Genomic DNA, 144,179 nt, shown 5'->3' on the forward strand with positions numbered 1-144,179 from the left:
ATCCTCAAGAGACATCCTGCTGAACTCTTACAAAACCTAATGTCAACTTTGCGGCTGTTTTCTCGTTAACTGAAAAGTCCGTGGCCCTATTTCTGTAAAAGATTAGATCTCAACAGGTTTCCCACGTAAATCTGCGTAGGTTCAATCCTGGAACCTGACTGAGTAATCTTATGACATTTTCTCGATGAGGTCTTGGTAGATAGCAGAAGTACTTCTCTCTCTGATGGATTCATCCTGAAGAAGATCTCTTTCAGAAAAGCGCACATGTATTGGTTCTTTTGACCTACATCTATGATCACTCCACTTCAAATAGACACCAGGTTTGATCTGCCACAAAAACGATGTACTTTGGGAACCCCACCACTCCTTTTACCAATACAACAAACGTTCAATTTGAACAAACTTTGTGACCTGAGACTGAAACGCTTAATCTACCCAGGACACACGGTAAACATAACTCGAGAGATTACCAGTATAATCTGGCCAGTTCCGGTTCGGCTAGTCCAACAATGCCGGATAGATCAGCAGTAGATACTCCCAACCAAATCCTGTCTTAAATATTTACCATAAATAGGGTGTCATTGTGGGTGAATAAAATAGTAATAGTACAAAAAATAAGTACTCACTTCGTAAGTGAACAAGCCCCGAAAACTACCGACAGTGTGTTTGATTGATGTGGCTCTTTCGTGAATGGATGCCGCTAGGCATGACCTGAACACACAAAGAGTTTTACGTCGACAAACGACGCGGAAGATTCTAACTAATATTTGTACAACCTTAAATGGGAAAGATAAGAAAATATGGACCCTTTCCCGAGAATTTTGTGCATTAAATGCAGTTAAAATTGTCAGACAATTCCTTTTACGTTACATGTCTAGTATCCATGTCATCCATATTTGAATCGTCTAAAGGTTTTCAACCATACTACTGTGTTTGCGATAGGTTTTGGTGTTGGTCGAATATCTAGATACTGCTAATCTTTCGTATGACTAAATTAATTGCCTGATAGATACAGGGCATCCGAACATTTGAATCCCACTTCCTCTTTTAGTGACCCCTCCTTGTGGTACACAATGCCGGTCATAAATATTAAAACATCCGGAGTAGGAGCGTTCTTTGAATAATTCCTAAGTTAGAGATCCCAGTGTTGAAGGTGTACTGTTGATTCGTTAAATGCCACTATATCATTGTGTTTTAACATCGACGTCTGTGTTTCAAGGGTTAGTATTATGAAAAGGACTTCGACATTGTGAAAAGTAGTATATAGTTCGATTTGCTGCAATGGTAACATCTGTCCACCAAGTATCTATGTATTGCAGCAGAAATTTTTCTGATGACTTTACTTTTTAGGTCTCTGACAATTTTTTAACTGTTCGAAATCTGATTGAATGCACGAGGCTCTATCACCAATTTTGTTTTTTGGAGTGCTTTTCAGACAGTTTTTTCGATTAGCTGATGATAGGACCCTAATACACACGAACAGCCATGTAATCAATCTTGGCTATTTATAAGCTCCAAGAATGACCCAACCATTTGACCGGATCGACAGACATGGTTTACATCATTAATGTTGAGATCATACGTTATCTGACTGTAATCTTAGAACACGTTTTTCTGTAGATGTTGAGAACTAGATTACAGTACTTTGTCATTAAGCGTAAGGCTGCCTCTGCCTGAGTTTCACCTTACTGAATGTTTGCTGAGTTCTCGAGTTATTCTGAAAAGCGTTTCAAAAAGTATTCTCCCGAATTTCCCATTTAGGACAGTCGGAAATTTTGAGAGAACAGTATTTAACATACTTGAATGAGCATAGTTTACACGAACATGAACGGGAGTGAGAGAGGACACTGACTACTATCCAAAACAAACTAGTCTTGTCATGCTGGAGGCTGGAAATTCAGGTAACAAAATAATGGATGAGAAAATCCGAAGTGGATTACAAACGGCTTGAATTTCTTTACCTCCAAACTCGTACCCCATTTTGTATACTGTTCTCCGTAGTGGAAGGACAAAACTTATCATCTGAATACCCTGTCTATAACTTTTCCGTATTAGCTGAGAAATAAAGAACATTCTATTTGATTTGATGGGACATGTAACTCTTTTCTCAAACACATCAAAGTATATATATATATATATTTATAGGATTCTGTTCAAGATATCTTGTCGGAAACAGCCAACCTCTAAAAATTTCTATTTGATGAAATCTGTGTATGGTGTTAATTCATGGATTACTACCTTTGTAATGTTTTGAGCAACATTACAAATTATATAATTAGCAGTTTGCAAAAATGCTGAGTTGAAGTATTTTGCATCCACACTAGCACCAAATTTACCTACGTTTGTTTCGTATCTACAGACCAAGTAAGATAAAATCTTCTATAATTGCCACAAACATTTCAGAGCACAAGCTTACTACTTTTCTACTTCGCAGGTTTGTGGTTTCAACGTCACACAGATTGAAAAAGACTCCGTTGTTAAAAATGTATACAATATCATCCTAGGGTGGAGTTGTTACAGAAGCCTTTCGCGTTTACAGTTCACATTTATATATATTTTAAGTAGCAAGGCAATACCACAATTGAGCTTTGAAACTTTTCCGGGAGTTTTGTTTATGCAGTAGGCAATTGTTGCAATGAACAAGCCGGAAGTATGTCACAACAATATTTTTCCAGCACACGGAACACAAACAAAATGTTGGCGATGTGGCTCTCCAAATCGCGATCTGAATTCAAATCGTCCTCCTGAAAACTTCCTAAACAAGAAACAGCGTTGGCGAATCTCCCTGGGAATGATTTTTAGCAAACAGCCAACGCAGTGTACCGACAACGTAACAGACAATTCACCGAGCTAATCAACTTTGGAGGGTTTACCTGAACACCGCACCAGAAAAGTTTTGATTCTTTGACCGATAAATGATAGACGGGTGAAATAATGGGCTTAATTTCCGGTTACCACGTTAAAGAGCATTCCTAATAGACTCAACGAAGCAAGCGTTGATTTCAACAAAACACGAAATTTTTAACCGGAACCATATTATTTCCTCTGAAGAATGAACCACTATTGAGGCTAAAAGTTATTTTAAATGGAAAGCAAACATCTTGTATTATGGCACCTAAATCATAACGCGCTGGCCCGGTATTTCTACACACCAGATGCATTTTTTGTCCTGTGCTTCCTACTGAACTTAAAATACGCTTCGCGAGCGTCAATAAACCTGTCAAAAACGCGCGACACGTTGCAACCTGCAGAATATTCCTGATGTTTCTAAAAATACACAAGAGTAACAAAAACGAAAGTCACCTCCCTTTTAATGTGTACACGCATTTCACGCGACGAATAAAAACGCTGTCTCTCCGTACACATCTTCACCTGCCAGCGTGTCATAACGTATGTTCCGGAAGGTTGAATTCAATCTCCAAACATACATATTTGTAAAACGGTAGGCTTATCCGGGTTAATGCAGAAATACAAGACACCACTTAACCGTGGCAACCAACCAGTTGCACCTCACCACCGCTGCATAGAAGACGCCGCTGTGGCCTATATAAATCTAAAACACATAAAACCTCTCTTTTCTAAAAATGGCCCAGACAACATCCTAACGGGAATCTTCACGTTAGTTTTTTTGAAAAATTAGATTATGGTCCCTAAAACGCCCTGATAGAGTGGAGTCTAACAGCTCCAAGTGGACAAATTTTGCTAGGTAAATTTTGAGATTTCAGAAACATAGCCAAAGCTCTCTTGTCAGAAAAGACCTCTGAGGTCTCTCCTACATCAAAGTAATGGATAAGTTTCATATATGATCATTTGACAGAAAGCCTCAACCTGATGATTGGAGCCCGAATCAGCATAGTTACGAAGTTTTAAGGGAGTATTTTACTCTTAAAATCGTTTGCGCTAGACACCCAACCAAGACATCATCTGGTTTTCGAACCTGCCGATGTGCAGTTTTGTAAAACCCACACAACCCCATACCCATAAGTGGCTTGATATGTCAAAAATCTACCACACCAACACCATTGAAATGCAACAGACATTCAACTCCGGTCATTTTATCTACTCCGAAATGTAAGGAAATAAGTCTGGTTTGTTTTATGGGCAACTTAGCAGCTGCCACGGTGATTGTAAACGGTGGTCATCAAGGTTGCAATACTTCTTTCGGTTTAACCTTCCTTTATTTTAAGATGCGTTATGTAAACTTACTTGGCATATTCCTGGGTTGTTCTCAGTTCTGCAAGGTGTGGCGAAAGTTATTCAGCATTTCCAAAAATCTCGTTCTCACTCATCTCGACTATCCAAACTAAATGTCGTTTTGAAGTGAACTAAAACGCAAAGTGGCCGTTAAATAACTTTGAATCCTGTCTCGACAAACATATTTTGTTCACGAATGTGTCTTGCCACATCTGGTGATGCCTGAGTTCGATTTATTTAGATCCTTGTTACAAATGTCTCCAGGTTATCTTCACCGCGCTATAACGGCCTTAGAAATAATTTGCACTTGATGTAATTTCTGGGCGTTGAATTGCATTTCATGAATCTGTTGCTTATTTCACAACCCGTTTTTACAAATACGACTTTTTTCGTTAACTGCATGATGGTCAATGAATTTTTTTAAGTTAAACAATGGCTTGTGCTCTCAACCACTTCCACCAGAGGTAAACTTAAATATAACCAGCAAAAGATAAGAGTAAAAACTACCAAGAGACTCTTCACAAGGTTGCTGAAAACGGTTTGACAGCTCAAAATCAGCTTTGCCATTTTCGAAGCTCATCGTGTAGGCACGGTACCCGAATGTCTGTCAACCACATGTTCTATTCGAACCCAAATAGCACGACCTTTGTCCAATACGCTCATTTGAATATCAACTGAGTTTCCACGGAAAACTCAACTGAATCGCTCGTTTATGATATTCCTCAAATGACAATGCTGCACATAGATCACCTCATTTTTCAATTGGTAAAGTATGTGAGATACCACAGTGTATTTTCATTTAGAAAACTACTCACAAGTTTTCTGGAAACTTTTCGACAGTCCACAAACGGCTCTGCCATTCTTGGGGATCATCATGCAGCCGCAGTACCCAAATTTCCGTCAACGTTAGGTTCTACTCCAAGCTTATTCTGTTGCAATCAAGTGCAAACAATTTCCTACATGACAGGGAATGATGGTCGGTAAAGTTGGACTGGGAAAATTAGTTAGTGTGGGCTGATTATCTAAGAATTCATCTTAAACATAAGACAATTCACATCACCATTGCTCATGACTAGCAATAGACAATAATGTCTACGGCATTTTTGTGTGTTTGTTGTACGCCACTCACTAGCGATGTAGCACACAGTTGAATATTTTGACCGAAAACCTTTAATTAAATGATGTGAAAGTCGGAGCTTGTGCCTGTCACTTAGGCGACTATGGGATATTCCCAGGACTCAACTTGATGAATCAACTGGATGAATTCAGAAGATAACAAATGTATCTGAATTGTTTCAATGCACAAATAACTCACACCGAGAACGAGAAAATACAATAGGATGTTTGTGGTCCGGTTGAATTGCAACTGGAAATGTCTCTTTGTTTGTTGTTTTGAACTCACCACATCCATCCGTGGATGGTTGCAGAGTTTGCCCCCGTCAATCACGTTCAGAATTTTCTACACCCAGGTCACGTGATATTGATGCATGCTTTGAGCAAAACAACCTGACGGAATATTTCAATGTTTGGAATGGTGCAACTGAATGGGACTGAGGCAAGCGCCATGTCCTATCGGTAGCATAGGTGGCCGAAACAACAACAGGTCGTAAGAACCAAAATGACTGTAAAGTATCTGTTTTTTGTAAACCTGTGATGGGCACCATTGTTGGGATCGAATACAGACCAAGTAGATGAGATGGCTTGAGAAATCTCAAGCCACGCTTCTGCTGGAGAGTATTCACTTACGTATTGCACCAAGTCACTGTGGCACCTAAGGAGCAGGACCGTATACATGTATTTCAGAGATTTTTTCACTATAAAAGAAGTGTTGTCTACGCCAATTATCTAAAATTATCAACACGACACGGGATCCAAACCTAATGCAGTCAGTATTCGCATAAAATATACATAAAACTTGCATAAATCCAGGAGAAGTTAGGTAAATGTACACTGGTTATAGCAGACTTTGAAGTTCAATGGAATAAAAGGGTCTTATCTGTCAATCTGTCTCGAGTACTCAGGACGGTGTGGACAATGTGGTTGAATTCACATTCAAGAGTGGACCGGGTTTGAAGAAACCCGGATGTTGAATCGACCAGTAAAATATTTTGTCAGACCTAGTTGAGGCTATATGTCACCAAATCTGCGACTTACTAGGACAAAAGAAGGACTTTTATTCGGTTTCACATAATAGCTTCATAGGGGCCAATGATTCACTGTTTTTATACACACAAAAGTAAAGTTTTTATGGTTAGAGTCTGGAAACCACGAACAATTATTCAGACGGCAATTCCGTTGCAACCAGTTTGAAGGGATTTTCTCTCCAGTGAAAAGCGTGTTTAATTGTCGAATGAATAAAAATTAGATCACTGAGAATTTCACTGATCCATGGATTTTTAGAACACATTTAGAAGCAAGCACTTGACGCTTGGAACAGCTACTTCGTATTTTGAATTACGCTGCCAACATACACAACCTTTATTTTTTGTGTGTTCAGTCACGTAAACTCGGTAATCTCATTTCTTATGACCAGCACACATCGCAATTATGAAAATCAGGGGTATTACTTTGTACCGGGACAGGAGCTTTTTGTATTTGGTACTCATGTAAAAGTCATAAGTGATCACTTCGGAGATGTACTTGATAGAAATAAATGGGTATCGTTTTTATTTAACCAGAAGAGCGCGTGACGTTGACACTTGTCAATCTTTATAAGTTCTTGTGTCCAGGACAGTCGCCAGCTTCATTACAGCCTCACAGACAGTGTACTCAATCTGTAATGACAAGTGTACACTTTCATCTGTTTCGGTTGGCCACGCCGTTTGCCTTTTCAGAACCATTTACATTTCCTTTCACACGCAAAGTATGGAAACTGATTTCAAACTGTTCCTGGAAAATGCCGCATGCTTCAAAACGGTCCATCCCGCAAGGTATATAATTTGTTTGTTGTTCCTTGCGGAACAAAACGCTGCGTCATACCACTTGGATACCTGCTAATGTGGAAATAGTCAACGTAAAAATACAAAATATAAGAAAGCTCACCCTTAATACTGAGGCAACCCTAAAAAGATGAAGCTGGAGCTTTTAGAGATTATTCTAATTGGCACTGTCGTCTCCTTTCAATGACACAAATCATCTTGACGTATTTTTAGTTGAAACATAACCCCAAAATCATTTACGCTTCCTTAGATGTAGACAATTAAGGGGAGCTGCAAATCTGAAAGAAACAAGTCAATTTTGCACAGCACAATTACGTATTGCATCTGACACGGGCCGAACCAGTAAGCTGGGGACAACTTTGTTTATGCGGTCTTTTAAAAAACGTCAGTCAATATTGGGGCTGCTGTGTCAAATAAGAGCAAGAACAACCTAGATAATCAGCTTAATAACATGCAACGCATCAGACACGGTCTATTGCCTCCCACTCCAATGTATGCACGCCATATCAAACATTGGTGGTACTAAAAGACACTTTCAGGAGAGCCCTGTTACAACCGTTGCAAGTCAAGTCGAAAGCAAATGAAAACAATGCACTGCACATGACGCACCACGGACAAATTACCCATCGGTGACTGGGTTTCGTTTATTGACGGTTGCAGTGCTGATGCGTCCCTATTGTGCTCCAAGATGTGAGGTTCACCTGTGATTCTTTTGTACATACACCTAGTGTGCCTGACATCTGTAATCCAACGATTTAGAGGAGAGTAACGTAAGTGGACGGAGAAGACCAAAGCACCAAGCTACATCAGCTCATCCCAGACGTGAATAGGTGCATGTTGCACGGACACAGCTCTAACCTATCTATCTGGCTTGGATAAAATTGAAATAAGCTTTCCCACTGTAGTGACGTGCGCTGTGATACTTGCTTCGGTGGGTTTTGGTCATGCCTGTCGATCCAAATTACACGGGGTCGAAGTATTGAATTCGGAAAAATAATCACCGTTTTGATGGCATAAACAAAGAGCCCATTAGCATGCAGAAAGCGGATACATAAGTTTAGCCGAACTTTTTGAAATGTACCGCTATTCGATTGATTTACGAAATTTACTGGACGTGTAGGCACGATAGCCCATCATTTACTGGAAGGGTAAGGAAGTTGGATACCGGCAAAGTAAGGCAATCAAACAATGCACAATCAACCTATTGCGTCGGTCTGGAGTAGGATTGATCCGTTTTGTTTTTTGAATATGGAAGCGTGAATATTTTATACGGTTTCCCGAATGGTCGATAATTGTGCCTTCCGACAAGTATTATATTCGCTCGGTGTCCTGACAGGACGAATCGACCATAAGTTGTTGGCTCGAATTCCGCACTAATGTACTTCGTACGTCCACCCACACGCCAGTATTTTATAATCTGTTTTCTGGATAACAGTAGGGAAATTGACGACAGTAAATAACACTCCGAACATTCTCTGTACCTGAACAACAACAGTATAGTTAATTCAAAAGCAAACCATATAGCTTGTATTTCCATACGCATATTTGGCTGCGGATATCTTAAGTATGCATGCAGGCTGACCTGATGAAGAGAACTTACTCAATAACACGTTCCTTGTAGAGCGGATATTATTGAGTGATTGTACGCAATCCGGTCTATTTTGAGCTACGTGTGAACTGGCCAACCTATACACCGCTAAAAAGGCTCACATCAGGTTGTTACTTATGCACGTGCGCAAAGCTCATTTTTTCCTGTTTTGTCAAACACAACGTTCTTCTTTAGGAAGAACGAGAATCTGGCATCAATCTACTTTCGAGTGATTTATGCAAGCTCTCCATCCTTTCGGTAGTTTCTGCAGTAATCCCTATATCACTCTATATAGGAAGTTCGCACCGGCAGTGGTTGTGTGCGTGCACAGGGATGAAGAAAGTTGAACGAAAATTTCGGAGCGGTTTTTCTGGTTATCAAAAAAAAACAGTTCGTACTCTTCGTCAAGCAAATCGCCCGGAATCTGGAAAAGAAAGTAGTTAATGGATCAGATCAGCGGTTTGACTACAAACTGAACTTTGGTTTTTACCCCAGAAAAAGACAACTATGACCACTCACGAATGATTTCTCATCATCGAAAAAGTTTCGAATGTGCTTGGATATAAACAATGGTTTGTTTTTTTTTGCAAGATATCAAAAACTGAATTGTTTTTACTTACCAGGAAGTCAATTACCTGGTTTGTACAGGCAGCTTAAGATATTCAAAGTAGAACATTGGTTCTTCACGCGTGCGATCGGTGATTTCCAGACTGGGACGAAACCAAGAGCCCGAATTTCGAAGGTACGAATCCGCCCATATTTTCGTGATAGGTAAATTTTCGAAGGTTAAGTTCAGATAAATAGTGTTTTTTAGTTTATAAAACACTGGCTTCACTTGCATTGTGGTAACTCCAATGGTTGCGAAAATATTTCCACGTCCTACATTTAACAATTAGTCTGCTCGAAAATGAAGAATTTCTGTTGGTCTCAAGCGACATTCTTCTGGGAGTTCGGAACTCATAGATCCAGTCAGCCGTGATCATTACGGGATTTGAGAACAAGTGGTAATACACCTCAGCAAATGAAAGGCAATGACAGCTCTGATCATCCATGTGTAGCTGGATAGTATATGTTTCTCCTGTTAACTTCAAGGTCGCTGGTTCATATCTATTTGGGGGATTTATGTGGGGGGAAGCTTAGCAGCCAAACGCTTCTTGCTTTGATCATACGCTGGCAAGACAAAACCTTATTTACATGTGGAATTATTATCCGAACCAAAATATAATGGCTTGTAAGGGAACTCGCTTCCATACTCCCTCTTCAGTTTTATTTTTTCCAGCTGGAAACCACCCAAGTTCTCCAGATTTATCGCAAATTTCATAGCACAGACGTAGATTTTATTCCTCGAAATTCCGCAGTGATAAAATGCGATATACGACAGTATTGCTGTTTACGCTAGTTGTTATATGTTGTTATATATAAATGTAACTGAATGTATGCAAGTGAATTTTTTAAGTGCAAGTAGTTTGAAGCAGTTGAATATGGATGCTCTCCTGAATTTAGCGCGGTTGTCACCTGTAAAATTTCCGTATATTCTCCTGACTTCTTCTATATTTTGAAAATTAGGTTGGGATGATTTGTGGATTCATCAGGAGAGTAAAATGATTTGTTTGTTCAAACGTTACCCAAAGACGGCTTTTTAAGCAAAATTCCTAGAAAGACATAATTCATGATGCTGCTTGCAAAGGAGTTTCTATAATGAGCAGATCACTTAGGGTTTGATGTCAGTGTGGGGATATTTTGAAAGTTCCGTTGCGATATAATTCTGCACGGAGAGTCAATTTACGCCAAAATGAAGAAAACCAATTTACGGTTTTTTGTCGCTATTCGGAATACCCAGCAAGGCGCTTACCGGTAAGATATATGGACGTGTGAACCCGGCTGGAAGTTAAAGTCCCTAGCAGCCATCTACGAATCGCTCATCTGTGGTGTGATTACTTTTCATCTGTACACGATATAGGATACCCTTTAATCCGATATCTAGAATAATGTAAATGTGTTGCTGGTCTATCTCGTGACGGCTCGTTGTGTGGGAGGCTCATGCATTTCAAAAGATGTTTCCGTTTCTGATTTGGTTTCCTTTGATGGCTTCATCTCAAAGCGAATCAAAACTGCGATATCCTGGCTAGTGTGAGCCATTCTGTAAGTTACACCCTTCAAAGTGATAGATTCAGCAAGTTCTTCGAATGTCAAAACAAAGTCGATAGTCCTCCCTTCCCAAAGCGTGCGGAATGTGTAGGCGACCAGTTTTCGAAATATCTACACAAGAACTACCGAAAATAGACACAGCGATTGGTAGAATAGCTTCTGGAAATATCCTTGTTCACTCTCATAATACTGATCCAGGCTTTCACATGAAGTGAAAAATTACTCCTCAGGTTGTCGATTGATGGGTCTGTGGGACAGCTGTGAAATCATTGTTTTGTTGGCCATGCCGTGTCAATGGACCAAAAATGCCTTCGGTTCATCAACCTAGTTTGGCAGTACACGGTAAATATGTTCTCGAACGACACATAGTTAGAAATCCACGTCCTTCATCTTTTCAAAAGTCACAAGTGAGGTTTTGAATGGCAAAATTAAAGTTTTTATACTTTCTTCCCGAGAATAAACTATGTTTTCCGGTTTCAGGGATGCTCTACGGATGTCATGCAATATGGTCTCCCCAAATCATTAATTATTGAGAAAACTGCACCTAATTCCGGCGGGATCCTAGAATGCAAGAGGTCTTATGACAAAAAAGGAGAGAATGGCGTGAAGTGACCAGCGTGCTCATTAAAAATGACCAATAAAAATTACATTATTATCCATGAGTTTCGACTGTCCGCAAGTGTTTTTGCTCCTTTTGTGAGGCAGATTACTGTGAGATAAATTCATTTCTACCGACATACGTGTAAAACGGAATAAAGTATCCGCGAAATTTTTTTTTCATATAGATATATTTTGGTCACAAGAGCTGCCAGCGCTGGCACGCAAAATTGTCTGACGCAAATGATAAAGCCTATGCAATTAAAGGTGTTTGGACAAGTTGGTTTCTTACACCCGACTTTGATCAATGGACTACTAGAAACCTGTAAATAAGGAAGGAAATTTACAGATATATCGGCGTCCGCACAACAATTTATGCAAAGCGTCCACATTTTAAGGCTATTGTGTTTACCTTCGACAGGAAACCAGTGATTTCGTAACTTGATTTTACCCTCCTTATTTGTAACTTCACAAGCTTTTATGTCAATCTTTCTCCTGTAGAGCTGTAACGTCATTTTTTGCGATCATTCCGCACGACCAATCTGTCCCCACCATCAAACTGTGACTGTCCGTATAATCTAGTGTTTGCGTGAACCGAAAGTACCAGTGGAATGGTATGTTAATTGACATGGCCCTCAGGAACTGGAATGGACGTGTTTCAGAGTAACAGGGAACAGTGCGCTTATCGATCGTATCACGTCGATTTATCTTACAGTTGTGTCAGTCTGGATGAATTCCAGCTGTGGGCATAGAAGTAACAGCAAAGCTTATGAAAAAACGCTCTTTCTGAGGTTCCAGTGCATAAGGCAGAAGTGGATTGCGCTATAACTATAGATGACCAGCTCCTTGAGCCATCAGCGAACGTGTTTCGTCCAACCACCGTAGTTCTTAGTCCTTCCAAAAACTGTTCAGAATCCGTTTTTCCCGACTTTTCATAATTCTCCGCTATATTTTTATCACGGTAATTTGCCTACCCTGAACTGCAGTTTGTTGTCGACTACAAAACGTCACAAAACACTGCTAAAGACCAATGAGTTAATAGTGAACTACACTGTGACTATTAAGTGAGCTTCTCAGAACGCGACCCATGTATCAAAGGCCTGGAGGTTTCACGGTCACCCCAAATTTAATATGCGGCGGAACATTTGTTTTGTAGATTATCTGGTGACCATTCTGTGTTCGCATCAATATCGCTGACGCAACTCCGATGCATCTGTCCTTGTTTTCCTAAAGGCATTCATCCAGAGCTGTGGCCTCACAAAACCCGTCAACAATACACACACTTGGTCGTGCGTGAATGTGAAACACTGGTATCTGACCCTCGAGGCGAGCTTTCTACCACTCATTCAGAATCGCACAGTAGACCTGTAATGTATTCAGCATTCTGGAGGCTTTTCAGACAAGCTAATTCCGAAAAAAGCAGTGGCCTCTCCAATCTTGTACTCAGAATAGTGCCTATTCCTGAGATTTTCGTCTGTTAATTCAGCGGTTGAATTTTCACCCAAGCCAAAGGAAGATAAACCTAGAAAATGGATTTTCGAAACACATTCAGTTCTCAAAATAAATGTCCGTGCACTGACCAGACGGACATTCCGGGTCGAACGGTCATCAAACCCTTTGGGGTACTTGTTAATGACGATGGCCAAACTCCGCGCGTTTTTCTGCTCTACGATCGACAGAGATTGGAGAATTTATTTTACTGACGTGAAGCCTAGCAGTTGCTAATTCATAGGCTTCGAAACACATGTTGGAAGAGCAGATGTGATCGAGTAACAAGTCGATCAGAACGAGCGGTCATCCGGATGACACACCCACAACAACCTTATGAATGACACAATGGCAAGATATCTCTGGAAGTGAAGGTTGTTTAAGAAAATTCACCCAATTTATGTGCCTTTTTAACAAGCCTTTGATAAGTAATGTATCTTGTCACCACCATCGTAGGAATCTGCTCGCTAACTTTATGCTTTCCACTTAAGGACCATCCATAGTCTGAATCATACATGGTAATTGTTTTAGGAGAACACGTTTCGTCAACGCGCCTTGTTTTTTTGAAGCCTAAATTCATCCTCTATAAATTCATGTTGGAACATAAATCAAAATTCGACCAGCCGAAGCTCTGCCAGCGTACAAGTTTTAGTTTTGTCACATGAATCGCTCGATCGATACATCTGGGTGGATTAAATATTCGCCTACTTCCTTCTAAAGTCTATGTTCAGCTTCGTGTTCTACCGATTGTCCGCTTTATGTTCCGTATAATTATAGAAACAGCCGCTACACTGCTGCTGACAGCCTACATTTGACAGTCGTGGTTAACAAATTGCACGGGCCAATAGGAGTTTCATGCTTGGCTTCAAACGAAAAATACTCATGCAAAGAATGCAATCTCGACAGACCCATTTCCCAATAGTCAACCTGCGTAACCATGGTAAACACGAGGTGCTGAGTCATCTGGACAAATGCTGGATGCACGTTAATATTTGCGTTAGTGGATTTTTTTAATTTCCAGGCAGGATCAATAATATTAAACGTTCAACCAGGATAGTCAAGGAGATTGAATCTCAGTATCTTCGGAGGAAAACGGAAGTAGCAAATCGTTGGAAGGCAAAGCAGGCTTTTTTCAGTAGCAAACGTGAATGCGGGACCCAGCAGTAAAGCTTTCCACAAAATTTCAGGTTTAATTCATCTTTTTCTCATCAGGCGCGTACCACAGTTTACAATGACAAACTAAAGACGGAAACATACCATGTTAAAGGCTTACATTGCAGTTCATTGTGATTGTATCAACGTAGAAGAATGCGATTCCTGATTACACGGATCCGGTACAAGTGGAATTGATTTTAAGGAATTTCTGAACTGTCGTTTTCTGCGCTGAATGTTATAGCAAGGATCGATAAGATGCTTGTTCCTAGTCAGGTGACGGATGCCTGAAGGGGCTGGTGGTGTTTGCTGTTTTCGTGTTGGCTTTGATAATGTATCGGTATTTTTGATTGACTCAGCTGACATCACACACAACGACAAGCATCCACACCCTCAGCCGTAGTTTTTGTTTCGTTTGGCCTAAGTGGTTGACCGTGCACCCACGTTTGCACCTGTATATGGCGCTAGATATGGCAGACGGGGACTTTGACTGGTGATACTAGGGCGAAAGTTGTTTCGTGAAAATATACTGCACTGGACAGATTTCATTGCAGGCGTTACATGATACAATGAACCCTCGCTGATGTCATCCCTTAGAGCGGTAAATCGAAGATAATATCAAGTTTGGGGACGGTGCTAACGCCTCCCAACTTGGGCGCCTGAACAACGTTTCTTATCGAACATTTCAAGATGGCTTTTAGTGTCGGGTGGACATCTTGCTTGAATCGTGTCACTAGTGCGATCAGGTCATGGTTTTATCGCATCGATGCGAAGATGGTGGAGTGCGGATGTTATTCTTTCCAAATATGTTCATGGGAACTACTGACATCTGAGCGGTCCCATCGGTTATGCTTTGTATCGTAATACCAAAAGATGAAAGTCGTCCATTAATTTTGTTTTTCAAACCGAAACCGGGGTTAATATCAGGAAGGTCCGGCAGCTCGAAAATGATTTACACATACCTTAGTGACTTTGTGATGACTAGAATACCATCTGCGTCCTGCTTATAAGGCGTAAATGAGCAATTTACAATTTCAGAAATTTGTCAAAAGTTTAACACAAGAATATCACCCAATTTAGGACCCCGTGGACATTTCACTGAAATCCGACCAGCACAGATATAGCACCTGTCTTGAACTTTGAAGTTAATATTCAGTGTGCTTAACATGATTAGTCTTCTGATTTACACGAGCGGTATATCCAAGTGTAAGGACTTTTGAATTACGTATTCACTTTTTGTAGCCACGATCGTTACGTGCAGTGGTGAACGGATATCTATGCTGAAGAGTTGTCAATCTCCAATCTTCAAGTATTTCACTTCATATACGAGTACGCAATCGTCCCGCAGATGATGTTCGATGAAGTGATAAACTTACTGCGCGACACCTACCTGCCAGTTCTTCAGTTTGCGTTATGGCAATTTGAAAGGGGCAGTAGTGGCCCCATGAGGGTATCTAGTTTACGCAACTTTAAAAGCTCACAGTTGTATCAGTTCGGTGCTCTATCCATCAAGGGTTTCTACCTGATGACAGTGTTTCTAATATTCAGCAGATATCCACAGAAAATGGAAGACGTTGAAATCGTGGCAACTGCATAGCTAGCCTTTGGTGCGGTAGTACGTTTTCCTTTCCTAATATACTGATTGCTGTAAACCGTAGTAGGAGCGTGAGGAGATACAGTGAACTGCGACGCTTCGTCCCACCAAAATTCAGAATGAAATTGTTTTTGGACCGGAAAAGCTCCTCTAATCTTTCCTGAGTACAACCAAAGTAATTCATTAACAAAATGACGAGTACTCATTGTCGCTGGGTCTGATAAATAAATGTGCGATGAATGACAGTGTGTGTTCGCCTTGCTTGTTAGACGAAGACGATTTTGCGAGTGAGTGAGTAGAACTGCGGCCTGAGTGACAATTCTTGCCAGAGGCGCAAGTCACACAACCCATCACTTCATCTACATTCCGTTCCATTGTAAACCTGATATCCATTCATCCGCAAGTACGTCACACAGTTGCAGTTGAGACGTTTATTCCCCATCTAATTCAAACATATTAAATCGAGCAGATGAGCGCAGACATCATGAAGGACTAATTTGACCAAATTATTGTGAACCGACATTTTGTCATTTATCACTTATATTATCATCCACTAGTTTTTTCTGATTATCTGGACTCCACTTTAACTAACCAAGTTATTTTCTTGATTTAACGATCAACCTGGTCCTGATATGTAAATTCGGATTTTCCTTCTGACCATGCAAATCCGGTCATATCAATAAACACGAGGTAGGATGAGGAAACCCTACCCTCGATAGCCATGCACTAGCTGTTCTGCATGAGGCTGTGCTTTAACCATTTTTGACAGTTCACAAGGTGCATTTCCCAGGAATTCAGTATGTCATTATTATAGAGTCCAAGGAATGAAGCCGTGGCTCGATTAGATATTGGTTTAGTATTTCTAACCATTGCGAATCGCCGGGTGCATTTGACACAACATAGAGAATATACTTGTTCTAATTTTGAACCAATTCAGTATCGAAATGAGGAATATGAGGCCACCTTCCACTCGTCCCCCCTGCCGTGAGACCAACGAATCTATGTGGTTTTCAATAAGGTCAACAAAGATGCTATCTGGTATAGGTCATTGGTCAGTGCATGGGTGCATCCCAAAGTAACTGGTTACCTTAATGTTGTACATTCCCCTTTAAACAAATCGGCCAGTCCCAAACACAGAGGCAACAGTCTCCCAATTTTGACCATTTTATTCCCTACCCAGAGAGGGGAGGGAATGTTAGGCAGATGTCAGGAAATCCGAGTTAATAACTTTTTTCTAAAAGCCCATCCATTTACCACTGAAGGGATGCAGCATTATCTGGAGTAATAGACGATGCACTCAAAGAGTTGAGCCATCTTCCTTCTTCATGATAATCACTAACATGCATCTTAGCTTATATAACAAAGTATAACTACTTCGATATTTCAAAATCGTCCTTGCTGGTCATTAGGGCATTCTTTGCTATCTGCAAATTATTGACGACCAGAGATGATCATATACTCTTTCTGCACCGTATTGAGCTCATTATCGGAGCTTGGAAGCGAAGGTGCTATTCAGAATCTGAAACCATGTGTAGAAAATAAACATATCTCATAAAGTCATACGAACTGTTTTGTTGTGCCAACCGAAAACTCTGCTAATAGTATGCCAGCTGTGGTCGATGTTCCGTTTACTTGAATAAAATAGTTTAGAAGCTTACAATCGACTCATAAATGTTGCTGGATGTATGAATGCATGTGTACGTACACCTGCTGAAAAGCACATTAGTTCAACGGTAACCGGCTTCACAAATTGCATTTAGCTGACTAAACCATCCCAGCTTGGAAACAATCACGTAACGAACGCAAGAAATAAAGTCATAAACAAAGGTAAACCCGAAACATGTGCGTTGCAGAGACAGAGCAGCTGCATCACATCCCCCATAAGACAACCTAGAAGGGTAACTATCGGTAGCTTTATCATGACAGTTCACTATTTGACTTCCTGGTAACCACCACCAGTTTGGCAGATGGCAGAATAACGGCATAAATAATGATTATACGATAAGTCATGTCAGGTTAAGGGTGGACTCCTCAATCATAGATAATCCGTTGCACCAAGGTATTTTGTTGGTACTGTCGTTCTGAACGGCTGTTTACTCACTCAGTAATCGGATCACTCACACATGGTCAGAAGGTTCCGTCTGATCATTCGGCGAGTCGAATGGGTTCCTATGATAAAAAAACACGGGCCGAAAAGTTTGTTAACTGTTCAGTTTAAAGTTGTGGTCCCATAACCAATCTCAAGTAAATGACTAGCTCTGTCTTCATTCGGACTCAGCAGGGCTTACACGCAACCTATTGATTGAATATATTGGGCTGTAACCTCTTGACTGTTTAACGGCCGGCCAGCTTATGCATACGACAAAAATGGTTTGAGGTATACCTTCTGGCTAGTTGATAAATCATCTGAACATCGGTTAGCAGTCGCTAATCTAGCTTAGCTAATCGCTTATCAGAAACTCCACTAGGATTGGTAATTCATCAAACAAATTTTGTACTATTCCAGGGTTGAAGTATTGGCTAATTGTAGCAAATTTTATCAAAACTTTCATCAATAAAAAAGCACCATCATTATTGCATATCTGGGTGCTAGGATTCTTTAGCGCGGGCTCATGTGATGATTAATTACTACTGTTAATCGAACCTGAAATCATTCCTCATATCAAACTCACTGGGCGCGCAGGTTGGCCGCCAGACACACGGCCCAGATGCAATCGCTTGAATTGTTCTGTCCCTTCATCTGCTTCTCAAACGCCAACTAGAATGATTCCTCCTGAATAGCTCCAAACAATAAGAAAACGCTTGTGCGGCTGAGTTTCTTTCAGAACTAATCTGCCCTTTACAGAAATGTTCTCCATTCGTTAGTACTGTTGACAGTAGACGAACCGCGTTTTGGGTTGTCGCTTGTTGAGAAGCATTCCTGTTGTACATCATGCGGCACTTCATATCTATGAAGAAGAATCAGAAAAACATTTGGTGTCTGGGAAATTCCCCAGAGACCGGAGTATTTGGTCCGAACTTGAACACGAATGTGAGTGCGCAGCATGAAGTCCTCACGATCCATACCTCTTTTATGTGCTTAGCACTCACCCCTTTGAAAACTGGCGCATCTTAAACAGAAATGAGTTTCCTTTGGTTTTCAGTAAACTTCGTGTCCACATTATTATCAGTGAACATTCCTTCCACTGTCCTGGCGCAATTATTCTGCTGTGACTATGTCAATATATGAAAACAGCGGACTCAAGTTTCACGCTTTTCAGGGCTCATCCGTAGTGCCTATCCTTGGTGATGCCGAGGTTTGAACTTCGGTAACCTGATACGCGAGACGCGCTCGTAATTATTACTCTACTACCTCACTCTGCGCTCAGATAAATTATCACATCTGACCAGGTTACTGTGCTCGAGTGTGAGCGATGTGATTGCACTACAACGGCACGGGTACTGTTCATACGAGAATGATGTGAGCGCGAATTCTACTGATCCTGCAATTAGCTGTGGTATGTGGTGAAAATGTTCCACGCAGGGATGTTTTTTTGTAGATAGATTTTGTCAAGAAACTTCACAATCAGTCATTTTTGTACATTTTTTCTTAGAGTTTGGAAGTAAAAAAACTCAAGAGAAATGAAACCTCACTGTTGGGAATGAAAAAAACGGTTACCGATAGTCCGACCACCTATTAAAACTCCAAGTGGTTTGCTTGTGACATTCTAGAAAATTTTGTTTACGTTAACGTGATTATTTGCATGAGATAGAAGAAGGCTTGAAAATCAATATTTTTTGTCACTCGTTAGTTGGCAAGTGTCGTAATAAACGCAGATTATGATTCTGGCCTGCTAGGTCTCGTACTTGATATGTGCGATGAGTAACGGAGTTCCTGTCAGTGAAGTGCAAACTAATTACAGGAAAGTAATCTACCGGGATTGGAATCGAAATGAGCCTGAGGAAAGGAAATTAGCTCGATGTTTCACAAACACTACTTCCAGAATTTTTGAACTCGTCTATATAAATCATTTGGTTTTATCTACTACTTGAAGGAGGAAATGCACCATATATGAGCAAAACATCTTGATGAGAGATGGCTAGTTCCATGCAAAGAAAAACACAATTTTAAAAAAGTAAGCGGTCAACTTAGCTTGACGTATACTCCAAAGAATTAGTAGTATTGCAGCACACTATTTTCTACTGTAGCCGCTTAGTAGCGGAAACACATCGAATAATGTATAACTGCTAAAATGTAATATCCATATTTACTAACGGAAAATTTCGAATAAGACACCCGGTAAAAAGTAGAAACCCGTTGAAATACACGATTAATCTATGGATTTGAGAGTGTTATCAGGAAAATTCTGACTTGAAAAAACAACTCAAAAACCACACTAGGTTAAAAAGTCTCATTTTAAGTTAAGATAAAGACACCCGCACTGCTTCTCATCTTCGAACTCAATTTGGAAAGGCGTTGAGGAGTATGATTGGTGATGGATGGCGTTATAGTGATGATAGCATCAGCTAATTCCCGTCTCTATTACTAAACGCTTATTTTCTGGTACTCGTATGTTTTCATCGTAACAATTATAAAGGTTCATGATCGTACAATACTAAAATGATACTACAAGGAGGCACATTGTACCACAGTAAACACTAGCACTATCTCCAAATCATGAAAATTTATGAGTAACGACTTGATACTTGTTGGTTACCAAAGAAACCATGTTGTCTCCTGATGTTCCGTGAATGGATTCCGGTGCCACCATCTCATAATTGATGCTTCCGAGTAGACATGATTCAAAATCCTAAGTCCCCTAAGAGAATTGTAAGCTAATCACCAAATTTTAAACCAACGTCTGCACTCGTTGGATAATTCTTCCGTTATTTATGTAAGCCATTGCCTCATTCCGTTTAATCGACGGAGGCGCTGCTGCAGAGTCATTTGGCTGGTATTCAGCGGGCGATGCACAGAAACTCGTCAAAGTACGCATTCCTCCAGAAAATGAGGTCATGTTGTGAAAGATTTCATTCTTTGCGGTATTTTCTTCACTGCTTAATGTAAGAGGGCTTTAGAGCACTTCATTTAAACTTTACGAAATGTTGTTCCATGTGGAACCCGACAGGTTTGTGAACTCACACCTACTGCTTCTCTTTAGAAGAAAATATCACTCACATCGTCTAAATAACATCACATTTAGGCCTAATTTTAAGCACTATATGGATGAGTGTTTGACAGTAGTGAACGGACTACCACCCACCCAACACATTAGGAATACTTTACGAATGTCACATATCGGTGATGGGTAAAATATCACCTTTTAACTTAGGGTCCAAGCCAAATCAGTGTACCGGTTCACAACCCATTCCCACAAATTCAGATACCCATCTTCCTGGTAAAATGGTATACATCTACAAAATAATCTATGGGTATCATTAACGTGGCATTGCAAAAAGACAAGAATGATATCCGAATATCCCGGATGAAAGTCAACCTGTCGGGGACGGCGTGTATAAAGTACAACTGATTTTTCCTCTGTTGGTTTTCAGTTTGAAAAAGACAACTTAGGAAACCATCAGCTTTTCGTTTTCACTTCAGTTCAATCAAGAATTGCGAAAGTACCATGTATCTGGACACGACCATTTAAAAGTCTCCATTTTAACATCAGTCACCTTGTTTTGCGTACACATGCTGGCAATGCATTTGGAACGATATCAAATAGAATCACCAACATTAGGGCAAAGTACACCCTGTCCTGTCGTTATTGAGGGTGCCAGCACCGTTCATTTCAAGTTTTTAGGAGCATTGTACTCAATAAGGAGATGACACATTGTGTACAAATGATTGCTTACAATGTTTTTACTGATTGGGAATCCACCTTGAATGCAGCTGTCTTGCGAATTTAAAACCAAGGTGAAAATTTGTTACTTGTAATTTGCTCTCACGGTGGCTGAGGGTCCACAACGGATAGCTGGTCGGTTAGTGGACTAGGAGATGAAACCTCCGGTAGTGAAAGACTGACTCTCGGGAAGTTTATTTGGACGGTTCATTGGGAGCAACCTTCTGTTCGGTTGGTTGGTTATCGATGAGGATCTGCCTGCCAGCACCGACAACCCCTACGACTGCTACCCGTAATTATGATAACAAAACTGTTTTACGTTGAGCAGTATTTCTGGTGAATCTGTGAACACGAAACAAGCCCGAAGGGACTCTATGGCCGAGCCATCACGTACAGGCCTGTTTGTCACGGCAGAGATTACTCTGTAGGGCTTTGCAACTACATGTTACTTTTTAATTAAGTAAGCCTCCAGAAGACAAGCATTCTCAGATCACTAACTAAGCATTTGAAGACCCCAGGTTTCCCTCTGATGACAATGGTCATTTTTATTTTTAGACAAAATCTCCCCTATGTGTTTTCTTACTTACCAGTTAGTTTCTCCCTTGGCTGTAAGCAATGCTATAAATGTATCTATTGCTTGATCAATAATCCTCTCATCAAAAAAGCACGATCTTCAACAGCTGCTGAGACGTGGACTGTTTTTCAAGATTTAACACAGAAGGCAACTGGAGCTAGGTAACCAAGAGTCCCTAGACGGTGAGGTCTCTGTTTGTCACTTTGCCTTTCAAGTTGATACTATTTTCTTCATATACATCCGTGGATAAGCAGGAGCTGTGTTAAAAATCTAGGTATACAGCAATTTTTCGCACTGCTATTTTGAGAGCATAATAACTGATGCTTTTCACCTTCATTGGTCCAGTTTCTTTTCATGTTCTCCAGAGATTCGAAACTGCTCATCCTCAACGATGGAGTTGGGGTTCTGAACTATCCATATCACACTGCTTAGGAGTTCTGTTAGGAATTTACTGTGCGGCACACTACACTTAAAGGAACTTGACAAGAAGTTTCCGTAGTTCTGTTGGTCGCGTTCATCAACAGCAACGCCCGCTGAGATCTTGCTCTGGTCAACTGCATGTCTGAGCAACAAGTGTGTGGTAGACAGCTTTCACGAGGCGGGAGGTTGAAACTATCAGAGTATTTTTTTGCTGTACAAAATAATAGTGAATGCTTTCTTGTTGAGCAGACCCTATAAAACGTGCGTCCGAAAATGGATCATTTTTCAGTAGATATGAAGCCTACCTGGGTAGTATCTAAGTTACTCCAGGATTTGCCAACAATTTCGCTGATTTTGTGCTTAACGGCACCTGGCAGTATCATGTAACCCTTTAGAAGGGCGATACAGAAGCTGCCTTTAAAACGCTTACTTAAGACTGAAAGACAAGTAAATGCAGGTAAACGCTTGCTTTTACTTGTAGGTCATTAGCAGTTGAATGCTTACAACAAAAGGTAAAATCTTGCAATTCATATAACTTGAGGTCTCCTTAAGTCACCTGACTCAAATAATAAAATGGTCCTGTTAAACTCTCTGAGTGTTTCGCTAGAAATATAAGAACGGATCGTTTCAACAAGAAATGTTTTGTCGCAGTCATGAAACTCAGTGCTACAAATAACTGCGGGCATCTTGGTTTGAAGTTTAAGAATTTTAGGACTTGCAACAAGAATGCTTAGATTTCGTATCGATTCAACTCAGGGCTTTCATCAAACGGCCTTACGCGGACGAATGAGACGTCTTAACCCTACGGTTTACGTTTTTTTGGGCCATCGGCAAATCTCCCACCGAATTACGGCATGGTCAGTTAGCATCTACTTTTCAGTTGCATGCATCCTTTGAATACTTGAAAAATAAACCCTACGCTGCAGTTGCTTATTCAAAAACGAATTCAAACTTATCGTGGAATGTGCTTTAAAAAATACTGACGCCATACATATTTGACAACCAGCTGGCATATCATGTTATTCCAGATCAACGAAGACACAGAATCCCCTCACATCCCAGTCAATTTTTAGTCGAACTGTCACCCGGTGCTAACGTCCGTAGGCAAGTTATGTCACATCAGGACTTGTTTGAAAATGCAGCAGGTATGCATAAATCTGAAGCAACGTATTCAGCGGAAGAAGTTAGGCAAAATTACAACAACAACAATCTAGTAGCACCATGTCTTGTGTAGCTGAAATTCACCACTTGGCCGACAATCTTGGGTTGTGAAATCCATGTTTAAATCTTTTATCAAAAGGGTTTTTGCAGCGCGAATGTGAGCGAAAGTAATGCTTTCTGAAAAAAAACCTCAGTTTCATAGGAATTTGGTTTTGAAAGCAAATTAATTCAGCTCATCTCCCGTTTATGATCGTCAGCGTCTACGGACCATCAGCTAGATTTATTTGGGTCTACTGTCAAAACGAAATTCCGTGCAAACAGGGATAGTTGTCGAACTCTGTTTAATATAGGCTATGAGGAGCACCGCACTGAAAGAAATCACTAGGGCTTCAGCAGTTCTGGTGTGAATTTGGCGCCCAAATTTACATTTCTTAAGAGCGGACAGGCAGTGATTTTGGCTGCTCAAAGATCCTTGGTTTCAGGGCACTAAAAATCCAACGTCATGGACGCAAGGAAAAAGCAATAATAAAAGACGTCAATCGTTAAATGTTCTCGTTAATCAAAAAGATGCACTTTATTCAAGAACAAATTCATTAGTATTGCTCTAGGTGAACAGAGATATTGGTCACATGTAAGGAGAAAAATAAACCAACTAGAGACAATAATTGAACCTCATCGTCTTTGCACTTCTGGTTATCAAGTACGCTGTATGTTCTGAACCATACTAACACGAAACAACATAAACACAACCATGATTCGGCCAAATTCATCTCAAACATACAGAGCAGAGACAATCTAATGTTTCGGAACTGCGAAAATCAAGGGTGATGAAAAATAGCGTACGTTTCAACACAAAAAAACGTCACAGGAAAAGCAAACGCGCTGAAGAACAAGAAAAAAACCTCATCTGTGCCACCTTTTCTTTTCTACATGGTGCCGCCCACTACTAATAATTGATGCAACTATACAGGTGGCAATCACAAATGCATTTTCGGGACACGGCCAGAAAAGAAAAAAATACCTTGATCGAATTTGTGTCATGATGTGAATTCGGTTTGCAGATACTTTAGTGATTCGGAATACCGTTACAACGTATGCATACAAAGGTCATCACTGCCAGTGTATCATAAGATTAATGAGAGATCGTGCAGAAATACATCTTCACGGAGCTACATTTTCCAAAAATCCTCTTCCAGCGAAATGATTGATGGTGTTTGTTTGCGTGACTCATCGGATTATTCGAAGGCCTGCTGAAATGTGGAAGCATCGAAATCAAAGGTTACACTGCCACAAGATTCTGCACGTTCTCTGAGCATTGGTTCTATCAGTCAATAAAACCGTATTTGGCTGACCAACATTTTTTCTTTCTTTGTAGACATCCCTTCTTGATCAATTACATAGATGCGAATAGACCAGGAATCAATGGAGACGCTCCCCAGCTATTGGGCGGGTGCATAGCTGAAACGGAAACAGAAATATGAGTTGATCGTTAAAAACAATGTATCATGCTGAAAGTGTATGTGCGATGGACTAGAATGACATCACAAACGATTATGTTGTGATCGTTCTAAATCTGTAAGATACCTAATACGTCGGTGTTTGTCTTAGCATTCCACCGGGTTTGATACATATGTTTTTCATGCAATTTGGCACCAGTGGTGAACATGTAGTCATATTTTGTGTAAGATGAGAAACCACCAACAATCACTGCAAACGACAGTGAAAAATGTGGAATACAAGGTACACTCTGGTTCGCATTTGAGATCTCTACGTTGGTTGTCTGACAGTCACCTACTGGTGGCTGTTCAGATGGCATCTAGGTACCGTATTTAAGCGAGAAATTGATGGGCCTTCTAAAACAGTCAGTTACTTTCGGCTTAGCTTCTTCATATTAACTATAATTCTCCTGGATATTTTTCTTACCGAAGTCATTCAGTAAGTCAGGTTCCTCATTTACATCAACGTCGGTTGCAAAAATAGACAAAATACCGAATTACGGCTAAAAGGCTTAGAAACTGATTGTAAACTTGATTGCTAATTTTGCTTATTCTATCCTGCTTCACATGTTCTGTAGTTGATAACAGTGTGTAAAAAACAACTGATCGTGAATCTCTCGTGTCAGTTTCCTTCGGAATCAAACACAGAATGAACATATTGTCGCAAATAGTATTTGGCTAACTGTGATGTATTTCATTACACCTTTACAATGCATTTCAATTTTTTATCATGGTAACCATATTTACGTTTGAAACAGGAACATTTTACCTCCTACATGTTTTAGCTACTGAAATATGCAGTTGAGACGCAAGACCACTTTTATTTTCATATTATTTTGGTCACCATAATTTGCGCATTCATATGCAAAGTAAATTATTTTGGATTAGATTGATCCGCAAAGTATTCGGAAGCATAGAAATTGTCCGGAGAACATTGTGGTATTTGAAATGTCACAAACACGCCCGTGTTTGACATAGTTCGCTGGCTGCCCATTCTGCCAATGTTAGCTAGAATTAAGTCAGGACAGCAAAAGTAAATAAAACCTATATTCAGAGTAAAATTTGTGACGGCTCCTCAAGTGCTATACTCCGGGCGATGAAAAGCTACCCAAGCCGAGCCTAGTACGCCTGCTCATTAACTTTTCATCAAGTGATTCTGGTCAACACAGTCAGAAGCATAACCGTTATTTCCGCAACAGGTTGAGCAATACAGAACATTCACTCGAGTTGATACGATTAGTGTACCGGTATGCACCAAGCAGAAAATGTGTTCAACTGTGAAATAATTTGTGCTGACAAATGTTTTCACATAGCGGCTTACGTTTTCAATGTAACCTGACCGTTCGTGCCCATAATATGCCACAGAACGTCCTTCCTCCCAGTAAACCACAAAGGCTACATAATCACATATGTACCAATTATCACCCCACTTGCAGCATATGGATCGCAAGGATTAGTGTTGGAGGAATTCGATAGGTGGTATGCAGTATTATACAACGCCACGTTTCCGAAACATTTTTCATTTGCCTTTCAACTGGGTTGTTCGAACTCAGTTTAAAACCAACATGAACATTTGTTCAGCCTGTTCACTTTGTGAGAGTTTAGTACGCAGACTTTTCCGAGTTGCAAAACAAAATTTTGGAAGTTATCAGAACCGGTATGTTTTGGGCTGCAGTAAACTCGTCAATTCAATGACCGTTCAGTTTGGTCTGCACTTCAGTCAATTAGCATACTGGTCCGCACATGGCAATTGATGTTGTAATCAGTTTCTGTTTTATAGCCCTACTGTTTTCGCTTGCTCAATACCCACTGACAACTTCGTTCAGTCAACCTAGGCTTATAGCGACTTAAGCGTATCAATCATACCGCCGGTAAAATGAATGACTCACCGTGACTTAAAACATTGTTATGCGGTGTTCCTGAGATATTGATCGATGCAGCTGGGAAAGGAACGTCGTCTACCGTTCGTAAAATTGGAATTAAACTTGCGGGTGTGGGAAACATTCCGGAGTTATTTTGATGGCTTTGGATAACCCCGGGTGTATTTGTAATCGCTGGAACGTTGCGTGGTCCACCGCGCGTTTGGGAAAACAGCCCAGGTAGTGGTGGAGCCGGGTAAGAAAGAAGGCCAGTTTGGGTGACGGGGGAATTATCCGGTCCAAGCGCCACTTGAAAGTTTAGCGGGTTCAGCTGATTATGCATGAACATTGTCTGATTTATGAATGCGTTGGATGCCAGGGCAGCCTGAATGGCCATGGTGATTGAGTTAGGATTCGGCAGTCTTGCAGACAAGCTGGCAGAATTTGTTTGGTTCGGAGTGGATAGAAGCCCCATGCCCATAGCTCCATGAACCGATCGATTTGCGTTGGTAACCGGGCCTATTAATGGAGGAACGGATTCCCCTGGTAAGAGGCAACTTGCATTTCTCTGATTCATTGGATTCGATTGTTGTCGGTGGTGAGATTCTTGAGAATGTTCGCTCCGACTTTCTTGACCATACGCAGAACTTCCATCGTTGACAGGCTTCTGAGGGCGTGCTTTTGTTAAGCTGTTTTGAACGGCAAAAACAGTGCACATGTTGTACTGGTCATACTTTTCATATGCCAGAGGATGTATAACAAAAGTTTTCAGGGTACCTTAGACATTTTCTGTTAAGTTGTGTGTTCTTCATGCTGTTTATCAAGGAAATCACCGAGAACAAACCTTTGACCTTGCTGCGATTTGATCAAATCTAAGTTCTTAGTTTTGTAATAAAACATACGGCACTTTCTCAAATTGATTTGTTTTACTGACATCACAATATTCACGCTACGAAAACCGTTTAACCATAACGTTCTGGATCATTCTAAGGTTTTTTGGAACGGTTACACTGTGGTGAAAGCAAACAGTGTGCTGGCCTATAGTTTACTTGTTTTAATCCATATACAAAAATGAAAAACGTCTGAAAACAAAGCCTGACAAATTTGTGGTATGCAGATTGAACAGTTAACTAACCAAGCAAAACAAAGCCACACAAGTGAATGAATATAGTTGAGGTGTCATAATTAGTGGAGTGAAAGTAGACTGTTTTTAGCAAGCGTGCCGTTAGATCTCGAGTTACTGGGTGGGAATTGATCCTTATTCATAGGAGAGCCTGTTTTTCATTATCCACCCGTTTTCTAAATGGATCAACAGCTAGTAGCTTCAGAGGTTTCGTAAGTTATTCAACGCCAAAATAGGACAAGAAATTTCAAGCATGATTCTTTGAAATCCAACAAAAATCATGCCTTAGAAATCGATTACATAATGAGGACTATATTAGTGACCATACTTGGAACATAATCGCACTGGATTTTAAAACGCCTTAACAAGGTACTCAAAACATTACAAAAAACTTACACTGTTTACTTGTTTTCCTTTCGAGGATAAAAGCCTGCACTCACACCACTTCAGTTTGGACTACATGCCCCAATGTCCCACGTCACATTCGTCTTTCAGACATGATTAAAAACAGTCAGTGGGTGTTTTAGTCGTGTAAGGCAAATTAAAATTGATTCACTTGTGAAGAACATCCATTGAAAGTGAGGCCAAATAACCCTATTTCTCTTAACAGCAGATACATAAAAAAGGGGATATGCAGCACAGTAAAAGGTCAGATCGCAGACGAATGACGTAGGCGCGACATTAAGGACTTACTTAGCTTGTTCCTCTTGTGGTTTTTGTCGATCAGCCAGTTTTACTTCCAAGGGCCCTTTACCACCGTCCAGGGTCACTTGGGCCTGGCGAATTCCTTCAATGGCCTTTTGTGCGTCTTCCGCTCTGACAAACCGAACAAAACCCGCTCCTGAAAGCAAACAAACGGTCAAATAAAATCTGTACCAGAATACTCACAAAAGCCTTAAAATAGGCTACACATCCAAGATTCCCTAAACTGTAATAATTTATTTACTTCTACCGAACCTTCTTTCGGCTTCATCTTGAACAGCGTTTACCGGAATAAAATTGTTGCCTCAAAAGTAACATTAGCTCCTACAGGTTGTTTGGCATCCGGTTTGCGATAAGTTACGATACGCTTGTGAAATCTTCCGAATGAGGACAACCGAAGAACTGACCGCGTTCACTTGACCTCATCACTTACTGTTTTTGAGGAAACTCGAGAAATGGTGCAATATAGATTATCACATAACATGTCTTAAGTGGACAAGAAGACACCAATACTTGATTGGAAATTATTGAACCTGAAATCTTTACTGCACATTTCTGGACTGTAAGATGAACCGAAGCGCGTCACGATTCCACTCCGCGTTGCGATAACCCCTAACAAGAAAGCGATTATCTTAGTTATGCTCCGGTTGGAGAATTCTTTCAGCTATCGCTAATAAGTCAGTGTTGATATCCGAGAGATGTTAGTTTAGCGCCTGAAATTCACAATCTCTCAGTACCTAGTGTCTGTAGGTGGAAATAGCTAAACAATGTGCTGGCTTAACCGACTAAGCAGTGCACATACATCCGAAAACCAGAAATTTTTTGTTGGATAACGGTAGTGCGAATTGTTTTCCGAGCCAAGTCCACGCAAGCTCGAATTCTTCTGAGCACGAAACGATTCCAGTACTGCTGCTGATGGAATCGGACTCTAGCAAAATAGTTTAATTAAAATATAGAAATTTGTACTCCTTGCCATAAGGGTGTTGAATAATACGCTGTGAGAAGATTTATGCTCTTTTGTAAATATCGCTGCAGTGAACATTATTAAACCGCACTAACAGAATGAACAACTAACTACGTAAAGGATTTAGAGCAATATGTCCTTGGTGAATAGCTATTAGAGGCCTTAGGAAAAAGTAGCACTCCAATAAACGTTTTTGTGTTTGTCAATCCTAGTTGGTTAGATTATGCTTTCATGTGCACTAAAGAAATACTAAATCGGCAAATTCCAGTTTCATTTTCCAGCTGCCATAAACATGACCACCTGAGCCATATGTTACCTATGGGGAATTGTGGCATTTAGAAAGCAGAACTCCCTGAAAAAATATATTTTATCAACGTTCATCGTTACAAGCTACCACCCCGTCGGATGAAGTTCAATTTTTAACCTACCGTAGAGCGATTGTTTTTACTTCAACAGTAAATGTCAGATATTTTCACTTATTTCATTTGGATTGTACATCTGATAAATGTCCCAGTTATAGCCAGAATGGCTGAAAAATATGGGGGCAGGTCTGACCTAAAAGCGTGCGGATCCAGATAATTGTCACTGACATGCGGGTCCGACAGACGGACTAAAAAGTTAAGGTCAACACCCGATTCTTTTGCCGTCTATTTTGATTTTTTTCTTGTCTTGTCCAACTGCATGATAAACCCTCTTTGAACATACTTGTAAGAAAAGTATTCAGTGGTTATATGAAATAACGCCACAATAAATCCAGGGGGCAATCTGTGGCAATCTCAAATATATTTGGAATTCCGCTTACCTGTGCAAAAGTTATTCGAACGTTTTGTCATCACAATCGCAGTGGCTATCGGTCCATATTGTTGAAAAATCTTCTTTAGATCTTCCACATTGCTGGCTGTCCAGGTTTCTGGGATGTTTGTTATGTAGACATTTTGTGGATCCTTTTCCGATTCCTTGAAGACGGTGGAAGAATTGCACTTGTACTTCGTCAACAAATAGTTGAAAATACATATAAAAGTGCTTTTTGACTACGATTTATCCATCCGAATGCGTGGAATAGGTGAGGCATGTTTTGGTTTCTCCAATAGGTCATCTTTCTTTAGCCTACTTAGAGTGCCACAAAAGTACTCACTACACTAAGATTTCTATTGGATCTCAAGTAGATTTTTAATTGAAGTGACCATAGAACTATCCGCTAATTTTTTTCAATTTTTAAGAAAAACCTGAAATGAGAGTTGGGCGCGTATTAATCTCAACTTAATAGGTACACAAAATTGTTGCTATTACCCAGCTTTGACTTCTATCTATTTCATTCCAAATTCTGCTGACCAGTCTTCAATATGACTGGTAACTTTTGTGAACATAAGTAAATTTCTAATTTTGTATATGGTGACAATGACCTACAGTTGGATAAAACAAAAATTACAGTTGGATAACAACAGTCTAGACTATGAACTTTATTATATGTGAACGCATTTTCGTATGAAATGCAAACATTCAGTTGTGGTGATATGTCTTCTTGTAGCTCATTTCATACGACATACGATGGGAAGCCCACATATCCGTATATGATTTTCCGGAATTCAGGCTCATTACATTCACTTCTGGTTTCTCTGTACCGAAAACTTTCCATGCATATTTAGCCCATTTTTTCCTTCGAAAATAGGAATGCTACGCAATAAAGGTAGATAAGCCAATTATTGTTGATAAACGGAGTGGTGGGATCCACAAATGTGATCGAACTCCGAATCATGGAAGATCATTTGTTGGTTGAACCCAGCAGCAACCGGACGAGTACAACCGTGGTTGCTGTTGCAAGGATGTGTTCTTGGCTGAAGTTGTTTTATGAATCAAGGAGCTCCATATTTCGTTCCGTTTTATATTTGTCCGATAAAGCTTGGACAGCTGGAGGAAATCATAATCCAGCTCAGCAACATCAAAATTCCCAAATCTCAGTGAATAGCATTAAGTATCGATTTTTTATAAACGGGCGTCGTGAATCCGTCGACGGTATGATTCCACATATGACGTTCGTCCCTCTGTCGTCTCCTCCATGTGAGCAATCAAGCCTCCGGCCCACGACTACGCAACTCTTTCTTTGTCCAAGTTGTGTGCTCAATCATCTACGGTATTGTATAACCAGAGCCTCACTTACATGCATACTCACATCTACAACAAGGCGAATCAATAGGCTATTAAGAGGTAGCTACTTGACGGGACCAGCCCGACCCGCTGAGTCTGGAATATCAAAGCTGACTAAAGTATTGTTAGCTTAAGAAGTCAAGAATTTAGCGACACCCATAATGACAAAATCAGTCAGATATTAACATCAACCATCACATGCGAACTTAGTGAGCACACGATATCTTCGACTCTAGCACCTATTTCAATCAATAAATTTTGGAATGCATGCGACAAATTAGTAATAAGTTGTGAAATATCCCAAATCACTTTCCATTTTCAACAAAAGGTGCACTTTTCAAATATTTCACATAAAATTCCGCAACTTTTGTCGAGTAGGTTTTACCTTGTTTGCTTAGTATCACAGAATAAAAGATAAATGTTGCCAGCTGGAAAATTATGAGAGGTTTGCATATCCGTCAACAAACAATTTTTATTTGAAAACTACGTCGAAACCCCAGGCTGCTCACGGAAAGAAGTTGGCTTTTTTTGGACAAACATCGAGTCATGTGAAGTACTGTTGAACCGATCTCTCACATTTCCAGTCTATTTTTATCTCACCAAACAATTGGTCTCTATCTTGATTACAGTTTTGCAACCTAAACATGATGTCCAGGAGAAAAAATTGAAGCAAGACAGCAGGACTTGCAATGTTAAATCACAGGTGGAAGTTTCTCAGTGTATATTTTTAGAAATGACATTATGGAAATATCAACCACTTGGTACCTACTACAGGTTCAATCATTCAGTGGCATTCCACAGGTTTGTTTTCGTGGCATACTCTGTCACTTGTTAAGTGTTCAACGTTCGCTCTTGAACTGTGCAAACTAAATAGTGCAACGATCCGTTTGTATCCCGGGCGCTTTATGGTGGCAAGTAGGGAGGTTTCCCGTTCACAGAACTCTCTTTTGTTTGTTCATAGCCCATCCATCCAGCGAAAAGAATATTAAAACTGGTGCAGATTCACAACCCGATTCCGAGTTGTAAATATTTTGCTTTGATTTCGAGCATCTCTTGAACATTAGAGTTGATGTTGACAAATATTCAAGGGTCAAACAAATAGATGGAACCAGGTTCCTGCTTAGAATTTTTTTGGCGAAGGCAGAGAAGACAGGTATCGTGGAACGCTTGCGTTGTGTCACACCTCAAAATAACTTGTGACATAAAATCAAAGCTGAATTTTTGCCTGGCCGCAGATTTTGAACGACTGAATTTCATAGTCTATTTAAACCACACAAACAATTCGGTTCACCTATCTTCTGTTGGTGGATTATGATACAAAAGTGGAAGTTTCTAGGTCACAAATCTCTCTGGCTTCCTATTTATCATTTTGCTCTTTGTTTGACTGTGTTTGAAGTTCAGGCCGTTAGTCCACTTTTGTGTAGTTGTTGATAGTAAGTTCTTGTAAAATCAGACGGGCTTTGCACCGGTGTCCAAAGGCAAAGAATTAGAAACGCTTCGGGAAAAATACTTGAAATTTTAATGCAGATTTCATGCTGTAGGTAAAGCCAGGCTATGCTGAAAGGTCAAAGAACACTCTGTCTCATTCTTATCGGGAATCATGAAACTCTAGTAAAGATCTTTGAATCCACGACCTCCCAGCTAGTAGTCCACACACAAGCGGCTGCTAAGCATTGTGATCAAACCAAACTTAGAGGCGATAAAGTGCCCCCTCATTCTTCAATCACGGAATTTATGCCGTGTCAGCGTTTTGACTGCCTCCTTGAGTGATGACATTAACTGAGATCTAACTCATCGGGCGAATTTTATTTCCCTTTCAAACTACTAAGATACTCCCAGGAGTCTTGTGAGATGCACGCAGTTGATGATTTCCAACAAGGAGTAAACAGCTTTGCAGTGGTTCTCGGCTCTTAACATAGATTGATTTCACTCATAGGACAAAATCTTCAACAAAAGTTTCGAAAGCTCATCCCATTAATACAATCGCTTAAAAATACTGTGCGTGCAGAATCTGAATATTTTTTCGCTTGCATGGTGTACATTTAAAACGTGCTCTTGATATATAACCTGTATAATAAAACCAAATATTTGAGCCGGCAGGCAGAATCAGAAAGTAAATTTTATGAAAATGAAAACCGCGATAGTTTAAGCGAACTTTTCTCCTTTTTTCGTACATAACATGAAGGGTACAAATACGGACACAAAACGTTATATGCGGAAAACTTACATATGCGAAATTCACATACAATTCTCGGTTGGTTGATTTGATATGGAGTAGGGCGCTTCTCGCAGCGGCGTTGCTTATGAAATCGATGAAGCCGTACACTGGAGGATGCCAGAATTCAAGAAAGAGCTTTGAACAATATGTGCTTTGAACTACTCTAATAGGTGGACCTTTATTTATTGCTCAGTGTTCAGCAGAGAGAACCACTACACTAATTAGCTCCGAACATAAACTTCAAATCACTTTTCAATGCAATGACGAAGCGTTGAATACAATAAAAAAACGTGCAGCTGCATTCAAATTCCTTGTTAGGAAAATTTTTACCATCTGTCCTAAACGGGTGTTGTCTGTGCAGAACGTACTAACTTTAAGTACCTTACTTATAGTCAGAGAAGAACATCCATCTTGTCCGTCTACTGATTAAATTCACCAGTACACTGGGCCAGCAAGCTCTGTTTGGATAAAAAGACTGAGCTCTAGACTTCCTGTAATGCTTTACCAACCGCACTGATTGGTAGCAGTCGTAAAATTAATTCACTTATCATATTTGCAGTCTGAACTCCTGGCTACAAACGACTAGCAGTGAAACACATGCAAACTCCAGTAGAAGTTAATGCTACCGTTCGGCGATACGCATGATTTGTCCCATCACCAGCTAATTGACCAGGCTGGGCATGATCGCACACACACGAAAGTCTACAAAATTGACTCGAGTGTTTACATACGCTGAATCCAAATAAAAACACGTAATCGAATAGACAAACACTGCATTAACTTAAACCTATTTCAGGAAGAAGATGGAATGAGCTTGCGACTAGTATCACAAATGCAGTCTATTGATTGTCCTTCAGAGTAAGGTATCTATTGACGAGAAGGCTGTGGATATGACATCCCATGCTTCGCCAAATAGAGTTAAGCAAAACAGAAAACAGGGGATGATTGGCAACCTTTCGCGTGCTAAATAATATCAATGATGACATAAGCAGCTGGTCGAAAGTGGTAGACTCCATTTCTTAATGCAGACAACAAACTGGTTCTGAAGGTTTGAAGGGCAAAAGCATCCTGAAATCCTTTATCAAGCTCTGTGCATTGACATCAAGCACTCCCATTTAAATGCGCGGCACTTTTGGAAGGAAGTTTCAATAGTCACTCTGAGTTTCGGATGTAGTACCACTGAATACAAAGTTGAAGGCCACAAGTAATTCATTCTTACGATCGCTTACTTTCTCCTTCTGTTCCTGCGATAAGCTTTACGGACCGAATGAGTTCCTTATCTGGAGCCAGAGTATGCAGTTGTTCTTCAGTGAATGTGGGTGCCAACCCCCTGATATAGAGGTTTGTTTTGGACGAGTGCTGAAATCAAAGCAAAATACGTATCGATCGGCAACAACTGACAGTGAATGATTTACATTTTAGCCAATCATATCAATTTGTCTAGACGCGTTTATAAGACTTGCAAAATGCTCATTTCATCCGCAAGACATTTAACAACTTTCACGTTACCAATCTTTGTGATATTCGGAAAGTATTTTTTGGGTTGCGCACAGAATGTGTTATACAAGGACTTGAATTTTCCGAATAAAACAATCTGACAGGCCCTCTTTCGTTGAGTCGGCGTCTGTTCATAAACGTTTTGGAAGCAGAGCATGTTCAGCGGATATTAAACATTGGAAATGGCCAAAGAATTTCCTTTGAATTGTCACAACGGACCACTCAAACCTCTCTTTCCACTAAATTCTCAACTTTCGATGAATGTGCATAAGTTTTAGTATTAAACAATATACATTTCGGTTTGGAACAATAGGTCTGTTTTGTTTGGCCTATTAGTGGGGGATAGAAAGTGTAATAAGTACTGTGAAAAAAAACCTGCTCGTAAGACTTCTTTCGAAAAACGGACAGCTAGTCACTTTTTTGTTCTCCCTCTGACTTACTCTTTTAGTTAATCCCGTAAGAACAATTGATTAAAGCCTTCCTCTCGAATTAGCAGAACTGCTTACGCGGACTTTAACTGCATTTTGATGTCTTTTAGGAAGCAAACCATCAATTACAATTTGCTTCCACTGTACTAAGCTTTGTGTCGACAGCTGTTGGTAGCTTTTTAAAACCAACTTCTTTTCAACTTGAAGATCTGGTCTAAAGTGGCTAGTCACGTGGTCTTCATACTTTCATTTTTATGCAAGAACGACGGGACTACCGAGTAAGCTTTCAATCAGATGTCTGCCAAGAACTGTAGATCACCACGTTGAATGTGAGCAGTTGGCTAACTGCCCCGCTAGTTGACGGTTGCAAAGGATCTACAGAAACATTTCTCCAGCTCAGCTATTCAGAATGTTTGGTCAAATACACTAACGAGACATTAGAAACTCCTGAATATACCTGCTGTTAATCTCCGTTGGGGCGGCCAGTGAATCTTACGCACAATTTAAACGATAAATGGGCCTAAATGTGACCCGAATGAATGAAATGCATGGCTTATGTTCTAAAAACATGATGGATTCTGTGTATTAAATGCATTATCTATTCAGTTACTTTGTGAAAACGTGTAAAAAACCCTATCTAACTGTCATGAGAAATATCCATATACCCAAAGACTTGTTCAGCGCACAAACTACTCGTCGCTAGATACAGGTCAGTCGATATTGGAGAAAAAACGTAGCAGTCTTCGTACCTTTCTTTTGGTGTACGCTGTGAACGAGTATGAGGGAACTGACGTAACGTCAGAAAACTACGCTCACGAGATTTGACTTCTTGCAACAGTTCTCAAAACGCCCTGGTTTATCGACACCCTGAAGCTAACTAAGTGCACTGACAATTTAAATGAGGAAAAAACAAAGTTGCTGTCAGTATCAACAGCCGTATAAGTGTAGGAAATTCTGTTATATCAAGAATTGAATGGACTAGAATGGACTCGCATCCAGTGGTCCATCGTTTGGGAAGTTTGCCGGGGCCTGCTCAATGTTCTACATCGATCATCTATCTACTTCAAGCATGATAAATTTTGTGATCTTGATGGAAAGTATGCAGAGGAATTTTAAGCCCAGGTAGAACAGTAAACAGCGTGCCGAGTCGACCTGTACTTTGGGGAACCTTTCCCAACAATTATTTAGATTCCGCATGGCTATCAAGTAGACCTTGAATTATTCCACTTCCACTCGGGCCGTTCACTGTTCCCTGTGTGCTTAATACCTCATGCAGCACACCATGGTTCATTGCTTGTGGATTATTCTCCTAATGCGAGTCGCTGGCGCTCAGGAATGCTACGTTTGCCTATATTTTCTATAATTTTTCATCGTTTTTTTCACGAGCATCCGATTTCAAATACTCAGTCAGTCTGACTGAATGCAGAATGTCTAAACAAATTATTCCATGTTTGCGGTCGTAAAAGTGGGTGATATGCCGTACTTCTTAGACGGTAGCTGTTTAAACTAATGCAAATGGCGTATCTATCCTTGGCAGCTGGTTTCCGATTGCAAGGCAATATCAGTAATCTAGGTTAACTATGCGCCGGGATTATATAGAGAAGACTGTCTGGAGCACACTGGAACTTGTTTTTCACTTAGGTATTCATTCGGTTAAAATGAAGATCAGGAAAATGGGATAGGTTTGAGGCTGCCTCCTTGTTTCTGAATATTCGGCGCCTCAGAAGTAGCTAACGAAACATACCTTTTTTGCTCGATTTGTAGTCGACGTACTATGGTAGCTAATACGCCCACTCTCCTCCCCAGAATTTCTTAGTTTTGTATCGCCTTGAGTGGGGATGTTTGATCCAGCATATGGGGCAGATGTAGCATGACCAAGTAGACCCTCACTATCTGCATAACCTTTTGAAAGTCGTCCGGTCTCATTTATTGTATAATGTCCTTTGTGCGTGATTTCTGGACGATCTGCAACCGTTTCAGTGTTAGGTTTTCTGCTCACTTCCAAAACGTTATGAAGATGCGAGCTAAATGGTCCATTCACGGACGATGGATTCGTCGCCCCAGCTGTGTTTGTCCCGTAAGGGGGTGTGAAAAACAACGGAACAGTGGCTGTGTTTAAAAGCAGTGGTCTATATGCGGAGTTTTGTCCAGTGTTGGTTGAGTACATAACCGGATTGGACGTTGGTCCTTCAATCGGCAACGCTATTGTCGGCCAAGAACTTGGTATGTTAGCAAAATTTTGTTGCACAGCACCAGAATCAGCCATCCTATCAAATAATACGTTTGAATGCTCTCCAGTGACCTTTTCTTTTGAATCGTTCATCAAGTACCGGTCATCGCCACTGGTTGATGGCATGAAGCCTGATGAACTACTGAAGGAAGAATCAATATTGTGCATGCTGTTGCTGTTGTTGGCAGGCAAGGGGGCGGTTGGATAAAACAGTGCGTTAGATGGCATGGCAAACAGCTGGCCGTCCGTATTATAGAAGTATACAAACTGAGTAGATAAAACACATGGATCTACTGGATTACCATATCCAACTAAATGAGTGTCTGTTTGAGTCGGGATAAGATTATTGGCGTTGTAGTTCCATTGTATTCCAGGCAAATTCGCAAAGCAGTTTACACTTCGAACGGCAGCGGAGCTCGTCACATCACCTGACGCAGGTAGATTGCAGTTATGATCGTTTACCTTGCCAGTTAGCTCACCAATCAACCCATCATTTCTTTCAGGGTGAATCGCTTGCGTGTCGAAAAGAGTCCTGGTTGATGCAACCTTTTGGCTTGCTTCCTCAAGGCTAAGGTCAGCCGAAAGTTGCTGTCCTGTTGTATCCAGTGCATCCTTCTGGTGATTCCCAGTGTTCACAGGAACGGGTTGGCTGCTAGCATCCTGTCCTTTTGTAAACAACTGGATGAGTGGTGTAAGTGCACGATAAGCTCCAACTTTAACTGTTGACCCACGACCGTGAGCGTCTTCTAATCGAGAAAAAAAAGAGTAAATGGAGTTGAACCGCGATACAGTTGGAGCGATACAGAATCAACTGACTGTAATGTGGCGAATAGAAATTAATTACCTAAGCGTTGTAGGCAACAAATACAAAAACCATCTAAGTATTACAGATCTAAATTCCTCAAAATTTCAATCTTCCGTGATCTGAATGTTACTATTATTATCCGTTGTATTGCACTATGGGGTTTTTAACACATCTCATAGAAGTATCAACCCTTCTCTGTTATATTTCAGCCAGAGGTTGTATTAGAGTATAACGGCCTAGCTCTAGCGGCTATTGAAATGCATTTGAAATGCACAGCGAAGGATACTTGATGATAATTTTTCTCGCCTACTTACCATTCACTAAATGATTTTAAATGGAAGTTAGTTGAGGCCACCTTAGCTTTTCTACCTGAGGCGAAATTGTCCCATCAAAACGCAAAGCGGTGATTCTATTATTTTGGGACTCTTAGTTCCATTTAGAAAACATTCACGTATAGAGAACTTGGTGGTATTACAGTAAAAGGGTAATGTATTCATAAAACTACTTTGTGGTGTGTTTGTGATTATATTGATACATAACCCGTCCCTTCAAGAATCCCTGAAACTGACGCGAACACTTGACAGATCGACGAAAATAAGCAGTTTCCATTTGGATAACGTAAAGACATTTGGGATTTACACTTGTACGATGGAATACCCATAGAATTCCAACTCATACCGCATGAGGTTTATTGTGTAGACGCATAAACATTAGTAATAGTGAGGGAAACCGCTTCACACTGGTCCACTCTCTTGTTCCGCAACCTACGTCAAGCCTTTTTAATCTAATCTATGACCACAATCATCTGGGTTCTCAAAATCTTATAAAAACGGTTGTAGCAAAGTGTCGTTCACTTCGCTATCTACATTCCGTCGGCCAGAAATCGCAAGCAAAGTGAATGGTGTGTAAGGACGAGAAAGAAGATCTATACCGATACTCCTCCACAGTCTCTTCTCATATTGACAGTTTGTCGCTGTGCGTCATATCACTGCACATTATATCTTGTTATCTCATCAGTTCAGTTTTCAGTGTTATTACGCTTCAGTAGATAACCGGTATAGTTGTTTTTGGAATTGTTCTGAGGTCTGTCCTTCTAAATAGAATCAACACGAGACTAATGCTCTATTAAACTTTACTTTCATTGTTTCAATTCATGCGCAGACCCAAGTGGTAGCATATGTGCTCAGAATTTGTCTCCCTAGCTGCCGATAATTCAGTATGAATGTGACCGTTCAGGAGGTGTCACGGAAAAGCACAAAATGTCTGGTTTGAAAGAAACTAAAATGTAGACTCAACCAAACCTATGTTACTAAGTGTTTGTTACAAGCCGTTGTAGCTCAGCCTCTTAGGCGGCTAGGTATTTCTACGTCGTTACCTTGACTAAACAGTCCCATTTGTATGAAGACCAGACCCTCTAAGGTCTTCGTTTATGGACGTTTTGACAGGATTTGTCACGTTTGTTCACATGTTGTTCCACCTAAACAATTCATTCATTACACAAACAAAGGGTGCTCAGTGGTGAGACACTGTTTAAATGTATAAAATGTTAAGCGTGGGAATAAATTATAAAATACAAATTCTGTCATATCTGCAATATCTCCGCTTTTTCAACCACATTTTAGATTATCTGGTCCATGACTGCTTCACTGGTTATTAAAACGAATGAGCACACCTCGTAACTTGTGCTGCCTGTCAAAATGCTACGTTGAAAAACCGGTCAGATTCCAAAAGGGACAAATGGGTACGCTGGGCACTTTGTCAAAGAATGAAACACTACATCCCTTCCCAAGTAGCATTATACCATCCAAGCGCAAAAAGTGTTCGTTTCGACTTTTACTGACAAACCTGATGTGTCCTCATTTGTCCAACGCCCCCGCACACCTACGCGAGTTAAGCCTCCTGTGTACTGTACATCAGTTGTTTATCTGCACCATAGCAGGGAGATGTTTACGCCATAAAACTGACACGAGTGCATCCAAGCATAAGCGCCCTCGTGATAGGCGAGAAATCTCTCACACCCAGATGGTGAAGATGCTTCTTTCTGGTCACGAAGCACCCTAAGGCTTTGTAACGTCGATAAAGTGAAGTGAAGGCTCATCGCGCTACTGAGCACCTGTCCGTTGCCTACCGGATGATTGTTCAAACGGTGGTCGGGGGGTCGCGAGTTTGAGACCTCTTCGATTTTCGTGAAATGCGCACTGTGGATGAGTTCTAATGGGAACGAAACATCTGTACAGTGCTTATCGAATTTTCAGGATAAATAATCTTCAGTAGCAGGAGTTTACTCGAGGGCATTGATTTCAGTCTCTGACAAACTGTGGCGCTTGTTGAGCAGCCTTCTCTACATCTCACGGTCGTCTGGAGAAATAAAGCGAACATTCGCGTGTCCGAAAACCAAATGGGTTTCAAAGTGTCGGCAAGATTAGCCAACACTAATATTGAGCGTCTGACAGCAATTCAAGCGCCACACGACAATACAAACCGCCGTAAGATGTTAAATCTTCCAAATCCGCCCCCCCCCTCCCAAATATGCATTTCCTCACCGAAGACCATTTCGATTCCATCGTCGATTCCAGTAAGGTTGAAATCTATCAGATATGTGTTGTTCATGCAAGTGAAAAAATGCTAGCTTGAAACGATAGTCAGTATGCTTAGCCAAGTTCCCTCTGGGAAAACCAACGATGGCCACCAGTCTTCCGAAATAATATTCCTAGGTTTAGTGCGGGGTTACCCTGACTGACTTAGAATCTTCAATTTGTACTTATATACAATGGCGTCCTGGATATCAAGTACCCGGGTTAGTATTTTGCTTAGGATGGCTGCAGAACGATTGTTCCTGAAATTTAATAGGTTGTTCATAGATGCAGTACAAATCAAACTAACCACAATCGTTAAAAAAGAGGGTTGTCATTCAAATCATGAACCTGAAAGTATCTCAGTTTTAATATCAGGCAAATTTCGATTGGTCTTTGAACATTATTCTTGTTTCGAATCTCTGTGCACATCGTGACTTTATTAAAGTTTATTACGGGTGATAAATACTTGGAACCGATCGAGTAGTCATCTTTTTCGAAAAAGTTCGGTGACGATCGGTAGATTTATTGCTGGGCAGCGTTTCGCTTTTGACACAAAAGCTTCGTCAGGCCAAGCGACTAAGGCGGAAGGAGAACCAATTAACTGCAACGATTGCGCTAAGGGTTATATAGGATAAACTGCCAGGTGATTGGTGAGCATAAAAGAAGAATTAACAACCCCTCAAGGAATGCAGAAGAATACTAACAGCTGTTCAAAGACCCAGCGATGGCGGTACATGCCTTAGACGCAGGACATAGAATAGATCTGAAGAATGTGGAAGTTTTAAAACGAGGACTGCGCTTCATACCACAGCGGCTGACAGCCGAGGCAGTGGAAATTACTAAGCGTCACAGCGTGAATAGAGCCGAGGGTGTGGAGCTAGCGAGCGTATGGAAAGCGGTCTTAGATAAGTCGAGTTGACATGTGACAGTGTGGTTGTCAGTCCATTTAGGATCATTAGAAAAAAAGCCGGGGGGTGGGGATGGAAACCCCAACCGACCAAAGGTCACAGCATCCCTCTTATACAACTATCTTAGCACTAGCTCACCCACACAGGCTGACAGAAGGTTCAAACGGAGTTCAAGAGGAACAATCAAATGAGCCGAACCAGAAGAACTAGACCCTAGGCTGAACCCAAACACATGCAGGTTTCCCCACCGACCCCACACTTGTTTAACCACACTAACACACTAAAATCCCTCGGTTGACACCCAACGAAGATTTGGCTTGACTTAGCTCATTGGTTCTCCTTTGGCCTGACGAAGCTTTTGTATCAAAAGCGAAACGCTGCCCAGGAATAAATCTACCGATTGTCACCAAACTTTTTCGAAAACGATGTATTACTGGTGCATTTGAAATAATGTACTGCAGGTAAATTAGGGGTAGGTGGGATGGCTTTCAACTCATTACTACTGTCTCATCGTGTTTAGTTTGGTTAGTCTAAATCCTTGAAAATGATGGTATGTGAAAACAGTTAAGTGGTCCATCGTCAGGTTTGAAATTCACCAATGACTCAATATTTATATTCGCCATGCCATTCCCAAGGGCGATGGCTAGAAAATTCTCCCACAGATATTTGTATGAATTCTCCACCATAGGGGGCCTTCCACATCTACCATTATAAAGACGTTCGTTGAAGAGTGAATTCGATCCTTGAAGGGGCTTCTGACTCCATTATCCATGGTAAAATACAGATACTCATTGTTGTGTTACACTGGTTGGAATACAACTCACCTCAAGTCAGTTATCTTAGGAAATGATTGGATGAAAGGTAACTAAAGACTAATCTTGCCGAACAATTGCAAAACGTTCTATTTTCACCCTACCAAACAGGCTCGATGAGCCTATTTGCCCCGTACCAAATCGGTGGGATATGTTGGAACCCAACGTGTGATTACCGACTCTCCGATTTAGCCGCTTTGGGTAGTATTGTTTGGTCATGTCTGAAACATGCTGAGCCTAACGACCTGCCTGAATGGCATCACTTGCAAACTTGGAATAACAGTTAACGTGAAAAGACATGAGTTAACGAAATAGCCTCAGATTCCCAATGCAGCAGCAGCTGATTGCAGAACCATTAAAGCCTGGCAGAAATGGAAGTGCAGTCTTGAGCCACAAAGATCTTTCAGTAAGAATATTGTTTATCAAGTTATATTTGAGGATAGACAGCAGAGCGACATGCCTGAGATTGACAACATTCGTTGCCCACGACTTGACTCCATTCTGCAAACTATCAAGGAATGAATTAACGAGCGCGATTTTGTCCTTGTTCACTTTCCCAGTTGCAGCCCAATCTAAGTACCGGATTGTCTCCCGAAAATAACTTCCAAAGTGTGTAAACCAACCAAGTAAAATGACTAACTGATTTTCAGAAGGATGCTGCGACAACGCGCATGTTTTCTGTTTCAGTTTCTTGTGGTAGACGCTTCTTCGAATGAAACCATTGGTTAATATACACTCATTTACAAACTAAGTTGGCTTTTTTCGGGAGACTCACCTGGAACCCAGCTGAATCTCTCGTTTATGATGTTCTCAGGCAACTGAATATGCTGCCCCAGGCCGCCTTATGTTTCAGTCGCTACGATATTTGAAATATCGCGATACATGCATATCCTTGTAATGTACTACTTATGAATAGAAACCTTTGGTTCCTTCGATCAACCCCACGTTCAGAAAGCACTTTTGATCATGTATTTTATGTTCAACAGGTGAACCGGAATTTCCGGGTTGTTAAAAATACATGTTTGTTCTGTGTTTTCACTTTCATCAGTATAACGGGACCTCGCCAGGCATAACCAGATTAAGAGCACCAGGAAAGGAGAATGATCGGCCGGGAAAGTCTTAGAATTTTGTATTCCTGAAAGCCTTAAATTTACGCATAATCCGTTGATCTTGGTTTAATTATGCTTGCCAAATTGGTAAGCCTTCTATAGTCATCAATACCCCCCTGAACTTGAAAGCTTATCAGTTTCGATTAAATCCATTCATGCTTAATTGATTTGATTCACTCGTTTGCTATTGACTAAACGTACAAAAACATCAATTTTGTTCGCCCGAAGAGGCAATTGGTTGGAGTGAACTGCAGCGTCAGTCTGAATCTACCGACTGGCCGGACTTTTTCAATCTTATCTCAGTGCACCAGTGTGCGAAAAAGAACCGGATGCTGGTAATCGGGATGTGCGATTCGATTGGATAAGCTGTGTCAATCATAGTTTTGTTAGCCATCACAATGGATGCATTGACCACCAGAAATTCAGAGTGGTACTGTAGGCAATGAACTAAATTTATTGGCAATAAACCAGTTGCGTACAGATGGCAGGGCATTTTGAGAATTCGGATTAAAAATGATCAGCTTTTCATTTATTGCGGAATGCATGGCTGGACAAAAACGGTGACCCGTTTTTCACCACAGAAAACCAACTTAATGTTGTGCTGAGAATAGGAGGAAGAGATTATGCGGAAATCTGCACTCTACCTATGCTTTCAGAGCACCAATAACGAACTCTGCGGCCCTTTTTCTGAAGCAAGTATACATACAGCATATTGCGTGAAATAATCGGTCGTTCAACTACAAAAACCTGTCATCGATACTAACAGCTTGACTAATATTGCAGAAGTATTCTGTTGTTTTTGTTACTGTATGGGATTTCGAAAACTGGGACCGCTTATCGAAAGTCCACCAAACGGTTCCGCTGAGGAAACAGTTTTCTGTTGAAATGCGCTTGTGAAGTAGTAGTTTGAAGCGTTTTTCCATTCTAATAATAATAATAATATTTCAACCGCAATATTCTGATGCCATGCTACCCGGAGGAAAGACGAGCGCCGAGGTGCTGTCAAGTTGTCCGGCCCTATAGGGAAGTGGTCAAAATGCTGAGGCTGTATTCGATCCACGAATTTTCACCTAGTCAGGTAGCAACTTAGCCACTAAGGCTTCCATACTTCACTCGTGGAGACAGAGCCGTACAGGTGATCTGATGAGCTGCAGTAGGACTTAGTTCAAATTGATTAGATTCCTGGCATCGGTCACAGAGAACACACCAGGTAACGATGGCAGGTGCAGCAATATTCACCATTTCCTAGTACAATAGAGTCATGTGTATGCAATACTGGCACTCACCCACAGAATAATTGCTGACATAAAGATTTCAGGGGAGGAAAGAGAGTGGAAGCAATGCTACAAAAGGTCTACGGAGTCTGCATCCGCGAAATTCACCACAAGCACACCCATGAAAACTGTCAGCAATATATTTGCCAAAGTCGTCTATCAACTGCAAGCAAACTGTTGTCATCCGAAGTCAAATAATATTCACAAACCTTTCAATCTCCTTGATCTAATATACATCGTGTAGTACAATCAGCTGAAGAATACAGCAAGCGGGAGTTTCATCTAAATCCAACTGAGATCCTTTAGGTCACACGCTAACTCTGCACTGCTCGATCTATTTTGGGAGTACATGCAGAACAGTATGCCACCAAAACGGTGATAAGTTCAGATGCGCGGCATAAAACCAAGTCAGCGCAGTTTATGAGTCTTGATGTTTCCAACACTTAAAGTAACCGTGGAATTCATTATGTTTGCTGATTATTCGGCGCAAAATTAATGATGACCTGTTTACTGTCTTGTGTCAAGCATCGCTCATCCCACCGTTTGATTGTGAAAACGGCGATTCTCTGAAATCGAGTTCGAATCTTGTGACTCTTGTTAGTTGAAATGGAGCCAGCATCAGTGTCAGCGTCAATGCATTGTTTCCCTAGCTCCGAACTTATTTCTACTGGAGCTATACTGACGGACTTAAATAAAAGGTTAACTTCTTAGGTAGTGCACGTTTAGTATGGGACAAAACGATGCTGGATTCGCTGGGGTTATACTGATAGTTATGGGCTAGACACAAACTCAAATTAAGAGATGGGATTCAAGTTCACTGCACTCCACAAACAATATAGGACTCGAATTTTGAAAAATTCTGTTGAAAAAGCTATACAATCAAACCTACCGGCGTCATTTCCGGAAGGCGTAAATTGTTGCTCATGTCCACTGTTCGTGTTTGTCCCCAAAACCTGATAATCCGTAAATTTCGGTTGGGCAACGGCTATCATTTGCCGGAAATCAGAGTTTTTTCCCAATGAATTGGCCGCCTCCGAATACTGATTCCAACTCATTCCTGGAACCCACCAGCACATAGGTTGATTGACAAGTAGGTTTCCTGAATCTATCGGTTGCAGGCAGAGGCAGCTTCCATTGGGAAACAAAGGGTTGGGCAGTAGAGCCGGGCTTGTTAGGGACCGGTGACCTCCTTCATGTACAGGTTTCCACGGTTGTCCGAATTCATTTGATAAAACGGTCTTATTGATTGTTTCTGAATTGGTGACCGGGTGGAGGTAACAAGATTTGTTTAGCTTGTGTGACAGTAAGGATCTCATATTTGGGGCTCCACGATAAACTACAGGTGATCCGGGGGCGCGACCGCGACGTCGATTGTACACACTTGTTTTGTAACCGGCATGGGCTGAGGGAACCGGACTGGAAGAAGTTGAGTAAGAAGTCACTATTGCGTCCGTGTTGCGCAAATCCAATGTCAACAGTTCTTTGCTGCTACACTTGACGGGCGGGTGGTCTTCCAAAGAAGGTTTGTTTGGGCTGCTGAGAGACACACTTTGTGCGTCGGAATTAGACGGTTTGCACTTGATGAGGACTGTGAGGGTGGATTGCATCTTAGAGTTTGTGTTCAGACTAGTAACTGACTCTCCTGTAGGGTTTTCCGGGTCCATATTGGTGACCTGGAGATCACAGGCAGATGAGTGACTAAAACAGAAAACAACGCTCTCTGTGAAAACGCGAATGATCAAAAGTATCTTAACAGTATCCGCAAAGCAATAATACACACAACCGCAACAACTATCCGGTACACACTTTGGTCTTGTTTCGCATACACAAGAGATTGAAAAGAGCCATGATTGAAGTTCCTGCTTCAATTCCATTTTAGACAAAAACGATAGCTTCACCGGAAGCCCTAAGTGACAATATTTCCCTCCTACTTTCAGACGTAAAACGCAACTCCACCTACTAGCACTAACATGCTATATCTGTACTTCCGTTAACCAAGACCTCAAGTCATGTCAAGAACTCACCGTTTCAGGTGTTGCGTTTCTGTGGTTCCAGCTAAAAATAACTTGTCCTGGTTAGTTTCGGTGGTATCAGATTGGCTTGCGAAGGTTGACTGATGGTATCCTTCCACACCCTCACCTGCGCCTCTCACTCCCATTTCATTGAGACGTTCCGATTGGGAATCGATTTTCTCTGGATCGCTGTTTTTCACGTGATTACGGGCATAAAAAATAGACTCGGGCTGAGGTGCTTTGTGTGTCTCAAGATCCGTCGTGGATGAAACCTCTTGGAAATTTGTGAAAGGATCTCGAGGGTGGGTGCAGTTACCCGGGACTGAACTGATTTTGTCTTCTGTCGAAGCTTGTGTTTTCTATACAGAAGTATGGAAATAGTTGAATAAAAGTGTTGACAGATGTAACCATTAAAATGAATTGACGAGGAAGCTAGACCATCCTCTGTGAACCCTATGTAATACAGAAACTGCAGGCGAATTTGTCGTTTCTCAAGGGTATGGAGCAATGCATATCACTATTACTTTCCCGGACAAATCAATTGTCTCGCGTCTTAAACAATAGCGTGAGTGGAACAGATAACATATTTTGTTACCGTGAAATTTGAATCGTCGAAATATATACTGCGCCGCTTGAGTGTTATAAAACAAAATTTATTTAATAGGAAAATTTCGGCCGCAGGATGTTTAGCACTAAAAACTAGTTTTTGTAAGATGGCAGGCCATACAAGAACGAACAGGAAAAGTGCCGTGAGTTAAGATTTGAATATCGAAAAGTAGTGTGAAAAGGTATTGTAATTGGCATCATTGCGTTGTGTTCACTGCCAGGAAAATTAACAAGACCATCTATAAAAGCGCTCCAGTGACCTTTCAGCAAGAAGGAACAGCCCTAGCTGGATTACGAGTTGAGTGAAACAAGGCGGACACTATAAATGAGGGATTAGGACGGGGTACGAGTGACTACCCATACAAACAAAATTGGTACGCAAACGAGTGCATTTAGACAAATCCATCATTCGAATTTACTTGCAACCATGGACCTTATTGTGAGATTTTGATGTGGAGCAGTTAGTCCCACTGTGATCGACTGAGACTAATTTGGGATTTGTTAGCACTAGTTCTGTCAGTCGGTGAGACAGTTGGAACAACCTGGGCATATTATCATATGTCCACGTTTGGCTAATAGCTGAAGCGAATGGCCTCAGTCGATGTGGCCAATTTTTGTGTAGTAAATTGGGAAAAAATGAAAGCGGACTTAACATTGCTTCCAACTGGTCACATAATACGGTATATCAAACGTGTCGACTGGCAACTAGAGGCACTGAATTGCATTCAGGGTTCTATATGGGGTAGTTTCAAGTCCTCCATGGTGCACACTACATGTATAATCTGGTGATGTTCTAAGACTGTGCATTCCTTAATTCTCTACGGGAGTATATCACAACTGGTTTGTCAAGATTTTCAACACGGTTGCTGCCCTACTATACGAATGTATGCATCAAAACCGGAAACCCGAACGGACAAGGGAAGCGCATGAGGCCTCAGAACATGTCAAAACAGGATACGTACTGGACCAGCAAGTGAACCTCAAACTGCCCAGGGTCAGGGATCATCAGATATTCACATGCAAACTCGCGCCCAGGGCGCTCAGGCTACAAGTATACGATTTTACGATTCGGTACGTGACATGTTACGAAAATCACCTGGCTAATTTGCTGTCAACATCAAAGGCTGAAGATAAGGCCCCAAGAAGGGGCGCCAATACTTTCGTCGCCGAGCTGTATCTCGGAAGTTTGGTGCAACTACAGTGACAGGATCCTGTAATACTGGAGGTTGCAGCCACCTTGTTGAGAACGGGTAGGAAGACAAAAAAAAATCGGAAGGTTCCAGAGTCACTTCTATGGGTTGTCTTAGTGAAGCTGGCATAAGTTTCGGGAACCCAACCGATTATGATGTTGTGCTGCCCGTGATACCCTCCTTCCTGAGACGGAAGTTGACCATCGAATACCACAAGGTGGTACACATGGTTCACCAAGATATAGGACCTACTTCGGAAGAGGGCTCAGTGGTTCGCGATGAGAAGTGAGGTAATTGATTATGTAGTGGCCTGTAAGCGACGCTGATGAAAGGGGCTACGATAGGAGCAACTTGCTCCCTGAAACCCATCCCTTCATCAGATTTCGGCGAGTTCTGGTCCGTTGTTGTCATGGGCCCCCTTCCGGTAACGACCAGCGGAAATCGTGACAATGAGAGAACACGTGTCGTGGTTTGTCGAGATGGTAGCCGTACCAAATCAACGGGTAACGACGATCAGTGGTAAAGCACCACATGGTAGCCAACCACCGGTGCCAAAAATGATCCTGACGGATCAGCAAACATGCTGTGAGAGCGAAGAGTCCGGGAGTTCCTTGCAGAGCCTTGGCATCAGACGGCTAAGAATAGCATCCTAAGATCCGTAAACAAACGGCCTAACCGAACAACTGAGTGGCTGTGAACCAATTGAGGTGAGTGGAAAGTGTATTTGCCGATGGTGTCGTTACCACATTGTACGTCGATACAGAGAACCACAGGCAAGCCTCCATCCATGCTGATATACGGGTGACATTCTCGCTTTCCAGTTGATCAGGAAATTGGGTTGTGGCCGACAACACGCCTGTCTATGGGGGAGCCAGGAAAAGAAAGTAGGAGAACTCCAGAAAACTTGACCACCGTTCAGGAAAGACAAGACAGAAAACGGCGAGTAGAAAAGCTCAACCATCCCTCATAGGTACGAAGGTCAAAAAGAAGGATCATCAGAATCCTGAAAGGAGTGGACTTGGGTCGCGTAACTGGAGCAGTTGGTAGCAAGGCCCATTTGTCGTTGCCTAACATCGGATGAAGATCTGGACATTTCAGGGCTGTCGAGGATCGAAAAGAATAAACGGTACTCAGCTTCGGAAGTTGCGTGGTACATTCGAAGGTCTGCCGAGGAAACCAATTGCTGAGACCGACTAACGGAGGCAACTGGAAATCGGTAGCATGCATGCGACCCTTAAATGGGAAAGGTGTGTAGCGGTGCATACTCTTTCTGAGGCATGTGAGTAGCCCGTGGTCATATCGAAGCCCCACCTCACATCTCGTGAAAGGTGAAGTTTATTACGGAACTTGTAGAGCTGCTTTGTGGTGTTTGTATACAACTGTGTAATAGTAAGTGAATGTCGATCAAAGTTCGAAAAGGCGCGTGCGAATTTTCAGTTTTTAATACCTGTGTGCATATGAGACTTTACTTTCCTGTCCAGTAGGTTGTGACGGCTTAGTTGGTGATTAGTAACAAATGTTTAGAAGTACATTACACTGGAAACAAAACTATTTGGGTTGAACAAGGTTTTCCCGTGAGAATTCCCTGTTTTACAACTTATGGAAATTGTTGCTTGAAACGACAGTGATTTCCGTCAAATTTCACTTACGGAGAGAACCAGGTTTTAGTGCTAATGAGGGTCGATCCCAATAAGAAAACTTCTTATATTAATAAAGCCACGGGACACAAGGAGGAATCAACCGAAACTGCTAAGTTTACCGCCATATAAATAACCACACCCTTTGAAGTATCAGACATTTATCCTGTGGATTCGATTCTCCCGTGTTCAAAAGCACAGTTGCTTCATCCTTTCAATTCGCCACTAGTGTAAATCTCAATCCATTTATGATTATTCAAACCCGTGATTCTCATGCCAATAAGCCCCATCCGCCTTCCTTCTGTGTGTGCGTCACCCAGGTCGCGTGACGTCAGCTGGATTTAGTGCTGCATCCCGTCCAAGCGCGCGTTACGCTGTTGCCAAGCCGTTCGTGGCTAAGTAGCATAAAAGCGAAAGGTCGCCGGTCTGGTTCCAAACTCGCCGCCCCCATGTTATTGGAAAATGGCTACTGGTGACACTTCACATTTGGAATAGTACGGTGTTGGGTGTTTCCAAGCTTTTGCCACAAGTCGACTATGCATTTATTTGAGCCATTTAGATTGCCCATCTCCCAGAATCTCCAGGCGCATAGTATACTATCACATCATCGGGGACAAAATCTGTAAACAAAGAGGAATAGTGTATAAATTTTTAATTTTGCGCGATGAAAAGATTCATAACCGTACAGGAAACAGAATTTCCATCCTATCAGTTGACAGGCAGTTATCCTAGATCACCAGAGCTAAACGAACCGAACCACGCAGTAGGTCACAACTACTTGCATGGATGAAACTACCTCTTTACCGGCAGCGGGAATCATGCTGCCCACGCATGAACCCTTCAGTCTTTTCTGAGGGGGTAAATCACGCATGTGTTAAAAGGCGGAGATTTAGTAGCAAGCCCGCCTCAGGGTGTGGAGATTCGAATCCCAGCACGGACGGGAATGTGCGATGCTAACCAGCCTAACAAGAGCGAAACACGTTCATCACTTCAGCTCTTCAGTGCTAAGTATTTGGGGAAACGGTTTAGGGGCTTGAGTTGAATTATTCAAAAGATGGTGCCCAGAATGAATACTTTTCATCTTCCATATTTAAGGGGTGTCACTGCCTATTGTTGATACGACTTGAGGAGTATCGGCATTTTTGGATTTTTAGATAACTTGTCCCCTTCACTGGCTTTGTTTACACCTATATAACTAATTCCCGTGACGCCCTTTAGGCTTGACCCAAACGTCGGAAAGAAATGAACTTTTATTTGACCTCGAATGCTAGCTGATACTGTTTTCCTGATAAAAAGGAAGAATGAGTTAAGCTGAAGGTAAGTAGCATAGACAGAGTTCAGACGAATGCTTGACCGTTTTTGTAGACCCCACCGAAAGAGTAGAACAGAAAGCATCCTAAGTGACTCTGAATCGTCATCCATTTAATCAAAACAATTCGTGTGTAAAAACCACTATTTAAAATCTGCACTGAAAATCGGTTCGCAGAAAAATTGTTAGGGTTAACCGCCGAAAAACCAAGAACCGATTTTTTCTCAAGTGAATTTATTTACCGTGCACAAGATGTCTGCCTCTAACGACCAACAGCAAACCTATTCGGGCATCCTAGTGGAATGTGGCGTGCCTAATTAAAGCGTGCAGAAAATCAGGCACCATACCTGGATATTAATTGCTGTTCCCAACTTAAGTGAATTAACTGTATACTAAAAAGAACACTAAATTACTCTTGGGTGCGCTTTCCTTAATATCCATTTCTGAAATTATTACTTGCAGACTGGGGTAAAAATTCCTTGGGAACTGTTTTTTCTTTTAAACCGACCTACAACTTTCAAAAACACACAATACTTTTTTTAAAACTAGAGTTTTTTGGTAAGCAAGAAAAATATTTGTCAATCCATTATTCATCAAATACTGTACATTGGTAACCGCACTGCACTGGAATGTCAAACCGTGCCGAAATACCTAGTGGATGAGTTTTCGCATCTCCGTGTTAACGGTGAAGATAATATTGGCTTGATGTGATAATCGTGATGTCTGTCGCTAAGGCGCAATAACAACAAAAAGTAATCCATCTGTAATCCATCTAAAGCAGTCTTGTTAGTCAGTCTTGTTAATTTCAGTCGTGACGGTAAGTTAAAACGATTTCAAACACTTGAATCAAACCACTTGAACCAGCCAATGAAAAGGCGCAGAGAGAAATCTGGTTTTCAAAACAAAGCCTCGGGAGTGAAGAGTTTCCAAGTGAGATAGGAGTGCTGACTAAACTTGCTGTTTCAGTTACCCTTTTATGGATCTATTGCTTTGAACTACCCAAAAACTGGGTCTACAAATTCACAAACAGTTGCAGATTAATCAACAAAAGCCATCGGATTTTTGCATGGCACCCTAATTTAATTTATATCAGTCCGGATTGTTTTTTATCTGTTCAGAATATATTATTTGAGAGCATAAGAACTAACAGGCAGGGGTAAACATATTATTGTTTTGAGCCATATGCCAGAAGGAAAATCAAATACTAAGCCAAAAAAACCCTAAAGAATGCGAGATTTTTAGAAATAAGAACTCAAAGATTCAGAAGACCCCAAAATACTCTCCAGTTATGACGGATTAATGATCGGGAAATGAGCATCACGAAATCTCCCATTTTTTATGGACACCATTTTTGTGAGCTGTACTCATAAATTGAGTTGAAATGCATACGTTTTGATTTAAAGGCTGAAATGATTTTTATGGCGTGATGAGTGTTTATTGTGGTTTGTTGAACAAAAGATTACCATTCGGCAGAAGCTCCTAGTTGGTTGTGTCGATATAAAACTTTTTCGTCCAGTTTTTCTTAGACATTTTTAATGTCGTCACGTTTTGATGATTGAATTATATGTGCATCACGAATATATGTGAGTTACTTTGAATTTTTTGGGGTATAAGACAGAAGTAAGATTAATGAGCTTTTAAAAGTTTATAAAATTACAAAATTATTTGCGATTATATTCCTCATCCTGATAGAAGAGCCTGTGCCATATGCCAGTCTATGCGTGCGACCATAAACGATGTGTGAAGTTCTAAACGATCACGAGAAACAACCTGTGTGATAATTATATATACACAGTCCTAATTAAATCAACCGATGTTTGTATACATGCATACACAAACTGATACATTCATAGAAAATTTTGCGACCGATACTATCAGTCATTCAGTTGAACATAACAACCACTCATCATTTGTTTTTCACTTCCATACCAGCAGGTGATTGCATGAACAATACATGTCCAAAAGCTCGATTATTTCCCCCCAATCGGTTGTGCATCTTTGAGTAGCCAAGGGTACCGACAAAATTACAAGGCATGCCATGAAACTAAGTGCTGGTCTAGAAGAATCAAGTAACGATCTATGCTTCATCTGGTGGAAGTCAACAAGGACTGCTGAAAGCGGCACAATAACAGTGAAATATAAGTGATCTGTACAATTTGTTTTTTACGTTGCGGGTGCTGAAAGATTTAGTTCCAGGATCATACTCCTGTAGAGAATATCTCCTACGCTCCGAATTATGAGTTTAAGGCCATAAAAGAAAGGTCAAATATCTTAGAATGAGCACCTTGGATTGGTTATATTGGCTCTATGTACTACAAAATCCGTGACACATGGGCATCTTAGGTGGTTAACGAGGATTTCATAGATTTCGGAGACAGTTAACAAAACCAGGCGCTCAACGCTAATCGGTTGAGTGAAACCACAGACATGCTTTTCGGCAATTTTGTCGATGACCGCTTGCAACTGTCTACTGGGCACGTGGCTATTAGCTATGGCACAAAAAGGTATTCGAAAAAGTGCGTAAAATATTTGGGTATTTACCTTAACCATCGCCTCTGTCACAACGAGATGGAACCGATTTCCGATCGTCACGAACATTAAACAAAATAACGAAACTATCCTGTTGTTCAATGAGACATTAAATGGCAGTCGTCTGGTGATCGACAGACAGCTGTTTAGATAATACCACGTACACCACCACCGGTATAACCTCAAGAGGTTCGTACCAAATGACTACACTGTGTTTGTCACATGATTAATATATTACGAGCGGAAACAGTTTGGCCATACTAGACATTGTGCAATTTTCTAGCCTGACAGGGCGATATCAGTAAATGAATGCCTTCACCAGGCACTAAACTCGGTCGGACTGCGTAACGTAGCGCGCATGTGCATTGACCGTACTAACAAGTAAGCGGAATAGTGGGCACTATGGATGGCAGAATGTGACTATTTTAGTAGGACATTGATTTGAAACGCTTACTTAAATGATGCATGAATGTTATGTTCAGTAGTCAGTGATGATACCTATAATAATACTAACAATACCAGGTGACGTCCATCGTATAACTACTGAATAACCGTTTGATAACGAAAACTATTGCTATTTCATTCTAGAAATCAAACATTCAGACTTCATTATACAGTCTACTTCTAACTTGTCCCATCTCCCTGTTTTCCGGCATACTGATTGTCCTACTTCCCAAATGCATCAAATGCGAACTCCGATCGGTGAATTATACTAATGACCATCAGTGGCCTACTTACTTCTCGCCGTTCCCACTATGAGCTCGACGCACAGTTGTTAGGTTTTCATTTGCTGTCGTTGTAACCCCATGCTTCAGGTAGGAGGGGGAGGTTGGTGTTGTCAGCACTAGAACACGTGTAATCAGGACGCACCTTAGGCCAGTTAACCTGATCCAGCCCCGTGATTAGAGTCACTACATTCAACAGGTCGACATGTCCCGGACATGTTCAAGGTCGTTCCACTGTACGTGTGTTGCCCCTCCTCGCCCGTGTCTCTCTTCAACCAAACTATGCTGTGGTGCATAGTTGGAACATTGTCGTCTTGCGCCACAGTATTCACCTGCTGGTCATCCTGGTTGTGACCCTTCTTGTCTACCGCACGTACCGAATATAGAAGGGTTTAACTATAAACCCGGGAAGTCACGGGATCGAAAATCCCTGGAGTTCCCTGGGACGTGCACTGATGATTCCTAGTAGGGATAAAACGGTTGAGCAACAATTCCGGTTTTTTAACCCACATTGGCTTCCATCGATTTTTCCAACTTCTCACACTGGAGACGTTTGTCAACCATTCGGAAGCTTGTCTCAGCTTTCTGAAAATCCTCACGGATCTTTCCGTTCTCTGCTCCCTCTGCACACTGATTAGCTTTTTCCGTAAGCTCTGCCAATGGCTGGTTTGTTGCAAGGAGACCGCTACATCATCAGTTATAACTATATCCTAGAAAATTTGATTTTCAGCATTTGGCTAGTACTGTTAATATGTTCGTAATTATTCTGTACTTCAAAGCACATGCTTTTGAACCACACCCGTTGTCCCAACTTTCCTCTGTTACACTACTCTTCAGTATCGCAAGCACAGATATCCCTACTCATAGCCTTCCAACTACGGGGATTCCTGATGTCGATTGACGGAGAAAGCCATCTTACTATTATTTCCCGAAATACTTTCCTCGAATGAAATACAAACCATCGACTGGTTTATCTGTTTACACTTGAAAACTTCTACGAAAAGCCAATATTTACCCTAAAAAGGCTTTTTTTGATAGACGGACCGTTTTCACAATTTGGTCTGGAGTGAAAATGCGGGTACTTGACCCGGAGCAATATCCATGTGTGCAGTGGGAGAGCGATATCAGCGATGTTTACCCTTAGCCCAAGGTTAGTGTGATATCGGAAGAATTGGCTAGTGTGTGCTGGTGTTCCTTAAATATGAACACCTTTTTACTGCAATTCTTGACGTGGATACTGGAAATCTTACATTGGAAAACACATGATATATCATTGAAGTTCTTGGATCTTAAATTGACTAGCAAGTCTCTAAAACCTATTTGATATCCTGATGGAAATATAATTTTGTACATTTTTCCTAGAATAAGGCCTGTCCATTTTCTAAGTGAGTTAAAAGTTAACACCTAATCTACCTTAAAGTTAACAACGCATCGAAAGCGTGTTGAAAGCAAAATATTCTGCCACTTGCTTAGCCCGTGCGGATGATTTTCATTCATGTGATTATTCAACCCCAAAGTATACTTGGGCAAAATTTCTCGTGTGTATGAGTGACTAAATTAAACTGCTTCGCACACATTTCGCACGATGATGATGAGAGTTTTGCCTCACCCTGGGGTTTTAAACAGTAGTTCGATTATTCAGTTTGTTTTGTCTATCTGAAACACTCACATCCCTTCCCGTGGCATAATAATGCGATGTGATAAATTCGCTGTAATGGTCGTCAGATTTTATCGCCTTTTAGTACGGACGCGAAGTGTTTGTTACTTAGCTGGGCATGAATATGGAACAAAAAGCAAGATGACCATCATGGATTTGTACTGAAATATCCGAACGGGAAAATAACGATTGTTGGAAACTTGACAGTGTGTTTTAGCTTAATTGTATCTGTCTCGTATCATAACAGTCAGGTGTTCTAAACGATGTAGCTGACCAGCCAAGCCAACCAGTCAATAGTGCTTGTTATCTCTGTGGAACAGTGTACCGATAATTCACATGATATCAATCTTTAGACGCAATAGTCGCAATGGGTAAAATGACTTGTTGTCACAACGATCTTTTGCCATCCATTTATTCTCTTCACCACCAGACGTTTGTTCCCAAAGAGGGGAATTAACATTTGGTGGGCACGTCAGCAAATCGGTCATCATATGGTGTGTTCCCCATTCGAACGGTCTCCGTACGGAGAAAGTGACACAATGGTGGATTCGAAGTTGGCTTGGCTAAAGTGCAGGCTTATGTGTGCTACATACATATCGAACTATCCACAATGCTAACTCTTCCGAAGAAATATCATCAAGGCACCCACTTTTGGAACCATTGTTTCTTTTTCAACCTAAAAGTTTTGTACCAGTATTCCCCGATCGTAGCGATAAGTGCTGCAAGGGAGAGACAGAAGCATCTACGGTTGATTCCGAAAGTCACAAAACTATTTTTCTCTATAATGTTCCCTACCATTCTTTGAGAACAGACAATCTGAATCCTATAAATTCCTCATTCCAACGACAACGATGACTGGTGCTTTTGATCAAAATACTGACCCGTACACTGGTATTTAGTATCCGATTTATGGAAAGTATGGTGTGCTTCTCCTACGCAAAGGCACCAAAATCCGCTCTGTTCATACACAGGCGAAGAGAAAAAACACTTGCTATGCAGTTTCATGAAATCAAGAAAATTTAAAAGCTCGCTATTAAAGCAAGCTGGAAATAACCGTATGAATTTTCAAGTCCTTTCAGGCTTTTCTGTCCTGAAAGATGTTGTGAATACCTTGCTTGTACCGTACAAAATTGACCCTGATTCTTCCCTAATTGAACACAGCCAATGTGCTGTTATCGGCTGGTTTCTTGTAGTGGTTGCCTTGGGAGGCGCCAGGACTCTAACCAAAAAACTTGGCAACAACAGATTAACAAAGAATTACGATTACTTCTTAAAAAATTGAAAACCAAAAGCTTACACTCTTATTGATATCGCAAGCCAAACTGCTGTTCTCTTACGGTATAACTCAAGAACAGAACTCAAGCTAGAATGGGTTGAAAAAAATTGAACGTAATCGTTTAAAAGGCGCATATTCTAGAAATCGCACGAGAAACGTGATGAGGTCACATCTTCTCAAGCCACCCAGTAAGGAAATGTAATGAGCAACACGCTAGGTGACCCAGATAATGCAGAATTACCAAAAATGAGAGTGGTCTTTTGGCTTCAAAGCTACACAGCTACTACGTTCCGCAAGTGCATATTGGGCAATATTCCGAAATCCACGAAACCAAAGGCCGTATGTCTATGATTACGACAAGCGCGACTAACCATACTGGATAATTTTCCGGCCTTAACTGCCACAAATTAATTGTAGTTGACCTATAGAACATGTCCTGAGGGGTGATCGATAGGACTAGCAGAAAAGCTAGGATAAAACTCTGTCCATTTATCGCTATATAAAGGCCATTTATTCATCAGACAAGTGATGAAGCGTAGATTACCCCGTCAAGCGTGTACATTTGTGTCTTTTAGTTGACATCAATGTCTTGCTAATAATTCTGTGCCTGTCTGTCTGAATACTTTTCATCTATTTTATTTATGGCAGTAGCACACCCTTTAAACAATAAAGAAGCTGGGAATGTATGGCAGAAGAATCTTGTTGGTCATCACAATCATACAAGGCTGATAAAAATTCAAACTCCATGCCTAGTTCGTGAATAAAAACGAAACGAAAAACCTGTATTTGGCATTCAGGGAATATTCAGCATCGCTCGCAGTTGTTTTGGGTCGAAAAATGGCCTCAAGTATTTCTATTGACCATCTTTTTCCAAGAGTGGTCCAATGGGTAGTTCCATAAAACATTCTACCTTTGCAATTTTGGTAGTTATGTGGTTTTCAACTGAGCATGTTCTGATAACAAACTAGGGCAAAATGTAAAGAAGCCTCTTATGGTTATTTAACTTATGTGCTCTTCTGTAGCATCTATTCCACCATCTAAACGATCTATCAAGTGCCTTTGGGTGAAACATATGAACCATCATGAACAAAACCATTCTAATGATTTTTAAGATGCCCGTGATTGATAAAATGGTGTACGCCAATTCTCGGTTCATTACTGTGCCCCTTAGAAGGCATTTTGGATTTGACAATGGTTTGTTTGAATTCAGACGATAAAGCTTCTTCTCATTAATCTTTTGAAGAAAATTGATAATTTCTGAAAGTAGAACAGTGACCAATTAGGGTCAAAGCTTTTTTCTGAAACCCTGTTTGGATTACTTGGTCCACTATCACGCCAGAAAACAGAACTGGAACAAATTGAAGTTTACAATCTTGAGTTATAAGCTGTAATTTTATTTTGGGGTGAGTATTTGGATCAAAACAGCTGATTTCATTCGAATAAAATGTTGACATTACAGTCAAGCATCTTTATGGGGATCACGTCTTTTTTCAGCACGATTTTTCCGGATTTATAAAAGCTGATGTACAAGACACTCTGCCAGTGGAGTAATACCCAGTTACTAAATGAACTACCAGCGTACGGTCGATTGAAAGTCACATCTCCGTCCTTAACGTAATTTTGCTCGGTTACATGCACTCAAAGTTGTGCAAGAAACGACTTGTGATTTTAGCTTGTGACTTACTGCAGTTCACGCTCTTTTTATTTTTTGCAACAAATTAGAGTAACCTTAATAAAAACTCTCTCACAGGGCTTTCCCCCCGCAGATCATGCGCATACTTATTAACCGAGTACTGCGGAGAAACCTAAAGACTTCTGAAAGTGTTTTATGGTGTGGCTGATATATGAATTTACATCACGGGACAAGACGAAGGAAGAGACACTCATCCAAGTGAGTGCATATCAACAACCGGTCAAACTTAAATGGCATAGAAAATAGTGCCATTCATAACAGATTTTGGCTCAGATATCAACAACTAATTTATTTATTCCTCCAATCGTCCACTCGGCTTATAGCTTCATTTGGTTTACACACACTTGCATGGTTTTCTTTCGATGGTTTAGTCCCGAACCACCGACCGAGAAAAATTTCGGAGTTAAAGCCGTTTAATTTGTCTGGAATTATACGCCTTATGAAACGGGTAAACTGTGTATATATTTTGGAAATTAGGTAGGTGGATGAACTACCGGCAGTGCCGTTCACCTATTCCTTGGGCGTTCGGTTGTCTACAATCAAGTTATTAATCAGCAGAACTAACTTGGTATAATCAATCATTGAAACCGAATATAGATGCACTGGACAAGTATGAATTATGAATCGCTATCACTTATGCTGCACATGCGTAACACTTTATCCGAAAGTTGAAAAGTATTTGGAATAACTTTTCTAATTTGAAGAAAAGCTATTTATGAAGTTCATACAAATCCTCTGAAGAAGAATACCACAAATAGGGGAATCAAAGTGGAATTCAGTTGAATTTGCATTTGATGCCAAACGAATGTGTAAAAATGTATCTCGCATTTCTCTAACTAATTCCATATTGTGCATTTTTGCGTCATCAGCGTCCTAATCTTTTTCTGCACTTTTTTGGCTTCTTTTTTGCCGACACGTTTCCCAGGAAATTCTAATTTTTAGGTCAACCGTAAATGATTTCTCCGAAGTGATAGCGACTCCATCTAGTCCTCTTCTGAAACATCCTAAATATAAAAATAGGATTTTTATACGTTTGCATCAACCAACAAATCCAAATCCTGAAGAGAATCCAAACAATTGAATATTTTGCCTCTATTATGGAGTAAACAGATTACATCAGACCGGTATGCTCGATTATGGATGAATAATCCATTGATCTATTATTTTTATGTGAAACTTAAGCAAAGATACCTCTGCATAATTGTCAGTTCTTTGGGATATCGAACATGAAAATTGCTCGGCGTTTTCAGCGCACTACGTGTTTTGCAACGGAGTAACTTTGCCTTCGAAAATACGGTGATGAATAGCCTATTTTTACTTCTCGTTCTCATCTGTGTGACAGCTTTTCGGACAGGACAAGCCTATACTCACTTATCACGGGATGATGTCCAGAACACTCAATAGTGCATGCCTTAAATGCAGACGTTTGACGGGCTCCGCGTCCATTTTTTCGTGAGGCTCCTCGAGGATTATGTGAGAGTCAAACCCTGATTGAAGCAGTGTGCAAAAGACCTTAGTGATATTCCCACATATCATGTCAAAACATGCATAAACATTTACAATACTTGGAGTATGGGTGATGATACAGACGTTTGTCATATTCCAACCCTGTTTCAATAAATATATTTGATAGTCAAGCAAGAATTACGACATCAAGAGGAGGTCACGCTGAGAAACGAACGCATCCAGTGTCTTCCACCACACTACACATCTGCTCTACAAACTTAGTTCCCAAGCAGGCATTCTCTCCTGACACTTAGTGTAATGCAGCTCCATAAACCAGAGATTCAGCTGCGTTCCACGAGAGGAGGAACAAGTCACCACAGATATCAAAGCCTTAAAATGGAGGACAAGATAGGGACAACAGTTAATTATGGAACGATTCTGAACAATATGGTAGATAAGTGTACGTACTTGGAGCGCATTAAACGTTTGATCCACACCTGTCCAGTCTGGGTGCAAAACTGCAGCTGAAGAGTGTTTTCAGGCTATCCATCTAATACGCGTTTTGTTATAGGTTGCTTACGGAATGCAATGCCATTTCGACCCAAGAGCTCTAAGTTATGTCCCGAAACTAATCGCATTGCTAAGTGGCTGGCCAATGTATTCTCCTGTCCCAGTAACTCTGGTGGAATTTGTCGCGTTTGTTCACATATTCTAAACAACCTGAGAGTTTCCCCACATTTTCGAGCGGGCTCTCTCACTTCTTGACAGTTTTTCAGACAGAATGATTACTTTAACGAGTCATCTGCGTGCTCATCAGATGGCACGGGTCGAACATTCGTTAAAAATAAAAATAACCCTTGATGAGCGCAGTGTACTACAGTATCACACTTCAACTATAGTTTGCAAACTGCCTACCGAATATTAAATTATTTGTATTCGTCTACTTATGAGCTCAGTCAACCTTTTGTAGTTGGAAATAATTTTCAGTATTTTCTTGAGCTTTCTAATCAGGCTTTTGAAACAAGTGCTTCTCAACCAAACAATAGTAAAACAACCCGATATAGGTGGCTTGTGGTAGCGTGTAGCATATCGCGGATCACACTCGAGCTGAAAGTAACCACGTCAAACACAAGTTGATCGCTCCACAGTATTGGACAGTATTGTAGGACGTGAGAAAAATAACCAAAATAATATGCAACTAATAGTCATCACAAAATGTCCAAGCCTCAATTCACCAGCCTTGCGAGTAAAACTGAAATCAATTTTATCGTTGTTGTCTTCTTCAACTGCACCTAGTAAAAAGTAAATCAGGAACATATGGTGTCATGATTTTGGTGAACTGCATCTTCGAAGCTGAAATGTGCATTCTTTGTCTGACTCGTAAGTTAAATAATCGCCTGACCAAAGGTATTCTGATTCGTTTCTTCCTCGTACAAACGAAAAAGAGTATCTCTATAGCGTAGAATGCAATTTGTCTTATCTACCTGTTCTTTGTGCAACCTGCCATGTTCAGTTTTTCTAACCATGGGTCCTTGCTAATTGGATAGACGGAGCCAAATTACTAGACCGGCAACAATCTGACCTGCACAATGTTAACAACCAAGACGTATGGTGCAAATTATTCAATCCAACCATCGTGAGTGGATGATAACCTCAGTGAGGTGAAAGAGCTGTGACACAGCTCTCCCTCTTGCTTTACACATCTACCCCCCTAACCTCGGAAAAATGGGCTGCGGTTTTGCATGCTCTGATTGAAATGTTGAAACAGTGAACATATGCTCCGGAAATCAAATGACAGCCTTCAGGTGTAACGCCTGAAGAGATGGAAATTATCAAGATAAGAAATGATTCAGCAAGGCCATTTCTATACACATTACCGACGATGAAAATATCTACTTTAATTTATTGTATCTGGATGAACACACTATGTTTCGTGACTTGACAGGATGCATGACACACTCCCAAATATTTGCGGGTCACCTTGGTTATTGAAAGTTCGAGTGAACTTTTGAATTCTATTCCAGAAATAAATATCAAAGCACACATGCAGATACAGTGGTACCCTAAAGATATTGCCAGGTGGATGATCTTTAAGGATGTGTCAGGTGAGCAATTTCTTGGCTGGACTAAGCCATTGTACGAGTCTTAAAGTTGGCACAATCCCAAAAAATATGATCAAGCAACTCAACAAGTTTGAGCTGTTTTCGAACAGAAACTGGTCAACCAGGAGTACAGTGAACACGCACGAGATCGGTGCGAAATTATACACAGGATTAATATGCTCAAATTACGAGTGCATTAGTTGTTGATGATAGAATCTGACAGACAGAAATAGGCCGAATTGGTAGGGGAATTCGATAAATCAAAAGTAAATCCCCAACGCGATGGATTTGACGATTTGCACAGATCAGGTGACGTGCAGCAAAGTGCCTACGTACATTAACCAGGGTGTGGCGAATACCAAGCAATAAAAAAGAACAAACGGAATAATGTAACATTTACGATTGTTCCTAGTTGGCCGTCAACTGAATTCAGTAACCAGCATTCCAATCAAAAACCTTTTTCGGTGTATGCACTCGGGTTATTTGTTGCGTTCACACCGGCCAGCACACTATAGTTGGATTACAAAGGTGCCAACCTCGCGACGAATATGACCTCCCATGTTTGATCAGATTGCCTGTGCTCAATGAATATTAGGCATTTTAGGCGAGGAAAGCAGGTTACACGTGCTATTTTGTGCCACTTGCGATATATTCATTAATACAACGGCGGTAATTTGAAACATTAATTAGGAAGGAATCAGGCCCCCAGCCCTCATTACATACTAATGTAGATATTATTGACAGAATTAAAGTGACTGCGTTACCGTAATATATATGTACTACAGGTAATGAATGATACTGCAAACGTTAAAAATCAAAATGAGCTACGAATCCCACTCGCTCAGTGCCATGTTTCTCAACATGTATCCAAAACCCCTATAGGAACTGGGCCATGAGTGCTACTAATCACTGACGAAGTAACCAGACGGAGCAAAAAATGTGAGGCGTGTCTTTGTAAACTTAATGATAGATTTCTTTACGTCCTATAATAGGGGTAGACTCAAGCATGCCTGTCACCCGAGAAATGCCTGGCCAGAGAAATTTTTATCATCTGAAAGGAAGGAGTAAGAGAGCCAAACGCACCAGAGCGGAACGCAGACGAGACGGTGACGTGACCTTTTGGCTGGCATTTGTAGACGGCTTGCCGTAGAACCATACACACGCCCCATCCATTTATAGGGAGACGGCGAACTGGAGGGAAAAAGTAATTCTTACCAATTAATTCGGTTGGTCTGAAAATTTACTAATGCCTTGGCGAATATGCACTCGATTGCAAACAAATTTGGTTTTTCGGGAGACTCACCTGGAACCCAGCTGAATCTGTCGTTTGTGATGTATCCAGGTAACTGCACCAGGCAGCCTCATGTTCCACTCGCTCCGATATTCGAGATATCGCGATACATGTATAGTTGGAATGCACTACTCATAACGTTGCTGAGAATTTGCCGACAGCCAACGACCGGTTTCGCCCTTCTTGGGGCTTGGAAACATCATAAAAGAAGACATTCTGCTGGGTTCCAGGGGAGTCTCTCGAAAAAACAAATTAGTTTTCAAGTGGGTGTATAGTCGCTAATTAGGTGCGATTTGGTTTCAAGTAGAACATAAGGTTGACGGAAACTCAGGAACTGCGCCTGCCTGACGAATTCCAAGAAGGGCGAAACTGATCGCGGGTTGTCGGCAAATTTTCAGCAACCTTATGAGTAGTGCATTACTGATGCTTTCATGCAAGAGGATGAAACAGTTTCCTGGTTCGTAAACATTTATCGTGGGTATACTTTGCCAGCCAATCTTATGGGTAAATGAAGTGTCAGTTTTGGATCCTAACTAGGCGATCATCCCCTAAAATGGTCTGCTATGTATAGCCTATCTATATCGGACATTTAGTCCGATATTTCAACTATATAAGATTTATAACTGTTTTCAAACTAAGTAGGAATGATAAACAGGAAAATCCCTTCATGTGACTACTTAAAGGTTTTGTTTTATTATTCGACATTGTAATAATTAAATACACATCCGTTCGCTGCTTGCTAACTCGTACAACACCAGCCCCTCCGAATTTACAAAGAAGTTTCTGACGTTCAGTCCAAATGGAATAACGTGGAACAACTTATTTGCATCAAGTTCACCGATACGTGAACGACTGAATCACTAAACCAGCTAAATTTATTGCATCCAATCAATTTGTCCTAATTTGGTTGCCTCTGGGACATATTCCCTTAGGTGTGTGATACGCATATACAATGAGTTGTATGCACTCATTTTTCGTCCGAAAGTCTGACCACTCCGATTTACCAGCAGCTGTTTACTCACACAATGATTTTCAGCCATTCTAATGAAATTAGTTTTCATCCAGTCTTTCAGTGATGTGATGGAAACGGAACAGTGCTCACAAATATATTTTTGGAGTTTGAGTTGCTCACGCCACGGACGTGAGTCACGGTCAAATGGATGCTATTCACATCCAGATGAAACAAAGTCAACTCCCTACAAACAAAATGACTAACTTGTGCTACCGTCTGAACAGTATATTGGTAGAAAAATATTTTGGTCAGGCGAGAGTGGGCGATTGCAAGATGTGATTTGCTTCTCACCTACGTCAATATGAGAACATCCAGCTGCAGTTTTATTCAACCATCACGCTTATTCAATGTGGACGGACTACGCCCACAAGCGAATCAAGTTGAAGGCGTAAGGTGTAAGTTAGATAACCAAGTCATTTACAAAGCCTCCAGAAAGTTTCCAAAGGTGTTTCCGAATACGCGGCGAAGACTAATTCCATCGAGCTAGAAATATTTACCGAAGCTCTGATCTATATCATTTTGTAATACTGGAACACTCCTGGGTTGCTTAGTAAATCCTCAACTCGTGACAGGGACAAGTTAGCGGGGAGAGATAAACTACTGTTAATGGCCATGGTCTTAAAATTTTCACAAAACTTCGGACAGAATTTTCTATAGTACCTTATACAAAGATTCTACAAACCAATTCCAGTAGGCTGATCATCCATAGTTTTTCTTAGCAACTTAAATGCAAACAGCTGCAATCAGACGAATCCACAACGAATGGGACCGGGCAGCACAAAAATCCTACAATAAACTGAACTTCAGCCTCTATCGATCTGAGAGAAATAGAAGCAGTACGGTTGAACCCCCAGATTTTAACATCATTAATGCGCTAGTATGATGCAAAACACTGTTAAATTTAAGGAGCTGAATGTCTTACTCGGACTGCGTTGACAGAAATGTGACTGCAACGTTACTTTTAGGTGAAAAGTCAGTAGTGTCCTATGTTGAGGCTGACCTGGCAAGCGCACACGAACGGAACACACTGTAATCATAACCTAACCAGAGGAAGCCCTTGGCTGTGGAGTTATTTATTGGAAAGCACCAACCCAACAGTTACAGACTATTGGATAGGGAAGCAAAACTCTTATATGCATCTTGTTTATAAAAACTGAGTATCTGCCATCTTCTTGAACGTGCCTTCTGGAATTTTCCTGGATACTCATTGGCCATCACTCAGATGTAAACAGATGCTACAATGCAACTCCACAAATTTCGCAAAAAACCTTTTTTTTTCAATAAACGCGAACGGGACTTACGAAAAAACCACATACTACTCGCATGTCTCATAGTAGTATCCACAGTTACACGGGTACATAGCCGTGACACATGTCAGAGCTTCTGGAGGTTTACCTGAACTACCCCTTGCTTCATATAATGCAAGGCACCCACGCTGATTAGGTTGTTATAACACATGAAGGCATGATAACAATCAGGTCAGCCGGAAATGTGAAAGATCCTCTGGCCACAATTACTTATGAGTGCGTAACCGAGCTCACAACACGTCAATCGACAGGCTGATCTTTTCGGGTAATCTAGAAAGCTGATAGTTAAACGCACATGAAAGGACAGTAATCGCTCTACGAGGAATTCTTAAAGGGAAGGTTGAGCATCACTGCATTGAATTGTTAAACGCCATATGTGTGTTCCATCAAGTACCTATAATAAACACCAGACATAGAGGTTTTTCAGAGAATTACTATTCTACACGCTACAATGTGAGTAGAATGGTAGAGACTGTTCTTACCAGGAAAAAGTGAATTGTTCACAAGAGGGTACAGTAAAGTACCCAAGCAGCTCTGAACGAGTGTGTCCCAAAATGAGGAAAAAAAGGATTTCCTTTCCTTTCGTTTTTTCCGTTGCTAATCTAGAATAATCACATACTTCTTAGGATGTTTGAATCACTATATTTGTGAAATGTGGATGTTGCCACTGTTTGTGAAACTGTGCAAGCTGATATAAGAGTAAGCAATTTGCTTGGAAATTTTTGGGTGTTTGGTATGCGAATGCTTATTTGGTGTAACATATTTTCGCTTATGTGGATTAAATATGACGTTGTACAAGAGGCGCATTTAGTTTGCTGGTCTGGCAATTTGAAGGTCACCGTTTTTTTCACATCTCCCAAATTTGTCGAATCGTTCAAGAAGACAAATATGTGAATGCACATGCGTAACACATACATTCGCAATTCGCTACAACAGCAATTGCAGTAAATGCGCACGGTGTAAGTGGATTAACGATAATCTAGTAAGACAATCGAAAATCGATCTTTGATCCAGACATGCCCCTATTGTCGTTCCAAGCAAATTATCCGTTGTTTAACTTTATACCAGAATAAGACAACTTTCCAAACAATTCGAAATAGTGTATCTAATGGATCTGCGTTGTGCTCAGTCATTTGAAAACATAGTACAATTGAAGAAATTTGGAAAATTTGTTCCAAACTGTCTCAGTATGTGATTTATCTGGAAGTACCAAACTGTCAGAGAGTGTAGGATTCATCATATTTTACATCCTGTGGCTCAGTGTCTTCGATTTTGCCTTCGGTACAGTTAACAGCCCGTGTCGAAAAATCCGTTTTTTTCCCTAAAGCTATGGCAATGACAGCGATTCATTCTCTTGATAAGGCGTAACTTAATGAATGAAAGTACAATGAAGCCGTATTGAGTGTGACACTAAAGGGTTATTCCTATTGACCTTGACCTATTGCTTTTCTGAAAAGTTATTTTGACTTAAATCCTGTACAGTGAGTTTTCAGTAAATGATTACTGGCTAGCCAAAAATTGACACAAAGGATAAGTTGTAGCAGGCAACAAAACAGCGCGAGTTAGACTGCAAAAATGCAAACGGCTTGAAACACTAGCTGTGGAGATGATGCCCATCAAACCACCAAAAGTCTCATCAGCATGGTTGAAGTTCTAACCAGCACAACATGACTTTCCGAGATAGCGTTTTAGTACTTCGCTTCTGTTTGCATACCACTCGCCTGACAAGCGAACGATCGGAATTTGATTCCAAACTCTGGTGTCCGTCACTTCAAGTGCAGTTGAATCTTTATCCGGGAGATTGAAAATTTGCTGGTTCCAAGGTTGACGACAGCGAAATAATTACCCTTCATTATATTTGCTTACGATTTCTTATACGATTGTTAATGTTGAGTTCATGTCATGTGAAGATATGGTGCTCTCAGCTTTGTCATAAATTTGCTACTTGTACATATTTGTCTACGAATGTGAGTTCGCGTGTAGCGATAAAGGAATTAATAATGAGTCATCATTCGCTGATAGAAAAACTTCAATTTTTTCTGTAAGTACGTGCTAGTCATGTCCAATAGCTTGATGCATTTGGGAAGTGTCCAAATGGTGTAATAAACTTTCGAAGTTTATTTGAACTCTTGGTGCATAACATAAAACCAAAATTAACGAAAACCCTGTACGTTGTACCTTAAGCCATAAGTATCCTTAACTATGACGAAAGTTGTTCTTTAAACCGGCTTTTATTGTCTACCATTTTTCATTTTTCTCGGAAGTGGTCCGAAATAGAATTTCACCAAGGCTCCAAAGTATCCTAATCGTATGCCACTCCAAACACAGCACTTCGAGGTCCCGAATGGGTGTAAATAAACAGCAGTCTAAGATTTACTCATTTTTATTCATGCTTACGTCTAAATCTCGGGTCCAAAATAAAAAAAAGTATCGCCCCTATCAAGACGCTATTTCATTCCTGAATACATGGCTGTTATTCACACCACTTCTGCCACCATTCCTTCTTAACAGGGTGTGAAAAACTCACCAAAGTGTTTGACGGTTAATGTTGTTCTCAAGTTTTATAACTTCACATTCCAATCAATAAAGTGACGTTTTTATGTCCCGTATGACTGTCCATGTACATCATGATCCGATCTGATTTGGCGCTAACACTGACAATACCATATACCACTCCTCCGAATTAGATCACATCAGTCCAAAGGCTATGATTTCGTCATATAGAAAAGCAAGCATAACAAACGGTACAAGGATGCTGTTTCTTATGTTTTATAAGCACTAACAAAAGTGTCAACTGGGGGCTTTCGACTTTTACTGCTAACTAAATATAGAGTCTGCTTATCAGTCAGGATGTTCTCAAAATGAGTGCCCCATTCCGCAGCGCCAACCACTCAACATATAGTTATATACTGGGATTTCGCATCGAGCAATTGTCAGCAAAACACCAATCTGGGTTCCTGTGGGCCGTAGTCAGTTTTTCTGCTGCGGTGGTAGGAGCAAATGCTCAACACAGCGGATCAATAACTGGTTTCAGGTACAGGGGTCAGTAGGATGCAATGGCGAGTAGATCCAGCTAGTGTTAGGCGCTTAATAAACGTTTTCCGTAAGTCTTCGCAAGAGCAGCTCAGACAATTAGACTCCAAGTGTCTCATGTTGAAAGATTCATCGTCAGAGCCGTTTCAAATTCTTTCAGCGGTTGCAAGTCTGCCCTTATAGAGACGCGTTCCCCACCAACCTAGGTGACTCTATGGTTGGTGCAGTTAGTCCCGTCGACCGTCCTAATATTATGGCACTGAAGATTTTTTAGGACTTGTTTTCCGCGGGTAATTTGTTTCAAATCCTGAAAACTTATTCGTTGACACTTACAGAAGTTTCAAACTACGAGCACAGCTTAGGAAAGGTATGAAGATGCCACACAAAAAACTCACCATTGCCTTTGCACTGCCAGATTTGTCGATCTTTGTTGATTTTCCAGGTTTGTTCCGTTGCATTCGTTTTCCACACTGCTTACCAATTTTAGAGATTACTCGTACTGGTTCAACTGATTTGGAGATAAGCGTTACGTCAGCGTAAATATCAATATCTTCAGAATGTTCTTTCTCAACTTCTTTTTCTTCCCCTTTTGTGGATTGAATGGGCGTTTTTGGCATCGATTCCGTAGTATGCATGTCACTCAACGTTACCTTGGATGTTTTGTCTTGCGTTTCCTCGCAGTTGCTTGTCTGGCTACTGCTAATGCTACTGCGACCTGAATCCGTGGATGAGCAAACTCGTCTAGTTCCGTCATTCTCAACAACGCGTGGTTCGCATGATTTTGCTCCAGCCTCCTCCCTCGTTTTGCGTGTTGATCTCACACCCACTGACTGAGTGGAAAACGTGTCACTGATTTTGACAGCCGTGCGATTGGAAATCACTTCTCGCGTTTGTTCCAACTGCATTTTTACACAAGCGTGCTTCAAAAGAGCAAGAAATCAGACGCGTGCATGATAAATCCAGCGGTTCTCGCACGCTTGTCCGTGAAAATAAGACAGTGGTTTTGATTGTTTCAGCTGCGAAAGATTTATCCTCAGAAAACAGAGTATACCCCTCCAGTCGTAGCAATTGGGAACCGAGTCATCGCTGCTGTCAAATGAACGTTCAGTCCTTTGGCGAGCAACTTAAATAAAACTCGAATTGGATGCGATATGTTAGCTTGGAAAAGACGTTGTGTATGAATGAAGGTTGGTATGTCCTTAGGCAGATGCAGGCATGCACGCACACACTTTTGGACATGGCGGGCAACTATTGTGTCCTATCGGTTGGACCAATCAGCTTTAGGAAACACGGTAAACCTCAGTGAACCTGTTTGTCTGTGCACGTTAAGTTGTTTCCGCTTCTCAAATCACAAACGAAGTAGCTAATAATGATTCTAGTAGATAATTTCACGGACTTTCGACCCCGTCAATTCTATAAGAAGATAATGTTTTCCTACCCCCGTGTAATCTACAAATAGCTGGTTGATATTGAAGTATTTATTTAGACGTCGACTGCAGTGGCTGTAGAATAATCAGAAAAGATGCACGTTATTGTCACGTTTCCGAAAATCGATTGCATTATTAGAGGCTAACAGAACTCGAAGCTCATAAAAGAATCAACGTGAACTCATTTCCTCGGAATACATATGACCGGGTAGACAGCTCAGGTTTCAATAAGCCATAGAAAACCAATTAGAAAAGATGTCACAGAATTTTAACAAACTATTCTTGAAAGATAAACTTCCCGAGACATGTTACACCAACTCATAAATTGTAAAACCAGGGGAGTTGGCACATCCTGTCTTGATCCTCAACACACGGTTAATGCTATCCCATACATTTTCGGCTTTGGGAACTTAGATGTATTCTTATAATCGAAAAAATTGACCCCTGATTAAAATGTAATGCGGTTTCGGGATTTCTAATGTGCAGCAAATGTTAGCAATTTTGATGTAACCATTTGTAAAACCCTGTAAGAATGTTACTACAATTTGACTTTTATTGTACGACTAAATGAATGACGGTTGTTTAACAGTTCGATACAAACTAGTTTACCAAGGCAGTGAGAATGGATCTAACTTTGCATGATTTCGACAAACCGCACATGAGCATTCAGTCCACACGCGACACGGTTGATGATAGCATCAACGTGTACCTAGTCACATCGACAACCATCAGCGGGTTCATCGAAATGTAAACATTTCGACCAATGTGGAATCGCATAGTTCCTATTGCAGAAGGGTAATTTTATTCTTCATCTACTGCTAAGGATAAAATAAGCAATACAGTGCGTTTAGCATCAATTTCATGCTCACTGGTAAGGCGATCACCTATTTCGTTGGTTATTCACCCGCTATGATTTGGTCAAACGCAGTGAACCTGGAAAACCCACTGAAGATGTTAGCTTTATTTTATCAGATAAGCATCTTTCCGATAGTTGCACATTATTTATCCAATCTATTCAGTTCGGGTAATCTAGGGATACAGAACGCCCTCGATAAATGAAAGAACGAAGAAAAACAGGAAACTCTTTGCATGTCACAGAATTTTGCTTGGCAGTAACTTGAAAGTTAACGCCACGGAGTGAAGGAAGGGCTGTTCATTTATGATGGGTATTCCTCAGGAGATGAAGGATACTTGCCTTGAGTAGTTAGACTAGAGTATTTCCGTAGGTTTTAGAATATCTGGAGTGATCTCAGCGAAAGGGCGAGTAACAGCTTCCATTGCAAGAACTTTAGGTTTACGGAGAGGTCACTAAATAAATATGAATAGTCCATATTGTGGGCATAAGTCCACTGCAAAAATACGAGTTTAGTAGCTGTCATCTGAAAGGTTAAATATACTGGTTTAAATTTTCAGACCTCGGCTCCGTTTGGATCTTTGTTTGTCCTACCATACAATTTGAAATCCACCCGGTGGACAGCGAACCAGAATTTTTGAGGATTTGCCCCCGATATCATGTTTTAAAAAATTGTTAGGACGAAAATACTAAAGTTTTTACTTGCTTCTGAACGTAAGTTTTCCCAGTAAACTCCTAAGGCATCGGCAACGGTATGTTTTCTTATTGCCGAATCTCAGCATGTCCAGAAACAAACATAAGGAACTTCTCAACATCTAACAAGCTGTGCGCTTTTGTGCCATTATTGCCTTATGCACAGTCTTTCCAGGATGACAAACGCTTAAGAAAGCATCCGTTTCGGCTGATTCATATAACTCGTACCCTGAAGGATGTACGAATCTCTGGTAAACGGCATGCCTCAGATAAGTGCACGAAGTTATCTCCTATAGTTGAGCTAAAACCTAAGCAATTTGAACATTTCTACCAGCAAATGCATTCACTCCAGTTCTAGACCATTTTTTTATTTGTCTGTACTAAATTCTTAGCCTAAATGCTGTTTATGAGTTTATTAAAAACCATAGAGTGTCAATCGCTGGTTTTGATTACCTTGTGGCTCATTACGTAGACATGGTTGCCGAAACTCGTACCTGAGTAGTACCAAAAATTCTGATGACTTGTGTATGGTTTTAACTGAAACTTTAACCAGCCCCCCGCAGCACATTCAGCTGAAGCATTCCACATACGATAGATCCAAGTAAGTTGCATCTGAGTCTCCAATCAATGACAACAACGCTGTTTAAAATGAGTGTTAGCAGAGTGAAGGTCTCGCCGTTTATGACCACTGATATGCTGTTATCGTCATATTTTCACGTCGGCCCAGGAGGCTCTTGGTATGGCTTGACGAAACTTGAGCGAAGATACAGCACCGCGGCGCCCATGCCTAAAGATATCTTATGATTTGGGCAAAACAGGGACGCAACAGGTAACTTGCATTACTTGTCTAAAATCCGAACTCAGCGTTTTCTTTTTCGGGTGAGATTAATTTGAGTCAAGGATTAAGCTATTATTATACAATTGCCAAGTACATTTAATCAGATGCCGGTCCAGTGTTCTATTAGTTGTTCTTTTTGGTAACACAGTCGGTGAGGAACCATGCTGCTTACTATAATACCAATGGAAATATTGAAGAAAAATTTGAGTAATTAAGACGTTGTAGAGATGATAACAGCTCGGAGCCAGTTGCCAAAAAAAGCCGCTCTGTACTCTTTGAAGCTGGACAATTTACGCTCGTTTGTTTACCTTAGGTACTACGTATCTTCATGTCTAATAGAGGACATTTGGGAACGGAACTCTAACAGTGCACATTACATATACAACACAGTCAGTGTCCGAAGGGAGTCTATATAATATGTTTGTTTATATGCTGCCTTTGAGAAAACATCGTGATCGTTGTCACAACAGTAGAACACAACTGAGATCCAACCGGGTTCCAAGTGGGCCTCCCGTCGAAAAACAAATTGGTATGCAAATGAGTGTTTCTCGTTGATTTCATGCAGCTTGGTTTCAAGTAGAAAATAAGCTTGACGGAAAATCGTGAACTGCGTCTGCCTGATGGGCTACATGAATGGCGAAACCGTTCATGGGTTGACAAACAGTTTTCAGTAACCTTAGAAAATTGGGTTGCTTGTGATGAAGGTTAATCGGCTTGTCTTTTTCAGAAATACCCCTTTTTTCATCTTTTTGCTTGTTTACCGGATAGGAGACCCCAATAACGACATGAAACTCCTGCTTTGTTTGAGGACACATTACCATTGTTCAGCGATCCTGCCGCAGCTGAACTTTGATTGACAGTCTAATCTCCACTTAGATTGCCTTTCTCGACGTGACGGGATCTCAACTAGAAAAATCGAACTTTCATACTGTAGATGTCATGACTATCCATTATACTCAACGCATCGCACGTCCGAGAACTTTCATTGAGTTTGTAAAACTGTAAAGTTAATCCGACTACAGTAGTAAATAGAGGTGAATGCCAACCTAAAAATGCGGTCGCAGTTAATAAAACAATAACAAATTTGAAAGTGATTCCTGTGGTAAAAGTGAGACAGCGTGCGGCGGTCAAGAGCATAAGTCTTTGAATGTAAGAGATCAAAGATGCTCTTGGAACAAAATTTCACCCATAATATGATACGATTCAACTATTTGTGCCAAATGTAAAGGAAAATATTTGCCTCCGAGACTGCGACAACACGTACTTGGTGTCCGTTTTTAGGTTAATTTAGCACAAGCAGTTGTGTTTAACTTATAAAGAATTTCCCATTTTTTGTGAATATTCGTCCTTTTCACCGGTATAGTTGGTGAGATTTTAGAATGTTGCTCCGTGTGGAAAAGGTTACGAAGAAAATTGGTGGACAGCTAATTACAAACTTCATACAAAGAACTATTTGTGCTCCCAGTTATTGACGATAAAGCCCTCAGGACAAGCACGTTCTGGACATTGTCAAACTAACAGCGAGAAATAACAAGACGCACTTCTGACTCTTCGCGTAATATTGTTTTCCAGTTGACATATTCGGAAATCCACCAATTAAAATAAGCATATGTTAGACAAATTTTAAAAAGTTTAATTAGTCCTCAAATGATGCCGGAAATCTAGCGCGTTATGGAAGAAAGCTGTCAGGAATGTTGTCGCATTCATTCTTCACGTTAGTTAAATTGAAAGAAACTAAAACACATCATTTCAAATTTGAAGTTTGTATTGAAAATGTTCTTTTATAGGACAATAAATGAGCTCCATTTGTTGGTTGAGTACGAATAAACAAGAGTTCTTTGGCCTAAAGACGCTTAAACCAACATAAAAAGTAGTTTTCTGTTAAAGTTAATACATTCATTTCTACTAAAAAACCCACACTATAATTCTAGCTTCATAACTGGCGGCCACCGGTGGGTACTAAAGTTAAGCCTAGTTTTCCGTATTTGTAGGTGTACTCATTTGCTGATGAGGTAGGGTCACATAATGCCACTGCTAGTCGGCATCGTCTGCCAACGTTTTTATACAAGATTGTCAGCGTAATATGTGGCAGTTTAAAAAATGTTATGGATCTATAAAGATGTATACATGTCGGTGAATACCACTGGTGACATGAAGTACGCTGACAGAATTGAATGTATCTTTCATGCAAAGGACCCATATGTCATGGGTATATCAATCATCCAGAAGGTCAATGATACTGAAATTACTCGTGTCTAGACAAACCGGAATTCCGTTTGAAAACAAAGCGTGCTCCGGCTTCATTCATCTGCGGTGCAACGACGAACACGCGGACCAACGAGTTTTGTTTTTCTCTCTAATTTCTCCTAAAACCTTGCACAGCTAGCATGCCCATCATGAGGGTATTGTGCAGGATGTAAAAGATTGTTTCTACGAGAAGTAATAGGTTAGCCAGAGTAGATAACATAGTTTTGCTAACGTATTTGCCCTGCATAGAAGCTTATGTAATGATTTCCCATCAGTGTTTTTGTTCACGTAGAAAGAACAGTACTCATAAGTTTAATAAATCGCGCAGCCTTTTGTTTAGTTGCTGCTGACCGAATATTCAATACACTCGTAAAGGGTTCCCTTAAGAGAACTGTCCGATAGACATATGTGAAGCGCAGGTTTGCCGCAGCGTTCAATTAGGCGGGAACTTTTTGCTCTGCACAATCTTTTGAAATATGCCACACCAGCTAATAAGTGCAGAACTCGTCAACTCTGTCAGTTAACTATATGAATGTGTTAAGGTGTTCGGTCGGAAAGCACCTTATTAGGGCACTAGAATTGTACTTAGTTTTCCCTCTAACCACAATTCGTCAGGGGTGAAAGTCGACACATAAGAACTTAACTATTTGCATACTTTATTCTATTGCAGATCCATTCCGCAGAATATATTCTCCGATAGATCAAATAATTCCATGAACCTGTGGTCAGTTGGCGATTGGGTAACTCTACTTATCCATATAGGCGGTCACATGGGAAACACACTGACATCCGATAAGCGGGTGTCGGCAAAGCCAGTTGGATATACGCTCAAGTAGCGTGTAAACATATATGTCATTGAATGAGCACGCCCCTCGCCCAAATGGACGTGCTTTGAATACTTTTGTGTGAACTATTCAGGTTTTGCTCAACGATCGATGTTATTGGTTGAGCTCTTGTGATGATACTCACTGGGTAGAAAATGCCCAGAGGGAAACTTCCGTTTGGAAGTGTTCCTCTAATCTACCCAATCCAGTGGCGATTTAACCACTGAGAAAAGCTTTACAAAATATTTGCACGAATAAAATATAAAAGGGCCAAGCAAGAAAGAATAAATATTAACCACTGGCAGGAGTAAATTTACGTCCCGTGTTATTGCGCAATATTGTGCCGTTCCGGAGAGATTAAACAAAAAAGATGAGCATGTTAATATAATCTATGCTGAGAATAAAAAAGTCGTTACGGTTTTGTTTAATATCGCGAAAAACATGCGCCTCTTTCTGTCCTGAGAGCGGCTGTATTCGAAATCAGCGTTATCGTAATAAAGGAGATCATTGATGAGGAAAATAAAAAGATCAAGTTATACTTCACATATTGAACAAAATGTTATCTGGTCGTTGGCTTGTTTGCTGAGCTGGGCAATTGAATTGCAAGCGTTTCATCACCAATCGAGGTGACTTCCTCAGTGCGTTATCGCAGAGCATAGTGGTGTGTAGCGGTGAGTTAGTAGCACAACCACGTCTGCAGTCAAATTGCCCAGCTCAGCGAACATGTCAGCGACCATCTACGCTACCTGAGCTACCAACATTTTTCTCTATAGAAAAGCGCTATCTGTTATTAGTTATATCCACGATATATATTTAGTTTTCCTTTTTTGAATATATAGTTTTTCTATCTCAAGCTAATTCTCAAGAAGCCCTTTAATATATTATTTACAATGATGAATATATGATTATATATATATATATATATGTAAATAAATGTATGTATGTATGTAATGTATGTAACTAAACGTGAAGACCTGCTAGTATTTTGTGCAATTTGATATGACGCTTACTTGTATCGTGATAAGAGTAGGCACTTAACACAGAGAAAATTGGCTGTCGATGAACTAAACATAGTTACAGAATAGATGACTATTGGCAGCGAAACACCGCTGAGTAAACAGCAGATTTGCCGACCAACATATCATCTCGATGAAAGGAAATAATCTCACCTGTTAGAGGTCCGCTGCGTGATTCCAAGCCGGACCAACTAAAATCAAAGCAAGAATTAGAGGAGGCTCGGAATTTAAGCCTTCAAATGGACATGTCATTACCAGATTTTTTGAGTAACTTTAGAAAGCAAAACCTCTTTGTCGGCATGTCGACCAAACTCCAGCTCACTGCTAAACTTTACGATACTCGCTATCTTCGAATTCATATCAAACGGCGTGGCCACCAGAATGTTTGAAGTTATTGATCTTTAATTTTCTCATATTATTTTTAAAAGGGTTTAAATTATGTTTCCACATTGGAAAATCAACTTCCCAGAAGGTTGAAACTGAATATGCTTATATGTCTGTTATGCAACGAGGCTTATGCAAATAGGCAGCCACAGAATTTGTCCGGATACTTTTAGGCTCATGCCAAACCGCTTTGGCCGATTTGGATTCTACTCAAAAAAAAATAGAATATTTGGAAGCTTGATGTGGATGCCTCAAAAGTTGATTGACGGGTGTGATTTGGGCACGGCTGTGCACTCAATGTTGGCATGGCTGTGTAAGTTCGATTGTGAATGATGGACACAATCCTTTGGTTGCGGCTAATCAGGGTTCCATTAAGCCCTTTCTGGGTCTAATTATAGGATTTTATAGAGCATGGTATAAGTTATGACGTTTCAGAAACGATGGTGTCAATCTTCAGTTAGTTTTTTGGACTTTATTTGCACAGTCGTGACTTTCTAGTTTAATTGGACAATGGAGTTGTTAAATGTAGCGTGCCTCATTCTTTTAGCCTGTTTCCCCATATATATTCTTAGCGAATGTGAGTTTGTATATATTTTATCTATGTCAAAGCTAATATATCTTGGGACGTTCTAATCAACTGGTGTATGAATGCAGTATAAATGTGAATTTGCTCCACTGCAAGCAAACACATAAACAACGTCAGTTTATTTTTGTAAATGTGTAAACATTATTTATGCAGGAATGAGTCAATTTGTTTCGTAAGATTCGGCGTCATATCCCTAATGAAATTCGAATGAGTGATCATAGTCTTTGTAAACGGTCATCAGATGTCATACTCAAAAGAAATGGTTACTAATTTGCTCACGATGTTGCATTAGTTCGAGAAATGTGATAATGCGCTGCCCGAGGCGAATAACGAGTCAGCAAAAGATTATTGTCGATGTGTTGCGGTAAGTTGCTATGTGAAGTGATTTCCGCTATGATGGGACAGCTTCTTGTGAGTCGTAAAAATAATAAAATAAAATAAAATTCGAGATCTATATAGACTATGAATAGAAATGGCAAAAACCGCTAGGCTCCCTATAAGCGACATAGTAATTTTTTAGGCCAAAGCGTTGTGTGATGACCAGGTGTACATGTGTGTCGGAGACCAAGCGTCCGCGGCTGTCAAGAGGAGACGCCTAATCCCAGAAATACGTTTTCACGTGATTATTTTACATGCTGTCATAACTTGAAGGCCTGCACTTCCGTTCCATTCGTATTACTTTCCAACATCAGACGTCATATCAGCTACATATGATAACCGCTAACAGTGGATTAAAGGAATCAACAAGTGAAGGCGTAGTGTATCCTGACATTAGTTAGGACCACAGTTCCATGGAAGGACGCTTCAGTGAGAGGTCACTCTGAGTAAATTTTTTATAGACCTGCCATACAATTTTGTAGACTTTGGGATTCTACTGTAGTCAGCAGCCAGATGTGTACTGGTGAATAAGTCAAAGTATACAAGTTAGAGGTCTATTAATAGCGGCGGATCAATGCGGTGCATAATGAACCTGCAAATATCGACCCCACTAAGAAGCTGGGTAACTCACTGGCGTGTGAATTCTGTTTTCCCTGCAATCCAAAGTAACAGTTTGGGTCGTGAGTTCTGTTCGAAAAGGTCTGAAATTCTATCAAAATTATAAGATTTCTTACTTTTAGCGGTTACATTACATATCCGCACACCACACGCAAACTAAAACACCGACAACGGGTTCAACTGATATTTCTCTTCGGAGTAAATGGCGCGTAAAGTTCAGCATTTAATAAAGTGCATATATATAGCTAATATTGCTCTCCATCTTTTTTAGTTGTTCCACTGTAACACAGATGGTGCGGAAGCAATATAGCTAATGCAGCTTTCCAAGGAATAAAGGGCAAAGGAAAAATAACAACCGATTTTAGTTAAACATTCATTTGCAAGAAAAATATTTTTGGTCGTTGGTTTTTTGGCACTAATAAGCTGGCCTGATTTAAACTTTTGAATAACGTTCAGTTCCATTATCGTTGTGTCTCTTCAGGGGCTTTGTATGTCTGCTTGATTGACATGGGGTGTTGCGTTCCATAAGTTTTTAATTTACTGCACGCTTCACTGTGGAAATAATATGCATAACATCACTTCTGCAACCAGAAAGTTGATTCTTTGCCTCTCTGTTGCCTGTCACAAAGCCATTGAATCACATTTGTCTTGCTTGCATATCACTCCTTCCCATATCAGTCATACATAGAAGCAAATCAACTATGGACAATTTGGATGATATCGCGCTATCCAGCTCGGAACAGATCATGGATTGTTGCAGTACTTCGTTCCTTTTTATTTTACATGTAGGTTACATACATTACATTAACGTATTCATATAAATGCTCCGTTCTACACCTCCAACTGGGTGTATTCAACTCACACAGAATCTGATGAAACGCCTAATTCTTACATGAATGAGACATACCGCCTTTATTTACATCATTAAATTAACATCCCGGCAGTACTATTTTAGCGAATTTCTCTGAAGGCGATCCTCTTGCTTTACATGGACTTGCTCATATCATGTTTGCGATGCTATCACCTTTCCTCGACATACCGCGAGAATTCTGTTTAGTTTCCAATTCGTGCGTCAGCCATTAAATTCTTGGGTATCAATTAAGCTTAATTATAAACTTCAAAAGTTCCAGTTGTTCGTAAAACTTAGTCGTACATTTACTCATATAACAAAATACATGCGCTTGACCTGAATTGAACCGCGTGTCACTCCCCTTCCTGTCTTGGGGCAGGCATTCCGGTGAGTTCATGTTAAGGAAGGGAAACAGTGGGCTAGAGTTGCCCTCATATTATAGCTAATCTACAATGCGTATCCATCGACGTACCGGGTTTGAACTCCATACATCTGACTTGCAAGGCAAGTATCTTCCCAAAACTTCGCCTGTGCATGAACGCACTCAGTATATCACGTTTGAACAGGCGAGTGAACTCGCTTGCCACCACCTGACTAGAAAGATTCATGTCCCGCCTTGTATGTCAGATATACGGTGCTCAAACCCGGAATAGCCAGGAAATGTACTGGTGATGAAAATAATAGGAACAAAACTTGATTACAGTGTTTCCCAGCTTACAGTGTGCCGGAACAATTGCACCAGTATAAGAGGAGGTCTATTCGTATGAGGTTGGTATACACGTGGATCCTGAAAATGCTACTCAAGAAACAAAATATAAATCGTAGTAGTGCAACAAATTTGATTCTGCTGTTCTAATTGGATTTGAAGATGATTATCACCCCTGACTTACATATCGCCCTCATGATCGAAGTAGAGGACATTTTCGCTGAGCAGCTTTGCTAATCTCATGTGGCGCAATAAAAAATACAGTTTATTTAATTACACAAACATCGATTGGTTATCAGTTCAAAAAGTTTTTGTGGGCGATTCAATCAGTTAAATGAAACAGAACAAATCCGAGATCGTTTATAAACGATTCTTAAAAATTGACATAATCCCTCAATATGTGAGCACACCAGCTTGTTTTGAGGACCGGTGCTTCCAGTAGACGCTAATACGCAAGCAATTACGCACCCGTTTTCAGCTCCCGACGCGGTCAAATATGGACTTCACCCTATTACATTCTCGGGTTTCTGTACAGTAGCCTAAATGACTGCGCCAGAAAAGAATTAAGTTTGCCAAGGAAAATATTGCGGTCCCATATATGAATAAACAAATTACTAAAACCAGACATTCGGATAACGTAATCTCAATTAACTAGAAGCAACTCACAATGTATGAGGGAACCTGTCAACTGAGAAGTCATTAGTCAAGAAGCCAAAACGCGATCATGATAGATGGTGGTGGTACATTTCGTCTGACATATAATCGTTTTACACTGATGATCATTTGTTTGCTGCCGGACAAATTTCTGAGAAGGAATAACCTGGAGTTAGCCAAAAGTCTTACATCATTTTTCTAAAATTCAAAGTCAGTAGGAAATTTGCCGGTAATGTTTCAGAACCACCTTTTTGTCGACATCCCAGAATATGGTTCCAACGTCACTCTAATTGAGTAATGTGTGGCATATTTCGGTCAGATTTGACGCATCCTCTGTCTGGCTTATTTTTTTGCATGGACATCAAAACGCGCATCACATTGGACAATTGTAATGCGGAAGAGGAAACTATAAAAATTTCAACGTTAATTAGCTGGATTTTGTAGCAATAATTGACGAAACAATAAACGAGACGGTTTTGGAAGGCAGTGGTTGACCCAAAACCGCAGTGACGTAACACTACCCCATCAAAATCCTCGATGCTGCTGAAGAAGTTTAAGCAGGTGGCGCTGCGTTTTCATATAGATCAGGTGCTGTTGACCAGGTAATACCTGACTAAAGCTCCGGCTTTGAATCTGACCTGATGTGAAAACTGTGTACGCTAAAGCTGAAGGACTTTGTTGAATGCTCTTGTGTAGCAGTATCTTCGGAGCTATGTTGTAGATTGAAAAATCATCCGCCTTAAACTCGAAGAGGTTCGCTTGACAATTTTGCTAGTTATTGTTGTTCTGAGCATGCTGCGGTAGTAGTCAAACACTTGCCGGAATGGGTCGTCAATTGGTTGGAGAGAGTCACTCCTAAAACCAAATTCATCAACCGCGCGAAGCAGCTCTAAATTAACAGCTTAATTTATTTTTCCAGTTTCCCTAATGCAAAGAAATTAGGCTTTCCGAACAGGATGGATCATTAGGTGTGCTGGCTGGGGAACCTACTTGTTCATTCAAAAGTGGATCTCTAATGATCATTTATGCATGGATTATATCTGGTGAAGCAGACACTTAGTGGACAAATGAAAATTAATATAAATAAAAAATAAACATTTATATATTGACATAACTTTTGTATTTAGCGTTAGAAAGTTTGAACCCAAAACGTCCTATTTTGTCCCCCTATTTGTATTTGTGGAATTCGTTATGTAAGCAGAGATAAGGTAATGATGAACAACACAACTGAGCAGAGTAATAGTGGTGATTTCAATAGAGTCTTTCCAATTATACAGAAACGCCAACTTCCACTGCCACACTTTCCACACTTATCAGGTGTCGCTGTATGAAAGGGTTAGACGAAAATAACACATGGAAATAAGGAGCGAATTTCCTTACACCTAAATTTACTGTTTACATTGATTTAGCCTGAAAGCCTTCTGATCTGGCGGCTGCTGATTTGTTCACCGAGCTTCCAAAACCTTCGGGGTTGAAGTGATAGTTGAGGTTCATATTTGTGACGGACATTCCCCTACCTCTATAATACTGATACAACAACGTGGGAATTACACTGGACTAGGAAAACATATAGAAGCATCGTTCTAACAAACGTTTTAAAGGGACACAGAAAATGTCTAACATTCAGCCATGACAAACAAACAACCTCAAACTAGGTGGCACGGAATTTCCAACTACAATAATTTGTTAAAACCATTCAGTTTAACTCTGAAAATATTTTATCTTCGATCCAAAAACACCCGTTTTTCTGAAAATTGGACAAGTGTTTGTTCACTAACTATCTCACTCATTCTCTACCACTTGGAATATTCCACTTGCTTTGTTTTGATAGGAAATTATCATCGAAAAATGTGAATGCATCGTTTTTGACGTCTAAATTAAGCAAATAATAACATCCATAATAAATGACTTATTTTGGACTACAAAGATTTATTAAAGGCTTTCCCCCATAAGGCTTCTTCTATGTGCAGGGAGCTTCTCAATATTTAGCTGTTTGTGAACGGGCGGTGAGTGTGTCAGAAAAAAACTGTGACCACGTAGAATAAATTTAACTATGCCAAGTGGGAAGAGTACAGTGTTTGCTATGTTTTAGTGGGCAAACAGTTGTGGTTATAGCAAACAACCGACGGTCTTTCGTTAAACTGTGTTCCCCAACATCACCTTATTGATCTACTGTTAAGAAACTAATTTGAACATTTAGACTCCCTAAAAATTGCCGACATCTCTTTAGACTACTGAATGCCTTGAGGACTTTGTCAAGCGCAAAGGATCAAAACGAGACTGAAAAGTTTCTGCTTCTGGGCATCTACCAAATCACAATTTACCTGTTTCAGTTATACGCGTTTTTCCTACTTGTCCAGCTACCTTTCAGGGCTTCTGAAAAAAATTCCCTAATGCTTCAGTCTTTTGACGCACCCCGAGAGGTTTATCAACATTTTGAACGAAGAACTCAAAACTGAGTTGGTTCGAGCAGTCAAAACAGATGACGCAAGCCGTCTAACCTGCGCTATAAGCATCCGATTCAGAGAGGTCACATGATCATCTGATATTTATCCACAAGCTGTAAAACTAACTCGCATGTTCAACCACTCCCACGTGTAAACGACAAGGACGTTGCCCATTTAGGTGTCAAGCAATGATGAATTTGGTTACAATCATAGAAGACGTTGCAGAACTTACGCATTTTAGCAACACTCACCGGCCGTATGCAATTAACTAGGTAAAATCTCGTGTAGATATGGGACCGTTTGGTAGGTAGATTTGCAAAACAGACATGATGTAAACATTTGATTACTTCAATAACGAATCAAGAAAGCAAAATTTGAATTTGGTTGTGTGCGCCTGAACAGTACTGCGTAGGCCATCTCTAGGTGTAGTAAGCTCATGTCATGTTCCCAATTCGTGAATGCAACGTTTAGATCAGGCCGCCAACCTGACCGGACCAGGTATTTTGCTGTCGGAAAGGCCGGTAATCGACTGTTATGGTTCTTTCTTTCGTTATTTGCCGGTTTTTTGATCGAATTATTAAAGTGATGGACATTCACAAATGCCTCAGGTTATTCGCGATTTGGACCTGACCATATATTTGTCACCAGAGCTGGCTGCATACTGACAAACAATATGTGGGACGGAATGTGTAGATGCTTCACCTTTAGCATCTTTGGGCTAAATGAGGTTTATATTCAATAAATACGTAAACCTAAAACAGGGCTGCGCTTTGGTGGTAGCCGGAGTTCATGGTGGACCTCATTAGCAAGATGATTTCCCCTGACAGAATTTCATTTCGTTTCATGGGTGTAACATCGTACGCTCATTGGGTGGGTCTTTTTTGAAGACTGAAAATTTTAACAGGTGATAACTAGCCAAAATAGTTTCTATTTTTTTTTAATTTCCCTTGCTTTACATTCCAAAAATGTTAGTGTGGAGAGCCGTATGCAGAAGTTTTTTTAAGTAGCCGCGTTTTTATGCATTTGGAGAAAAGCTGAAGTGGAGGCGACTTTGCAGTAATTTATTTGTTTTAAGGAGCTGCGAGTATGTTTTTTTGGATACCTCAAAAAGCAAGAAGTCGTCACATTCTATTCTACCGGTTACTTGTACACTGGAAGTCGGTGAATTCGTTGGCACTCAAAACGCACTAGAGAGTGGGGTTGCTGATACCATCAGCATTTCGCCTACACAACGTTCATGACGTGAGACAGAATCAGTTTTTCCAGGCATAACCAGATAAGCACCGGCCAAAACCAAGCCTACTCGTCCACAACTACGTCATCCAGCTATATAAAGAAGGAAACAAAAAATCAAACAGACGTTTTTGGTGCATTAAACATTACCATTACAGAGGATTCAGGATGGCGGAGGATAAATAAGGTTTCCCACCTCGGCTAGCTAAAATGGTCTTTTTGACAGTCGACAGCTCGGACTTAGCATAATTCGTAGGCATACAACATCGAGTGAAAAACGGTAAAACGGCCACTATTGTCTACCGCCTCAGCACCGTACTACAACGCATAATCCCAGTGGTCGCATTTGCTACCCAAAATTATAAAGCTAATGTATGTTTACAAAGAGATCTTGTTTGCAGTCCATGCCCAAAATGACACTGTGTGCTTGGCAGATCTGTGCTGTTGCAGTCTGACGAAACGTGAGTTAAAAACAATGAAGATATACTGAGGATTTTTTGTTCAGTGTTCCGGATATCACCGTGGAGCTTCATGACAGAGTAAGATGCGTGCCATTTATAGTCTCCTTTTAACAGTGTCTGTCAGTTTGGTCTTTCCCCTCCCGGGAAGGACAGGCACGATAAATCAAACACCGATCACACTACGTCGGAAAATCACTTCTCTGTTAATTCTTCATAATCCATTCAGGCTAAATGTTCATCAAAACGCTCATAGTTTTCAAATTCGTCTTACTTCGGTGCAAAATAAGTTATCCCCAGACCAAGCAAATGTGCGATCCATAGCTCACATCTGTGAATCGCGCAATCTCTTGTTGGGCCACACGATTTATTCTTATGACATTCTTGTCGTGTCATGAAAGTCACTTACTGCTCCTGCAAAATATGATCCTTGATTATTTACGCTATTATACATCACGAGAGATCTGCTGGTCCTAAGTCTCATAAAAAGGACATCGCCTTTATTTTACTAGAGTATTCATCCAGCCACTTAATTCAAAACAGAAAAGAAATCTGCGTTCCAGGGCTACGACACCTTTATACGGATGAAAGTGTATCCTAATCTTGGCTATCAAATGTTTCGTGTAATTTTGCTCTTTCCTTAGTCTCCACCCAGAAATGAGATATTTTGGTAGATGTTATAAGAGCTGCAGAAGGATATACCATCTTGTCAACTACTGCGTCCGTATGCATATATGCACAATAATACACATCTAAAATTATCTGCCGAAATAATGGGGACAAAATCGTCTTCAGGCAGCCTTTTAGATAAATCTAAACTGCGTCTCAGATGTGGTGAACGACACATAAAGTGTATAGCAATGATGGCGGCTAATGTGACTTCATCTAAGCCGGCAAAGACGATCAAACTGTAGATCTGGACCTTAGGCACTGTTGGCTGCTCAAAATAAGCCGGCTGCTGAACTGACCACAATTAGATGTATTATCTGTTGCGCTATCCCTTTTGTGTTATATTCTAGGCGCTAAGTTTAACTGGATTTCATAAATTAATGAATCAGATTAAAGGTGAAGTCTCCATCTCAATCACTATTTTTTAGGAATGGACACTGCACTTTTGAGTCGAACAATGCCTCGTGCAAACATGATAGCTGCCTGAATCTAATATTTTAAACAGATTACCTTGAGCTTCACTTCACGCACTATATAACACCAAGTTTTAAAAAATTTCCACGGTGATTTCAGCGTCCCCATGCTTTAAGCCGCCTTAAAATTTTTATAGGTGAGTTGATTCTTCGGTGGACAATAAGATAAACCTATGATGCACGATTGGATCCCGATGGACTATTCACATCAGGTGGATGGATGCTGTCCGCTCATCAACCGACAACTAAATTAAAAGTCGCATTCCTCTTTAGAGTTCGAGAAGAAGCACTGTGGACTTTCAGTAAACACAGAAGGTAATACCACTCTGTAGAACTCAAAAAAGCAACCTGAAAAAATTGTCCACAGCGATCCTCCCATAAAGAGCAGGCCATGTGAAAACGTTGCTTAATCAGCGGGTGTTTATGTCAAACTTTCAGGTGGTCGTACACAAGTAGATTGCATAATAATGCTCATGTGACTGTAACAGAGGCACTATCGAACAAATGAAATGGTAATTGGAGGAATCACTAATGTGTGACAAACAAGCACTCAAATTTCAACAACCCCTTGTTTTTTTTCAACCAGACTGGTTCAACAAAACATCAAGCAGCGTTGTCACCACCGCAGCTTTTTCAAAATTTGAACGACCGGAAGATTTTCAACCAATCTATTGAAGTGAACCTTATTTTCATAGATTCTACCTCAGGCTTACCGAAAGTGAAACATCCTAAACATAACGGAGTCAGTAGATCACCAGGCAACGGTACCAACGCTGCTCACAACGCATATCGATAAATACTGCATGAATCAATTTCCTTATTTGGCTGCCTGAGTAATCGGTCCAGTCACATTGCAGAGCGGGTGAATTAATGCAACTATATAAGTGGAAACACCAGTTTGTTCCACTGCTGGTGGCAAGGTTCAAAAATCGAGGATGTGAGTATATCTCCATGACAACTCCTATAGCCATACAAATAATCGAACACCAAGCTAAAACTTTAGATATTTTCCTCTCAGGTAAACACGAACTCACTTACCACATGTTGAATGTACCCGCGCAGAGTGGTGACCTGGTTAAATCAATAATTTCGGTTATTCCGGTTACTCCGCAACCACGCTTTTCTGATTTCATGTCACGTATTTTCTTGCCAAATAAAGCTGTTTATTCAAGCGGTCGATACTTTGATAACTTAATTGTGTATCTACGTATTCTCTTTGTAGCTCCATCTATCCTTATACACGCGAGGTAAATTTTGTATGCTTTCAGCTACGTTTGAAGAACAAAGCACATCAGACTAATACGAATGTTTACTACATCTCATTTCTCAGACAAATATCCGTCTACGTCGAATTATTTAAGGACTTTGTATGGGACCGGATCCTAGTGACCGTGCATAAATACTACAAGCGAGAACATGAATGCTGGTCATATTACAGCGTGATCGGAAAATGCATGGAAACACAAAGTAGCGACAATTTATAAGGTAGCTATCATGACACCAAACCCTCGGCATTTACGCTCTCCAAGCTAGTGAGGCTAAATCCGAGGAATCCACAAGCTCTTAGAAGACAAAGATTAGTCTGGGTTACCCACCATCCAAGATTCAGTTGCACAGTGATGGCAAATACTAACACGTTCGCTCAAGCATGACGCATTTCCAAGTGTAGTGGTTGCCAGGAAGGCTGGAATCAGCTTTAATTTCCATGGGACACTGCGAATAAAGCTAGCCGCCTTCAGTATATTTTTACCGGGAAATACCAAACTCAAACTACCTACAATTCGTTAACAAACGCCGTTCATTTTATATTGCGTTTGATCGTCGATTCCACATAGCAAACAGATGAATGCAGCACACATTTAAGAAACCAGGTAACGGAACTTATGTTGTTACCATGGTGCGTGCGACGAGACGGGCAGTCTGAATATGGTATAATGAGAGCAGGTTTAAGCATTTCCATGTAAGTAGGAGTCGTATAGTCTTTACTGTCTTTGTGATCAGAAAGTGCAACTCTCTACAGGATAGGTTATATACTAGAGAGCACACAGACCAAACGTGTCATAAATCGGTCAGACTGTCTGGTTCATAAGGTAATCGGAACCATTAGAGCAGTCAATCATTTACCGTGGCGACCACAATGAACGTAACCAAACTTAACACAACATGGTGCTGTTCCATTCCGATTTTCTTATCCACTAACGCCGACTACCTGATGTACCCACAGCTGTTGCGGTCGTCTGCTATGTTCCCACCACAAAAATGAAGCAGGCGCATCGAGTTTTGTTTCAGGCAAAACTGTATTTGGCCATCTGACCGATGCCAACAGCTGACAGGAATGTTCCTAAACATGGTACTACATGTTGTGTAAACAACTGGACTAGCTGATCCGCCACCGACCGCTAAAGTAGTCAGATATACAATATCACTTTGCTTGAAAATACTTTGCCTTAGCGGTAGAATTATTGCAACCAGATATGTTAAAAATGTAAGCGCATAATGACGGGATATATTCCGTAACAAAATGTCCGTGTTCTGGGCTAATTTGAAAATTACTGTGCACTGATAGTGTAAAAATGCAAAAGCATTTTTAAGTAACGGAGCAATTTCTTAGCGCGCCGCTGCTTGGTTACAAATAAATCATATATTTACTATTCTTTGTGTCTGACACACGAACGGGGAGGATTAAGCTGGCGTGTGCGGTAGGTTGGCCATAAACATCGCTAGTTGTGAATAACTGGACGACTCCACCGTAATATCGAACCAGCTCAAGAAAGCGACCAGCACCACACAGACTACGCCCAAGGGTTAGTCTGAAGCCTGTGCGGAGCTGAATACAGGCCATGTGATCGACACTAAAAACTCGACTGAGTCCACATCATGTAAGCCATTCTGAACAAACTGACGATAGTCATTTGGCTATTTACGCACCGCTTTGCGTTCATTCTTTCGTCATATGCTGAGTTAAGTCAAGCATTTCATTTTATCAGCCCTTTCGCCAGCTTTTAAGCAACTGAATTGTGCAAAATTCCCAGGTTCTAACCAAAAAATCCGAATGAGAGATTAATCAACACAATTTCCTCTCTCCTAATGACCAGATTTGATTATTCCAATCGCCCAGACTGTCCGTACATGCTTAGTATAGACTGATACAAACTAACCACTGGACTGGGTAGAGCGTTCTTTGCAGGAACGCTGGGGTCTACGAGGCACAGCGTATATATATATATATATATATACCACTTCGTAATATTTCTGAGTGGGTAGCGCTCTTGGTTCCATGATTATATTTACTAAATATAAAGCTGTCAAAAGAGGTAAAGCCACCCGACTATAAGCCATCTTAAACAATCTTGTAAAACCGTTAGACCTCCAGCAGCCTCATTCACGGACACACTAATTAAGTTTAATGAGCTGACAAACAAGTTTCTGTCACTGACTGAATTGCCAGTACGGCGTTCCTAGACTGTATTTAGCAAGACCGATGAACGTTGAAAGCATAATTTATCTTGACCATCCGCCTATCAGACCAATATCCAACAACCACTTATTTGGATAAGCTGCCGAACGCGAGACTGTCTGCAGAAGACCGAAAATAGCTATTAATCAAACGCCACATTACGCAACATACTTGCGAGCAGAGCAGTAGCAAAGTAGTTGGCGGAACCTAATTTCCAGTGGTTTCAGGCTATACCTTACAACTGAGAAACCCAGTCCGTTTTCAGCCCAGTCCCAGCACTAACCTTTAGTGGTGATTTTGAGCAAACTTCCCGCAAACGCCATACGCATAGCTCATGCGTCAGACAAGGTTGGTAGTTGACAAAGGTATTTTCTGTAACACTTACTGTAAGGACGAAAATATAAAACGTGTTATATATCTGGTGATCGTTAGCTAGTCTAGGATAAACTTGTTTAGATTTCAGTCATTGAATTGGTTGTGGCTAAAAGAAACTCAAAATGAAGCAGTGATCACCTTAGCTAACATTAAGTTTGCATGACACCAACGTCTTTGCTCTCTTGTAACCATCCTGGGTGACTCCGCTTTTGACTGTCAGAATTCTTCTCTGTTCAGCCACACAAGCTTTCAGCCTATTTTGGACCAAAACGCTGATTTGACCAAGTGATATGTGTTCACCAGCGTCTACAATACATGTGAAAACAAGTAAAAAAAATATAACTAGGCACCTTGAGGTTATGACCTTGTGGACGTACACCAAAAGCTATTTGTAGTGCATATAGTGATACTGCGGGGGAAACCATTTCCACCAATCAAGGCCAAACTCTAGATCATCCATGCGTTCAACGCTACAGTAATTATCAGATTGCTCTCAGGGCAGAAAGACAGATAACTATGCTATGCTACGACTAAATCAACATTACCGTCAAGCACGCAGAGAAATAGCACCAACCTTTTTGGACGTGGGAAATAGCAGGTAGAGGATTTTCGGAAGTGAGAGGAAAACATAAATCCAATGACACCCGAGGAATGCTAAGGAGAGTTAGTATATGAGGAGACACATGGAGAACTGAGTATGTAAAAAATTGCTCACGCCCAAGGTTCCAAACAACGAATGCCCACAAACTTTGTACTCAACCATTGGCCATTCAGCTATCCTGGTTCAGAACAACTTTATACCTAGATGTTATTCATTATTCGTTGGCAAATTAAATTGGGGTGAACGACAGAGTAAAGCAATTCAGAGCAAAACATTCAGTGCATTGTTGACTTGTGTGTATCGTGTCATTTATCAGAAACAATATTTCCGTATTTTGTGTACAGACTCAACCGAAATTTCAGCTGAATTTTACAGCACTCCACATAATCAGCCGGAGAGTCGTGAAAACTTATTTGTGTCTACTGTTTAGTCAGGTGGTTCTTTGAACGTGTATCTGTTTATAGCTTTAAAACCCATTCACTTTACGGCTTAAGCTTTATTCAAATGTCGCCATCGTCAGGTCGTGACCGTCCGGCATTTTTCTACTTCAAATGCCTTAATAAAAGAAATCCTAACATACCAAAATCCGCTACACAATGACTACTTCATTACAACTGACTTGAAAAAAAAATCATCCTACTAAATGACTGTCATAGCTCCGCTGGAAGAATATCGATAGACTGCATAATTAAGGAATAGGTAGGAAACTAGCTGACGCTCCTGGTCGCGAGGAACGGTTATCAGAACGATCTACAGCAGAGATAATTTTCATTGCCTGTTGGTAGTGAAATCCTTCGACATAAAGGTTGCAGTCTGTTGCAGGCTGATCGCTTCGGATATCCCTAACTAGGATGGATGTAATTATGTCATATACAAGACGTCTCTGACGCTGTTATTCGCCAAGCCTCTCGAAAAGTATTTGTAGTTTTGGCACCTAGACATCTGTTTTAGAACAGTCACTCTTACCTTCACCCTACCTCCCTTGGATTAATATTGCAAAGAATCTGGATGACCTTTGCTTTATTACGCCCCAGAAAAGTTTCGGGAAAGCTGGAAACTCGTCATTCCTTCTGATTTCTTTCAGTTGCGTGGAGCTGCTCACCGAAGATGTCCTGCTGATTCGAGATTAATTTGAAAGCATTTGCAGCTTCTCCCTTTAGAATACTGAGACGATTTTTATGTCTATTTAGTGGTCAAAATTTCAGATCGCTCCAGACATTCAAGCACTTAGCAAAAGGTTACCATTCACCAATGCTTTTTTTGCACTCTACTGTCCTGCCCGTTTACTGCAAATATGTCAATAGCGTTAGGTTTATTTGTGCATGTGATATGCAGGGGGTACGTTTGCATACACGAGATAGCCTCAGGGACGCTCGTTTTCATCCAATTTGACGAAGCGTTAGGATATAGGATTCTCGCTCGTTCAAGGATAGCCACAAAAGAACATGCTGTGTGAAGTTCATTACCTTGCAGTTGGTGTTTGACAATAGAACCCTATTTATTCGTTGCCTTTCCTTTACTTATTTCATTTTTCTCCATGTCCTTATAATCCCGTTGCGCTTTTGCTCGTCCAAAAATTGTACTACAATCACATGCGTATATTCTTGGCACGACATAAAACACTTCAGAGGATTTCTGATCCAGAATCCAGAAACAAAATATTATGAAATCACGGGAGGCATTTTTCTGCTATATGGCTCCCATAACCCTGAAAATTGTACAGGAAATTGTAGCTGAACTCTTTAGGTCCTCAACTGTTTTTTTGTGTCTGCGATGGAAGATAAGCTCAGTTCCTGCGTAATCATTGCCTCTCACTCATAAATTCGACACTGTGTGGTCGTTAACTCTATTTCGTTGCTAGGTTTCCAACAGACTGAGCAGCGGAAGCAGACTGAGTTCAGCAGAATGGAAAAGTTGCCTGACCACAAAAAGTGATAAATCGATAGGTGACAGGACAGAAGCCACCATAAAACTTTTGGAAACTTATGAAATTGTACAACACAGAGTCAAGCGGTTATGTAAATAGGTAGCATTACGAGTATCTAGGCGCAGGCTGCTCATTCGTGAATAGTTCTAGAATGACCCTGAATTTGTCTTTTACTTCTTACTACGTACTTACTTAACAATAAAATTTGTCTGCTCGCGAAGCCTTAAACTGTAAAAAAACTGCCAATACCCGGTTAAGCTTTAAGAATTGCGCTTGCTTCAAATAATATTATCACTAGTTTAACCCATTACACATGTTGATGTCAATGCCTAAAAGATATCACTACCCTCTCCCTCTCTATTAGGTAATGAATTGCAATGCGTGCGAGTTTGGGCTGAATCGAATTACATATAATCATAACGATAACGACAACAAACCACCGCCCGTTTGCATAATTTTAATGGTAGAAGAGGCTTTTCATGATCTCCAGGTTAAAACCCAAAATGGTTTCACAGAGTTTCACACGTTAATTTGCTTTGGGATGTGTGTTCTTAAAATGGCCGATCAATATAAACCAGCAAACATAGCCGCAGACGATTCAGGTTTGTACTTCCGATAAAGGAAAGCTTCCCAGGAGCCTCTCAGTGGAATTTTTCACATGAATCCAAACAATCAACTACCTAATCGACTGCCATTCTAAGTCAAACGCGACTGGTTTTACTAAAAAGGACCACCGTTTCTAGGTCAAATAAACTAAGACGTATCCGGGTGTATAAGACGGGTGATATATGTTGAGATGTGTTCAAAGGTAGGTGGTAAGAAAGCTTAAAACGCTTCGTGTATATGGTTCTGAAAGAATTTCCCCCAAATTCTTCTCGTAACCGAGTAAAAGCTCACGTTTTACCAAAGTAGACATCAAGTCGGACTACTCTCATGTTCGTCGACCTAGAAACCACTGGCACTGAAAAGAGTTTCTCTCTATTCCATTTACGAGTTGTGCAGCGAGTGAATCCTTTGAAAAATGATTAAAAGTCCCAACTTTGGCATCCAAATGTGAAACGGTTATTTCGAATTTTTGTGATATTTATCTGGGCTACAGCTGCTGGACGAAAATCATAATGATCCACCTTATATTACGGTTGGTGAAGCAATATACGATAAACGGATAATAACTTATTTTGTGAACACAACAATCTGTGGCATATTTGGTAAACTCAGTGTCAGTCTTTTGACAGATTCCCTATACCGTTCTTCTTGTCAACCGTTTTGTTTTCACGAGCGGGTCACGTGCTCCTCAAGGTACAGTCTTTGTTGGCAGTGGGCGCTGTTCATGCCTTTTGGATAATTGAGTAGAAATGTTTTGCTCCCGTTCTAGGACAGTGGGTAGGGAGAGGCGACAAAACAGAACAATACACTCAACTTTTGTTGTTTGACATTAATTCACCTGCTTCCCTCACTTTGCGAGTTGATTTCATGGAAACAAACCCAAAATAAAAATGGTTCGGTCGTCTGATTGTTCATTCAGATGCCCGAAGTAGTCGATTATGGGTGGAGGTTGAGGTGTTATGTAAATTATATTTTCTTCAGTACCGTTGAGTTGGAGAATGACTTCAATCACATCAAAAAATTAAGCTCTCTCCAAGGGAGAATGTATCAATACGGGCTGTTTTATGTCCAAATACTTCTATCTGTAGTTCCCTCTGATGATTTAGCAGAAGCCTTTGCAGGTTCCTGTCCGGCATGCTTTTTTACCGAGCCTATTTTTGCAACTGACTCCGATTTCTCTGAATAAACTTCGTTACTGTGATTTCGAAATGAAACAGTTCCTGCGGAACGATGGGGCAGAGGTGGATGAAGGCTCTCCTGAAAAGCTCTTAACATGAAGGAACACTGTTTGCCTAAAGTGGAACGGCTCCCACCTACTTCATGGAGAATATTTTCCGGCTTTTGTAAGCTCCATACTATGTCAATATTTGTAGGTCGATCGCAATGCAAGTACAAGACACGCCCCGGATTGTGCTGCATTGCTGTGGCTTTCATTTGGGCCTTGGATAAAAACAAATAAATTACTCTTTTGAGGCCGTCATGCAAATTTGCCGCAATAATAAAGTTTTAATGAAAATTACCCCCTACATAAAGGTGCAGTGACAAATACACTCATTTGCAAATCAATCTGGTTTCACGGAAGATTCAGGTGAATCTCTCATTTATGGTGTTCTTCAACTGAATGTGCTGCAACAGGCTGCCTTATGCTTCGATTTGGTTCCAACAGAACATAAAGAAACCAACTTAAGGACTGCGCCTGCCTGATAACCCCCAAGAAGGGCGAAACCGGTCGTGAGCAGTCGAAGAATTTTCAGCAACCTTGAGAAAAAGATGCATTGATGTTCAAAGGCACTCAATCTTGCCGACAAGAACATTTAGCCATCCCAGCAAAATTTATTTTGACCTGAGAGTGGTTGATTCATATTGCTTAATACCATAATCCATAGCCACTAAAACTGTGTAACGGAAGCGCTGAACTCAAATTGATCCCAAAGTTGGGAGTGAATATAAGGGACGTACCCAAGACTTGAGAGAGCGCAATAGTGCTGAGGTCACTCAGATGCATTCAAGTTTTCTTTTCGTTGGGCTGCGGAGCCAAAAGAATAGGATTGTTTTAGTCCGTACTTCTGAAAAAGTCAGGTAAATCGACTCTCTGTTGCAGAAACAAATGGGATTAAAGTAGAAAGATTAAGCAAGGAAACGATAAAAAGCAAGCCATCAGTTGGCCTTTTGCTCGTTAGTTCAGGCCCACCAGGATTAATGTACATCCACCCAAAATCATCCGTTTCTCAGTTGCAGCACACTACCTTTTATATTAATACTTGGAATGGTTGAACAGTTCAAACCAAATTGCTTATTGGATGCGAAGTTAATTAGTGAGTTCCAACGAAGGCCAGGGCCCTCTCGCTGGATAGATGCTTGGTGGAAACTGGAGGCAAAATGGTCGGTAGTATCGTACCCTAGTAGATCCTTCGAACCACATAAGCGTAGTCCGGTGCTCCATATTATGCAAATGTAAGTTGCTTTTGAATACTTGTTTCAAGCTCGGGTAAGTGAACATGCCAAAGTAATATTATAAGGTAAAATACAGACACCTTAGAAAGAGAACCGGTCAATCCAATCAGCCGGTACCTTAACCTAGCACTGAACACAGCGGTTTCGGGCAACTGAGAGGCAGAGCTATCAAAAAGAGGACATATATAAATGAAACACCGCATTGATACTGTTTCTCTTAAACAACGTATCCGATAGCCTACTTGATTGACATTGTATGGGGCAAGACGTCATGTCAACGCATAACTATGTGCCGGATTTCCTTCTTCTGGGGATTTCCTTGGTCTTAGCCGACCGCACATCAATGCATATCCTGAAAATTGGTCAATTGAACGAGGTTTTCTTATATTTAAGCATACCTCAAAACTTATGCTTCATTAAATCAAGAATCCTGTTTTCCCATAGGCCTTGGCTGCGTAGTCCGATAGATTAAGAGTAAAACTCAGAGCACGCAAACAGTTCCCGTTCTTAGTTCTTAGTTAAAAATGAGACCACATTTTGTTCAATAATCGTACAGAACATCTTAAAAGTATGGTTAGTTCGTTGACTGATTATAGTGCTAATGAACTCAAGGAGTGAAATGGCGACCACAAGTTGATAGTTTTGCTGTTGACCAGTTACTGAGGTTGCTGTCATACGAAGATAACGAATAGTGAGCGTCACGAATATATCTATGGAATTCTGTGCTCATCACGTCATATTTGTCAAATGCAGATCAACAAAATAAGCTTCGGGGTAGTGATAAGTCGCTTATAACAGCCTGCGTCTATCTTTTGCCAGCCGAGTGTGAGGACAAATCAGATAATATGTGAGTTAAAGTCGTACCAATATGTTCATCTACTACAAACTTATTTTGGTGATGTTGCATAAACATTGTTTCACGGGATACCATTCGTTCTTATTTCAGTGAGTATGCAAATACCACCTATTCACCAGTTGGGAGAGCTTGTCAGTATTACGTGATTGGCGTCAACGCGTCTGTATTCTGAATAGCATCAGTATCCATAAGGATAACCTAATATCCTGTTTTATGATTCTTTGACGTATTTACGGTGCATCAGTCTGGACTTAGCGCTGCAACAGCTCACATTGTTTCTACTGAGTCAAGCTTGAGGATAGAGGGCTATAGCGAGTAGAGATAGTGTTTGCCTTTATAATGTATAAAAAATCTTTCAATATCGATCTACTTTGGACATTTTTCGAACAAAGCAACAAAGCGAATTATGAACATAGACGTAAAGTGTGCTAAAAGGCTGCGTTCATCTTCGGACAGCAGAATAGTTTGAATTGAACCGAGAATTTCCCAAGAATACAAGAAATACCGTCATGTTGACGAAATGTCCAGAGATGTGAGTTGAATTGTTTTTATCTGTTACTTGGGATTTCTACACATAAATATGCCATCTGTCATAGCAAACGCAATAAACGTCCCATCTATCCTCACACTTTCTTTAGCAGGGATTGGTGTAAATTTCAGATGAGCAACCATCTTTATTTCAAACCTAGATTTATTTGGTCATTAACCTTAAGAAAATATTGTATGAGATAAAGGCCACATAAATATGCACCCAATTAGGTCAATCTTTTTAATTTATCACTTCAAATGTTGAAATATATACCAATATCTTGACGGCTTTTTTAGAATGCAATAAATCTTGGAGCACCTTCACCACGCGTTAGCAAAGGAGAGTTGAATCAAGTGTCTAACATTACATAAAAAGCAATGACCTCTCCACGTCTGTTGTCCAAACTAGTATGCGACAAACGAACATCACAAGATAAGTAATGTTAAAGCTTTCATCCCGGGACCGAAAAAATTAACACCAAAATTGCTAGTTAAATTGACGTGATATTTCAAATTTACAAAGAGTTGGTACTAAATTGCGTGCTGGTTTTGAACTGGGACATTAGTTTAGCAATTTTAATCGGTGTTTGTGCCACGTGCGCTCTGGCATTTGGCCGTAAAATAAGTTTCACCGGAGCGACATGCAGATTTTGGAACGTATAATGTCCCCTTTTTTTGGAAAACTAGTTGAATTAGTAAACTCGACCAAGGAGAATAACTAGTCGCTCGGATAAAGAATTCTGGACTCCCTGAGGAGGTTAATTGTAGTGTTTTCGCGGAATTTTTTGAAAAGCTTACTGTAAACACTACCAGAGAGTAATTTCTAATCGGTAAGCGGCTACGTTTGCAGCAATTCATCATTAAGGCACAGAACTCAAAGCCCGAAACCAGCGGAAATCGCATTTTATAAAAATTCATGTATGCATTGGCAGTTGAAAATTCCTTCGAGTTCACTTAGGGACAAAAGAATTTATTTAAGTAACTTGGCGTTTCACCAGGTAAAGCCCAAAGGGCCTTTTGAACACACGTCACGAAACAATTCCATCAAATTTTCACGGATTTTGGGTCCGAATTTTAGATCATATGTAGCGACTAGTCAGCTGGTTAGTTCGAAATCCAAGAAGCTCCACCGAACGGATGAGTTTTAGACTACGTAAATCTCACTATGTTTCTCTTTCGTAATTAAAACAACGGAAGAGTGCTAATGTTGTTTTCTTTATCAGATGACAAAATCAAAGTTCTTGCTCTGTTAACCAGGTTAAAAAAGTGGTTGCGTACAAGTTGCTCACACCACATCATTGAAACCTAGAGAGCTTTATTAACTTTTTTCTGTCGAGTAGACCGCCGGATAATGAGATGAAAAGGATACACTTTCTAAAAATAGAATACAATACTTTTTGAGGACACAACATGGAGAGTAACAAGTCGTGGGTTTATTTCGAAGTTTTTAAACCTGCAATCTTATCAACAAATCCACTTAAACTATCGGTCCACTAAAGTTGTCTTCATCCTAAGATGTGCCGGTGCCTAGCTATCTTTGAGAATTTTGGTAAACTGGGGCAAAATGAATACAGCGTTGAAATGCGACTGGGGAGTCGCAATTACTTTTGATCTCACAGGTTATCACCGCCTCCGAAAATCGCACGCTTTTACTACCGATGATCATAGCAGTCAATTAGGCTTCATTGCCGAGAGAAACCTGAAATGACTCTAAGTTCGGTATACCCATCTAGTAAAACGCGAATTTTTCCCACAGACTTGAGATTAACTTGGGCAACAGCTTAAGCTGTAATGAACATAAACGCTTCTGATCCTAGTCAGCATGGCCATATATAGACTGTTTGACTCCTTTGTTTGGCTGTTTAGATCTTCTGTTTGCGCATGTTTAGGTTGACTTTGAAGCCCAAAATATACTGTGATCAATGGACTTTTGATGCCTCCAAACAGATGGCCTCAGCCCTTCGCTAGCCTAAGAATTGGAATCTATTCAAAAACATGATGAAGCAAAATCTCCTGTGGGAGTTCGAGGGAAGGGAGAATATCTCGGTATAATTATAATGATATAAGATTTCTTCACGGTCATGTCTACCAGAGGTTGGTACAGGGCACATTAGTGGTTTTGACGTTAAGATATCAATCACCACGGACTCAAAAACAAACGTTTGCCAAGTGCAAAGCTGTCGTTCATCGAAAGTCACATAATTAATTCTCTATAAATATTTGCATTTGGCGCTGCTTGCTGCATTTTATAAAATAAACCTGTCAAATGTTTCCCATTCTAATAAGTCTGGGTCATTCGAAACGTCTATTTCGATAATAACAATCTGGTGCCCCCGCAACAATGCGCATGGCCAGCTACCTATTTCCGTAACCTAACAGTCAACACAATTGTCGAGCTGTTATTTCATGTCGAAATGTCCATGCACCCATTCACCAGCACACTATTTCCTGTACGGCATTCGTATTTTTGTTTCGATGACTGGCTTTCTTGTCATATTGATCGTATACTGTTTTGTAAACCGCTTGATTGCATCACACGATTTCAGGTGGTTTTCCAAACAGCTGAGTGACTGTTATGCGGTGAAGGGGCTTGACATTTACACATGTTTAAAAAAAGAGTGGTGGTAGATAATGCTGTTACATAACCATATGGTCTGCATTTTTTACCGATTTTTAGAATAAAATGCGAATCTAAGCACAATGATCTGGTAAGAATCTCCTGAAAATGTGACCATATGACATATATCATGATAAAAGTTAGCAACTGGCTCACTACTGAACACAGTATTTGATAAAAACTTCATTTTTGCTCATTCTTTAGCAGAGGAACAAAAGTTTCTATAGTTCAGACAAACTTCGTGGCAAACGGTGAGCGCAAAAACAATCTTCACACACCATAGAATGTTTTTCAGTAAATCTCAAAGTTGAATTGGCCAGTGGAACACAATACCTAGAAGCATTGTAGTTAATAGTGTATTGTTGATATTGTGCTTCTTATGCTGTCACGTTTAGTGTTTGGTTTTCTGATCAGGTTGCACGTGAGTGGTACGGGTTTTTTCGGTAAGTATGAAGTATGAATAACCACTCGGAAAGCTGTGACGAAGACACGAATAAAATTCAAACTCACGCGCTACGTACTGACCAAATAGCACAGCATAATTCTAGTTCTGTCGCCAAAACCCATCCTCTGTCTGAAATAATACGACCAAACACATCGATTTGCATGAATTTTTAGGACAAATTTCTTTGGCACACAAACTTCTAGGCAACAAGAAGGCTGATGGAATCCCACTAACCATTTTAAGAAAATCCGAAAACCACTGAATTTACGGCTTGTATGTCTTCTGTGCTTCTGGGCAAAATTTAACGGAAGAAGTAACGAAAACTAAAGCAAAAATACAGATATATAAAGGAAATACACAGTATGAAAAATGTCCGGGAAAATCAATGGCGTGTAGCTGAACGGAAAGGAATGAATTGATCTCTGACACAAAAAATACGCTAGAATCTGAGACTTGTTCATGCTGGTTGTCGACCAAGCATAGGTTTATATTGAAAATAATTGAAAGAGAACAATTTTCGACGGATGTGTTCATTTTTGAATAGTTGGTGGTTGAAGAAATAAAAAAAGTTATTCAGTTTAACTTGATATGCTTCTTGTTGATCAAAAGCAAAAGTAACCTCAGAATTATCCAAGTTTTCAAAATGAATACCGCTGGTAATCACCTGTTCTGGCTGTCATATCGAAAAAAATTGGGCAAACCAGCATAGGCAGACGTTGGTTACCATTCCAAACCCGGATTTGTTCTCTGTTCAGGAAGCACTTAGCGTAGTTACTCTTTCGAGTTAGTACCACTGAACTTTGATGTTTCAAATCTGATTTACGCAGCCTGAGATGTTGAAAATGCTCGTTACGAGTTTCTTCAAACCCAACATAAGTCTACTACAGAGTCAACTCATTTACGATCAGTCAAAGAATGCAGCTAGAACTCATGTGCGGACAATATTTTGCTGTTGTGACATTCTTTTATTTTGTTTGAAAATTGTTTGATTTAAAATGCTACAAGTGATTGGTGGTTTGGAAAACTATTTGGGGAACTGTTGTTTGCATATTGCTTGAGAGCCATAGGTCACGACGCAGTCTAATGCCCGAACGTCGGTGAGGAATTTCGCACACATGCACAACCAACTGGCTTTATGCAACCTGCGGACAACATCAAATCTCGCCGATTCCCAACTTCCTGTCCCCAATATTTGATTGCCAAAGCCAACGCTCCAAAGCTAAATCCGCTCTAATTAATAATCAGTACCTATCTGAATTTTCAATCGCCTTTTTAGATGACAATGTCCGACTTGCCGGCTGACCATAAATTGCTCCCCAAATTGTCCAGTACCAAATAACCTCCGGGTAGAGTTGCCACGGTACTTTACCTGAAAAGTGGAGTATCTTCCTTACGATCATTGGAAATGACGGATAGTGCCGGTGCTTTGAAGCATTAGAACTCATGATGACAGTCAGCGTTATGCGGCCATGCCCCTGACGGCTGATAATATTCAAAACGTCGTTTGTTCGCCCGCTGATCCTATTACTTCTACAAATTGTACTAACAATGCATTCGGCCCCACTCGCATTTTTAAAGACCGTGAAAGTTATGCATTCGGCTATGTAGGCCGTGTATATACCTTCATTGTGACCGCGTGCCTAGTACGCACTGTGACAACCAGCACGATTGCAAGCAGGTTAAGTAGACGATAGACTAAATTGAGGTAGTACAGCGCCTAAAAGAATGCATTTATAACAACTTTCCCGTCCTTACTCGTTATTTCCGAAACCTCAAAGATTGTGCTGTTAGTCGAAAAAGGCAATCATAGAAAATGGTCTCTGTCCGCTATTTTTGTTCTTTTGATGGTTATAATGTTCAGCGATTCACAATGGCTTCAAAATGAAGATGAATTGCTGAGAACCAATGATAGGATATAATATGTCCTACAATGTAAATAGCTTACAATGAATTTTTTCTTGAACATGAAAATGATACTTCGTGCACGGCAAAACAATCATTATTTATTTACAAAAGATTGCCTTTTAGTTCAACCTAGGAGGGATTTGAAAAGTTACATCTAGTAATTAACGATACTTTATATTTTTCACTCCTTCACGACAAGAAAGGTGCTCAAGAGGTCGCTTGTTATGCTGTTGATGCCAGTCACTTGTTAAAATAGAGTTACTCTTATCCATCAGAATCGTCAAACACTGGAATTTGTCCATTGTCATGCATGCTCTTAATCATGTTTAGGAAAACATCGCAGTTCGGTTGTCAATAGTCCTTTTAGGGGGCCACGTCCGAGAGTCAATGTCACTAACACAAACTGACACGTGCTACGATTCGACCTTTTTATTACAGTCTTTCTATTGCTGCGATTATTTATCCTGATGTCCACATTTTCAGAAGTCAACTGAAGCTGCACCGAAAATATTTCTCCGACCAGATGACGGGCGGGAAGCTCCCATTTGATCAACATGTACCTTTTAAAGGTGCGGCGCCAAACACAAGGTAAAGTTAAAGATTCCAGAGGAACACAACTGTGCCTACTGTGTAGTGCAACGTGGCTTGTTAACTGTCACGACAAACATGGTAACTTTGACGTTACGCCGAAATTTCTGATTGCCCTCGAAATGTTAAAAGAAACTTACCAAGTCTCCCCATACTTGGAGCAATTTCAAATGCTTTTATCCCTTCCTCTCTGAGCTTACGCAGTATGAAATAAAACAATTGTTTTGAGTTCTACGCGGACATCCAAATAATGTCCTTGTCAGCGAGTATTAGCAAACCACCGTTTAGTTGCAATTGATAACAAAAACCATTATCGCTTTTCAACAGATGCAGTAATTATTTTGATGAGAAAATATTGGTTTCCGTTGCTTACGGAATGCCACAAAACGTGTGAAGGTGTTCGTACATGATACAATACCCGAAGGCTTGCACATGAAATGATGTTCACGGGATTGATCACACAAACTTGTCGCGTATTTTAACCAAACGTGCCTCAGTCATAATTTGAAAGAGTATTTTATCCCAAGGCTCGTTTTTGGGCGCACCCTAAGCTTCGTTACGAATGTGTTTTCAAGCGCATTTTAAAGTCTGGCCTAGCCGATTATCTGGTACATTTGGCCGCTACCGTGTTTGCTGTCGCCCAACTGCACTCCGTGCATTGTCACAATAAAGATCCGAACTGATACTTTTTGACCGAATACCCAATATTTACATTATGACGAAGTATGCCTTCGCAGCTTTTAAGGACACCCACTTTTTGCTTTTCTAATTTGTTTGGTCGAAAGCTTTTTTGTGACTCATGTTTGCTAAGGTGGCTCTGTATTAAGCATTTTTGACATTTTCACACTTAATCTACTTGTACTATACCAACTAATCCCCACGTGATATTACGACTATCCTCATAAAGGTTACGATTACTTTTCAAATCCCTTTCTCAATGGATTTTTCTCCCGGATGTGCTACACACGCTGAAGTGGAGCGAGTCAATGAATATGTTCATTCCCACATCCCAGTAGTAACCTGGTTTCGCGCATCTTCGTTAACCGACTAAAGAGTTAACCAACATTCGAAAAATTGCACGATAGTCAGAACGTGATCAGCAAAATTATTTTTGCTAATTATTTCATTCGTTAGCCCAGGTTTTGAGGTATTTTTGTTAAGTGTATGATTGACACTCAGTCTGAACACTAGCTCAATGGGCACAAATCCTTGTACTATTTTGCTAATGGGTCAGATATCGCTGCCACGTAGATAACAAAGTTATTGATAGAAGGCTTATGGCAAATATGTTGGATTACGCAAATAAAATTAGGAATTTGGGTCTACCTGATGAAGAGGAAAAGACATGTTAGACAAGGGCTCAAACCACCCACCTCCCGTTTCCCAGACGAGCGGTCTAGCAAACGAGCGAATTCAGAATATGGCCGTTTTGGCACTTCTAATATGGTTTATCAAATAATCGTGAGAGCGACATCATAATAGCCGTGCTTTAAGTTCTAGATATCCTGTTTGTGATTGAAACACGCGTCAAATTATCTTATTTTGCAAGACAGAGAGCATACGGTGACATAAAAACGGTTTCCAGCCTTTATGGACCAATTAGACACCCCATCAGTAGTTGTCACTTTCGACAGATAAGCGTTTCCCAAGAGGTATTCAGCTGTTTGGGAGATCTCAGAAATCGCCCCCCGCGAATAACCTAGCCGGAAGTAGCTATTGATGAGAAATGATATCCTCAATAGTGACTTTTCTATTGAAAAGGCGCCAAACCACTGTAATCAACCACGTAGATTTGTATATGCAGTTACTTTGGGGTTTATCCTCGGTGGTCATGGACTGCGGAAAACACCAAAGGAGCTTCTCGATCTCTCATAAGGCGTTTTGTATGGGGAATGGTCACAGTTTCAAATTTAATAACTAATAGGATCACGTTAGCCAGTACCTACTCGAGAAATTTCGTTACCCTGGCCGATAGGTAAAATTGGTGCACGGGTACATGTGCAATGTTATCAGACTTTAATTGCAATTCAAATTGCAGACTACAGTAGTCATTTTCAAGCCTCATGGTCCGTAAAGTGCCTCATCTGCGTGGGTGAAGTGTGAATTTTTTAGGCGTTTGCTTGGTATGATATTCATTGGATGCGTTTTACGGTACAAAACTCAGGCTCTCTCACAGCCATTGTCTCCACTATACGAGACTGCCTACAAATTATTCAGTTTTATACCATGAATCAATATTATGCAAGACGTGAATGTGAGCCCCACCGCAAACCATCAAACATGAAGTAGATGCCTTGTCAATGAGCTTACAAACTCACGGATCGCTAGTGGCGGAAGTAACGGGCGCAAATTTATGGATAAAATATCAGCCAAGTAATCCGAAAACCTTTAAAACAAGCGTATACCGTGCGCACTTCCAAGTAATGCCAGAAGTCACGTTGTGAATCCACATAAACCGTTTTCTGCCAATCACAGTGAAGAGTCGTGGATCGAAGTGACTCCATTGAAGAGTAAATCACCAGACCCTTCAAAACCGAAGCATGAGTAAAACAGCTTGACTTCACAGAACCGAACTTTGCACCAAAAGGTCACGCACCCAGTGGAGTGTAATGGCACCGCGGATTTCAGTAAAATTAACTTTATTTTGACGACTGTTCATTAGTTGACACATTCTAAAGGAAACGCAATTCCTTGCACACACTATATCATTCCCATATCCTGAATAGTCAAACGTTCTTATGTATGCTTATAGCTGGATATGGTAAACTATATAGAGCAACCTATCAAATTCAAATTAACGGTGCCTCGCGATTAACTGGGAGGCTTTAGCGTTATGCTAACTCCGACTTCACCCTATCTGTACACCCTATCTGCCTAAAATAATCTGTAGAGAAATTGTTTTTTTTTCTGTCAGTTTTGAGAACAGCGTAATGTAGTTTTTCTCCATAGCGTCCCTTGTCGTCAGGTTTTCGGAGCCAACTCCTCAGCTAATGATAATACATTCAAAGTGAAAAAGTGAGTTGAAATACAAACGCGAAAATGAACAAATAGATAGAATTCATGTGTATTAATTGTAGCAAACCAAGTGTCCCGTAAAATTAATGAAGAATGGTCGTACGGGTAGTGATATTGAAGTTGATGATAAAGATAGAGGTGATGACTCAAAATTAGCTGGTTCAGTTGCCTAATATTCCCTCTTTCGTATTCTGACATGCCGGACGGATGAAGCCTAAAGTCTGCGACAAGCAGTGCTCCCTGTCAAAAATCGAAAGCAAGGCACAAAGTAAGCTTTGATCACCCAGAAGTGTTGTGCCATGTCATAGACAACTGTAAGAGGCCAGGCTGTAAAGCGTCTGTCTGAAGGATTTCAATCGCGTTTCTGTTTTGTCAATTCGGCCAAATCAAGCGCACTTTGAACGTCGGACAGGGTCTTCAAAAATGTTAATCGATAAGCCAATGAGATTTTTTTGTGAATTTTTAGCTGCACAAAGGGTCGGATGCAAACTATTTATTTATATTTCTATAAAACTCTGCGGGTGCTGTAGAAAAAAGAAGACACCCCAGTCACAGGTTGATGAGTAGAACAGACAAAGTTGACATCTAGCCGAGGTTCTGTCAAACCGACAACTTTACTCGATCTGGACAGATTTTTACTATCACAAAAAGGCACATATATGAAAGTTAGTGTACGAATATATCTATCAAAATTATCCGATTGTGCACAGGCGGATATTATTTGAGGTCCCGACCAAGGAAAACAATAGCAAACATCTGGACCTTGTTTTACTAGTGTTGATCTTGAAAAAAATTTACTAAAGGGGCGCAAAAACCGAATTCCTGCATAGGTTGGCTGTGGATTTTGGACAAACCCTATACATTAAGCAAAAGTTTTCATTTGTCCGGCTAACGTCATCCCGTAGAGTATTTTTGTGAACAAGTTTCTGTGGTACTGCCTCGCGAAGGTGAACCAACTAAATGGAAATACATTGTTTCATTGACCATTTGATTTATCCTCAGGAAAGTTGATTAAATTGATGATCTTCCTTCACTTCGATGACTAAGTAAAATAAAACAGTATATGTGCTTCTGGTGGTCGTTGGTTTGTTCGCTGAGCTGGTAAATTTGGTTGCAAACGTAGCGCTACGCACTACTACGCCCCACAATGACGCACTGATGATGTCACCTCTAGTGTTGATGAAACGTTTGCAATCAAATTGCCCAGCTTAGTGAACAGGCCAACGACCACCATCTACGTTACCTAGGCTACCAACATTTTCCTCTATATGTGCTTCTAACAATTCCTGTCGTGGCAAAAATTCGTTCTACCCTTTACGTTTTTTTCAGGTCATTCTCCCCGCCAATCAAGCTGAACAAGCTGTGACCGCAAGTCCAAAAGGAAAGGGCAAAATCAAAACGATGGAACAGAACTGCCGAGTAGAGGGCCCCGAAGAACAAGCCAGATACGGGAAACTGGGGTCACAAAGCTACTCCGATACCCAGCTGTCCAACGAAACTACGCGAAACCCACCTCAAGACCAACGGATCACCTTGAAGTTATTGGGTACTGCTTAAAATAGAGGAGGTATGTGGAATCAATTAGAAAGTCAAGATGCTGTTGTGGCGCACAGTGTAGATAAGAGGCAAAATCCTACTTTCGTTTGGCGGGTCACAATTCTTCAAGGAGCATTTAGTAAATATCCACTTTTAAACCATACTTTGAAGATGAACTAACTAGATTGCAGAACGGTTAGAGCGAGAATTTACTGACCGGAATGTCCGTGCTTCGAAACCGACCTCTGCTTCTCGACTTCCCCTGCCTGGGATTTGGCAACCTGACGGTATCCCAGGCCTCGTGCGTCTTTTTGGTGGCATGGCAGCTGGTCACTAAAAGAGTCTTGCAACTGAAAGATTATCCCTTCCTTTGGAGGCTACATAATGACGATATTGTCTAGTAAGTAATTTCCTTTCGCATTTTAAAGCCTAATCTTACCATGTTGCATTTCCACCAGAGGGTTATGGTTAAGAAAGCATTAGTGGTTGCCTCGTTGTGCTGTGGATAAATTCTTGTTAATTACTGCTAACTCGTTGAGTCCTAAGAAGAGTTGCATATCCTCCTAAAACGAAAGTACGATTGGTTCCGGAAGGCAAACGGAATATTGTTCACTTGAGGTAAGTTCGGGCCACTAGGTTCAATGAAATAATCTAAGCGCTTGCCTTTCAGTAGTTCCTGATTTAGTCCTTCAGTGTGCGGGCATTCATTTTATTGTTGTTGGTGATTTTGTTAGCAAAATTTCTGTCATAAATGAGAAAAAGTGACGCCTTTTTGGACAAGCCCAATTTGACAGTTGTTGTCGGTGGATTTCCGGAGGACTTTGCTGTGCAACGCTTCGTTGCACCTGTGATTGATAAGTAGGCAGTGTAGCTGTGTTTGCTTAGATACAAAAATGTGTTGACTTATACAAAACGGAGAACCATGCATTAAATCTATTATCATGATTATTATGGGCCAAATAGCAATACAGCCAGTGTCCCAAATACAACTTCCGTCCAAATGCCTGCCCGGTTTCCAGATTCATCATTAGTGATGTTTTGTGTTACTGTCGAGTAAGCTATCTAAGAAGTATAGAAAACAACTTTCGAATTTGATCAGTTTAGCTCCACAGTTATTGAATTCATTATTCCCTGTATTACTTGTTTATTATACTCAAATACATATCGTTTTTGGAACTGTTCTTGCACATTACATAATGGCAAAAAATCAAATTCCATCTAACTACTTCTGATATGATCACGTCTGTTAGGCAATTCTCTGTTTTGGCAGTTTTATGTCCAATAAATGCCAGACACTGATATGCCCACATATTAAAATGTCTAAACCTCCACTCCGAATATGAATAACATTTTACTGCAAACTGAAATGTCCTCCAATAAACGGACAATTAAAATTTTATTACTTGAAAGTTTTCCGATACACTTTTTTCAAACACCCCCACTAGGACGCACCCATTAAACGAGACATTAAATACCCCCTCTCTTGGATCATGCTGTGATGGGGCATACGACATAAGGTAGCGATTAAGCGCAGCTTCGCTGATGTTATTTGTCTTGAAAAAAGCCTGTTACAATGACAGTTTTCTAATGTAATTTAATCGAGCAGATGTCACCTAGAGTTCATCAGTAATTACCCTGTCTTTTAGAAGGTACAGAGTCCATTCACAGACTATCATAAACGGCTGTGAATGTAAAAGCACTAACTACGTTGGCTTGCCGGAATGACGCGCTGCCTACTTGCGAACTGACGACTGTGTCCTAGTTCAAGCACCTACAAAGCCAGCCAAACACACGAAAAAACATCTTCCTAATGTATGAATTGTTTATGTGCCAACTATGCAAAACGCTGTAAACTATTTTGTTTGAATCGTTGTCACCATTTTACATGGTGGGCGTTTTTATGCAATGGTTCACGAGGGGCTACATGTTTTTTTCACAACCTTTTCAAATATACCTCACGATAAGGCTTACTTAGCAAGCTTGACACACAAACACACCTGTCAGATTGTTTGGGTACTTACCACAGTATTATCAACTAACCAGTTAAGTATTTACCCTGCTAATATAAAGGCTAGACCTGGTTACACTGACAAATTTGCCGTCAGTTTTAGGCAATAAAATGTCAGAAATTTTAAAAGGAGTGAATCATAAAACACTCCGAGTTATTCAGGATAAAAACAGGCCCAACTTTTTGCAACTCTTGGCCCCTTTTTGATAAATAAAATAAAGTTACACTATTGACCAAAGTACCGTTTTCTGGAACAATAGGCCCCTAAATCCTATTTGCAAATTCAGTTAAATTTTGCATCAACGAATGAACAAATGCCAAATTGGGAACATCTTCAAAATTGCCGAAAATAATAACGTGAAACCAGGTAATTTTAGAAAGTGGTCAAGGCGCAAACCTAAAAGCGTTCGGAGTATTATCACGAAGAAAGAGTCTTACGAAACTGATAGAAGAGAGGCTCTTGACGTAAATAAGTACTCTATATAAAACGCAATTAGATATTTGTTTATTATTTTAAAACCGATCGGCTTTATGGGGAATGAAGAAGGGACTTTTCTACTATTTTAGATACATTTTGAGTATAGTACCATTTGGCATTACTGATTTGCCACCTAAACATTGGCAAATGCACCTGCAGAAGATTCTGGAAAATTAAGTAATTGTTCTTTTTTGGTGTAGTTTTACTGGAAACCGCTTGCAAAAGCCAGTTGAATATATGTAATTGAATGACCTTTTACGTTGGACAATGACTAGTTGGAAACACCCGGTATATTGGAACGCACAAATAGGATCCCAGAATGAAGTGGTCCCCAAAACGCAAAAGGTTGTTTTTTATCTTATTGTTGCTCTGGATTTTAAATGTCATATTTGAAAAACCCTCATATGAAAGGGCAATTTTCTTTACAAAACATCATACTATCACCTATAGAAAATAACCCTAGGACAAAATGCAAAAGGAATTTTAAAAGTACTCTTTTGCCAGAGCCTTTTATGAAAAATCATCAAGACGCATCAGCAGATTTGTAATTTGGTCGAGGATGCACAAATGTGAAACGGCGCCGGGTCCACTGCAAACTGCTATCCTTCGATAAACTGATATCATTGTGTCCGTGTTTGATTTCTCTTTTTCCGTTGTGTTTAACTGTAATAAGTATCCGGTAAATTTTTCCGCATTACATATTAGTATAGTGTTTGGTATGTTCAGCATGATAAAAGAACATCGGCGACGTAACTGGGAGCAATATGCTAGTAAGTCATGGTCAGACAACCGAAAATTCCGCGTAGATGGCACGTCACACCCATTAATCCGCTTGTGTTCTTCCCTCGCGAATAGCAGAAAGTTACTGTTGTGTCTAAGTTACATCACGCAAGACCCTCCACTCCGATTTATGTAGGCTCCGCTATTGTATGCATCATTTATTACTATTCGATTGGTGGAAACGCCCCGAGTTCCCTACGAAATCAAATAGTTGAGATGCTCCACCTTCCACAAGTTTTTGCTGTCCAGTACAGTGCGTTATCCTGGAATAATTGCAACGCTGAGTAAAAATAACTCTATTTTTGATATTAAAAAGTCGTACAACTACACAGATCACGTCAGACACTTCCGGCCACCTTTTTGAATTTATTTAGTTTTTCATAATCGTACTTGTGAATTTTGGTTGAACAATCTTTCTTTACACTTCGAAAAGCTACTCTTGTCGTCTAACAAACCGATTTTCCATAGCTTGTTGTATTTGAACTTCAGGCAGTAACTGGAGTCCGATTGAATGATACTCATCTGTTTTCTACATATGAATAATCTATATGATTATTGTGTGCCTCTGGCGTTTTCAGTTGCAAACTGGAGTTCTATATACCATTCACAGTTATTACAATCCAGATCTGGAGGACAAAATCTAAGTCATTTCTTTTTCTAACATGCTGTTTCAGATGGATGTTTTCTTTTCTTCTGTATGACAATAAACAACTTATCTTTTGTATACTGCTGCTAACAAAGTAAAACTGAAAGGTACCTCTCATCTCCCAATCGCCAAGATTTAGCCCTTACTGACATGAAATCTCAGTTGAAATTTGCCAGCTCTCTTTACAATACCTTCAGTTTATACCGGTTTTTTAAATCTTAAATCGATTTCTGTACTGTTGCGATTGGTCTCATGTAGTCAACTTGTGGGTTGTGATGCATGGACAGATCTCCCATCGACTTGTTTGCACTTATCGAGATCTCATAGGATGGGTAAACATCCGAAAGTGGGTGTTTAATCTTCCTTGTGGAAAACAGTCCGCCTATTTTGTACACAGTACGATTGTGATTATTTGTGGTCATACCTCTTGTATCTAGAAATCGCATCCAGGCTTCATCGCCGGCATTTGGAAGTTGTTGTCAACTTCTATCAGTTTGTGATTGTTTATGTGCTGGCTAACAAATAACAAACAGATCACAGACACCAAAATTGCTTTGCACTGACATATGGTCAGCACGATGTTTGTCGCGTAGGTGGCTGATGCCTCAACTGTTAGCCAGATGTTATAACCAGTCAACAGCGAAGCTGCATAAAGTTTATCAATTCAGCTTTCATGTTATTTCCGTTAGGGATTTATTAGCATGTATTCTATTACCGTGTGGCATCGAAGTGAATAAGTAATCATTGACGAATACGAGATCAGATTTCGTAGGCTGAGAAACATACACCTTCTTTGAAACTGCTCAATAATACCTAAATTGACAACAAACAACAAGTTGAATTTTTCCAGCAATAAAGTGTCAACTTCGTTTGAATTTATGGGTACATGTTGCCTGCTAATTAAACGTTTTTTAGTTTTACACATGCCAGCCGTAATAAACTGGGGACGCCTTGTAGTGTGAGGAGTCATCGAACATTATAAGAAGGCGAAAGGTTAAAAAAAATAGAACTTAGCACTTTTATAACTGTAATGCAAAGCTTTGATAATAGAACTACTGATCAGTTTGTTAGACCCATTCGTCATCTTTGGCGGAAAGTGTGAGTGTGTTATTGGTGTAACTTAGAAATTACAACAGCTATGATTGTACTTGCTCAGTCGGTATCTAGCTGAGCATCGCCCTATAATCTTGTTCTAAGTTAATTCTTTCTGTGCGAGAATTTTTCGCACCTCCCCATAGTACTCCCAATTGTGAGGCGTAAGAGTTGCGAATACATACAGAAGTAAGTTGATAAATCCTTTTGAGCTGTCCGTGTTGAGGTTTCCATTTGCGGCTAGCTTTTAGAAACAGCTTTCTTGATGATACAGTGTGGGTGGGGTTGAGTAAATGTTTCTGGAGTCAAGGGTCGCCTTTTGAAAAAACTCCATAGGTGACCGTTTGAGGCTACGTTTTGTGTGCTGCAAGCTTTTATGGAGCATGGTCGTCTCAGATTGAACAAAAGAACAAACGATCATGCGAAGCGTGCTCCGTACTCACATGCGCCATAATGCACGAATGATCCGTAAAATCATTCCGCTGTTGCGGTCGGAAATGCGCACGTGTCCTCAGACAAAAATTTCATCGATTTTGACCAGAAATTTGGAGCTTTGGTTTTGTTTGTGGGTTGTTCACTAGTTCTGTTGACACGATTGGACTAAAATAAGATGGCAAGGTGGTAGGATGGTTAGGTATCTGAATAGAACGAACTACCGGAACTATTTCGAGGGTCAACTGTGCTGGTCCTATTTTGTCCGCGATAAATTCCTCCACCGCTCTAGTTCAAACGCTATTTTCCTAAATGCCTGAAGAGCATGGGTAGTGCCGGTTTCAATTAATTATTTCAGAATATGGGCAGATGGGAGCTGGCTAAACCGTATTTTTACCTGACTTTCACCTGTTTGTTGCGAATATAAATCTCACACGAATTGCATACATGAATGACTACCAGAGCAAACATTTCACGCATATCAAACAGCTAATTATGCCCATGCAGAAGATGGTGAGGGTGTACTTTGTAAGGTTTCGAACCTTCATCACTGTAATTTGGAAGTAAACATCCTTTACAACCACCGTGGTTGCAAGCTGATTGGAAAATGATAGTTCTGTGCGTATTCAGACAGTGCACCAGTAAAACCACTTTGTCTACAGTACTGTCACTCAGTGATGTCAACGTTTCACATAATGGCTACTGTTAATTACGTGACGTAATTATTTGTTCCCCTATCCCTCAGACTAGCTCATCACCCTTCCGTGACTGCTTAAGTTTCAAGACTGAACCGTTCTCTTTTATACAAAGCCGACTCTACCACAACCATTTCTATAGACGATTTGTTTACATTTATCCATGGACTTGTTGAAATTTTGTTCCACTTTGAACTGAACAATTTTCCCGCTTAATTTGTCCGATAGCACGCTGCCCTTCGTGTGCCATCCTGTGTTGCTAACTGCCCAAGGTTCAATCTAGCCGTAAGCCTTTCTTTAACTCTCCTCATGATTTACTGTTAATTTCCTGCAGAACCACGGTCTACCTATCTGTACTGTCTGCCCAAGTCCAATTCAATATATTGTTCACTGCCCAATTGCGACTACTGAACAAACGCAGGTGAAGTTCTTAGAATTCGGTTTCGCCGCAATTACTACTGACCGTCCGTTGGTGAATTAGACTACACGTTACCTGTCAGATAGGACACCTAGATCGTGCGTTTAGGCTAAGTAACCTATTCCTTGCTTTGAGATCACGGCCTTAGCACAGGATCGTACAAAGTTGGCTAGAAATTCCGTACGAAGTTCAATATCCGGCTACATTAAGACGCGTTATGTCTGTGTCTCGACTGCCTTCTCCGTCTCGTGCATCCACCAGTAGCAGATTGTCCACGCAAGAATTAATGAGAGAACTGGACCTTGCCCGTATAAAGATTAAAAAGTTAGAGCTGGAGGCGGATGCTGCTAAAAGAATCAAGGAATATCAAGACAGTGTTCAACAGGAGATGGAGAAGTTAGACGAAATTGCTCGATCCATGAATTCTGGGGGTTTGGAAACTTCTCCTTGTCTTGCAACAAGTGAACGGTGTGATGCCGTAAGAAGATATGTAAATTCCATACCAGACCCAAAGGACTTACCAATCCCAGTTGAACAAGATACTGTTATCAACCCTCCGAATATCCATTTACGTAATGCTAACACGAGGCAAGACGATCGGCTTCTGGAAACCGCTCAGTTGGTGCAAACATGTATGGGACTTCCTGCGCGACAGCTGCCAAAATTTGATGGAAACCCCGCCGACTACCACAGTTTCATGCGCAGTTTCATGTCCACTATTGCTCGACTCAATCTAGCCGTAAGTCTTTCTTTAACTCTCCTCATGATTTACTGTTAATTTCCTGCAGAACCACGGTCTACCTATCTGTACTGTCTGCCCAAGTCCAATTCAATATATTGTTCACTGCCCAATTGCGACTACTGAACAAACGCAGGTGAAGTTCTTAGAATTCGGTTTCGCCGCAATTACTACTGACCGTCCGTTGGTGAATTAGACTACACGTTACCTGTCAGATAGGATACCTAGATCGTGCGTTTAGGCTAAGTAACCTATTCCTTGCTTTGAGATCACGGCCTTAGCACAGGATCGTACAGCTACTTTACTGCTGCTATGCTATAAGCAGCCGGAAAATCCGTTTTGTCTGGTCTTTTGAGCCAGTTAGAAAGACAACTATTTGCGTTCACGCCCATATTAGGTAAACCGTGCATTCGCGCACATCTCACCATGTGATACAAGATGTATTCGGTAAATGCACACAATGCTCACATTAATACGCGAGTGCTTTTATAGATATTTCCGGAAGGATTTGCAGTATACGGTATTCTACTTGAATCTGGTCCGTTCTTCGATAAACATCCACTGTGAATTCCGATCAATTTACTCATATACAAGCACTGCACCAGCATAAAGTGCAAAAGAGCCTTCAAAACAAGCACACTAGGTGGTATGTTTTGTAACACGACACTAGAATCAGGTAACGCCTATTTGCCGATCCCAGATCTCATTTACGGGTTTTCAAAACTCATAATTCACCTCCAAACACATGATGGATTGAAAACAAATTTATTCCACTTAAATAATATTCACATTTGCTTACTAAGTTGGTGAGGCGGGTTCTAGTCTAGCTAAGCCTGGCCAAATTGGGAGGACCATTAGCAAAATACACTCAATTGCAGACAAATTTGATCTTGCGAGAGGCTCACCTGAAACCCAGCTGAATCTGACAACCCTGTTCCGTGCCAGGAACCGAATTTAGCCTGTACGGTAAAGTCGCCTATTTTGTAGATCTAAGCAGTTCTGAGCAAGCACTCCTGAAAACCATATCTTATACTTAACCTAGTGAGTTTACCGCAAATATTTTGTCACAAACTGGAGCAATATCATTGGGGATGAAGCGCTGCATCCGTGTAATAAGCATGGCGGCATGTCGCTAATTCAGCGGGTATACAATTGATTGCCCTAGTGGCATGCTTCTCTATGTACAAGGCCGTACTCTGTCCTATCGTTTAATTTGTCATGTATTACAAAGGCGAGCTGCCAACGCTCGATGATAGAGAGCGCTAAAACCCAAATTGCTCAACACGCAAGTCTAATTCAACTAAGAAACGTTACACTTTTTAATTTGATACTCTTACCAAGAATAACAAACGGAGTTGTTTAACCATATTAATAGATGCTGTTTTCCGACAAATGTCAGTTGACCGAATTAGCGGAACTACATTTAAACGTTTCATACAACTTATTTTACTGATGCTTTTCAAACAGTAGTCCATTTGTGTACATCTGGAGATGCCATGATTTACTAACTTTTAACTTCAGTATCTTGATACTGCCAAGTTAACTGGGTATAGAGTGTGTCCAAGACAAATTGGTAAACCTGTACAAATATTAGAGACAGCTTGTTTCCGTCTATTTACGCGGAAACACTTATCACTGGAACCTGTTCAACCACCGGACTGATATTTCGTTTAGATCTGCATATGAGATTCGGTCATCTCCGTTGGGGGGACTAACTTTTCATATGGAACTTAACAATTTTCAGTTGATTTAGCAAACAGGAAAGGGAATACCGAACACCCCGACAAAACGTGAACTGTAAAAGGAGCTATTGCCTGTGGCCCACAGTGGTATTTGGTAAACCAAAGTGTAGCATTTCAGAGGAAATTTTCCGACATTTGACTGGCTAAAGATAGAAGGGGCGGAGGATGGGCGTAGATAGGTGTGCGGATTACGTCAAAATACTTCCTGTGAGTTAAATACAAGCATCGTGACAACTAACCGTTCGACCGGGACAAATATAGAAATGTCGATTTGGAAGAAACAGACTCAGTGGCTGAGTGAACAGAATTCAGTTGAACAAGTGTTGTGGAATAGAAAAAAACGATAAATTATTTTGGGAAAAAAGACAGCTAGCACTTTTGTTTTGACAGTTGGACAAACGTTCGATTATAGGGTGTCAGGCTGAGGTTACCAAATATGATAATCATGAAGATGTCAGGATGATAGTTTGGAGAGATGAAATTCCCCTTCTTTCTTAACATAAATTACCACTGATCAATTGCACATTACAGGTTTTTCCTTTCCTGAAACGTATCAGGTAAGCACATCCCCCATGTTCCCGTCAACCTTACTGTCTGACAAGCTGTAATCAAACTGCAGCAATTCACTCATTTGCAAATTAAATCCGTGATCTGGTTTGCGATATTCGTCAACTAAACATGCTCTACAAGAGGTGCATCAGATTCCAGTTGGCCAGATATTGATATCGAAGTTTATGGTTTTGATAAAACAAGCAACTTACAGCTCGCCGATGAGTGTTGTTAAGTTTGTAGGGATGACGATGCATGCCATCACTTCACATTTTTGAACGATTGTGCAAAGTTCTGTGTGTATATAAACAAAACGTTACATCATCACGCCGCTAAAATACACGCACTAAACCTTACTTGAAGGGAAATGCTTACTATGAAGAAGGCCGAAGTTGACATGTTACAGTACACCGATATTTTGCCCGATTCATATCCAGTTTCACCCGGATTTCGGGACCGAATTATGTGAAAACTGGTCTATACATGACGCACATAAGCTATGGTTAGAACTAACCGTCAGTTCAACAAAGTGGGACACAGGACTGTCCGTAGAGACAAACTAAATTAGGACATGGAACAATGGAAAGGTTTATCAGACCTCAAACTTTCGTAGACACTATCTCATCAGGAAGAAGATGCAGCGTAGGTTGTAAACAAGGTCGATGAGTTGCTTGCTGAACTGAGTAACTTGAGTGGAATTGTTTAATCACCAGTCGTGTTGATACTGTCTTTACTTTATGAGGGGAACTGTATTGAGGTTAGTTGTGAGGAAATCAGTTTATGCATGTTTACTAGTCCATCCCGACCTTGGCTAGATGTTGATGTTTGGGTTATTTGACGGGTCTGTATCCTGGCTGGTTGATACCAACATAACCTCGAGATTTCTTCTCTCCATTCATTACGAGTTCTTGTCTCGCTGACAGGTACTATCTCTTGGTTCCCAATGAGTTGATGGTTCTTGGCACGTAGCGGTCCGTCAACAAGTTTGACTTCAATGAGTCAGTTGATCAAATAAATTGTGGAGTGCCATACCTCCAGAAGACTCGCTTGTTTCTCTCGCGTAGTCCATATACTAATATACTAATATCCATATATTTTAGAATGAACTTGTATCCTCTGTGCCCTCCACGTAAGAAAGTTACTTAAGGTGGATTGCTTCTTTGTTCTAATTTATATTTCTTAATCGCCGTAGGAGGTCCTCTTCCAGTTCGTATAACGTACCATTTTTGTGGGCCACGCAGCTTAGTTGGTATATGATGTTGTTGCTTTCGCGTCTTGCTCTCAATGCACTTGCACCCACAGCAAGGTGACGAGTTTGGTACAACCTGTGTTGAAAACTTTGTGATTCGATTGCCCAAGCAGGTGAAGAAATCAATGGCCGAATATAAGTCATTGAGCTAATATTAGAATGCTTGAACTCTATACAAACATACGCACATAAGGGAACCATGCACTTCTTTGAACGCGCTAATGCAGCATTTGCAACAAAACTACTTCTTTGAGCAGGCCAATCAACGCCAATTTTCATGATCGCACCCGCACTATTGTACTTTCTTCTGCTTTTGGAAATTCTGGAGGATTATAACCGCACGATTACTTGTCAGAAGGCATAATTAGCCCAAGAATATGCCTCCTTTTTACTGCACACACTCTATATGGAGATCAATACAAGAAATAAGCGTATTTGGAACACTTGCGTGTTGCCACAGGATAAATAACTATCGACAATTCATGCAAACCACTTTACAAAAATCCTGGAAAATTTCCCTCAGTAAGCTGGCATTTTTTGCAGCCAACCCGCATTCCTCTCGAAGTAGGACGTATATGGAATATTTCATTATTCTAACACGCTTGATCTGCTTCCAACTTTAAAAATGGCTTGAATTATGCATCTTTGCTACCGTGTATTTTCTCTAGTGGTATCAGTTCGTTATCACGATGAAACACAAAGAGCTCTTCATAGGGATGGTTGCTGATATTAGCTCTGCCGAAAGCAGTGACGTTATTCGCGTTGCTCCAATTGCGGACAACGTTGTACGACGTAAACGCAATTTTTAGATACGCTGTTAGTCGAGTGAGAAGAGACTTATAAAGTGTTGCAATATGTTGTACACTTTTTTCGCACCTTTATCAAACAGGATTTTTAGATCTTGATTTCCCGAAATGTAAGAAGCCAGACAACAGCTTATCTCTAGGAAACGGACTAGAACGCCAATGAAGTGAATTCAGCTGCCGACACTGAAGGTGATGTCTGAGATAAAACTAAAGTTACATTTTTGCATGGTTCTTATCCGTTTTGTTTCAAGCTTGCAGATGCACCTTTTAACCGGATATAAAAAATATAGAGGAAAATTGAGGCGATTCTACTGGAGTAAATTAACGCAACTGCGTCTGGATGTTTGCAAACTGAGCTATGTTTTTGGTATAGAACAGTAAAGACGTTTTGATCAACTTCATCTTCAGGAGTTCTAGCTTAGACTTTGAAGGCGACAAATAACTCTCCAATAAACTCTCCAGGGCTCCTGCAGTTCATCAATTATTGTTCATTTACAAAGTGAAGCAAGGAAGCTTCTGAACAACGTCGCGTTTATTGTGTTTCGCAAAATCTGTCTCGCACATTGTCTGAACGTAACAACCTCCATTGTTTCAAGTGCAAGGTCGTTTATTCCCAGATGATCTAACAAGACTGAAATCCTTCCTCCTACTAGCGTAGCATTACTTTCATGGATTTGAATAGCTAGGTGAGCAGTCACCTCGAACACTTGTTCTCTGAATGGAGTGAACAACCAAAAAGTCGTTTTGCAGCTTTCTTCAATTCACAAGTCACATGTCCGGAAAATGTCCATCCCCATCAGGTGTCATTCATTAAGACCAGTAACCCGTTGAACGTGCTTGATCTACTCTGATAAGGGGGAGACTTTTTTTCTGTAAATCTGACTTAACCAAGAGGTGGTTGACGAAGCTGATTTTAGCTCCATTGTCACGATACTTTCGGGGCCGAGTAAACAACAAGACACTTTAGTAATAGCAATAGTAGCGATAAGGTGGGCTTCTTAACCGGTACCGGTTTGATTCAGAGACAATAAGTGTCCTAACTTCATTTGTCCAATTTATTTATCTCAGCCACCTTAGATTAATTAATATAGCTACCATTTATAGGTGTCCAAATGCTACTAAACCCTGATCTGATACGTGTTACGCTTCCAATTCAAGCGCCTAATGTTTATTTTTATGACAACTTGCTCATTACCGCTCGTAGACCGAATAGAGTTGCCACATCCTTCTTCACTCTACTCTTGTCAGCCTCCAACATTGAATGTAAATACAAACTGACTTAATTTAGTTGCGTAAATCACATTCATCTTCTCCCCAGAAACCCGTCTCATGAGCACAAACGCACTCTCGTTTTACATTTCGAGACTGAGTGTAAAAGCATAAATCTTGTCAGCTCACTTGGTTTCGTTCACATTTGGAAAGCCCTAATCCGTTTGAGAGACCGGACTGATGACATCTAACTTAAATTTCTGTCTTTATTAGGTTGTTTAACCGATTTTCATTAGTTTCCGCTGCTCGACTAAAACTGTCAAAGTCCCAAGCGATCGAGGTTCCCTGCGCTGCTGTGAATGGCCCCGATAAACAAACAGATCAAAACATAGAGCGAACATGAACTTGGAAATATCATGATAAAACAGAAACCCAAACATCTGAATCACGTCAACACGATGCCTAACATGGGGAAATTACCAAGGTGATCTTAGTATCGTGATACAGCTCTGAGGCAAACACAGAGTAGACAGTTCTGCGATCGATAACTTAATTGTGACCATAGCCTTTCAGTTAGAAACAACTTTCTTCCGGAGAACTTTCAACCTCGGTGAAGAAATAAACCAACGAACTTTCAACCTCATTGGCCAAAATTTTTTGGGTATCATTTTCGGAACGCAGAGTGCACCGCGCTGATTCCAGTCAAGGTTAAGGTCAATACGTAACTCCTGTATTTCTGCACAGTTTGAGACCGTCGAAGAAAAAGCGCCCGAAAATATGGCTGCAATTAAAAACAAACTATGTGAATCGATGTTTGCCTAGAAAGCACCTGAAACAGTAGGTTCCATTGTACTCAATATTACGTTAATACTTCGCAGAATAAAAGACGGTCCAGTTGATGTATTTGATTCACGTTCTTTTGCAGCGGGACACAAAGCAAATAGTGGGTTCTTCTCCCGACAAAACAATTTACATAATTCAACCAAAGTCCTGTTCTTCTTCAATGACATTCAGGCAGAAATTCATTTCTTACATTTTCCTCCTTCTACCCAAACATTCTGACAACCACGCCTCTGAAGGGCTGCAAGTATCCTAATGATGTTGTTATTGGTTTCGCAGGATTTCTGATCTTCCATATTCAAATTTCAATAGATATATCCTTACTGGACTTCAAAGTCTTCCAGCCCTTCGTTCCCTAATGTGAGCAAGCCAGTATGTCCATTTTAGTTAGTCTGCTCGACCCTGCACCACACCCGAAATTGCTTTCGGCATCAAGGTTTATCACAATACAAGCTTAAACAGAACGGCTCAAACATGTTCTTTGACGTTAAATGATTTTTTATATCTTGTGAGATTTATTTCCCTCCCCACCTATCGCTGCTTCACAAGTCATCACCGCTTTCATACATTCTAGTTGCGCTGCTCTCTTATTTGTCACTGTACCGAAACTGAAAGAATGCTTTTTTCCTTAACGTCCCTTATGCGTTTATCCAGATGTCGCGCACCCAACAAAGACATTTTGCTGAACATTGTTTTCCGCGTACGGAGAGTCTTTCCAGAGGATATTTACCTGTTGCCCAATGTGCTTTTCCAAACTATTTCAAAGCCATACAATTGATGCACAATTCAGTAAGCATAAAACTAGTAAAACCTTGTTATCAGCCATTTTATTCACTCTTGGGTGGACAAACAGACTGCTGGTTATTGTGCTTCAACTCTGAAACTGGGGTGTTCATTATTCGCTTGAGTTACATAACCCTCTTGCACTCCATGTTTACGCACATTTCGTAGTTGTATCTGAAATTTATCCTCTAGGTACCTGAAGCTTTGTCTGACTTTGATTCAGGTTGTCCATTTAGTAGCCGAAGTTTATTCTGCTGAGCCAATATTTATTCAGTTATTTTACTAAGCAGATAAAGAAGTTATCAAACGGCTACGAATAAGATCACAATGTGCGCAAGTTACGAACCTTTTTAAAAGTAGAATCAGGTTGTGTTTTCAGTGATGTGGTTTAAGAGTGCACAGCTAATCAAATATTGCGGTCGTCTCTACGGACAGCTGTGGTGGAACATGTTCAACAACAACAGGAGGACGCACGGTATCCACATAGATATTTCAATAAAACGCTTTGATATCTAAATTTAATAGGGGTGGAGAGCCGGCAGTGTAAAGTGTAATTAAATCTCCACCCTGGCAAGCATTACACACCAATTCAAGTTAGACCTTGAGTCAGTGCAGTAGGCTCTTCTGGTACTATGAATTCTTCAATACACCATTTTCTGATGACGTGTACCATAATTCGACCCCATTTTTACGAGCATTAGGATTGTCGGCTTGAACGATAATCAGTTAGGTGACCACGCCGGCAGTGTTGAAAAACCCTCACCTGTTTCTCAGACTAAGATCCACCGAGATCCTTGCCAGGGGTAAAACTTACATGTAATTTCTGTCCAACTTCATAATAAATGGCCCAGACATTTGTGGTCACCTGTATGTGTGTATGTGTGTGATTTGAGCTTGACGTCGAAGTACAAAGGGTTAACGGGACTTGAAATTTTTAAAACAAAAACATGTTCAGTTGGTGTTTGCTATACATTTAATTAAATAAAGGTAGGCAAAACTTTCAAGTGAATAGCTTGATTGATTAGTAGTCCTTCATATGACAGTCGTTCTTACTGCATACCGAGGGTAAATCACTTCACCACACCAATGCAGCGAACTCGTAGCGATCATTTACCGTTGCTGAATTTTCGTCGACTTCAATAACTAGCGGTTGGATCGTGGTGAAGAAAACCTTCTTGCCCCACCATTTAGTCACAGAATTGATGTCGCTCTGGATGTTGGATAAGCAAATTCGTCTGCACTCTAGCAGCTAGGGGAAATAACTCCAATATGTGCTGGACGACAGTCGGACAAATCCAGTCTTCCTTCCGCCTATCATACGCATCATATTTGAGTTGGGTTTAACTCCTGGGATCCGCAATTCGCGGTTAGGCATAGGCCAGTTGCTTTCAAACAAAATAAGCTGTCTCATTATAGACCCTTAGTTGAGCATGGCTCCTCTGTCTAATTTTTTTAATAAGACATAGAAAGATCTTTCATTTTTTCTTCTTATACTTAATATATACTTTTCTTATGCGTAGCAGTTATGTGTGCCTGAAACAACCAATGAACATTATGACATCTAATCAATTCGTTTGACTTCTCAAACAAACGTGATATTATAGAACATGTTGCACGCTTTAAGTAATGTAAAAAAACTGCGAGAATTAAGTTTCGCGCGTATATTGGAATAACCAGACGAAATAGAAGTCCAAAAATTAATGCAGCATAACAAGTAGCACGTACACATTCGAATTGGTGTATATGTACAGCATATGGAATGTTAAAACAAGAGAATAATGAACAGAGCAATGAATAGTGCATCAATCATGTCTATCACCAAAACCTATTCTCAAACACCTTCCACTATTTTGGAGCTTCGATTTCTTTTGTTCCTAAAAGATTGCTTCATATATTTTGTGCTCTCACTTATTTTCCAGTGAGGTAACTGCGCAGAGAAATGAATATACTCCTCCAATCCTTGGCCTAAACAAACAAGCACATTTGTGCCAGTTAGCGGGAGAATAATGACAGAGCAATGAATAGTGCATCAATCATGTCTATCACCAAAACCTATTCTCAAACACCTTCCACTATTTTGGAGCTTCGATTTCTTTTGTTCCTAAAAGATTGCTTCATATATTTTGTGCTCTCACTTATTTTCCAGTGAGGTAACTGCGCAGAGAAATGAATATACTCCTCCAATCCTTGGCCTAAACAAACAAGCACATTTGTGCCAGTTAGCGGACTCAAATAGAGGCTAAGAACCAAGTTAGTTCGTCATGAGGTTATATTTTGAGATAGAAAGGAAAATGACGGAAACCTAAAAACGACTTTGTGACTGGCAAATTCCAAATATTACTGCCACATTCCTGTCCCGAAAATCGTCTCTTGATACATCTTACCCCCACTCTGGAACATAGCAATTCAGCTCACCGCCTGAACAAGTTCACGGTAAAACTCGAGACATAATATCCCGAGGCTTTTTTTCAAAAATTTTAAAAACAATTTTATGTCTTCTCCATTGTTACACTTTCTAAATTCGACCCATGCAAAAACATCATAAATAATCTAGACTTTCTTGTCACTGTTCCAAATCACTGACGACATCCCAAAAGCTCTCAAAGAATATAGCCTGCTGCGTTATCACAAAAAGCCAACTCAGTAGTTTGTTCACTCCACTGAGTTACTGCACGCGATCATACGCACTAGAGACGTTCGAAAGTTTCATTCCTATAAAAAGCGATTGAATAACACAATATCATCACGATCCTCCGAAATGTTTCATAAATTTGTTACAATCTTCTAATGGTGTAGTCTCCGGCGTAAAATAAACTTCCGTTCTCAAAAAGTTGGTTATTACAAAGTTTAATGTAGCTGACGGTTGCAAAGAGAAAAAATCACTTGCTCTGCTGGTGACCAAGAGTGAACGCAGAAGATGTCATCCAGATTTTGGATAGCGAGCTGAACGGCTTGACAGGTCCGGAACTCGGCATGCGCGAAAAGTGTGAGGGGGTGCGTGCGCGCACGTACAAATTCATGTAGCTTTAAAAGGAGAAAAACTGAATTAAACTCAAGTTTCATGGTGTCCCTGATTGTGAGGTTGCCGGGGATTCAGGGTGAGAGGACTAAATTTAATGCGTTTACTGAGTATCAGTGCCATGACCTGAGTCGATAAAAACCTAATTGTCCACCATCTGGGATGAAACTAGTTTCCGGCAGCTGAAGTGCCAAGTTAGAATGCCTCAGTAGATATCACGAAGAGTCTTAAGAGGGTATGGAATCACTGAATGTAAGGCATGTTTTTACTAAAGTCAGATCACTATCAGACTAAATATGGTATCGCGAAGTAACTTTATACGCATGAATGAATCACTCACAGCCTGTCCAACCAACATAAGCTGAAAGCGGTCACTATAAAGGCACATTGTTTCGTCAAGTGTACCACTTTCTAGGCAACGGGATTTTTCTTTTAAGGACCTGACACTTATGCATGCTAGTGATCAAACTGTGAGCTTAAAGTAGAAAAAATCCATTCACTTTTATAAGTTTACGAGATAAAAATTATCCAGTGTGACCGCCGAGACTCACTGGAAAAAGCACTTGAAAATCGGAGGATGGTCTATTGTTTAGAATGAGAAACATGACAGCTTATTCTGTCCCACAGATGCTTTTGAGATTCGAGCAGACTTCAAGCGACCGCCTGACCTCTGACTATGGCCAGATTTCAATTGATCGCTCCCGTAAATCAGTTTTATACAAAGCTATCCAATTAAAAGTAATATAAGAAGCCGCGTGCCTGTTCACTCGTGAACACCAAAAAAGGAACCATGCATTTGGTCCCAAGTTCCAACTTGTTCTATCAATTCACTTGTAACTGTGGATCCACATACCCTGTGAGAACAGCCACACACATGGGAACCGGAATAGAAACAATTCTAGAAATATGAATCTTAACATTTGGGCACCTCAATAATCAGACAGATTAGCCACATTAATAACTCTATGGTTGTTTTCTGTGTTCCTTAGATGACAGCACAAGCTCCTTATTGCGGTAGCTGTGATGACACTTCACTTTTATTTGCTGGGACTTCCCGGGTCGTAGGGATCGTCCACTTAGAGCTTGAGTGGCCACCGGGGATGGGGCCTACGAAAATCAGTACGTGTTCCAGACTGTCCTGTGTGGAAGCCGTCAGTGTTTCTCCATGTAACGAAGCGTTCCGTAACTCCTCCCAGTCCACTTAGTGGACGGGTTACAGTTCCAGAGCAAAATCATCTTTATGCGTGATTATTTAATCTGGTATAAGTTTAACACAACTAGTAACTGTTATGCACGCTGACAATTTTGTGCTAAATCCATGCACCGGATGCTCCATGTTCCAATACACATACTGACGGGTTGCGGCAACTAACTCGGATTAACAAAACTGGTGAGATGTTTGTTTTTTAAGGTAGCCTTCCTAGGTTCGCGTATGTGAAACTAAACGAGGAAAATATTACTTGGATAACTTCGATTCAACTTCATTACATCATGTTAATTGTCGTGGATGTAGTTGGTGGCTTAATTTGGGCAATTGTGCATATAAGTACTTTAGAGACCGGCGTTCAACTAAGCTACTGTTATGCTGTTACACTTGTCTACACAACATCGTCAATGTGCACGAGGTAGGTTAGTTTTTATTTTTATTTCAGATTTGCAACACTGATGTGTAGACCGCAACTAAAAAGACCCCAAAAACATGCATAGATTTGGGCATCTGGTAACATTCTGTCAGGCTAGAAACTGTGAACATAATCTGCACTCAATTTCAACCCCCTAAAATAAAAATAACTATTGTTTTTCTTGGCACGCCCTAACAAGCAAGGTGATTAGGTGTGACACTTCCCTGCGAGAACAATGGATATTGCGATTTAAACGAGTTCTGTTATGCAAAACATGAAGCTAAATTCCGCTCAACTGCACAAACCAAACATTTTTGGTACAAATATGGTATTTTCTTCCAAATAAACTCTCCCGTGCCAAAAGTGACCAGCACATCATTTAAGACAGCTTCACTCAGGAAGAGGAGGAGGTTCAAACTGAAATGACTACAAACCTCAGAGGAAGTCCAAAAGTGCCGTCGAGAATGATTTCCTTCATCATCAAAGATCAAATAGGAAGCGTCGTGCCCATTATGCACACGATTATCTGTAGTAAACAAGTACACTAATTTGTTTTAATGTGGTTAAGCTTTCCATCTAAGCACGAAACACCACGGTTATTCTCTAAAATAGAACCTTCCCCGTAAATTATACCAGAGGTGAAATCTCACGTCACCTACAACCTAGTGGCCGAAAAATTCTTCGATTAAATACACCAAAGTACCAACGAAAATTCCAGTCCAATATAACGTATGTTACGGTGTTTTCAGAGATCAGTTCGACTGTTTCCACGAATGAGGGAATCTTTAAATTTTTGTTTAATACGGCTGTTTTTAAACTGGTCACCAATTAACATAGAGTGTACGACGACACCACCCTTGGCTTTATATATAATGCATATGTATTTTATAAATATATTTATTTAAGATATAGATATACATATATAGATATATATAATATAAGAGCACTTTAAAAACATCGCTGCTTGAACTTTGTTACAATAATGTCTTCATAGTACTTCCCTCTAAATAGAGACAACCTCCTGGAGAGGGCATGAAATCACTCCTTGAAGTGTGCAGCCCTTGCAAAGAAAGATCTACAACTTTGCGTTAGGCATTCAATAGCTTTTGGACACCAATGGTACAAATTTATAACTGAGACTCCTGCAAGCATACTTCTACTCTCTAGTGGTGCCGGAAATTCTCCAAAAGTTAGCTTGACACGTGAATATTGTTCAGTGAATTTACCGATTAAGAGTATGAATACTTCATAAAAACCCAACACTATTTTTAATGTCTCACTAGCATCTGCAGATCTATTTGGATAGTCTGGCGTGCTAATCCGAAACCTACATGAATGCCGTTTAGTACCGGATGCACCGGAGAGGCTTATTTCCTAAGCTCCTTGAGACGGCCGTCTAGTTTTGACTGGTGCTCCGTCATAACAATCTAGTCTATAATCAAGGGGCGTTAACCCCACACAGGATTGCCGCACATACCAAAACGCCTATTCACAAGTGCTAAATAACACAGACACGTTAGCAACGAATGGACTGAGACCATCCAGATTTGTTTGCGCTCATGTAAGAACTGTCCTCTACAATACCTAAGGCTCATGGAAATATTGTTACGTTGGACACTTAAGTAACCCTTAGCTAGTAGTTATGAATATGGCAAATATATTTCGATAAAAAACCTATCAGGCAGCTACTTGCAAATATCTGCGATGGTGACCCTTCCCCAATCAAAGGCCAATTACTTCTTGCCTCCATGGAAGGTAAAGCCTCTTGGAAAGGCATACCTCCAACAAAAGAGAACATTCTTAATTTCCACATGGTTTAAAATGCCTTTCCAATCAGTAAGAAATTCATTACTAGGCTGATATAGTTTACTTCAGTTATACGTCCAAAAAAGTGCATGAATATATCGTTATCCTCCGACGTTAACTGAAGGTTCCTTTACATGAATTTTCTCTTCTTGGTAAACCGTCATCGAGGTGTTACTCCCTCGTAGCCACCACCTAGATAAGGCCAGTTGTTGTTAGTCACTCTTGAGTCATTTTATTGGTCTCGGCCCTCTTAGAAGAAATCGAACGCGACAAAGATTTTATTTTTAGAGCAACTTGTTCAGTTCTTTCTCGGGAAGGTAATTAAAGAGATAAGTCTAAAGTGCTCTTTTCCAAATTTTTGTCACTAAAACAACACAATTGTACACCTGCCCCTCAGGGAGACTACTCTGAAGGACACAACGACCCGAGAATCAGCAAATTAGCTCAATTATTCAACCAAACTTCTGGAGCAAATTATACCCATATCTACCGTCACCTGCCTCTATGAGTAGCCTATATAGCTGCATGTCACTCAGTCACCTCTACCCTACGTACGACGAAGGACACACGGCCCGAGAATCAGCAAATTAGCTCAATTATTCAACCAAACTTCTGGAGCAAATTATACCCATATCTACCGTCACCTGCCTCTATGAGTAGCCTATATAGCTGCATGTCACTCAGTCACCTCTACCCTACGTACGACGAGATGGTGTGATAAATATCAGCTTTACAGTGTGTCTTGATAGCTGCAGATAACCATTTTGGTGGCTTCGTGTGCAAAAAGGTTATTATTCAAGGTTGTTCAAGATAAATTTCAAGCACCACTGCTCACGATCTTCAAACGTCATCCTTCCTATGTAGTCGTGGATATGGCTAAATGTAAGTCGCTTTTCAGTCTTCTTCAAGCAGTTCAGTTGGCGTATAAGTTCCACAATTAACCAAGAATGCATATTCTGAGCTTTCACAATTTGTAATCAGATAGTGACATCTGATCAGACAGACTCAATGCTGGAATTCCTATTAATCTACTAAATAGCTTCCACCATTTCATCCTGGGCTTTCATGCAAGCTGCAGAAGCAAAGTAAAAAATCGGTTATTTGCAATACCGTCTTTGTTACTCAAGCTTATATGCGTTGGAGGGAGTTGTGGAAGATGGCATACCTATTTTGGGGTCAACAGCGGAATTCTGTAAGGTGAGTCAGACAATGTCAAGAAAAACAAAAGTTCATAACAGCTTTTCCATTCTAATCCATTGTCATCGGCAGCGTCAATTCCAAGATTTTTCAGATTTTTCAGAAATATCTTAATATAGAAATTTTTACTAAGCTGCTAGATAGAATGCCGTTTGGTTATGAGGACGAAAACTTCCCAGGAGTTTCCCATTTGAAAATTCAGTACTCGGGGCAACGCCGGATGCCGTAACGCAAACTGCGTGATTGCAGCATCAGTGGCGTTGAAGCCCGTCTACTGGAGAGCTAAAACATTCCCAATCTACTCTTCCCGGATAACTAAGTTTTTCAGTTGCCAACTAGTATGCTGAATATCCCCAGAGATTTGGTTGATATGAGTTGCAACACGAAGGAGTCAGTTGTGCAGTTCATTCTTATTCAGTGCTCACTGACGGCACCTGAAGGTTGAAATCCAAAAACGAAAGCTCGCGGTCCCATCGTAATCCACAAACCAAATTTTTCGGTCACCAGACTGGTATTTAGGGCTCCCACCAGGCGATTAGTTGGTGCCAGTCTAACATTGTTTTGGAACAACAGATCTCTTCAAACTACTGATAAACCTGAATGTTTTCTTGGTACAGCATGAACTAATATTAAATTTTAACCCCATAATTAAATTACAGGTGTCACCAGATCGGGAAACGCTTGGTCGCATGAACTCTTTCTTTTATACCAAGACATTCTATTTGAGTGCAGAGGGTCGAAAAACGGACCAAAATGACTTCTCATGGTCATTCGATCTGTCCGTCTGCGTACTTTGTCACCAAAGATGAAGTTCTCTTTTTCGGAATTTGGTTTAAAAAGATTACACTATCGGAGGCCAATCGCTACGAAATAGTTTTGTCTATTTGCGCCGAAGTGAAACGTGATTCAAGCTCGAATGCTTTACGGCGATTACCGTCGGAGTTTAGTAAACCAATGGTTTCCTGGCAGGTATGAGAATGTACACAAGACCGTCTTGAGAAGGGTTCACCATTTCGGTTCTCACGTTTCCTTAGGCTACGAAGCAAGTTAAACATTTTCATTCGAGATACTTCGGGCTCAAGAATCTCTTACTTGTCCCCATAGGTGACACTAATTTTTTCGTGTACTCAGAAGTGGCCTTCTCCTAATCACCAGCCCCTTTCCCTATTCAACACAACCTTAATTCATTTGTCCCTGTTTATACTTTGAATGGTCAAGGTTGATGAGACTACACCTGGTCATCTGTTCTACTGCGAAGATTTTTTAGCAACCATCCAACTATTACGTAAAGTTTGCGGAGCTACACGGATATTGCAGGTCAGAGGCAAAAAATTTCAAACTCTCTGGAAAACCAATACAGGCAAACAGAGGTGAAAAAGTTCTGTCATAGTAGTTCATTTTCAGGTTTGTTGAACAGAATTATAGGGGAGAATCTCATTAGTCCGGATTTGAGCATTTAAGTAAAGGTATTGAAAATAAATTGTAGAAATCGTATAATTTTGGTGTGAAGGGTTATATTTTCTGTGCAACTCATTATCGCCTAACGTGTTATCAGGTTGGACATTCACCAGCAGTTGCTCACTACGATTGCCTCCCGGCTAATATATTTTGACAGTATGGTTTTCACGCATACCACAATTAGAACTATTCAGTGTGTATATCTCTTACAAATGTCAAGTGGTGTGCAATGCTTCACTGTACTAAGGGCACGCACCAGTTCCGTCCATAACTTTGGCTTTTCTAGGCGTGCCTTAAAAAGAGGCAGTTATGTGTGTTACCTAGCCGGAGCTACTTTAACAAACCCTCGGTTATACTGGATAAAACCAGATGGGAATAAATAAAGCAAATCAAATCTGCTGATCACTTCCAGTGGACATTTAAGTTCCAAAAGCAGCCGACCTATCTAGTACTCGAAGTAGATCTCCGTCTCTCTGCTAAATTGTTCAAAGGTTTCTTTCGCAAGCAGTTTCGGTGTACTAGCTCTGATGGAAAATTTGCTCTCGAAACATTTTCGGGGATAAGAGCTTTTAGTCAGGTCACTGACATTAAAGTATCATTAGGGTGTAAGTGTGTAACCATCATTAGTGTAAGTGCCTTGGTGCTGCATACAGCCAAGTTGATTCTGCAAACCAGCCTTGGAACAGAATTATCTATTTAAGTAACACTAGAGGTGGAAGAATAAAGTGTAAATGAGCGACAGGATATTCATGCACTGCAATTGGTTTTGTGTGGCACAATTCATTTCACCGTGTTAAAATTCGACAAAAATTAACACCCCAACCACCATTCTTTGAGTACTTTTTAAAGCAGCCTTGTCAAGTACAGGAGAAAGGATCCGCAACTGTTCATTATCCTTAGTTTTTCTCTTGGTGTATGGCTTCACAAGAAAGAATAGTTAAGCAAGCTTTACATATTGTTACCGTCTGCCAGGCCTCTTGGGGGAGCAACTCAGCGTTTTGACCAAATTACCTTGCATCATGCAGAAATGAGCATTTTCCTAGTTTTTTGCTGTACTCTCACAATAATCCACCTGTCTTTGGTGGTTACAATTGCTGCCGATACGGACAGTGTTGCTCATCATTCGCGCGAGCGCCTAGTGTGTCGCATTAAACACATTTTCCAAGTGAAAACTCCCAGTTTATGAGCCGATGAGTAATTATCCTTAACGTTACCAATCCCACTAAGATTATCCAAATTGTCATTGCCAACGGCCGAGGGTTATATTCATGACATCTTACCTCACTGTCGGATACACTTAGATACGTGAACTCAAGCACAGTTAAGTTGCGGCTTATAGGTTCCTGATCACTCATAGGTGCCACATTGCCGAAAGCTACCGGAATAACCAAGGCCGTATCCAACAGAAGAAAACATCCGTCCCCTTTCAGCATTGTCCACTAATGAACTAAACTAACTAAATTTGGCATGTTCTGGAATCTCACAAGTTAACCAGGGCTGCTTTTCACACACGTATAAATTCAAGAAATAGTTACAATGCATGTTTATTAGCATTTCTTCCCAAGTATCGACTCAACAAGCGTATGAAATAACCCTGTGAATTATGCAACTCCCCTCAAGCTGCTTTGCATTTCTCTGTACAGATCAGCTTGGTCTTCTAACAAATAATAAAACTTGCCCTTAGAAACTTCATGTTAGCAAACCATCTCCGCCTCATGCAAAGCTTGATGGATGTCCTCGTTCAAAAATGATGACCTATGGTGCCACAGAAAGGAGAGAATAACCGTAATCAATCTATCTGTTTTTTCCTGCACCCTCTCATCGTCCTAACATAAACAGATAAGCCAGAATGTTTTATTATTCTGACAGCAGGATATAAGTGGATACATCGCACTTTGCTTAGAATGAAGGAAAAGTTGATTTAAAGTTTGACAAATATTCTGTACATGGACAGTCTGGTGCTGTTTGAGTACCGTTACATTGGAGTGTGCCATTTGCTGTAATGGTACAGAAATGGCACAAACAAATAGGGGAACAGTGCAACTTAATTTATCAAAGTGCGGAAATCGAGATGTGGGGAGGCGGTTTACGATATAATTGGTGGGTTGGACACGATACCTGACAGTTGTCCAGCACAGAAAACTACATTATCTTATGAATGTCTCTTCAGTGTGGTGTACTATACAAAAACCACATCTACCTGATATCCTGCAGTAATGTCCACAAACGGGCTCTTTTCACGTCAGTGAGTGATTATTGCTGTCGCAATCATATCACAAAGAATACAAATGCCATCATTTAGCCTAAGTGGAAGTCTCATATGGAAGTGAGAAGCTTATCTTTGTAGCTATGTGGTGTCCAGAACTGCGTTAGTGTAGTTGATGAAGGGTGACAAAAAATCTGTTTCATGGTACTGTATCGAGCACCCTAAAATGATTGTCCTCATATAACCCTATCCATTATCAAAGCAAACAAATTGTCCGATTAGGGGATTCAGTAATGCCAATTGTTTTTTTTTCTCGTTGCTGGTAGTGTACTGTTAAACATATCTACCCCCATATGGTTCCCCTTGGATATTATCAGACGCAATCATGCAGTTATGGTGTCATCTTATCTACGCGTTTTCAGATTTCCCAGAAATTTGACGAACCGGCAAGTAAACTCGATATCGGATCAAGTATGTTCAGAGACTGGGTGAAAATTAAACTGCAATGTACTGGTATTCGCAAATAACTGAGTGCATTTAAGGTTAACACAAGTGGTGATACAAGGGGATATCCTAAAAGTTCCTATGGATAAAGTTTGTCTTGCGCACTCCGTGGAAAATGCGTAATTCCCGGGTTTAAAATACTCATAAAATTTGGCCTGGGTAAACAACGAAAAAACTGTAGAATGACTTCGTTTTACCGAGCTAATAAAATTTCCCATGGTAGTCATGGGGAGCCGAAAGTCGCGGCACATGCGCTTGGTTTCTCTTACCATAATTAAATTTGTCTTCAGCCGGTGAACAGCGGAAAACGAGACAAACTCTTGCAGCAGACACAGCTTATTTAGTCAGCACAATGTATGCAAATAAAATCCTTGTGCAAATTTGCAAATCTAGACAGACTGCTATAACCAGAATATTTGTATCCGATACGCAAAAGCCTACTGGTGTTCCGTCATCGTTTCTCAAGAAGTTTAGTTGTACATAGTTTAAGTCTTTATTTTTGCGTAAATTGAGCATAAAGATGAGAATTTAATTTGAGTGAGATCTCACATATACATACATATATACATACATATAAATTCATGCAGTTGAAAGCCTTGAACAATATGTGCTTTGTACAATCCAAGCCGACTGCAACGCAGAAAATTATGCACTTTTCGAACCGTTACCGTTGCGCATAGAAAAACATATTATGAGCACCTGCACTCAAGCAAAATACGAGCGAAGAAAGCCGAAATAAGCGGTTGAATTTATCGCTTTATCCCGTGCACAAAGCAATTAGCATTTATCAGCTCTGGTGGTTGTCATTTTGGGCGTGAGCTTTTGTTTCGGGTTCATTCGACTAAGGAAGACCCGTCTGGTGCCACCTTGCTTGCTTGTTAGTCAAAGTTAGCTGGTAAATGCCGGTGTGACAGTTGGGAAGTCGGATTTGCCGTACACAACAAAAACAGGCAGCATAAATATTTATACATTTTCCCATCGTCCCAAAAGCTGGACCTTTTACTTTTGCCTTCTCGCGTACTTTCATCCCGTAATTTATCCACCCCGGCAGTTCGCATGGCCCATAATTTCCGCAATTCGTAAGCGTAAGCACCCTAAGGAATACTTAAAAGATATAACCATATCCGAAAACTGAGCAGCGATGTTAAATTTGCCCATTTTGATTTCAAGTTTACTATAAATTCAAGAAAGTCCGATGTTTCCGAAGTGAGCTAATTATTATCTTGTGATGGACGCACATGGTAATACCGTCCATTTCATCTATCTATGGAATTTCTATCGACGGCGGATCCAGTGGACTTAACTGGAACCTATGATTAAGGAGTACCCAACAGACAAATTGCTTCCTTCGAGATCCAAACGGAATTCACTTAACATGTTAGAAGATAAGTTTACTTTCGAGAAATACACTCATTTACAAATCAATTTGGTTTTCACGGGAGACTCAACTGAATCTCTCGTTTATGATATTCTACAACTGAATGTGCTTCACACAGGCCGCCACACGATTCACTTGGCACGATATTCGAAATATCGCAGTATATTTTCATAACGAAGACTACTCACAAAGTTGCTGAAGACTCATGGACAGCCCACGACCGGTTTAGTCCTTCTTGAAGCTCATCAGGTAGGCGCAGTCCCAGAGTTTCCGTCAACCTTATCATAGGCAAGAGATTCAGTTGAGTGTCTCGTGAAAACCAAATTGATTTGCCGATGAGTGTATTTCTCGAAAACAGTCCAATTTGGGTTCAAGTAGATCATAAGGTTGACGGGAACTCGGGGACTGCGCCGGCCTGATGAGCCCCAAGAAGGGCGGGTCATGGGCTGTCCAAGAGTTTCCAGCAACCTTTTGAGTAGTTTTCTTTATGAAAATAAGCTTACTTTGTTTGCTCATGTAAAATCTGCCGTCACACAGTGAGCTACCAAACACCAAATCAGTTAATTTAGTTATCATGGTCGCAGAACGAGTGGCACTACATAGAGTCCAAATGCAATTTAATCACTCCCCCAGTCAGTCAAGCTGTATAGCATCCAAATATTAACCGCTGATCAAGGATTCGGATCTCGTTGAAACCTCGCGAGATCGATAAAGCCAGTGATTTTACAACAAAGATGAAACAGATGTACGACACTTCTTGGCTCTCAGCTTAAACTTACCTCACTTAAAAGAACAAAATCTTATGTAGATAATATCTCTACGTCCAGTGTCCACAATGTTAGTCAGTGAAAATGGCGGTTGAGATTTATAGCTAGTCACATTTGCAGCAATCTGATTTAATGTGGTCTGGATTTGCCTGTACATTCTTCTCCACATGCTTTCACTTTGACGAGCTTCCGAGCAGGCATTCAGAAGTGCCGTTAAATTTAGTTTTCTGCCCATCAAAGAGTAAACAAAGTTAGAAAGCCTTCATTCCACACCGGAAACAATCATTTGGATAATCGGTTTTAAGCGACTTTTTGACTTCACAAAAGGGAACGATAACACCGACGGACAGTTTAGGAATCTTTAGAAAGTCCTTTACTGACCCGATTGCTAAATTTGAACTCCATGGAAGTTCATTGTTGGTTTCAGGATACACTGAATTTGTTGTCGCATCAGTCTTGTTTGGAAATTCTTACCCCTTAGATCACGGCAATTGTTCCACTTGAAAAACACCGCGCGTAAGCGCATCAAACCCGGGTTTTGCTACTACCGGATTTTACTATGGATAATTTTTGATAGATTTTCAACGACAAGTCTTCATCTACATTATTTTAAGAGGTGTTCTATAGCGATCACTATATAATCGTAGATACAATGATTGCAAAACCACCGTTTGAATTGAAAATTTCTTCGAAACATTAACTGCCATAACTAAGGGCCATTTTACTGCATTTTCAGATACGCTCAGCATACTATAGGACATCAATTTATCGCCCATTCCTCTCTTCATGTGCTTGTTGTTGTTTATATCCCTACTAAATGGGCAGTAAAGTCTTGCACATGGATTCTCACATCCCTTGTGCTTCTGTCTCTACCGAACAGTGGGAGTACAGAATAGCAAGGCAATTTTGATCCTGTCGTAATGCGCTTAGGCTATTTCACCTCCATGCAGTAAGTAATACATTTCATAACAGTGCGGTTTGGTGTTGAAAATACCGGCCCCTTCCCCGTTATCGCTTGTTGGCTCTTTCATCGTTTTACCATTTGCGTATCAGTAACAAGCAACATCATCATTAAAATCCGGTCTGCTGCTGTTTCTGGCGTCCATCTACTGGTAGCAGTATAAAAACGATGTTAAACCGACCTCGCCCAGTAGAATTGGGACACTGAACTAGGGTATAATTGCTGGTAGGAACGCTGTGTAGTTTGGTATGTTGTTCAGAGTGCTTCCGCTACTATAAGCAAACTTTTTTCAGGAGGCATTACCATAGCACGGTCTACAAACAGAAAAAAACAGGGAACAACGACGAACCTTCTGTTGCCTGCTCAAGTTTTTTTTCAGTTACTCCTTCAAAAATCAATTTTTGGGACCAAAGGAATGGTCAAAATTATGATTTAGCGTTGGCATATCAATGCACATCTCACATAACAATTCCTCGTAAATTAATAATCCCGGCTGTCTGGAGAAATGCCTTTTAACTTCTCTTCTTTGTGTGTAGTCACACAATTCAAGGAACCTTTGACGATTCTCATGATTTGGTAGACAATTTATGAGGACATTGTGCCTGGTTGTTGACTGTGTATTTTCGTGCCAGGATCCGCACGCGTTTCGACAAAACAAACTTCCCCGTTAATTATATCTAGCTGTCAGTAAGATGAAGCCAGAACTTGTCAGAAGATCCGAAATTAGCAGTTGTGTTCCGGTTTACAACCGTGAGTGGTAACATTTCTCCATACATACATACATGCATACATTTCTCCAGGTATGCATACCAGAAGTTTAATCAAAACGTCACAATTTATGAGGATGTTTAACAAAAAACCAAACTCACCCGGTATATGTTGTGATTTCTTTTCGGACAGTGTGCCGGTAATGTAACGTTTAACTTTCGAATTACTGGAGAATCTTGCGCCCAATTCACAGTGATTTTCCATTAATTCCAAGCCAAATATTTTCCAAACAAAAACACGTTAGCTAATTTTAGCTCCCTAAATGTTACTTGGCTAGCTGGTAGCAATTCCGGTAAACGATCAAACGCCTAAGGAAGAGTTTTTATTTACAAAGGAACTATGACATAGGACAAGCAGACTCAGCTGGATCGTAAAATCGATTGAAACCAATAGATATCAATCCAATAAAACGGGGAATTAGACTGCTTCATTTCATGGGGCTGTCACTTAAAATATTCACCTTCCTAACCTCAAACACTGTTTTAGTTCAGAAATTAGTGGGCTCGTGATAAGTACTCACTCTGCAAGCAGACTAGACTAGAACTCATGAAGCCCCTACCAAAAACAACATGAGTGCCATCCCCGACAGTCTCGTTCAGGGTCGAATCCCTGATCATAAATATCCGATTAGGGAACACAATGTGTAAATTCTTGATGTAACTATAAACAGTAATCTTAAATTTATTTTCACACTTGTCTTATTTATTCAGAACGGCAGTTAAAAACCATTGGTTTTTATTGCGTTCAGCGCATGTCCAGTTCAATGAACAATTTCACACTCCACTGTAAACTTTCAGAAACGATCATTGAAAACAAACCAGTCGGTCAACTTTTGTTCCGTACGACTATTTTCTTCGATAAAATGACGGGCATCTTTAAATCATAGAAAAGTCCGCAAGAAGTTCTTGATCCGAAACTTTCACGAGAAAACTCGTACACCATAGATATTTTTCAGCCTAATTCGGTTCGAACATTGTTCACGGGATAGTATACGCTCATAAATCGTCCATCCCACGGATGAGCCAATTCCATATATTTAAACATATCGGGAATATGCACTGGGTTTGTTTGTCAGCAAATGCGTTGCCTTTTCAAGGATTACACATACTATCTACCAGTTGTAATACATGATCGGCTGCTTTGAATGGGGTAAAACAATAGGCACATCACGAATTCTATGGCACACGGTACATTAGTCTGCCTCACTCACCTTAACATTGTTTTCGTGGAATCATGTCCTTAAACTTATATCGGGTTTTAAACTAGAATCTTGTGTTGATCATCAGGGCAGTAAGCCATCCTGACTTGGAAATGGTCTAAAGACCTTAAACTTTATCGGGTTTTAAACTAGAATCTTGTGTTGATCATCAGGGCAGTAAGCCATCCTGACTTGGAAATGGTCTAAAGAAACAACAGTTTGAGCAATCCAGGAGTAATGATGTGCAGTACATTATTAGGACGTCCGTGGTGGAGTTAAGCCGCGATTTAGTAAGGGGTTGTGAGCACGCCACCATGTCCTAATGCTCCGTCCAGTGCTATCCTCTCTGTCTCACATGAAAACATAGCGCCCAAATTCTATAGCCCTCTTTATGGCTACTGCCTCAATGGAGATCCAAAACAAACCTGGGAATGATGACTTTTGCCTTTAGAACCATCGGATTAAGAACTTGGTATGGTTCTCATTGATTGCTGATCGCTCGCAGCTCACACTCTTGAGTGTGCGTGGTTGTCTGAGAAGCGATCCGAAGATGTTCCATTCACAGTGCGCGCTGGTGGATTTCAGCACGGTCATCATTTTAGCAGCTTTCGGGCTGCTCAGGAGCCTAAGCCTACCCAAAGGAGCGATTAACTTGCTCAGTCGTTGGGGTAATCATATGGCTCGCGCGTGCCAATTCTTAAGGATAGCTCAATGTGAGAATTATACGCCTGGCGGACTAGTTTTACGCCATCAAAGTTTGACATGCTCCTTTCCAAGACCTGTAATGTTACAGAGGGAGCATGTCCCAAATATGTTTGGAACTCCTCCGGGTCTCGTAGCAGCAATCGAGCTTGACGTGTGTACTCAGGTAGCATAACTCGGGGATTCCTTCATTTTTATTCGACATAGGTTTTCAGATATTCCTAGAGGCTGATCACTTACAGTTAAGGTAAACAATTTAACGGTTGTGTTCTGTCTTTGGTGTGGTAGACACGTCACCAGACGGTTTAGTCCATCCGATGCCAACTACCAACTACAAAATTAGCCAATCAAATAATCTTCGGTACCTTGTATTCAGATTGCCAAAAATTGTCTAGCTTAGTTGTTTTCTGTTTGACCACCTACAGTAAGTCTCACCTCATGAAGAACTACAATGACTACTGGGTTATGTTACAGTTGACGAAGCCTTTCGCTTTCCCTAGTGAGTTTGCAGAGGATTTGATGCATTCGCCATCGTTGGAAGTGTATCTAATTTGCTTCTAAGGACAGCGAACAAAGTATTCAAACTGTCAGTATTTGTGGAACGCAGACCCACATATTGGTACATCAAACGCGTCCAGTAAATTTGAATCTTGTGGTAATCTTCTAAGCTAATGAAGTACTGCAAGTTAATCTTTGGACAGAGCTTGCATATCGCATCTGCCAGAATTTTTACAACCGATTTTTCATTATCAGCATGGATGTCCTCCCGTTTAAAAACAATTCGCACTAATGCTTTCTAGATAGCTGAAAGATAACAACGCCTGATATTTCGCGGAACTCAGGCGTGGAGCTAACATAAGAAGCCGACGAAAAACCATTCTTAATTCTTGGATCATAACCCTGATAAAAGACATGTTCAGCCTTCCTTGAGAGCTCGGATGGTTGGAGGGAGTCAATAGTTCGACTCCTCTACTAAAAAATCACAATGTGGGTACCAGTCCGAATGAGTGGGTGTTCTGTGGGAAAGAAGGCCAAACTCGCTTTTTGGATTTACAAATATGTAACAGTTGAAACATTTAAACAGCGACGCCTGCTCTCGCATTCATTTTAGTGGGCTGGATTTTGGTGCACTGCTTTTATAAATGACTCAGAATAGACGAATTTCGAGTGCATGCAACGACGCATGAGGTTTCATCTACATGTCTGAACCAAATAAATGAAGGGTAAGAAAAACATTGAATGGTTTTGGTTCTTAGCTGATGTAACGACAAGTTAGTTACCATGGTTGATACAGTAGATACCATAGCAACACGCTCCAAACGGTAAACTAAATAAGGTCAGACCTAATTTAACGCTCTGATGCATTCCATGGGTGACAAAGGTGATCTGTTGGATTCAGTAAGTCACTCAATACAGGCATGATAAGCTCACAGCAAACGTTAGCCTTATTTGCCCAGATGTGATTGTAATCTGTGTCCTGTCTTTGCAGTTTTCTGGTGAACCTCCACGCAAGTACCCATGTACACTTAGGTCCATAAAAAGCACTGAGATTTTGGACAAAAATGGGCGGCCCTTCAACAGTCTAGTATTTTGAAAGTTTCCACATTCGTTTAAGTTATTTGAGCTAAAAATCCGTACATCTTTGTGACTAAAAAAGAGAGAGTGGTCATCCTCAAAAATCTGAGGAATACCGCGATGAGACAGTAATGCCACTGTAGTGCCCGAATGCATAGATAAGTACGCCAAATACGTGCAACGCTCATAGTCTGAAAAAAAAACGCTACTGGTTCAAATTGTTGGAAGTGATTAAACGTGAAGGGACCACCTGGTGTTATTCGAAGTTATCTCACCATAAAGCATCTGGGAACGCCTTACTTATAAGTAATTAAAGGGCAAAAGTTATCGAGACTGTCGTGAAGTTGCCTACCCAGGCTGAAGAAATATCTGACACCCTGGAGCCTCAGGGCGCTGTGTGGAAGCGGACATTTCTGAGAATACAAAAAAACTTTGGGCGTTATTTGCATATCCACGCAAGCCCCATGGGAACTGTGCATAGGCAGGGGATGCATTATCCATTCCTTTTCACACTATCAAGAAATCCGGGGTGTTCACAACAGTTATAGCGAAGGTGAAAGATTGCAGAAAATCTACCTTGTAGGGACCAATATTTGTTGAAAGCGTGTATACTTACCCGGACATAGCATCAATTTTGTCCTTTAATTCTACCTCTGGCGTCAGATGCCCTTAACAGTAATACTCCACAAGCGTTGCGTCACTTCCCAACAATCTCGGAATTTTCCCAGCGGTGGTACAGGGTTGCACAGGGAGATTACTGGTTAACTAAAAAATACGCTATGAAATTTGATGAGTTCAAAAGCATGTGGTCAAGCATTTGGGCTATAAGTACTGGTTCTAGGTGATGTAACCCTGATATGTTGCACCTTGCTTTGGATTTCAACTTGGTGCGAAAATATCATTTGATAATCGAGAAAAAGCACTTTCTGCGGTGGCAAGCATGTTCGACAGCCAAAAGCCTCACTGTGGCTCGAATCACAGTGGTCACTAGCATACTGAACTCTAGTGACAACCGGAAGTCACTTCGCCACCCGCTCGCCGTTTAACTGTGTACAAATGAGAGGGGTGCGTGCATTGTTTCAGTACGAAAGCAGTGCAAAAGCCGATGGACTGGCATATAGATCTATCCTGTTTTTGTTTATGCACCGGCGACAAGCATTGAAAATCAGTTTACGTCCCTCGCAGAGCCGTGTGGTTGATTGCAGTCCATTAGAGACAGTTGGAAACGGAATGCTCAGTTTCTAAGTGCAAGCAAACTCTTACAAGTTTAAACATTCATTTGCCGCATAGAAAAACTTTGATTCTCGTTGACATAAACATTGCTTTTGGCTGCTTTATTAGATCGATCAAAACCTAAGACCTAATAAAGATAAGTCGGTTTTCAGCTATTTCACCAAGGTAGTTTATGATTTATATATAAATATATATATATATGTATATATGTACCGCCAGATCATCCTTTGAAGATATTGTAATCGTGATATTATTTGCATGGTGCTATACTAGGAGCATAGCGGTAACGCTGACACCCAAAAAAACTGATGTATGACACCATAATCTCAATGAGAAACAGGCGAGCGGTATTGGAACCTATTGTTTTGCCATCAGGATTAGGCTAGCCGGCTACTTGCGACAGAATT

General features: G+C 40.5%; 1 protein-coding gene across 1 annotated transcript; it reads right to left on the minus strand.

Annotated features, from left to right (window-relative positions):
- Positions 1 to 24,290: 24,290 nt before the first annotated feature.
- Positions 24,291 to 71,816, minus strand: T265_06119 (hypothetical protein; the record flags this gene model as incomplete). The annotated part of the gene is made up of 10 exons (XM_009171305.1): positions 24,291 to 25,135; positions 27,063 to 27,721; positions 28,849 to 28,996; positions 30,624 to 30,777; positions 34,194 to 34,291; positions 35,414 to 35,543; positions 37,854 to 39,085; positions 46,713 to 47,521; positions 47,848 to 48,194; positions 71,044 to 71,816. The coding sequence occupies 10 exons, from the start codon at positions 71,551 to 71,553 to the stop codon at positions 25,071 to 25,073; spliced, it is 4,152 nt and encodes a 1,383-aa protein (XP_009169569.1).
- Positions 71,817 to 144,179: the final 72,363 nt, after the last annotated feature.

This window comes from Opisthorchis viverrini (genome assembly GCF_000715545.1).
Source record: "Opisthorchis viverrini unplaced genomic scaffold opera_v5_120, whole genome shotgun sequence".
Taxonomy (NCBI): Eukaryota; Metazoa; Platyhelminthes; class Trematoda; order Opisthorchiida; family Opisthorchiidae; genus Opisthorchis; species Opisthorchis viverrini.